The sequence below is a fragment of the Nuphar pumila genome, chromosome 4 (genome assembly GCF_984573655.1).
Source record: "Nuphar pumila chromosome 4, dmNupPumi1.hap1.1, whole genome shotgun sequence".
Lineage (NCBI taxonomy): Eukaryota > Viridiplantae > Streptophyta > Magnoliopsida > Nymphaeales > Nymphaeaceae > Nuphar > Nuphar pumila.
Window position 1 is genome coordinate 173,793 of NC_143252.1, and position 144,179 is coordinate 317,971.

General features: G+C 35.9%; 2 protein-coding genes across 12 annotated transcripts; one reads left to right on the top strand and one right to left on the bottom strand.

Moving 5' to 3' along the window:
* Window positions 1-35,267: 35,267 nt before the first annotated feature.
* LOC149838996 (uncharacterized) lies at window positions 35,268-110,375 on the top strand. 11 transcript variants are annotated; one of them, XR_016431306.1, is made up of 7 exons: window positions 35,268-35,552; window positions 38,306-38,493; window positions 39,995-40,111; window positions 40,201-40,350; window positions 72,714-72,772; window positions 109,482-109,734; window positions 110,073-110,375. XR_016431306.1 is itself a non-coding variant. In XM_090002191.1 (6 exons), exons 1-6 carry the CDS (start codon window positions 35,360-35,362, stop codon window positions 110,092-110,094), a joined length of 729 nt encoding a protein of 242 aa, XP_089858317.1. In that variant the 5' UTR covers window positions 35,268-35,359; the 3' UTR covers window positions 110,095-110,375. The 11 variants fall into 11 exon arrangements, 6 of the variants coding, with proteins under 6 accessions (XP_089858317.1, XP_089858315.1, XP_089858319.1 ...); XR_016431303.1 differs by having other exon boundaries at window positions 35,280-35,548; window positions 38,296-38,493; XR_016431305.1 differs by lacking the exon at window positions 110,073-110,375 and adding an exon at window positions 110,029-110,047 and having other exon boundaries at window positions 35,280-35,548; window positions 38,296-38,493.
* A 3,454-nt stretch (window positions 110,376-113,829) lies between these two features.
* LOC149838997 (FRIGIDA-like protein 3) lies at window positions 113,830-116,037 on the bottom strand. Its single transcript, XM_090003912.1, has 4 exons — window positions 116,014-116,037; window positions 114,836-114,937; window positions 114,108-114,176; window positions 113,830-113,979 (listed from the first exon to the last, which is right to left on the bottom strand). Exons 1-4 carry the CDS (start codon window positions 116,035-116,037, stop codon window positions 113,830-113,832), a joined length of 345 nt encoding a protein of 114 aa, XP_089860038.1.
* Window positions 116,038-144,179: the final 28,142 nt, after the last annotated feature.

The following is a 144,179-nucleotide window of genomic DNA, read 5'->3' on the forward strand; positions in this document are numbered from 1 at the left end:
TCTCATCTCTTGTCAGAAAATATGAGTTGTTCAAAATGAACAAAGATGAATCCATCACAGAGATGTTTATCAGATTCACCAACATCACCAACGATCTGAAATCTCTGGGTGTAACATATTCCCAGACAGAAAAGGTGAAGAAAATCTTGAGATCTCTCACAACTGATTGGGAGAAAAAGACTACAGCTATTGAAGAAGCTCAAGATTTATCTAAGCTTACTCTAGATGACTTAATAGGCAATCTTATGGCCTATGAAGTCCACATGAAAGAAAGAAGGGAAGAAGAACAACCGATAAAGAAAACTCTAGCTTTCCCAGCTCTATCTGAGAATGAAGACTCAAATAAAGAATCGGAAATTGCGCTACTAACCATAAAATTCCAGCACTTCATGAGAAGAAACCGGCTTCCAAACAAGCACAAGGAAAGAAAAGATCCCAAGGAAGATCCCATGTGCTATCAGTGTAATAAGCCAGGTCACTTGAGGCGTGACTGTCTCCTTCTCAAAAGAAAGTCCAAGACCGAGGAACCAAAGAAGAGGTTCTTCAAGAAAAAGGCTCTGCATGCTCAATGGGATGACTCAGAACCATCCACCAGTGAAGAGTCAAGTGATGATGAAGCTGAAACTGCAAACATGTGCTTCATGGCAAACGAAAGCTCTGTAAGTGAAATTTCTGATTTTTCCTTTGAAGAACTTCTAGATGCTTTTCAAGAACTATTTGAAGAATCTAGAAAATTTAGTTTCAAAAATAAAACTTTAAAATCTGAAAACTCAGAGCTTTCCCAGAAAAATGAAAAACTCAGCAGTGAAAACTCTGAGTTGAAAAAGAAAAATCTTCTTATTACTTCTGAAATCTTATCTACTAGCTTCAAGACTAAAAATCTGCAAGTAGAAATTTCAGAATTAAAAAGTAAAACTGAAAACCTTATGAAAACGGTTTTCAAGTTTACTAAAGGAAAAGAGAACTTGGATAAACTCCTATCTTCTCAAAAAGTCTCTTTCTACAAGAATGGTATTGGCCACTGTCATTTCAACAAGCCTTCTTGTATGAATCAAAAGATCACTTTTGTGAAAAGTTCGTCTGAACTAAATAAGGCAGCAAAAGCAATTGAAAAGGCCCCATAATGTGAAATGAGTAATACATGGTCCAGTCCAGCTTCCAGAGCCTATGAATTATGTGTTCTTGCCAAACAGAAGACAAGGACAAAAGGATCCAATGAAACAGCTTTGCATATCATCAGAACATGCACAAATTCTAGAAGACCATTGAATCAGATCATGTCTACTTTCTAGAGGAGTTACCTCATTCTTCTCAAATTTAGTATCAACACCATGATCCAAAGCTGGTAATGGAATATACTTTGGGGGAACATAATTACTTCTTTCTTCTATCCTTTCCTCTTTAGAATTTTGAGCATTTGGAGAGAGAGAGAGAGAAATTAATCGTTAAAATCAATGGAGGCCAACCATGATGAAATGAAGGTAACACTATGCATAGAACCGATGTTGATTATATACAATGCAATGTACAAAAGGGAAGCAGGGAATCCAATGTAATTCAGAAATCAAAATAAACATGGGAAATTAAAATGCAGACAAGAAATCACATATAAACAGACAACGAAGATGAAAACAGGAAATCAGATATAAACAAATATTCAAAATATGCGAAAATCAAAAGAGATTCATAAATAAATTATGAAAGGGAAGAAGAGCAAAGTGTCAGAATATATATATTCCATTGATATTGCCGTGTGTGAGCCGATGTTGTTATATGCAGATCAACACCACACATGAGTCTTGCCGTTAAACTATGCAGGGTAACTAAAAAAAAGAACATAAAGGGAAGAGGGAATTGCGTGAGAGGATAAGAGAAGGAAAATAGAAAAAATAAGTAGAGGTAGGCACTTACGATTTGTTCGATCGAATGGTGATGCTTCCTCTGGAGGTTGAAGATGGATTTGACTCCTTCAATCGACCAGAATAGAAAACTAGAAGAAGAAAAGGAGAAACACGAGAAAGAGGAAGAAGGCAATGAGAGGGATCGAAAATGGATGCCAGAAGGGTGGAGGGGTGAAGACGATGAGGAGAAGGCCTCTCGACGGTTGCTTAAATAAGAGGAAGCCATTAGGCTATTTTTCAAAAGTGGTCTTTTAGTTTTAAGAATTTTAAAAAAGGTGGTTATATTCATAAGGCTTTTCAGAAAAGGGGGTTTAAGCTAATATTTTTTGAAATCTTTTTATATTTTTTAGAGAGATTCTAAAAATAAGAGGGAAATACAAAGGATTTTAACATATGGAACCCAAATGAGGTTTTTGAATATTTATTTTGAAAATTGGGGTTTGTACCAAAAAAGATTTTGTGAAAATACACAGTTAGATTTCAGAAATTAAGTTTCAGAAATGGGCCAGGATCCGATATCTTGAGAAAATATTGAGTTTGGATCTTGGATTGAGACTGGATCTAGATAAAATATATGAGAAAATACAGAGAATTGATTTTTTTGAATTTTTGAAAAATAGAAGTTCCGAACTCAAAGTTAGATTTGGATATCAGATCTGGATCTGAAATTGGGTCAGATATGGAAATTAGATTGGGATTTCGGATCTTCAACTAGTGAATCCGAGAAATGAATGAAAATCGATCAGAAGTAGACCCAATTATTCAGAAGATGGGGGACAAGGGCAAAAAAATAATTTTTAAAAAAAATTGAAAATTTTGGGGTGTTCACACTCTACCCGAGAGTTTCAGTCAGTCCAGAACTCTACTTCAATTTCCTCTTTTCACTTTTATTCCACTTATTTTTTGAAAACATATTCAATTCTAAGAGTTTCAAAATTCTGGGACTCTATTCTAGAGTCTCAGTTGATTAGGACTCTAACCCCGATTTCATCTTTTTGCTTATTTTCACTGATCCCTAAGAAGATATTTTAAAACCTCTTCATTTTTCTTTCAAAAACCAAAAATTTAAGAGTTTCAAAATTTTAGAACTCTATTCAGGAGTTTCAGTTAGTGTAGGACTCTAATTTTCTCAATTTTTATTCTTTGTTTTTTATTCCCATTTATTTAAAAAACCCTTTTTAACCTTTATTTTAATCATTTTCAAAACCCTAATGTGGGGCCCACACAGTTGGCGCCTGTTATCATTGCAAAATTTTACTTTTGCAAGTCAAACTAACATTTGAAAAGATTTTGAAAATAACTCACCTCCGTTTAAAAATGCAGGATAATTCCGAAGAATGAGACTCACCTATCAGTATAAGGTTCAACTGTTTCTAGCGCCATAACCAGAGGTAATTGAACCAAGGATCAATCATGTGTTTTGCTTTGCTCAACTTGTCTAAATCGATGTTCTATCTCCTAAATACACAAAGAATCAGACATGTGCTATGAATTTCAGAAAATGCAGATTTAAAAACATGATGTTTGCTTGAAATAACTGAAAATATTTGGAAAAAGGGGACACTTTGAAAATCGTGAATTGCATTGGAAAATACTTTTGAAGAAAAGAAAAATCGGTTTCTGAAGAAATCCTGAGGTTTTGAGAAAATCAAATAACTTTGAGAAAAGTTGATTTCTTTGAATTTTGAAATTGAGAAGTTATTGGAACTTGAAAAATCGATTTTTGAACTTAGAAAAGCATTTGAAAATCCCTTGAAAATCATTTTTGATGAAGAGGAAACCTTAGTGTCTTGGGAAAGTCAATTTTTTTGAAGAAAATTCAGAGTAACTTTAAGAAATCGATTTTCTGAGATTGGATTGATCAAATGACTGGAAGTGTGGCCGTATGAAATATTTTCATGATGCAATCTATCCTAGATGAATGAATGAATGCAATTTGCAAAAATATTTTTTTAAGAATTGATGAAAATCATTTGAAAAAGAAATTTTTTTGCCTTATAGAACTTAGATGAAATAGATTCTACACATATCCCTGACTATGGCCACGAATATGTATTGAATATAGTTCATTTGATTCTAAAAGGAAAAATATTTAAAAAACCTTGAAATATGCAATGATTTCTGAAAATGCCTAAGAGTGTAGGCCATTTGCGGCTTAGAAAAAGATGATAAATATGAGTTTTGTTTGTATTCTGACTATGGTTACAAATACTAAATCCACCGAGTTTATCAACTCTTTAGAAGTTAGTGCACATGTCATTCGTGTAGACCATGGTAAATTTGAATATGCATATGAATCATCATTCACCACACATTGACATTATTGAAAGAAATAAACTATATGCAATGCAGTCCTATTCTAAGTAGAAAATTAAATTTGTATTCTAATGTTTACAATTACATCACTAATTGAATTGAAATAAAGGGAAATAAAAGAAAATACATTCTTGAATATCTCTGCAAAACTAGAAAACTTGATAGTAAAAATATGTTGGCTTTTCTGGATTTATCCAATAATATCTGGAAATTACTAGATTTATCTAGACATAAGCCTTTTTTCATATTTTCCTGAGATAAACATAATAAAATATGATATAAAATTGAAAAAATAAAAAATGTAAACAACTTTGAAATTTATAATTTTGAGAAAAATGATAAAAATACCCCTAAAAACAAAACTATGGCCTTGAAATCAGGGTTTTCATAAATAATTTTTTGTAAAACTTTGGATTTAAGGATCAAATAGATTCAAATAAACACCAAACCGGATGTGAAGCACCCTAACATGATTATAAACATTACCAAATATTTAAAACATAAAACTTTTTATAAAAAAAAATCAAAATATTACAAAATAGTGATTTTCGCTAGTGTTTTACTCAAACCGGGACTCCGTGGGCACCCTATTTTCATGATTTAATCAAATAATATATCAAATAAATTAAAAAATCTTTAAAAATCAAAATGAATAGTTTTGATAACCTTGTAAATAAACTGCATTCAAACAAATATGTTTTTTATATTATTTTAATATGAAAATTGAATAAAACCCTAAAATACACGATTTTGCCCACAGACACATACCTGTCACAGTGTCAGACTTGAATTGGGTATTAAACCACCATAGAAATTCATAAAAATTTACAGAGAGGTACTAGACAAAAAACAAAGATTTCTTTTTTTACAAATCGAAAAAATCATCTTCGGTTAGGAAGATATTGCTCGGGCAATATATGCTTGATTCTGGCTTATATGTAACGGATTAAAATAAATACCTCCAGTTTCGGGTAAAGGAAAATATAGAAAATCATGTTAAAAAATTAATAAATTTTAGCAAATGAAAGTAGACACACAGAGGAAGGTTTTTCTTTTTATAGATCATCAATCGGATCTTCGATGAGGGAGATACGATTGACACAAGTCGATCTAGGGTTTAGACAATGCTTAACGAGCACTGTAAAACCGATTCTACTTTATGACAAAGGAAAAATAGAAAACAGATGCATAAAAATATGAAATATTTATAGAAAATACTAGACACGATGACGAAGACACTGCAACTTACGGATTGTTGATCGGATCTCTGATATAGGGGTGGCAAAACCTAACACGACCAGCCAACCTGCCTCTTAGGCGGGTTCGGGTTTGGCTTAAACTAACCTGTTTAATAAACGGGTCGGGTTTGTGTTAGGGGTATGCCAACCCGCCAACCCAGCTGACCTGTTTAATAAATGGGTTAGGTGGGCGGGTCAACCCGCCAACCCGTTTATTACACGAGTTGGTGGGTCGTGTCGGGTTACTGTGAACACCCCAAATTTTTCAAAGTTTTGTAAAAATGACCCCTTTTGCCCCTAACCTCGTTTTCTGAGAAAATCAAATCAGTTCTTCAAATTTTCTGAATTAAAATTCATATTGATATATTGAAAATCAACTCCGGATCCGAATCCAGCACTTTAAATCCATATTTCCTCCAAATCCGGATCAAAACCCATTTCTGAAGAAATTTTCTCAAAAGAGTTTCTAAAATTCTCAGAAAAACTCCTTTTGTAAATATTTTACAAAAACATCAAGAAATTAGTTTCAATCTTTGATTTCTTGTAAAGCTTTAGGATTTTATTCTAAAAATACAATAAAAAAATAGAAAAATAACATAAAGACCAAAAAAATGGGAAAAACTACAAGGAAAACGGATGATTTTCAAGCTTTTTGAAGCCATTTTTACCAACAACCTCATTCCTTAACCATTTTTTTTAGAAATTTCTTAAAAAGGGAACCACCTTTTTGAAATAGGGAAAAGCTGCAACGCACGCCTCTCGTCTTCCTCCATGACCGACCTTTCCCCCCCCCCCCCCCCCATGTGCAACCTCCATCCAAAACCCTCCATCTCGCTCGATCACTTCCACCGTTGATCCTCAACCAACCTTCACCCTCTCGAGTCTTCCATTCTTCCTTTAAAGAGAGGGCTCCAGGCTCCCTGGAGGCATCGAGTTTTTCTTTCATGGTCACCCCATTCTCTTTTTTTTTAAGCTTTGAAATCCCGCAGCAGAACTTCAGCCTTCGGATGGTCCTGGCCTTTTCCCTTCAAACATCCAGCCTTTCATCCATCTAGTTTCACACCACCGATCAATTTCTTCCTCTAATATCGGTTTCACTCTGAGCGAGGAAGGACCTTTCTTCTGAAGCATCCGTCCATTCTCATCATCGGACTGGGCCTCTGGAGGATCAATCACCTGCAGAATAAAGAGGAGGCTCTCCCCATCCTACAAAAACCCCTGCAGAACAAGAACAAGAGTGTTGTTGATCGATCATCTGGATCGACAAACTGATTAACTAGTAACAGTTCAAAGCCTCGTTTCGCAGTCATAGCCAGCTACCATCAGGTATTATTACATTTGAAGTATTGTGCAAAGTAGTTAGTCTATGTCATATATATATTGTTAGCATCATATATCAGTCCTTATAGATGTGCATTACTAAATATCGCATCTCCAGCATGATGCTGATAAGGTATAAGGTGTATAGTACAAATGAAAACTGAATTTTGAGTATTAATAGTTAATCTATGATAGTTTTTCCTTTAGCCATATATGTGACTTGTAGGTCTGAATTAACAGTGCATGATTCAAAATGTGCATAAGTAATGTAGTGTAAAACAGTGTGCCTTAAACTTCATCATCATGTTGTTAATGTGAGTTAGTATGCGTATTAACATTGCGTAATTTAGTAATCTGCATCAATGGTTCGTTGGGCCAAGTACGTTGGATAATGTATAAGCAGTACAGCAGGGAGATGGGTTAATAATGACACTAGGCGTACATTGGCAATTTGCATAGGTTTAACCTGGTTATTCATTTGGACCAGAAAACTATGTAATTCAACGGTGTTAGCAGTATATTAGATAGTATGGGTTTATGTAGTCCACACCATGATTAGTATAGTGTGTCAGGCAACAATGTTATAATCATTGTTCACCTACGGAGTTTCGCATCTAAGTCTTGCAACTGAATTACCAGCCTGGTATATCTGAATATTGTTATGATTCATTCATCATAGAATAGTAATTTTCAATATCTTTTGGATTGCTGAATACTTTACTAATCCTTCATGTTCTCAAGCATACATAATGGCAGGTCCAGTATGTCATAGCATACATTAGCACCAGTTTTAATATGTGTTAGGTCCTCTGCATGATGTGTTTTAAGCATTGTCATATACATCACTGATATACATCAGTCTAATATACCACATATATATTTCCATTCCCTCACTAACATTCAGATTTTATCATGTATATTCTAAAATAATCTCTGAATTTTCTTTATGATTTGCATTTTGCTAACCCTATTTTGCAGGAAATATTTGGAGATGTTTGTTTTCTCTCCTAGCTTAGGAATGCTGGCTTCAAAATTCAATTTTAAGGATTATAACAACTCAGACATTAATGAGAAAATTCATATTTCTCGCTTAGATTAGAATGGATGAGCATTGTAAATATCATGAATTACTTGTTCTTCATGCATTTTCCTTCATTTCTCAAATTCTCACAATGGAAACACGAATGGCACGTGCACCATTTCGTAAGAGGTAAGTTAATTCTAAGTTGACGATTTACATCAACGGCCATAGTCGGGGTGTGAACAAAACTTAGAATTCTTATCTCTTACGAAATAACATTGGATCTACACTCGATCCACTTTAAAAAATCCATCATATTTTCTCGAAATATTTTTTTTTCTTTTATCAGAATTTAACTTAGGATTAACTCAAGATATATACCAATGGCCATAGTCAGGGTATATTGAGGGTTGATTTCATTTTAAATTCTATAAAAGCACTAAAAATGTATTTTATTCTTCTTTTGAATTTAAATATGGATTATCATATAATACATTCAATGACCATAGTCAAGGATGTATTATATTTTCAATCTTATTTTAATTCATTTAAAGAATGAAATAGCTTTTCAAAATCCAATTTCAAACTTATTCAAATTCATTCATCATATAGGGTAGAATTGCATCATATTTTTTTAAATTCTTTCAAAAACCCAAGTGATTTTGAACATCTTTTCTATTTTCCAAACCTATCTCAATTTCAAAGTCCAATTTGACTTTGAAATTTCAAAATTATTTCATATTCAAACTTCAAATTTCCAACTCAATTCAAAACTCAATTTCAAAGTTCAATTTAACTTTGAAGTTCCTAAATTCATCTTCTGATTCTAAATCCAGTTTTTTTCTTCAAAGTTTTAAATCAAAGTTAAGATTAACTTTGAAACTCAAACCTTCTCAAGTTCAAATCTGGATCTTCAAAAAAAAAAAAAACAGATCATCTTTAAAAGTCCTATTTTTGGGCTTCTCAAAACCCAAATCAAAATCCTAGTCTCAACTTGGATCTAGATTTCCAAGTATAGGACTCCATTCCACTTTGGATCTCCAATCATGGATCCAAATTTCATTTAGGATTCAAATCCTTATTCTACTCTGGATCTCCCATCACAGATCCAAATTCCATTTAGGGTCCAAACCCTTATTTCACTTTGGATCTCCAATCACAGATCCAAATTTCATTTACGATTCAGATCCCATTCTACCATTGGATCTCAGATTCAGATCCAAATTTCAATTCTTAGGATCCAGAATCCAACTCTACTTTGGATCTCAGACTTCAGATCCAAAAATCCATTCTTTAGGATCTAGAACCCAATTCACCTTGGATCTCGGATTTCAGATCCAAGTCCAGTTTAGGATCCAGAATCCAATTCTACTTTGGATCTCAAACTTCAGATTCAAATTCCAATTCTTAGGATCCAGAATCCAACCCTATTTTGGGATCTCAGATTCAAATCCAAATTCCAAATTCTTAGGATCCAGAATCCAACCCTATTTTGGGATCTCAGATTCAGATCCAAATTCCAAATTCTTAGGATCCAGAGTCCATCTCTGCATTGAATTTTAGATTTCAGATCCAAATCCATCTTAGGATCCAGAGTCCAACCCTGTCTTGGATCTCAGATTTCAGATCCAAATACTATCTTGGATTCCAAATCTTGAATCCAATTTCATTCAAGATTTCAAACCAAAATTCCACTTTGATTCCAATTCTTAGAAGCCGATTTCATTTCATTCCAGATTTCAAATCAAGTTCCCATTTCAGATCCTAAATTCAAAATTCAGCTTTGAACTCTATTCAGAATCCAGATCTTGGATTCGGATTTCATCTTGAAATTTCGACTTTTAAATCAAATTCCATCTCTTAATGTTATTCAGATTTCCCAATTCCATCTTTTTCAATTTCCATGTCCATTTTCATTCAAAGTTCATTTATGACTTTGAAAATTTCATTTCTTCTCTTTTTATCTCAAAACTTCAAGATCAATTTCCAAATTCCAGATTTATTTTCCCAAAGCTCCTGATTATTCTAAAAACTTAGAACTTTAATCTTAAGTTCTAAAACATTTCTTCACTTTATCGGATTCACTTGGGATTTCTTCAAAACATTTTCAAAAAAAGAGCATACATCTTTGCATTTGCACAAGCATGATTCATTGTGCATTTTTAGGATAAATACTTAGATAATTTCTTTGCAAAAGCAAAAGGCATCAAATTGACCCTTGGTTCGATTACCCCTAGTAAAGGCGCCAGGAACGGTCGAACCTTGTACCGATGAGCGGATCCCGTCTCTCAGTTTTCCCGCAAATATTTTAAAAACAGAGGTGAGTTATTTCAAACATTTTCAAAATCAAGGTCAAGTGAGACCCGCAAAAGATTTCCTCTTCTCTTCTCTTCTTTCTTTTCTCTTCTCTCTTTCTTTCCGTTCTTTTATCTTTTCTCCCTTCAAAAGGGAGGAAAATAAGAGGTTGGAAAGGAAAAGAGAAGAAAGAGAGAGAACATTATGAGAGGAAAAATTTTGCGATGATCACAGGTTTGGCGACCGTGATGGGACTCGTCTTCGTCCGGATCGAATTATGCCTTTTCTTTTGCTTTGATATTATCTAAGTCTTTATTTTACATATGTCAGCTTCATTTCCATGCAAAACCTTAGGGGCCTAGATTTTGTCCTAAGCTGACATCATTGCATATAGGATTTAAGTATGGTTTGGTAGGACCATATTGAGGAGATTATTCATGTTCACATTAGACTTAGGTCTTAAATACAACTCTCCTCAATTCTAGGGATTGAATGCAAAACAATGTATGCAAGTGTGTGCTTCTCTTCATTTTAAATCTATCTCTTTAGGACTTGCATTAGAGCCATCTGATTTTTGCATGTTGAACATGTTTTCAAAAACATCCCTTACCTATATTGTCCCGGTCTTCACGTTGCTGGGCTGTCTCACTGAACCATAGTTCGGGAGAGAGCCTCACAACTGGACCACTTATTTGGGTTCGCGCCCCCTACCACGTACCTAAGGGCCATAGTCCAAGGTATATCGGTAGGTGCTCAAGGATGTTGGGAAGCCATTACCTTAGAACCGGAGAAATATTTCTATGCCACGTACTTCAAGCTTCGGCTTGGGTATATCGGCGTATCTTGATTGGAATCAAATGATCTGAACCCTAGAGTTAGGATTAAGGTCCTACAAGCCATTTCAAATATTGCATTTAGAGTCAGCCTTTAGGGAGTGTTGTATGCGCATCCTTGTTTGTGCAGCTTTGGTTGTGTGATATTTCTCTTATTCTCTCATATATGTATCAAACCTTTTTCAAAAACCCTAGGTGTATTATTCAAAACTTACCTTTATTTTCAAAAACCCCAGGTGTATATTTCTATCTACCTACATTTCTTTTTCTCTTTTAGATCAAATTTTCTTCAAAACCCTGGAAAATTCCTTTAAAATTTTATCAACCTTTTCAAAATTTCCAGGTTGATTCTTTAAAGAGTCTATCCATAAATCCTGCATTCTATCTAATTCTCCTCATTTCTTCTTTTTACCCCAGTATCATCTCAATGGCGTCAAATTCCCTCGATGCTGTCTTCCCCCAAGATCATGTCTTCTATCAGATCCAGGATGGACCCCCGGATCTGCGGGTCATCCAGTCTCATCCTTTCTTCCCACGGTGGTATTATTCTTGGTTCGTCACCTTCTCACGTATGTTCCCAGACCACTTGGATGACTGTGGGTTGGAAATGGCATCAGCGGTAGGCAAGCGAACCATCAATGGAGCTTTGATTCAAGCCATGGCAGAACGGTGGAATTCACGTACCTGCACATTCTGGTTTCCCTGGGGAGAAATGACTCTACTGATGGATGAGTTCAATGACATTATGGGGTTGCCCGAACCAGCTGGTCAGCCAGATGATCCTGTCGAGCAGCAGTTTTTTATCAACATCAAAGGGGTAGATGTTCGAGAAGCCTTAGCAAGAGCAACAGGGAGTAGATCTTGGCCTCTCAATAAGATTGGTGGAAATCAGTTCATCGACCTATTTGAACTATATCAAAAGTATGGAGCCTACAAAGAGGTTGACACTCTATCTCGAGCAGCGAAGGACAGGATTCAGCATGCCATGATCCTGTGTACAGTGGGGTTAGCTTTCTTTCAAGATGGTCAGAATTTCATAGATATCAGAGTCGCTCAGCTCTTTCGAAGATGGGGAAGCAAGCAGACCCGCCAACTTTCAGTCTCCATGGCCGCATTAGCCTTTCTTTACAGAGGCTTGGCTCGATTTGCCCTTGGGGAGACCATTCTAGTAGAAGGATGCACTTATGCCTTGCAGTCGTGGTTCTTGCGACACGTTCCTTCGAAGGCCAGTTCTTTCAGATTCAACAGTAAGCAGCCAAAGACAGTCATCCAATGCTGAGCTCTGATCGAGAAGCTGCATCAGGAGGAGATCATCTGGGATTTCTTTGACAGAAGAGAGACTATTCCTCGATACACTTATGCCCGTGACAAGCGCTACAAGTTGATGGGCCCTTTCTTTTGTGTTGATTATCAGCCGGAACGATGTCTGAGGCAGTTTTCGCAGCGGCAGGTCCGTGCCAACACCCGTTTCCCGACAGGCAACGTGTCAGAATTCAACCTGCAGTCGGATCAGTGGTCTGGGGCATATCATGTCGCCAAATATACCTGGGATTCCTTTATTTCTCTGTCTATATTTCCTGGACCAAATGTATCATCTGAATATCAGGAGTGGTGGCAAACTGTCTGTCCACCCTCTCTTTGTCTTTGAAAGTTAAAAATGTCAATAAAAATTTACTTTTTGGCCAAAAATGTTGTTCTCTATATTTTTGTTTATAGCGCAAATAAAAATCACAAATCTTGAGTGAAGACCTCATCCGGGGTAGATGGGACATTCCTTCCACATTTTCTTCAAATATATTTTTCTCATGGTTGACGACCTTGCCTAGGTAACAAGGCACATTCCTCTGTTATCGTCAAATGGTAACACAATTATCACAAATCGTGTGATGACCCAATCCCGGGTAATGGGATAATCTCTTGAAATTGTCTACCAAATCCCCTCATTTCTTGCTTTTTTTCAAAGAAATTGTGATTTTCAAAAAGGCTTCTCCATACTCTAACCATTCCCATATTCTGCAGGGAAGCTTAGGCATCTAAAAAATGGTCCAGACGAGGGCTGACAAAAGGGTTGCTCAACAGCACAGTGACAACGAGTCAGAGGAGATGAATTCTCCTAGATTGTCTAAGAAGAATAACTCCGGAGATGAAAGCGACGTTGATCCGGCCATGTATCTGATCTTTCAAAAAATGATGACTAAGATGATGGCTGAGCAGGCCAAAGCTGCTCCCAAGAAGGCAGCTTCTAAGAGCAAAGCGAAGAAAAAGCCCATGAAGAAGCCCGTCAAGATCAGCAAGCATAAGAAGCAGCGTGACAGCACTTCTGAGGATTCTGGGTCAGCAGGAGAAGTCTCTGAAGAAGAAGAACAGCTGATCTACATTCCAAAGCACCTGCGGCAGTCCAAGAGGCCAGTAGAAGAGCCAGTGTCAGTGAACAAGCCCAAATATGGGGCCCCTGCAGAAGACTCGATCCAGGCACTGACCAAGATAGTCAAAGACCTGCAAATCCGTGACAAAGGAAAGAGGTCATACACCAGGCAGGACTTCTATCTCGGTTTAGAAGGGGACAAGGATCTGGAGAACCTCCCCCGGAAGTTCATCAAGTTTGACGGAACCGGCGATCCAAAAGCCCATTTAGCAATGTTCTTCGCAGAATGTGCCCGGTTCAGTGAGGATAACCACGCCCTTTTTCTTTGTTTTCCCCGCAGCCTAGACGGGATAGCAGCAAAGTGGTACGCCGAACATGTCAATCCCATCGAATTGAGGGATTTTGATAAAGTTGTTAATATGTTTGTTGAACGCTTCCTGTTCAACACGGAGGCTCTGCCTACTCTGAACCACCTGTGCAACTTGAAGCAAGAGCCCAACGAAAAGGCCAGGGATTTCATCCACAAGTGGAGGAGCATTTGCAATAAAATGAGGAATCCCATTTCTGAGGAGCATGCCCTCCAAGTCATCCTCAACAATTTCTGTCAGCCCTTGAAAAGCCTCATCTTCCCATATCCCTCCAAATCTTTCATCGAATTAACCGAGCGAGCAGAATGGCTCGAAATGGGGGTAGAAAATGGGATGTACGAAGGTGTCTCTTCGGCAAAGAACATCTTGGATCCAAAGAAGAAGACACATTTTACCTATTCAGCTGATACCCCCGAAGACCATCCGGGCAGCAGCAGCAGAAATGACAGTGGCAGCGGGTCGAAGCCTGAGCAGAACAGGGGAAGAAAGGGCAAATTCTTCAAGAACAATGACAAATCTCTCCCAACCGGTCCTCAACAAAAAGGGGACTTTCAAGAAAAACCAAAACACATCAATTGGAGCAAAGATAGGAAATTCACTCCTTTGGACCAGCCTCTGGAGAAAGTGCTGGAATACCTGCTGTCCCACGGGATGGTGAAGTTGCCCAAAATTGCAGATCCCCCAGTCTTCATGGGGAAGTACAGAGAACAGTACTGCAAATTTCATAGAGCCATGGGGCATGATACAGAACACAGCTTCGTCTTGAAGCATTTGGTTCAAGATTGTATAGATAAAAGCATCCTCGTAGAAGACGAAGAGGAGGGCAAAATGGAAATATTGTCTGCTCCATTCCCGAAGCACTCGGCATCAACCATCTCCGAACACTCTTTTCTCCCACAGAGTCATATCCACCCATGCTCTAGTGAAGAGCTAAAACTCCAGCATCAGGTAATGGTCCTACATCAGGATCAGCCTGTGTATCAGAAAATAGATATCTTCTCGCTTCTTGACCAAGCTAGTGTGCCAGTCAAGAATGAAAGGATCCAAATCTTCCCCAAGAGCTTTCTTAAGAAAGAAGCCTGCGCAGAGAAGGCAGAAACCTCTAAAGCAGGAGAGGAACAGGCTGACGATTTCCAGAAGCCCATTACGGCACTCTCCAACATTTTCATCTTCGAATTAACTCATGATTCTCCCAAGCATCAGGAAAAGTTGGATGATCTGTTAAGAAAGATCAAGGTGAAGCCGGGCACCACGCCCGAGGATATGGCGTAAATAGTAAATCAAGCAATGACTAATGCGCCTATCACCTTCTCTGATGAGGATTTGCCTAAGCCTCATTCATTCCACAACAATGCGCTTTACATTGTGGTCAGAACCAGGGGCATGACTGTCCCACATGTTCTTGTTGATGGGGGCAGCAGTTTGAACATTTGCCCAGAAATGACAGCAAAGGCCCTGGGATTAAAAGAAAAAGAGTACGTGCCGGACCCCATCACCATTTACGGTTTTGACAATCACGGGCAGACTGCCAAGGGCAAGATCTTCCTGGAAATTTTTATTAACTACTCAGTGCATACAGTGTTATTTCATGTCGTTAATGTGCCGCCAACTTACAATTTGTTGTTACGACGAACATGGATCCACAACGCCAATGCAGTTCCATCGACCCTCCACCAATGCATAAAATGGTCTAAGGGCGGAATGATTACCACTGTCTTGGGCGAAGACCCCGAAGAAAGGCTGCCACAACCTATGATCCCTCGTCCAACATTTACGGCAGATATCCCCAGCATCCGACAGGCAGATGAGATCAATCTTAGTGATAGCCTGGAGATGCTAAAGTTAAAAGATGTCATGGAAGAGGAAAACGTTGCAGCCACGGTCCAATGGCAAGGACCTTGTTTTTTCAAGCTAGGAGGACGCATCAATTACACTTTCTTCAAAGATCATCCCTTATTTCCTCAGTTCTTCAAAGCCAGAAAGGGATTTGATCTGCTGATAAAACATGGAGCCATTCCGAGGCATGGGGAAAGATGAAGACGGCATGATAGAGCCCATCATTCCAGTTCGGCATGCGGACAGTTCAGGGTTGGGGTTCACCGGCCAGGATTCCAGCAAGAAGACCATTTTTGTTAGAGGAAGCCAATAAAGAGATGATGCCTTAGTTTTTCTGCTTTCTTTTCTTATCTTTTGTTAAAACTTGTAGGGACAACACGATCCCATCTTTTGTCAATGTCTTGTAAATACTTCATTTCCAATCAATGAAAGATCAATTTTCTCTTCACATTTTGAGCATCTATCATTCCTTCTTATATTTTGTCTATGTCATTGTTCTTTACTTATACAAAAATTTGATTTGGCTCGTACTTTTTCTTAAACAACCTCTCTCACATTTTCAGGACTATTAACTCCTGAATCAATGACAAGATTTGTTATCAATCCCAAGTATTTGAAATTGGCAAGGTTCCCTGAAATGAAAGCCAGAGCAGAGGTCAGTTAGGCAAGAGAGCAGACTGAAGAGCCAGTTGAATTTGATTCCACTATTCAGGATTTACCAGAATTTGCTCACATTCAGAAGCAGGATGAACCATCAGCCTTGGTTCAAGATCCAACGGAGGATATCAACATTGGGTCAGAAGATGATCCGAAAATTCTCAAAATCGGGTCGAGTCTAAGCGAAATTGAAAAAGCTAGACTCATCCAATTCCTCAAAAAGCATCAAGAAGTATTTGCCTGGACTTATGAAGATATGCCAGGATTGGATATCAAGCTGGTTGAGCATCGACTCAAATTGAAGCCAGAAGCTAGACCAATCAAGCAGAAACTGAGAAAGTTAGACCCTCGAATTGAGCAGCAAGTCAAGGAAGGACTTGAAGATTTGTTAAATGCAGGCTTCATCCGGGCCATTGATTACCCAGATTGGTTGGCAAATATCGTAGCAGTCCCTAAAAAGAACGGAAAAGTTCGGATCTGCATTGATTTCAGGGATCTCAATAAAGCCACCCCGAAAGATGATTATCCACTTCCTAATATTGACCTATTGATCGATAGCACATCAGGTCATGCCATGTTTTCCTTCATGGACGGATATTCAGGTTATAATCAGATTAAGTTGGCCGTTCGTGATCAGTCCAAGACTTCATTTACTACCCCATGGGGAACCTTTTGCTATACAGTCATGCCATTTGGACTCAAAAATGTCGGGGCAACCTATCAAAGGGCAATGGCCGTTATTTTCTATGATCAAATGCACAAGAATATGGATGCATATGTGGATGACATTTTGGTTAAGTCTAAAGAAGAAGAAGATCACCTCGATGCTCTTAGTCAAGTTTTTGAAAGACTTATTCTCTATAAATTAAGACTTAACCCTCAGAAATGTGTTTTCGGAGTAGAGTCCGGAAAACTGCTTGGATTCATCATCAGCAAGAAAGGGATCGAAGTAGATCCGGCCAAGGCAAAAGCCATTATTGACATGCCGCCTCCAACTAATCTGAGAGAACTGCGAAGCCTTCAAGGGCGCATTCAGTCTATTCGCAGATTCATCTCTAATCTGGCCATGAGATGCGAGCCTTTCAACCATTTGCTTAGAAAAGGAGTTAAATTTGAATGGGGATCGGAATGTCAGCTCTCGTTTGAGCGCATCAAGCAGTATCTCCTTAATCCGCCAGTTTTGAAGCCGCCAAAGCTGGGAAAGTCTCTCCTACTATATATTTCAGTCAATCAGAATGCCTGTGGTGGATTCCTCGCTCAGTATGAAGAAGGCAGCCTGATAGAGCACGCCATCTACTACGTGAGCAAAACCTTCATTGATTATGAAAAGAAGTATTCTCAGATGGAGAAAACTTGTCTAGCTCTGGTTTGGATGTGCCAGAAGTTAAGACATTACTTGTTGGCTTCTGAAATTAAGTTCTTATCAAAGCTTAATCCTCTCAGATACATTTTGGAACAACCATTTCTCACTGGACGGATTGCGAAGTGGCAAGTCCTTCTGATGCAATATGACTTAGAGTATGTTTCTCAAAAGTCAATTAAAGGCCAAGCGATCGCAGATCAGTTGGCAGATTTCCCTTTGACAGAAGAAATTAAAGTAGAGGATGATTTTCCTGATGAGCACATCTGTAATATCCAACAGCCCCCAGTTTGGAACCTTTTCTTCGATGGCTCTAAAAACATGTCTGGCATAGGGATTGGAGTCTTGTTAATCACCCCAGAAAAAGAAATGATCCCTTATTCTCTCAAACTTAATTTCCAATGCACTCATAATATGGCCGAGTATGAAGCTTTAATACAAGGCCTCAAAATTTTGAAAAATTTCAATGTCAAGAGAGTGCATGCCTTTGGTGATTCCCTACTTGTTGTCAGTCAAGTTAACACTGAATGGCAAGTGAAAGATCCAAAATTGATTCTGTATCAGAAGATCGTCTTAGCTCTTGTGGACAGCTTCGAAGAATTTCAGCTCGATCACATAAGAAGAGAGCATAATCAGATAGCTTATGGTTTATCCAGTCTGGGATCCATTCTATCCTTCAAAGGTGGTGAATCATGTCGTTCTTTTGAAGTTGGCAGACTTGAACAACCTGCTTTTGATTCAATTATGCAAGTAAACCAGGTCAATCAGAAGGAGAAGCCTTGGTATCAAGATATCAAAAATTTTATTAAGACTGGTGAATTTCCACCAGAAATGTCAAAAAGGGAGCAACGTGCAATTCAGCGTATGTCTACCCGATATTTCATTCTCGCCAATATCCTCTACCGCCGTGGATTCAGTTCTGAGTATTCAAGATGCTTAGACAAAGAAGAAGCTATGGAAGTTATCCAAGAGGCACATGAAGGGATTTGTGGTGGCCATGCCGGCTATCAAACTCTCGTCAAACAGATCGTTCGAGCAGGATACTATTGGAATACCATGCAACAGGACTGTCATAGATTTGTGAAGAAATGCATCAAGTGCCAATTGCACGCACCTTATATTCATGCTCTGGTCGCATATCTACAATCAGTTGTTTCTCCTTGGCCATTTTCTATGTGGGCTTTCGACGTTGTCGGCCCGATTACCCCTTCTGCTTCCAACGGCCACAAATACTTTCTGGCTGCGACAGAGTACTTCACGAAATAGGTTGAAGCTGTTACTCTACGCACAGTAGAAGGCCGCCATGTGGTTTCTTTCATTCACAAGAACATCCTTTGCCGCTTCGGCATACCATAAGATATTGTCTCAGACAATGGAACCCATTTCAAAAATGAGAGGATGAAAACCTTCTGTTCTAAATTCAGAATTTCCCATCATTTCTCAGCTCCCTATTATCCTCAAGGGAACGGCCAAGCAGAGGCTACCAATAAGATCTTGATTCGTATTCTGGAAAGGACTGTGAAGACAGGTCGAGATTGGCATGAGAAAATTCATGACGCGCTTTGGGCATATCGGACCACCATTCGGACTCCGACTAATGTCACTCCTTCAGAACTTGTTTACGGGACTGAAGTGGTGTTACCTCTCCATATCTAAAAGCCCGCTCTCAAATTTGCCTCCCTTATAGAATTGCCACTTGATCAGTATCAGCAGCAGAGATTGGTGCAGCTAGATCTACTAGATGAAAAAAGACTCAAGGCAGCGGAACATGCTCAAGCTTATCGGCAGAGGATAGCTCGACATTATGCCAAGTCCGTCATTGAGAGAAAATTTCAAGTTAACGATTTGGTACTCAGATCAACGACTCATCTCAAACATCGACCACGGGGCAAGTGGTCACCCAATTGGGAAGGCCCTTATGTGGTTAAGGAAGCGCTCCCTCGTAATTCGTATCGTCTAATCAACGCAGATGGAGTGGAAATGTCAGATCCCATCAATGCTCTGCATTTGAAGAAGTTTTATACCTGAAATGTTCATTCTAAAGCCTTTGTACTCTTCAAAAGAGTCATTTCAAATAAAATATCAATCTTCTATCAATTCTTACATTCTTCTCCATGATACTGGGGCATTTTTTTTTTATCTATAATCATCTTCTTTCATCATATGCAGGCAGGATTAGACAAAAGCCCTTTTTCTTGAATTTTGTTAATTCTCATTTTGATCTTATGATCTTTTATTTTCATTTTATTTGATTTACTTTTTGGTTTGAACAAATGTTCTTCAAGCTATTGCTCATTTATGTCAAGTTTTAAACAAATTTTCATCAATCTTATTAAAATTTTCATCTACCTTTATCTTTAAAAATTTACCCTTTCAGGTTAAGGGATAAACCTGATGCCTCCTTTCAATGAGGTATTCTTTTTATTATTTCTCCCCCGTTCAGGACAAGAGGATAAAATCCTGAAAGTCGACCACATGCAATTAAACTATGATGGTCCATTAAATTTTACCAAAGAATCTTTATTCTCTGAAAATTTCGCTTTGTTTTAGCCCATCTTTTACAACCCAGTCCTCGCACTAGGGTATTTTCCAAAATCTTCAAACATATATTGAGCTCATTTGGAGGATCAGATTCTCGCACCAATAACTTTCTACATTCAATCTTTTTGATCAAAATCTTTTCTTCTACAAAATTTGAGTTCTGATTTAAAATCTCCCAAAAGCTGATGTATTTCAAACGTCCCAGTTTTACTGGTCAGGTATTTCAAACGTCCCAGCTTTCGCTGGTTAGGTATTTCCGAAAAGATCCAACACTCGTTGGTCATGTATTTCGAACGTTCCAGCTTCTTGCTGGTCAAATATTTCAAACGTCCCAACTTTTGCTGGTCAGGTATTTCAAAGGATCCAACACTCGTTGGGCATATATTTCAAACGTTCCAGCTTCTTGCTAGTCAGGTATTTCAAATGTTTCAGCTTTTGCTGGTCAGGTATTTCCAAAGGATCCAACACTCGTTGGTCATGTATTTTAAACGTTCCAGCTTCTCGCTGGTCAGGTATTTCAAACGTCCCAGCTTTTGCTGATCATGTATTTCAAAAGATCCAACACTCGTTGGGCATGTATTTCAAACGTTCCAGCTCCTCGCTGGTCAGGTATTTCAAACGTTCCAGCTTTTTGCTGGTCAGACCCAACACTCGTTGGTTATGTATTTCAAACGTTCCAGCCTCTCGCTGGTCAGGTATTTCAAACGTCCCAGCGTTTGCTGGTCAGGTATTTCAAAAGATCCAACACTCGTTGGGCACATATTTCAAACATTCCAGCATTTTGCTGGTCATGTATTTCAAACGTTCCAGCTTTCGCTGGTCAGGTATTTCCAAAAAAGATCCAACACTCGTTGGTCATGTATTTCAAATGTCCCAGCTTTTTGCTGGTCAGGTATTTCAAAAGTTCCAGCTTTTCGTTGGTCATGCATTTCAAACGTTCCAGCTTTGCTGGTCATGTATTCCAAAAAAAAAAGAACTCAGCTTTTGGTCGTGTATTTCCAAAGAACCCATCTCTCGCTGGTCATATATTTCTGAAGGTCCCAGCTCACATTTGTCGAGCTCCCAAATCAACCTATTTCCATAAATCAAACCCTTAGGGTGCGATTCCCCCATTCTATCATTTCCAAAACCTTCGGGTTTCAATCTCTCAAATATGTCATTTCCTAATCTTCAAATCTCTCAAGATTATCAATTCTCCAACCTCTGTTTTTCAAAAATTCACTATTTTCTCAGCCCTCGGGTTATAATCTCCCAATTTCGATCATTCTCCACCCTTTTTATTAAAACCCAATTTTTCATAATCATTCGTGTATTTCCCAAAAAATCCAACACTCGTTGGTCACGTATTTCCAAAATGTTCCAACATTATTGCTGGTCAAGTATTTTAAACGTTCCAGCTCCTCGTTGGTCACATATTTCAAACGTTACAGCTTCTGCTGGTCATGTATTTCAAAGGTTCCAGCTTTTGCTGGTCATTTATTTCCAGAATCAAGAGATTGCAACTCAAGGTCTCATCAAAATCTATATTGAGTAATTATTTCACAAAGAATTCGTGAAAACTTTGCCGATTTGCTAAAAACATTTGTTGATTCTAAATGTTCTGACTGCATGAAAAGAATTTTCTCAGATTACCTCCTCTATTTCCTTCCAAAAAGGTGAAACTTTTTGCGAAAAAAGGTAAAATTCAAATCTTTTCCTGTTGGTCAACCAAAAGGATGTAAGAAATGTCCTCGATATGATCAATAAAAGAAATCTTCAATGATGTTGAAAAGCTAAAAGAGAATTGATATTGATCTTGGCTATGGCGCATGTTTTAAAATGATTTTCTGACAATCAGGCAGTGGAAATATCTTGAGCTATAAAAAGAATCCACTTAACCCATCCCTTCTCATTTTCGTTTGAAAGTTACAATCAAATATCCGCAAAAGGGACCTCTCAATTGTCGTCAAGATGAAGGCGAATTAAGCGAGTAGATCCCCGGGGCCAAAGAAGATTTGAAACATCTCCAAGATGACAGAGTTTGTGACGGATCCTTCCAGGAAAAGTTCGGATCACTGTCGAGATGAAGGCAGATGTGATGAACCTACCGACAAACCCTAAAAGATATTTGATTTCAGCTACATCTAAAGACCTTTTTGAGCCAATATCATATAGAATCTCTGAGATAAAAGAAGGATCGGAACATCTCCAAGATGAAGGAGTTTGTGACGTACCCTTCCCTGAAAAAGAGAGAAAAGTCAGGACATCCAAATGAAGGATGATGAGAAAAACCCGAGAAAGCCCAATGACTCAAAAAGAGTGCAAAATGATCATCATGGGAAAACACTCAGATATCAAACTGCCAAAGTTGTCAGAAGTCATCTTTTCTCATGCAAAATTCTTTTATCAATATTTCTTCATTTTCTGCTTTTATGAAATTAAGAATATTTCTTTTATTCTCATATCAGGGAAATGGACAACTTCCTTGAAGAAAATCATCAGTGCTAAAATTTGAATTTGACTCTTAGAAATAAAGAGTTAACCTCATTGGAGGAAATACTCTAGGTAAAAGAGGAAATATCTTCGCACATACATGCACATTTTCAAGAATTTGAATCAGCTATAATTTTATCCTATTGGCAAAATTTTCTAGCTATTCCAAAAATAAAATAAACATTCAATATCCATTTTGATGCAACCTAGCGTTGTCTATATCTTCCAGAAGAGTTGCCTCATCCAGTTGAAGTATCTCTTCTTGTCCCATCACGGTTTCTTCAGTCAAGGATTCCGTATGGTGTTCTCACTCAGGTTAAGGGTCAAAACCTGAATTTTCTGCGAGAGGCCATTTGATTTCAAAAAGCTATTTCAGTCTCAGCAAATGAGACACCCATAATCATTCCTTTTTCAAAGCTTTAGGGGCTCTATATTTCCTCCTTTCGCCAAAACCCCTCTCGGATTTGTTCGTCCAAATTCCGAAGGTCCCATCGTGCTTTCTCCATTTTTGAGAAACCCGTATGATTGATTTCCTATCCAGGTTAAAAATTAAACCGGAACCTCGCTTTGCGAGGTATCTTCCTTACAGGTTTGGGTTAAACCTGAGTCTCGTTCCAACGAGATCCCTCGTTTGGATGAAATGATTTCTTACAGTCCCATCATGGCTCCTCCCATCAAGGAACCCATACTTCATATATTCATCCAAAGAAAGGATCATACTCGGGCTTCATTTCACAAGGCGTTTTCCAAAATGTCCCATCAAGGTCCCCGTGTATCCCTCTTCTCAATTCAAATTCATCTTGATATATCTTCGTCCCATCCAGGTTAAGGGCTAAACCTGAATCATTCCGATAAGAGTATCTTGTCTCACCCACGAGACCTGATCAAAATTTTCATTTCCCACCATTTCAGAATTCCCATCTAAAGTCCCACCATGATTTCATCATTTTTTACTCAATCATATCATCTTCGAGGATTTCGTCTCCCTAAAACCATCCAGGATAAGGTTCTAAGCCTGAAAAGCCATATTTTCAAAATAATTCTTCCACATCCAGTTCAGACCTGCTGACTGGGGCATTTTCAAAATTTGGAGTGTTGTCTTTGCCACTAAGCTCGGCTCTCAACCGGCTTAGTAACAAAGAGGGGCATCTGTGAACACCCCAAATTTTTCAAAGTTTTGTAAAAATGACCCCTTTTGCCCCTAACCCCGTTTTCTGAGAAAATCAAATCAGTTCTTCAGATTCTCTGAATTAAAATTCATATTGATATATTCAAAATCAACTCCGGATCCGAATCCAGCACTTTAAATCCATATTTCCTCCAAATCCGGATCAAAACCCATTTCTGAAGAAATTTTCTCAAAAGAGTTTCTAAAATTCTCAGAAAAACTCCTTTTGTAAATATTTTACAAAAACATCAAGAAATTAGTTTCAATCTTTGATTTCTTGTAAAGCTTTAGGATTTTATTCTAAAAATACAATAAAAAAATAGAAAAATAACATAAAGACCAAAAAAAATGGGAAAAACTACAAGGAAAACGGATGATTTTCAAGCTTTTTGAAGCCATTTTTACCAAAAACCTCATTCCTTAACCATTTTTTTTAGAAATTTCTTAAAAAGGGAACCACCTTTTTGAAATAGGGAAAAGCTGCAACGCACGCCTCTCGTCTTCCTCCATGACCGACCTTTCCCCCCCCCCCCCCCCCCCCCCCATGTGCAACCTCCATCCAAAACCCTCCATCTCGCTCGATCACTTCCACCGTTGATCCTCAACCAACCTTCACCCTCTCGAGTCTTCCATTCTTCCTTTAAAGAGAGGGCTCCAGGCTCCCTGGAGGCATCGAGTTTTTCTTTCATGGTCACCCCATTCTCTTTTTTTTTTAAGCTTTGAAATCCCGCAGCAGAACTTCAGCCTTCGGATGGTCCTGGCCTTTTCCCTTCAAACATCCAGCCTTTCATCCATCTAGTTTCACACCACCGATCAATTTCTTCCTCTAATATCGGTTTCACTCTGAGCGAGGAAGGACCTTTCTTCTGAAGCATCCGTCCATTCTCATCATCGGACTGGGCCTCTGGAGGATCAATCACCTGCAGAATAAAGAGGAGGCTCTCCCCATCCTACAAAAACCCCTGCAGAACAAGAACAAGAGTGTTGTTGATCGATCATCTGGATCGACAAACTGATTAACTAGTAACAGTTCAAAGCCTCGTTTCGCAGTCATAGCCAGCTACCATCAGGTATTATTACATTTGAAGTATTGTGCAAAGTAGTTAGTCTATGTCATATATATATTGTTAGCATCATATATCAGTCCTTATAGATGTGCATTACTAAATATCGCATCTCCAGCATGATGTTGATAAGGTATAAGGTGTATAGTACAAATGAAAACTGAATTTTGAGTATTAATAGTTAATGTATGATAGTTTTTCCTTTAGCCATATATGTGACTTGTAGGTCTGAATTAACAGTGCATGATTCAAAATGTGCATAAGTAATGTAGTGTAAAACAGTGTGCCTTAAACTTCATCATCATGTTGTTAATGTGAGTTAGTATGCGTATTAACATTGCGTAATTTAGTAATCTGCATCAATGGTTCGTTGGGCCAAGTACGTTGGATAATGTATAAGCAGTACAGCAGGGAGATGGGTTAATAATGACACTAGGCGTACATTGGCAATTTGCATAGGTTTAACCTGGTTATTCATTTGGACCAGAAAACTATGTAATTCAACGGTGTTAGCAGTATATTAGATAGTATAGGTTTATGTAGTCCACACCATGATTAGTATAGTGTGTCAGGCAACAATGTTATAATCATTGTTCACCTACGGAGTTTCGCATCTAAGTCTTGCAACTGAATTACCAGCCTGGTATATCTGAATATTGTTATGATTCATTCATCATAGAATAGTAATTTTCAATATCTTTTGGATTGCTGAATACTTTACTAATCCTTCATGTTCTCAAGCATACATAATGGCAGGTCCAGTATGTCATAGCATACATTAGCACCAGTTTTAATATGTGTTAGGTCCTCTGCATGATGTGTTTTAAGCATTGTCATATACATCACTGATATACATCAGTCTAATATACCACATATATATTTCCATTCCCTCACTAACATTCAGATTTTATCATGTATATTCTAAAATAATCTCTGAATTTTCTTTATGATTTGCATTTTGCTAACCCTATTTTGCAGGAAATATTTGGAGATGTTTGTTTTCTCTCCTAGCTTAGGAATGTTGGCTTCAAAATTCAATTTTAAGGATTGTAACAACTCAGACATTAATGAGAAAATTCACATTTCTCGCTTAGATTAGAATGGATGAGCATTGTAAATATCATGAATTACTTGTTCTTCATGCATTTTCCTTCATTTCTCAAATTCTCACAATGAAAACACGAATGGCACGTGCACCATTTCGTAAGAGGTAAGTTAATTCTAAGTTGACGATTTACATCAACGGCCATAGTCGGGGTGTGAACAAAACTTAGAATTCTTATCTCTTACGAAATAACATTGGATCCACACTGGATCCACTTTAAAAAAATCCATCATATTTTCTCGAAATATTTTTTTTTTCTTTTATCAGAATTTAACTTAGGATTAACTCAAGATATATACCAATGGCCATAGTCAGGGTATATTGAGGGTTGATTTCATTTTAAATTCTATAAAAGCACTAAAAATGTATTTTATTCTTCTTTTGAATTTAAATATGGATTATCATATAATACATTCAATGACCATAGTCAAGGATGTATTATATTTTCAATCTTATTTTAATTCATTTAAAGAATGAAATAGCTTTTCAAAATCCAATTTCAAACTTATTCAAATTCATTCATCATATAGGGTAGAATTGCATCATATTTTTTTAAATTCTTTTAAAAACCCAAGTGATTTTGAACATCTTTTCTATTTTCCAAACCTATCTCAATTTCAAAGTCCAATTTGACTTTGAAATTTCAAAATTATTTCATATTCAAACTTCAAATTTCCAACTCAATTCAAAACTCAATTTCAAAGTTCAATTTAACTTTGAAGTTCCTAAATTCATCTTCTGATTCTAAATCCAGTTTTTTTCTTCAAAGTTTTAAATCAAAGTTAAGATTAACTTTGAAACTCAAACCTTCTCAAGTTCAAATCTGGATCTTCAAAAAAAAAAAAAATAGATCATCTTTAAAAGTCCTATTTTTGGGCTTCTCAAAACCCAAATCCAAAATCAAAATCCTAGTCTCAACTTGGATCCAGATTTCCAAGTATAGGACTCCATTCCACTTTGGATCTCCAATCACGGATCCAAATTTCATTTAGGATTCAAATCCTTATTCTACTCTGGATCTCCCATCACAGATCCAAATTCCATTTAGGGTCCAAACCCTTATTTCACTTTGGATCTTCAATCACAGATCCAAATTTCATTTAGGATTCAGATCCCATTCTACCATTGGATCTCAGATTCAGATCCAAATTCCAATTCTTAGGATCCAGAATCCAACTCTACTTTGGATCTCAGACTTCAGATCCAAAAATCCATTCTTTAGGATCTAGAACCCAATTCACCTTGGATCTCGGATTTCAGATCCAAGTCCAGTTTAGGATCTAGAATCCAATTCTACTTTGGATCTCAAACTTCAGATTCAAATTCCAATTCTTAGGATCCAGAATCCAACCCTATTTTGGGATCTCAGATTCAGATCCAAATTCCAAATTCTTAGGATCCAGAGTCCATCTCTGCATTGGATTTTAGATTTCAGATCCAAATCCATCTTAGGATCCAGAGTCCAACCCTATCTTGGATCTCAGATTTCAGATCCAAATACTATCTTGGATTCCAAATCTTGAATCCAATTTCATTCAAGATTTCAAACCAAAATTCCACTTTGATTCCAATTCTTAGAAGCCAATTCCATTTCATTCCAGATTTCAAATCAAGTTCCCATTTCAGATCCTAAATTCAAAATTCAGCTTTGAACTCTATTCAGAATCCAGATCTTGGATTCGGATTTCATCTTGAAATTTCGACTTTTAAATCAAATTCCATCTCTTAATGTTATTCAGATTTCCCAATTCCATCTTTTTCAATTTCCATGTCCATTTTCATTTAAAGTCCATTTATGACTTTGAAAATTTCATTTCTTCTCTTTTTATCTCAAAACTTCAAGATCAATTTCCAAATTCCAGATTTATTTTCCCAAAGCTCCTGATTATTCTAAAAACTTAGAACTTTAATCTTAAGTTCTAAAACATTTCTTCACTTTATCGGATTCACTTGGGATTTCTTCAAAATATTTTCAAAAAAAGAGCATACATCTTTGCATTTGCACAAGCATGATTCATTGTGCATTTTTAGGATAAATACTTAGATAATTTCTTTGCAAAATCAAAAGGCATCAATTCGACCCTTGGTTCGATTACCCCTGGTAAAGGCGCCAGGAACGGTCGAACCTCGTACCGACGAGCGGATCCCGTCTCCCAGTTTTCCCGCAAATATTTCAAAAACGGAGGCGAGTTATTTCAAACATTTTCAAAATCAAGGTCAAGTGAGACCCGCAAAAGATTTCCTCTTCTCTTCTCTTCTCTTCTTTCTTTTCTCTTCTCTCTTTCTTTCCGTTCTTTTATCTTTTCTCCCTTCAAAAGGGAGGAAAATAAGAGGTTGGAAAGGAAAAGAGAAGAAAGAGAGAGAACATTATGAGAGGAAAAATTTTGCGATGATCACAGTTACTCATATAATAAATGGGTCGGGTTCATGTTTGCCACAGTCGACCCGTTTATTAAACAGGTCGGTTCAGGTTGAGGTATGCTGACCCAGCAACCTGGCCTGATTGCTACCCCTACTTCGATGAGGGAGATATCACCTCGGCAAGTCGTTCTTGAATCCACATAGCGATTTCACAGTTTAAAAAGTAAGGTTCAGTTTTTTATTTTTTTGACGAGGTTACAGAACCCAAAATAATTTTATTTATTTACAAGAAATTACTGTCATATTCACAATTTAACCCTAAAAAAATTATATTATTTTAACAAAAAAACGTATATGAATTAACACTGTTCGTGCATGCTCGGGATCGAGGATTGCATATTATTGATAAAACTTGAAAAAAACTAATCTAAACATGGAAAAAAAACATGCAAATAATATCACGATTTTGGATTTAATGCTTGAATGAGTAAAATAAACATTCATATGATAAAAAAAATCAAAGAATATACGGTTAGAATTTGATTTAGCCTTCGAAAAGAGGGATTCGACCCATTAAACGGGCGGATCTCATCTTTTATTTGGCTTAAATATAAAAAAAATGATATTTCCAACGATCTGAATGAATTAGAATCATGAAAAACGCTCTCAAACAATGTTATATCACTTTCTTAAATCAATTTTAAGGTTCTTAAATGAAAGCTAAGTTTGAATCCAACAAATAAGGGACGATAATGGTGAAATAGATAAAAAAATTGTAATAAACTTAATAAAATAATATAAATAAATAAATAAAACTTACCTTGGGTTGTTGCAGCTTCAATGGAGGAAGGAGAGGTTGCTGAGAGGAGAGAGAAGCAGCAAGAAAGGGAGAGAGAGCAAAAGGGTTGAACCCCTTTTGGCTCATTTTTATAGCCTTTTTGAAAACCTATTAATTAGGGGTAATTAATGCTAATGTTGACTTTTTCAAAATTCTATCTAAAACCAACTAGAGGGGCCGATTTTTTTAAGGGATCCTAAACTAGGTGGGACTCTAATTACAAACCCTAATTGATCTAATTGGAATTCTAGGTTACTTAGAAAGCTTCCTAAAGTGGCGCCACTTTTTGTTTTTAAAACCCTAATTTTAAAACTTTAAAATCCTAAGTTAAAATCTAAAGTAGAAATAGAAATTTTAAAATCAAGTTTTTATCCTTATAGACTCCTAACCTAATTAGGACGCTGGCTAACCCTAACTCTTTCAAATGTGGTGCCACTATGAGTGGGCCCCACTTGGTTTTTCAGAAAACAATTTTAAATCTTTTAAACAAAGCGGGTTAAAATGATTTTTTTCAAAAACTTTAAAAGGACACCTAAACTAACTAATATTTTTTGTATTTTTGAAATATGGAAGATGTAAAATTAAATGAAATTGAAAATTAGGGTTTTGCACCCTTGCAGGGTGGGCCCCGCTTGAAGAAAGCTGATAAAATTGGATTTTGAAAAGATTAAAACAAAGGTTGAGAAACATGGTTTTTAAAATGAGTAACAAATAAAAAATTAAAATCATACAAATTTAGAGTCCTAATCCGACTAGGACTCTGGGATAGAATCTTGATTTGAGTGAAACTCTGAAAATCTGACATTTTTAAAAGACAAACAAAAGAATTTTAAAAGGTTCTCTCAAAATTCGATAAAATGAGCTGAAAACGAAGTTAGGGTTAGAGTCCTAGTTCGACTGAAACTCTTGGAATAGAGTCCTAAGTTGACTAAAACTCTACAAATTTGTTTTTTTTTTGAAAAATAGGCTAAAAGGTTTTAAAAACAAGTGAAAATGAGAGTTAAATAAGAAATCAGAACAGAGTCATGATCCGACTAAAACTCTAAAAATTTTGATTTTTCTAAAAATAGACAAGAAGATTTTGAAAGCTTTTCACGAAAACGGGTGAAAACAAGATGAAAACTGAAACCAGAACTAGAGTCCTGATCCAATTGGGACTCTGGGATAAAGTCCTAATTCAACTAAAACTCTTAAAATTTAGGGTTTTCTATAAAACAAATGAGAGGGTTTTAGAAAATAGACAAAAATAAGATACAAATTGAAGTCAAGTTTAGAGTCATGATCCGACTAGGACTCTGTCGAAGAGTCCTAGTTCGGCTAGAACTCTGATAATTTTTTGGTTTTCTGATAAGCAAATGACAAGATTTTAAAAAGGGTTTTTAAAAATAAGTGAAAATGAAATCAGGATAGCGTCCTGATTCGATTAGGACTCTAGGAACAAAATCCTAATTTGACTAGGACTCTGAGAAAAAGACCAAATAAAGAGAGTAAACAAGGTATGAACACACTTCTAACTCATAATCAATAAATGGGAGATTGAAAGGGCTCAAAAATGTAAAATGACAGAGTCCTAGTTCAACTAGAATTCTAAAATAATTGAAATTGTGCAAATTTTAAAAAAAATCATTGATTCTTAAGTGACACCATCTGGATGGGTCTTATCTGAGGTTTAAAATAGATTGAAAATTGGTTTGGAATGAATCTATATTATTTTTTTGAAGAAATGCTTTTGAAATGAAACTTTGAGGGTTAGCCAAATGGCAAATGTCAATTTAAATCCCAATTTTTTAAATTACTTCTGAAAGAAAGTTTTTAAAATCAAATCTGCAATGAAATGATATGAAATAATGAGATATGACACAGAATGCCATGTGAAATACAAACTCTGAATAAAGAATTTCAGGTATTGGACCTCGATCGATAGTTGTACCAGGTTAAAAAGTGATAAAAATGAATAACATGATTCAAGAAATGGTTTTTGTCCCTATAGGGCCAAGAGTGACACTAAAAACTGAGGTTTTAACTTGTTTAAGCTGAAATGAACTGAGTTCTAGGATTTTAGAACTCAAATGAACTGACAAGAGACTGACTCAACTAAACTCCTATATTGAATAATCGATAAATTATATTATTTCTCAGAGAAATTGTGAGAAATGATCACTGGAGTGAAGTGAGTTACGAACAATAACTGGGTTTGAGCTGGAACAAAGATCAATAATACTAAGATGAACTAAAACTAAAGCTCAAACACTAGCTCAACTGACTGGACTTAGCTCAATTTCAGCTAAAATAAGCTAAAATGGGCTAAAATAGACTCCTAGACTATGGAAAATGGATTTGAACTAGAACCACGCTACTTGAACTTCTGATGACCTCTGATTAGACTCAGAGGAATAGGGTCGACTAGATTCGACTGACTCAGGAATAATTGACTAGGATTCAGGTTAAAAATAAGCTCATTTCTTAGAAAATTAACCCATTTTGGCAGGAATAGTCAGAAATGAACATGATCTACTCGTCGTGAGCTCAGGTGAGCTAGAAATGACTAACATTCTAACTGTTTTGAGCTTAAAAATGAGCTTGGTTGACTCTAACTGATAAGGATCTAAGGTGACCTAGGGGTAAAATATGAATCTTACTGATAAAATGTGGTGAAATGACACATAAAAGGGGACATATCTAGGGTTAGACTCCTACACTCACCTACATGTTTGGCATCTATGACAGAGAAGTGTCTTGAAGTGAACAAGGAAAATTTAGGGTGTTTATAGCGCCATATTTAAGAGATCTTCAACCCATTTAGGACTCTAGTTGATTTAGAACTTCAATTTTATTTTTAAACTTTCTTTTAAAAGCTTTCCTTCTTAAGACCCTTTATTTCAAAAACTTGATTTTCAAAACAGCTTTTCAACTTTCTTCAAGTGGGGCCTACCCTGCAGGGGTGCAAAACCCTAATTTTCAATTTCATTTCATTTTACATCTTTCATATTTCAAAAATACAAAAAAATATTAGTTAGTTTAGGTATCCTTTTAAAGTTTTTGAGAAAAATTGTCTTAACCCCTTTGTTTTTAAAGTTTTTAAATCATTTTTTTGAAAAACCAAATGGGGCCCACTTAAGTGGCGCCACATTTGGATTTATTTTTATTATTTCATATTGCTTATGTTTGTTTTACTCATTCAAGCATCAAATCTAAATTCGTTGTGTTATTTACAGAATTTTCTTTATTATTTTTTATGTTTAGATTAGGGTTATCCATGCATTATCGATGATTTGTGAATCTCGATTCCGGGTACGCGGGAACGACATTATTTCATGTTTGTTTTTTTGTCAAAAAAATATAATTTGTTTAGGGTAGATCCATGCGTGTATCAGTGACCTTCCATAAAAAAATTGGATTGTTTTGAGTTTTGTAACTCTGATAAAAAAATTAGAAACCGAATTGTGATTCTTGAACCGTGAAAATGCTATATGAAATCAAGGGCAGCTTCTCAGAATGATATCTCCCTTATCGGAGATCTGATCGATGGTCCATAAAAAATAGTGGGTTAGTCATGATGTCTAGTATATTATGTAAAATTTTTAATTTTTTCTACTGTCGTTTTCTATTTTTACTCTAACATAAATCAAAATCTGTTTTAGAGAGTACGTTATGCATTGTTTAAACCCTATATTAACTTGTGTGAATTGTATCTCTCTAACCAAAGATCTGATCGATGATCCGTAAAAAGGAGTATCTTTATATATATGTTTAATGTCATCTGCAAAAAAATTATAATTTTTCAACACGGTTTGATATATTTATCTACACTCGAAACTGGATATATTTATTTCAACTCGTTACATATAAGCCGGAATCAAGCGTATATTGCCGGAACAATATCTCCCTAACTGAAGATGATTTTTTCAATTTGTAAAAAAGAGTTTTTTTTTTAATTTGTCTAGTATCTTTTTATAAATTTTTATAAATTTCTATGATGGTTTGATGCCTGATTTGGGTCTGACACTGAAACAGGTACATGCTCGTGGGCAAAATTGCATTTTTTTAGATTTTATTTAATTTTTATATTAAAATAATCTCAAAAATTATGTTTTTCAGTTCCAGTTTAATTTTAGGGATATCGTAAGTATCCATGTCAATTTTTGTAAATTTTGAAATTCATTTGTTACATTATTTGGTTAAATTGTGAAAATAGGATGCCCGCGGAGTCTCGATTCAATTGAAACACGAAAAAAAAATTATATTTTTATGATATTTTAAATTTTTTTGGAAAATTTTATATTTTTAGGGTTTTATCATGTTCATAATCATGCTAGGGTGCTCTACATTCGATTTGATGTTGATTTGAATCCGTTTGATCCCTGAATTAAAAGTTTTACAAAAAACTTTTCTGAAAACCCTAACTTTAAGACCATAGTCTTGTTTTCAGGGGCATTTTTATCATTTTATCAAAATTATAAATTTTAAAGTTATTTAGTTTTATTATTTATTCAATTTTGCATCATCTTTTATTATGTTATCTCAAGAAAACATGGAAAAAAGCTTATATCTGGATAAATCCCTCAATTTTAGATATTATTGGATAAATGCCGAAAAGCCAATATTTGTCCACTAACAAGTTTTCTAGTTTTGCAAGGACATTCAAGACTATATTTTTTTTTATTTCAATTTATTATTGATGTAAATTATAAACTTTGGAATAAGAATTTAATTTGCTGCTTAGAATAGGGATGCATTGCATATAGTGTATTTTTCAATAATGTTAATGTGTGATGGATGATGATTCATGCATATTCAAATCCATCATGGTCTACACGAATGGCACGTGCACTAGCTTCTAAGAAGTTGATAAACTCGGTGGGTTTTGTATTTGTGGCTATAGTCAAAATATGAACAAAATTCAGATTTATCATCATTTTCTAAGCCACAAATGACCTACACTCTTAGGCATTTTAAAAAATCATAGCATATTTTCCAAACTTTTCTAAGTATTTACCCCTTTTAGAATCAAATGAGATATATTCAATATGTATTCGTGGCTATAGTCAAGGATATGTAAAGATTTTTTTTCATCTAAATTCTATAAGGCACAAAATATCTTTTTCAAAGATTTTTCTCAAGTTCTTCAGAAAATATTTTTGCAAATTGCATTCATGCATCATTTAGGTTAGAGTGCATCATGAACAAAAAATCATGGGGCCACACGCCCATACCTTTTGATGATTTCCAATCCAATCTCAAAAAAAAAATCGATTTTCTCTAAGTCTTTCTCCAAAATTCAATTTTCTCAAAAAAATCTCTTTTTTTTCAGAAATCGATTTTCTTTTCTTTAAAAAGACTTCTCAAATGTGATTCACGGTTTTCAATCATCCCTTTTCCAAATATTTTTCAACATTTAAAACATACACCATGTTTTCAATATGCATTTTTCAGAATATCATACCACATGCCTGATTCTTTATGCATTTAAGAATAGAACATCGATTTAGACAAGTTGAGCAAAGCAAAACACTAGATTGATCCTTGGTTCGATTACTCCTGGTTATGGCGTCAGGAACAGTTGCACCTCTTACCGACAGACGAGTCTCATTCTTCAGAATTATCCTGCATTTTAAAACAGATGTGAGTTATTTTAAAAAACTTTTTGAAAGGCCAGTTTAACTTGCACTGGTCTGGTACTCCATATATCAATTGGACACTTTGAGTTTGACCTGAATTATAATAAGTCTACCTTGCTTATCACCCGACCTTGACCCTATTGGGTTTGATATGGGTCATCCGGGTCAAACCTGACCTATTGACACCTCTAATTGCAAGTGGTTTCTTTGAATATGTGCATGATCTTTGAACTAGAGCCTTAAGGTTAGCCCAAGTGGGTATTTGAAAATTAGTTGGTTAACTAAGAATTTATAATATTTCGAAGGTTGAGCGTGAATTGTAAATAGAACTAAAGTTGGGCGTGTTTTAATAATTTTTTTTTCTTTGACTTAGTTTTCATGGGGAATTACAAGTTGGAGGTTTAACCCCGTGGGATTCGAAGGCGAGACCCCTCGGTTATGACAGCGTTCCCTAACCATATCATTCGACATGCTCTTACTGGAGCGAGATAAAAAAATCCAGTGGGCTTTTTAGCTTTTGAACCTTTTCAGCACCTTTGTTGAATGGACGAAAAGTAATAAAATCCAAAAGGCTCAAGGCCTGTAAAGAGAGAGAGAGAGAGAGAGAGAGGGCGGAAATATCTTTGGACTTGGAGGGAGGGTCATTCGTTGCTTTGATTGCTGTTTGTGGTCATTGAACAGAATGACATCCCTTGGGCTCTGGCTGCCCGTTACAACAGCACCTTCCTCCTCCTGCTCCTCCACAAACAAGGCTCCCTCCCTCCTATCCGAAGTCCCCTGCTCCTTCAGACCCTTGGTTGGTGGCCCCAGAAGGGAGGTGAGGAGGACAAGCAGGCACTCGCAGTCCGCCGGATTCAATTCCACACATACTGTAGGTACTCTCGAGATTTTTTTTCCTGTTTCTTGCTTGCCACTTCCTTTCCTTTGTTGTGTGTGTTGTTTTTGTTCCTTCTTTCCGTTGTTGGCAAAAATGATGCTTCACGCCTAGATTAGCCTTTTCTATGTGCATGTTCTGTTGATTTGCGTTGTGAGTTTTCTTTTTGTATATTCGCTACATGACGTGATCGTTGTTTTATTTTTTCTTATTTGTTGATGAATCGACAACTATGGGAAAGTTAGGATGCCCCAACATCTTATTCACCTTTTTTGGGTATTTAAAGCCATGAGACTTGATTGGTTTGCTTCATATGTGTAGATCCATGTACCCCATACATCTAAATAAGATTTATCATGTTTTTCCTTTGATTACTTGTGGTTTTCTCGTATCTAGTGACCCAACAAAAATAATAAGGGCGATAGATGGTACCTCGGTGTACTTGCCCCCCACGGGCATGCTATGTTGTGTAGGTTTCACCTTTTAATGCTCAACAACAACAACAACAACAACTAAGCCTTCATCCCAAAACAATTGGGGTCGGCGTTATGAACCAAAAAAGAAAATCATTCTGGGTCTTCCACATGAATCCTTCTCCTCCAATCATTTCTATCCAATGCCATGTCCTCGGTGAGGTTCAAAGCATTCAAAACATGAGAAAATACTGGGCCCTTACAAAGAAAGAAGAAAAAAGATTAAAAGATGAGAACAACAATGGGGTTTTTAAATCACAAATCCTGTCAACACGTCCTCTTAGTCTGATGATATTTGATCCTACCATATCAGTTTCTCTACCTAAAATAATATACTCTCAAAATCCTATATTCCAAATCCTAAAAAATAAAAGTAAAAATTTGTAGTGCTTGTACGAAATATAACTTGGATATGTACAAGAGGAAACTGTGGATACCTCTGCATGAAAGAAGACATTCAAAAATGTGTGTTTGAATGTTTATAATGTTCAAACTTCAAAGAGGGTCATATTCTTTGTTTTTTTTAATTTCTTGTTTTTTTTACCAGTGAGCCTATTTCTCGCGATATTATAGGATTGTTGATAAATCTCTGGAAAATTTTAAAAATATATAAAATAACAAAAATAAAATAGAAAATATCATGTTTAAATAATAAAATACACATATAATAAAAAATAAGTAAAAAATGCAAAATAAAGAAGAAAAAAACATTTAAGACATAGCAAATAAATTAAAAAGTAAAGATAATTGATACTATTGTGATATTATGGTGATAATTTTTCTATATAATCAAATTGGCGATATTTTTTATATTTTACCTATAATATTATTTGCTAAAATACAATGATAATATCATGATATTTTGAACTATCATCGATATTTGTGACAGATAATAACAGTATTTGACAAAATTTTTAGTAAAAAATGCAAAATAAAGAAGAAGAAAACATTTAAGACAGAAAATAAATAAAAAAGTAAAGATAATTGATAACATTGTGATATTATGGTGATAATTTTTCTATATAATCAAATTGGCGATATTTTTGATATTTTACCTATAATATTGTTCTCTAAAATACAGTGATAATATCACAATATTTTGACATATCATCGATATCTGTGACAGAGATAATAACAGTATTTGACAAACTTTTTAGTAGAAAAAGTGGGATAAAATAAACAGTTTAAGACATCTCACTCTTTCAATTATTCAGATTTATTTTATAAATTTTACTGATTTTTCATTTATGGTTTTGGTTTTTTCTCAATAACTGGTGGATTCCATCATGGTATTTTCTTTTTCTTATTATGTTATATAAAATCTCATTGCTGGCTAAAAGTTATTGTTGTTTGCATTTATAAAATGGTTACTTTCCCAAGGAGGTGAAAATAGATTGATGAGGTTCTTCCCAAAGGATCAAGCTACTTGCTTCGAGTGTAAAAGTTCATTGTAATTATATATGATTTTTGCTTAAACTTATGCATTATGTAATTTTTACTTTAAATAATGATGTAACTCATATTCTATTGCTCATATCCAAAATATGAGTTTTGCATTTTAGTCATTAAGGGCAGGCAATGGGTTAGTGTTGTTTAGAAAAGTTGTCTGTAGAATAATTCTACTTGTACATTGTAAAACAGTAAAAAGAAGGAATGGATGAGAAGTACCTTCAAAGCAAAAGAAGTTGCTAGTAGCACCAACCTGCAGCTTGTGTGTGGTTCTCCAATAGATGAGAGGCTGCAGGTGTTAGTGATCTGAAAGATGCGAGCCCTTCATATGACAGAGGAGATGAAATGAAACAGCTAAATTTGATAGCGTGACAAGATCGTGTATGTTATCTGTTGAAGAGCTGTTTGTTTCCCTATTGCAATGTGAATTGGTTTTAGTACCAAATGTTTAATGAAGTCAATTCTGTATATACTTTTTTGTTACTAAAGAATGGAAATTGAGTGTGAACGCCTCTTGTTTTATGTGCTAGATTAGTTTATGTTAAATGAAAGAGCTAACTGTGATAGTGTAACAATGTTGTGTGTGTTATGTGTTGAAGAGTTTTGTTTCCTTTTGCAATGTGAAATGGTTTTATTACCGAATGTTTAATGAAGTGAATTGTGTATATTCATGTTTATTGCAGAAGAATGCAAGTTTTTAGTAGTGTAAATGGTTCTTCCTTTAGGTGCTGCATTAGCCTATTTTATGAACGATTCATTGTATTTTTGGTTGTCCACTTTTAATTTACTACCGGGGCCTATGTTTTTTATGTTATGGTATAGTGGGTCTCAGGATGCTGGAGAAGAGTTCAAATTTTGGATGGTAATAGAAGGGAAAGAGAGGATGGTGGAGCAAGAATGTTTGGATCTGATGAAGAAGTCACTCCTCAAGTACCAACCCAGCTCCAATCAGTTGTTGAAGGTTCTGGTGCAGTCCTTGTATCAGAAATGAAGCCAATTCCTGACCTTGATTACTTGCAGGTAATGTTTCATGGAATACTATAGTCAAGAGATCTTATGGTTAGAAGTTCTAACATTTGGGATGAAATAACTCACCGTGATTACCGTGGTTACTGGTTTCTCGTTTTGGGTCATGACCTGGAAATATTGGATTATGGATGTCCAACAGATGTGCGTGCCATGATGTCTGTGTGGCTTTTTAACTTGGAACCTATGATCTAGTCATAGGTCTTTAACCCTCTTGGTGCTGTGACTTCCACAAATTTAATATCTCATTGCTCATGCATTTTTAAGTAAATATGACCATATCATGGTTCATCTCTCCAGAACATACTTTGAGCCAATAAATTTAAGTAATAAAGTATGATTTTAAATAAGTATAAAATGGTTGGTCCAGATTGCACCAGATCTATTCACATTCAAATTGTTAGATTAAATTTAAAAGAATGAGTTGTCATAAATGAACCAGGTAAACTTATCCATTAGGTCCAATCTACTTGAAAATGCATGGGTAGGTGGATATGGTATGCATAGCCACGCCAGTTGCCACAAGTTGTCTCATGCTTTTGCATGGTTGCACATTCATGTTATTTTGTAATATATATAATGAATATCCTAATTCAGGGTTCTCGTACAGGTATCTGTTTTATTTAGTTTGGTTTCTACATGAACTTGACTAAAAGTCTACTCAGACCAGGTAGAGACACACTAGCTTAAGCCTTAACTGAAGGGTCCTGGGTTTAAATCTAAGCTGGGGATATCTCCTAGCTTGGCAAGCAGCAAAAGTGCAACTTGGCTTCATCTTAGGCTGCTAAGTTGAGGTCACTTGAGCCTCTGCCAAGTCATGCAACTTGCCTCCATGTTGGGATGCTAAGTCCAGGTTACTTGTGCATACTATACCCCATTTTACAAAGTTGTAATTTTGCAATTTCGTATATTAAAATTAGCAGTCTTCTGAAGTGGATCAGTTCATGTGTGAGTTAGTGCAGTCTTCTGAAGTGGATCAGTTCATGTGTGAGTTAGTGCAGTCTTCTGAAGTGGATCAAGTCATGTTTAGTTAGAGACCTATCTGGGTTGAAAGTGTGACAGATTCCAACGTGAGCGACTTATTGGAGTTTATGCGAGCAGCTCAAGTCACCTTAGCCCTTGAATCCGAGATCCAGGTTGGCTAAGTTTGTTTATCTAATCCCACATAAACGTTTTCAGATTTTTGAACAGTCAAGTTTTTACTTTTGGTGTTTATCAGTCCTAAATACCTAGTGCTTGCTTTATCTTAAGACCATCTTAGCTTTTATCCCATCTTTCCCAATGTAACCAGTTTAATGCTTGGAGTCCCAACGTTGACTCAGTAAATTTGGTCATTGAGAAAGGATTCTTTTCCACCCTGGTGCATTTTATCATAAAATTACTTTGTTTATCTTAGGAAAGTATAATGCACATTTTCTTCATAAAGTAGCATATGATGGTTATCTTGCTCTTTTATGGGTTTCTCTTATATTATACTCATTTTCAAACATTATAGGAACTATTAGCCATTCAGCAGCAAGGACCAAGAGCAATTGGCTTTTTTGGGACAAGAAATATGGGTTTCATGCATCAACAGCTTATTGAGATTTTGAGCTATGCAATGGTTATAACTGTATGATGTTTAAACTCTATATTTTCACCATTTTTTTCCGAATTCTTTGCAATTTTCATGTGTCCCTAAAAATGTGATTTTCAATCCAGAAAAATCACATATTTACTTCAGGGGCATCGGGGACTAACGCAGCAGTAATCAGAGGTGCACTAAGAGCGGAGAAGCCAGAGCTACTAACTGTAATCTTGCCACAAAGTCTGAAGATGCAACCACCAGAGAGCCAGGAGTTGCTGTCTAAGGTATGTCATGACAATGTATCATTCAGATCTATCCGAACGGGGATCAGGTGCAATCACATTGCACACAAAATGTGTGCCACTGCACCTGGCCACCCTTCATCTGCTGTGGTGCCCCACAGCTGACAAGCTATATCCCAAAGATGGAGGGCGGCCAGGTGCGGCGGCACACATTTTGTGTGCAATGTGATTGCACCTGATCCATCCTGGTTCTATCCCGTGCACACCAAAGCCACATAGTTTTTTGTTGTATGACGTCCATTATAGAATATAATGGTAGGTTGTTTACTGTGAGATTGTTCTATCATGTCCAAGATGCTAGAATTGTTCAAGTGCCTTCACTTATGAGTCGATTCAGCTAATATTGATAAACAATTATGTAATATCCCAAGGATTTTTAGAAAATCATTTCAAATTAAATAACAAATCATCAACAACAACATGCATATATAGATTTTAACAATTCAAAAAAATCCTCAAGAAAAGAACCGATAATTAAATTCATGCATACAACAATGTGGACAAGATAATCAACATGAAACACATATATATCCAACATGCAATTAAAGCATATTTAATGCACATAATAATGAAAGAGAGAAATTTCACAAATCACAACCCATTAGGATTTATTCACATGACTTAGAATGGGTTTAAGCACAAAGGACCAAACATCAATTTAAAAAAATATATATTATTAATGAAATGCACATGAGATCATGAAATTTTATCAATTAACATTTTTTCATACAAGTAGAAAAGTTGAGAAATTTTATGAAGAGATTTTAAATAATCCCAGATAACAAAATAAATGATATTTGCAAATCTCAACAATAGTTCAACCACCACAAGCAATCACCTCATTAGACCTCCAAACTTCAAAATTCAAGTATATGAGCAACTAGAACAAGAGTAAAATTACAATGCCACTAATGGGCTAAAAAATACAAAAAAAGTGTGAATAACCAATATTTCTTGTTTACATAAAATGACATGTAAATAAGTATATCAACTATTAGAACAAGAGCATAACCATTGGGTGCACATAACTCACCACATTGAAAACATCTCATGTCTATATATAATGACACTTAAAATAAGTGTATCAGTCTACTGTTAGATTTTATAAATCCAGAGTTTTACCGTGCGTGAAGATGAGGAACAGAGGAAGAGAGAAGGAGTTGCAGAGAAAACCCTGATTCCCAATACAAGAATCAGCTGCTACTAATCCTGTCATTATATGCTATTATTAATACAAATTTAGGGTACTAAAATACCCTTTTATATTAAGGAAAAATTACATATGTACCATTAATGAAGGGATGCATGATCACGGGTCTGAACCCTGACCCGTGATCCAAACACGTCTTTTCACCCTCCTTCAAGTTGTGCATGGTTTTGAACCATGAACAACTTGCCTTTTAACATCCAAAACCTGTCTTTAGTCAAGCCTGTAAATCGTTGTGCCTGCAAATCGTTGTGGATGAAATACACCTATTGTCAAATTCTATATTCACAAAACTCTTTGTTCTTGAACCAGCATAGTTTCCATCTGTGATTTATTAAAGTCTGTTCAGTGTGAGCCGTTCTGCTCCCTTTCCTGCATCTATCACAACCGTAAAAAAAAAGGCAAGAAAGGACGACCAACAAGTTTCTCAAGCAGTGGACTGTGCATCTCGTGAATACCTTGTTAACTTTTAAGCTATGGACTCCTCCCATTCTTCCCACTCTGGTCTCTCTTCAAGTTTTTTCAATCAGCTTGTTTCTGAAAAATTGACTTGGAAAAGACATATCATTCTTGATTTGGAAAAGACAAATCATTCTTTTTATAAGGAGTCAAGGTCTCTTAGGTCATCTGGATGGAATCGCCTCAGCTCCACTGGAATTCATTGCACGAGAAGAGAAGGATGATAAATGGGCAATCTCAATTGTGTATGTCAAAAATGCAGAATATCTCAACTGGGAAAAGAAAGACCAGTCAGTGGTCGCGTACATTACCTCTACACTCTCTCAAGAGGTACTTATTGCAATTTCTGACAATTGCACAGCCATGCAACTTTAGGAGAGACTGGTTCATACATATTCACAAGTTTCTCAAGCAAGAATGGTTTTTCTCAAGAGAGAATTTCAGCTACTGAGAAAAGACTCCATGACTATCATGGAATATCTAAACAAGATGAAGACCATCACAAATCAACTTGCGGTTATAGGATGTGCTGTGAGTGACAATAATATGGTGCAACAAACCTTGAGTGGATTGGATCAGAATATAACATGATTGTTATTTCATTATTGTGTTTGCCTGCTCTTCCTACATTTGATGAGCTTCGGGCTAAATTAATTTAGTATGAAATGACCCTGAAAGGCTTTTTTGAGGATAATCACACTCATACGAATACCCAAGAGGTCTTTGCCACAGGAATAACTTATGGTTGAGGACGAGGGCGAGGAGTACAAGGGCAAAATGGACACAGGGGACGTGGATTACTTCTTACACCCACCATTACTCAGGGTTCAAGACCCATTCCCACATGCTTCTTTTGCAACAAAAGGGGGCATATCAAGGCGAATTGTTGGCATAATCCTGAAAATAAAGGAAAGTCCCATCAGGCAACATCCAAAAGGAAGTCCAGCAACACCAAAGACAATGGAGAGATTAAAGAGTTGTTAATATCTGCCTTGTCGGGATTGAATCTAAAGCAAAATGAACAAGGAACTTGGTTTGTTGACTCTGGGGCAGCAACTCACGTGACCGGTGATGCAGGTAAACTTTTCAAACCTATTCCCTATTTTGGAAAAAGTAAGATTGTCACTGGAGATGGATCTTTCCACCCTGTTACTCACATTGGAAAGTCTATTATCCCCATGTCACATTCTACTCTTGAACTCTCCAATGTCCTTAATGCTCCCAATATCAAGAAAAATATTGTCTCTGCTTCTAAACTTGTTGATGATAATCATGCTTCAGTCGGATTTACTCTATTCTCTGTGCAGGTCAAGGATCTTCGCTCGAGGGAAACATTCACTGAAGGAAAGAGACAAGGCAATATGTATGTCTTTCAAGAAGACCCATGTCATTCGGCCTATCCTGCTCACCCAGATTTGAAGTCTCTATTAGAGTTATGTCTTTCTGAAAATGTTCTTAGTATTTCTGAATGTAATAAGCCTTCTCTATGACACAATCGTTTAGGACATTGTGGGAGTCATTTTATTGAGAAACTTGTTTCTAATAATCTCATTCCAAAATAAAGTCTCAATGTGGAAGAGAGAAGTCAAAAGTGTTCCAGTTGTCTTTTATGAAAGAGTCATGTATTACCTTTTCGTTCCATTAATAAGAGAGCTTCAAAGCCTTTTGAGATAATATGTTCTGATGTATGGGGGCCTGCTCCAGTCATCTCTGGATCTGAAAGCAAGTACTATCTAATTTTTGTTGACAGTTACTCTCGATACACCTGGATATACTTCATGAAAAATAAGTCTGAAGTTTTTCTTTTGTTTTAGAACTTCCTGTCCTTAGTAAAAAATCAATTCTCCGAGTCCATTCAATTTTTCCAATGTGATGGAGAGGGGAGTTCACATCCAGTGACTTCATTTCCTTTCTTCAAAATAATGGGATAGGAAGAAGAGTGTCATGCCCACACACGCCACAACAGAATGGGATTGCTGAGCGCAATCATATGCATATTGTTGAAAGTGCGATGAGTATGCTTCATGACCGTCATCTTTCCATCAATCTGTGGACACAAGCTTTTCATTCTGCTGTACATGTGATAAATAGACTGCCCATGGTTGTTTTAGAAAACAAGTCTCCTTATCACTACCTTTTTGGAATTCATCCTGGTTATCATGACTTACATGTTTTTAGATGTGTTTGTTATGTGCATATTGATTAATCCTTGAGATACAAGTTTCAGGATAAGGCTCAAAAGTTTAAATTTGTGGGATATGCAGATGACTACAAAGGATACAGATGCTATGATCCCATTAGCAGACACATCAAAATATCGAGAAATGTTGTTTTTGACGAGCTAAACTTTGATCATAAAATTGACACAGGTGACATGTCCTCTACCTCAGTTGAAGTTTATTACCCTTGGCTGAATTCAGAGCTCTTTGATAGTTCGAATGAAGAATGTCATTCGGACTGTGTGTAACACGAAGAAGAGAATTCCAAGATCGTTGGTACATCGGAATCACAGAGTTGTGAAGTAGCACCACCATTGGAATCAGGAAGGTATAAGGGCATTTCCTACACCAGACAGAGAACAATTGCTTCAGGACTCCTAAATCGGGCTCAAGAGGCTCCACCTACCTCCTCACACACCCTTGACATCAGGAGGTCCAGTCGCATGCGGCATCCTATTGATAGGTGGGTTAGCTACAACAATTTCTCCATGGATTTTCAACTCTTTTTTACTGCTCTCAACAAGGAGGATGAACCTATTATGTACTACCAGGCAACCACTTCTAAGAAATATGTAGAAGCCATGAATGATGAAATGCAAGCCTTTCATGAATGTGGAACCTGGGAAATTGTTCCTAGACCGCTTGATAGAAATGTGGTAAGATGCAAATGGGTCTACAAAATAAAATATAAACCAGATGAGACCATTGAACGATACAAGGCAAGACTCGTAGCAAAGGGTTTCACACAAGAAGCAGGACAAGACTATGATGAGACCTTTAGTCAAGTGGTGAGAATGGAAACGATTCAAATCATTCTTTCCTTAGTTGTTGAACATGGATGGACACTGAGTCACCTTGATATTAAGAATGCATTTTTGCATGGAGATTTGAAGGAGGAAGTTTACATGTAACAACCACCTGGATACTATGAGGAAGATTGTAAGACAAATGTATGTAGACTAAAAATGGTTATCTATGGTCTAAAACAAGCATCTCGCTCTTGGTTTGACAGCTTCTCTCTTGAGATTCAGAAGCATGGCTTTGCTAACTCCCTACTAGATCACTCATTGTTCATTTTTAGAGGGCAAAATGTGATCACCTTATTGCTAATTCATGTTCATGACATTGTCATCACAGGAAACTCTGAGGGTCATATCAAAGAAGTAAAAAAACTACTGAGTCAGAGATTCAAAATGAAAGACCTTGGAGCCCTGCATTATTTTCTTGGAGTTGAAGTTGATAGCTGAGCTGATGGGTTGACTCTCACCCAACACATGTATATGATGAACGTTCTAACCAAAGCAGGTATGAAGGATTGTAAACCTCTAGGGAGTCCAAGTATTCTTTACCAAAAGCTGAGTGCCCATGATGGAGACTTGTGTGAGGATCCCACCAGGTACTGCAGCCTAATAGGGATGTTACAGTATCTCACATTCACTCGACCTGATATTGTTTATTCAGTCAATCAGGTGTCCCAGTTCATGCATGAACCGCGCACTGGGCATATGGAGGTTGCTAAAAGGATACTCAGATATCTGAAAGGCACAGTTGGGGATGGATTGATATATTCTCCAAAACCATCTGGCAAGGACATGCGCGAGATTACTGTATATTGTGATGCTGACTGGGCAGGGGATCCAGATGAACGAAGGTCTACATCAGGATATTGCATCTTCATTGGAAGAAACTTAGTATCCTGGAGCAGTATAAAACAAAAGGCCATTGCTAGATCAAGTACTGAGGCTGAGTACAGATCCATGGCTGCCGCTACTGCTGAAGTCACATGGGTTCGACATTTGCTAACTGAAGTGGGAGAAGTGATATCTCGGTCTCTATTGCTGTGTGACAATCAAAGTGCTCTCAACATGTCATTCAATCCGGTTCATCACAGTCGTGCCAAGCACATTGAGATAGATCAACATTTTGTGAGACAAAAGGTTGAAGAAAAGGAGATTTAGCCCGAATTTGTTAACACTGAAAGCCAAGTTGCAGACATATTCACAAAACGTTTGACCAAGGATCATTTTTGGACACTTAAAGGCAAGTTGTTCATGGTTCAAAACCATGATCAACTTGAGGGGAGGTGAAAAAGTCTATTTGTCTGTGTATTCTTTACTTGTATTTGTTATTTTGTATTCCGGGTCTGGATAATATACCCGACCCAACCCATACTGTAAATGAAGGATATATATACATGTTTTAGGTCCCACAACTCCTCTTTTCACGTGTGACAAATCCTAGTGAAATCTAACACCCCCTACTGTATTTCCCTTATCGGCAATCCAGAGTCACCAACAGCGGTGGTGCTCGCCAAGAGAGAGGGTACCGAGCACCCTCTCCTTCCTCCTCTCTGGCAAAACCGGCGGCAACCTCTGGCTGCTGTCATTTTTCTGAGAAGGTGCAGCGGGCGGGAGATGCCTCTCCCCGTCTCGCTGGGTTGGCCGGGTGGAGGGACCGAGCCAACTCCACTCGACAACCACCCCTCTGTTTCGCCGCCCCAGGCAACTGCAGCAAGGTTGTCGCTATGCCGGCCTAGGTTTGGTTTTCGCCAGGGTGCCCCAAATCGGGGTGCACCCTTGGCTCGGGATGGGCTCAAATCGGCTCAGTCGAGCCACCAAACTGCCCTGCCTGCCCTCCTTTTGGCCTGCCTGGTCAGGTACTGTCGAGCTGAGATTGGCTAGCATCGAGCCCAGCTCGATCCGGTCGTTTCGAACTGGGTTTAAGTTCGACTGTTGCGATATAGTCGTCGTCGCTTTCGTCAAAATCTAAGAACTTAACACAATAATCATTTGCAACGTACCACTTTGGCACAACAGATGAGACATGCTTACCGAGGCACAAGCCTTTAAGAACCTACGCTCGGAATCGTCAGCGATTCAGACCATCTCAGAGGTACGGGAAAGTTGCATACAAGAACAAATGACGGAATACTTTAAACTTAAAAGAATACTTTAAACTTATATATATATATATATATATATATGCTTTTAACTCAAGGACGCAATTTTGCATATTCTTATCTTTTTAAATTACGTCATTTACTTTGTCGTCATGCTGTAATATGCACAAGCTCTTGCATACACAATTTATTTAGCCGATGTACGGTTTTGTACACCGGGCATCGCTTACGCAATTTATTTAGCTCGATGTGTGGTTTCACACATCGAACGTTATTTTATGTTATTTACTTTGCCACCGCGCTGTAATGTGCACAAGCTTATGCTTTAATATATATGTATTCTATATGCATATATAACTTTATAAAATATGTAGTTTTGCGTACTCTTGTCTACTTTAGATTACACATGTATGTATTTAAAGACGCAAATTTGTGCATCCTCGCCGAGTCTCTATTTTTAAAAAGGATTTCACATGCGAGATTTCAAGCTCGCATTGTTCACTGTCTCTAAAAGAAAAGCAAGTGTTTTACGTTTGCGTATTTGCAACTGAGTTTTTTCCTCGAATGAGTATAACAGAAAGGCTTCGACTACGTAGCCCTAGGTGGTACATACATCCGGTTTTTCTTTTTTGGTATCCTAAATGACTCGGATTTTTCTCGGCCTAAAGCACGTGACTTTGAAATTTCTAAATAATGGTGGAGTTTCTTTCCGATAAACCGATATCCTTCTCATCGTAGTGGTACTATCTGACATGCACGACATGTTAGTACTACGATGATTGGACGTTTATGGTAACCTCGTAGTGTGAAAATTTACGATGATTAAAAGAAAATTACATAAATGGTGGTGATCTCCTTCACAGGCAAGATGCTCGATTTGATTTAAAAGACTAGAGCATGTAGAATGAGTCATCAGTTAAAATAGAACCCGACATACCCATTCGTCTCTTTGGTTCCGTCAAGAGAGAGGATTAGATGATATAAAAACTTTGATGAAAAAATTGTTAATAACTACGCTCCTCGAGGAGCAATGATTTGGTGTCCCCAGTCATCGGAGTTAGGGGACTGGGCTACCAAAAATTATCCTAGGTGCTAGATCCCAATGACTTTCGTAGAAGTTCAGATGCATCCCTTTGAACAAATGGCGTATGTGGAATTCTCTCTCGGTCATTTGCCATCCTCTTAGGAGCGGACTCAGTTTGTTATCCAGGGTATCAAAATACATAGAATAACAAACCCTCAGGCAGTGTCAGTTGTTTCTACGTTTTTCTTGTGCGTACCTTCAAGACAGTTAATTATCGAAACAAGATTATCATGTTCATTTTACTTATTCTGAACTGCACATTACGAAAGGAACAATGCATATGTTAGTCTTGTTCTGAATTTTAATATCTATGTACCTATGAGATTTTTATAAGTCAGACCCATTTTATGGGGTACAGGTGATGATTAGATCGATACGACATGTGATGGCACAATGACGTGATGATATCAAGATCCCACTTTTTATCTGTTGTTTCGCTCTTGAGCACGTTTTGTAATTTTGCATAAGTTTTTTTTTTGAAATTCCTCTTTTGTATAAATTTTAATTATCAAAAACCTTGTTTTGAATTTACGTGGTTTCAATGCTTATAGGGAGATACAAATCTATTGTGTAAAGGAAAGTTCGCCTGTAATTCGCCCAAGGTCCGTTGACTTGTTATTTCAAACACCATTTTTCGCTGAACTACCATTTTAAACTCTGAAAAAGGATTGAGTGCAAAGCCTTTAAATTTTTCCTAAAAACTTTACAAGTTCCGAATTTTGGGGCATTACATCTCACCTCCGTATATCTTATAAATAAACTACCTTATTCAAAAATTCAAAATCTTTCACTATATGAAAAATTTATAATGTCTCTCCCGATTATCCTTGTAATATCTCATAAATTTTCCTATATTTTTATACTAAAAAATATAATTTTTAATTTAATATTTATATTTAATATGTCGAAATTGCTTAAAATCGTATGAACCTAGTCTAGGGCCCATTGAAGATGTTTAAATATGATATGTAAAACATGTGGAATTTATTTATTTTAAACTTTAAATTTGAGCGAAATTCAGGAGTAAAATCGATTCAGGACCGTAGTTAGATCCGTTATGGAACATATATCTCGTAGGAGATCTACTTTATCAAATTTGGACATGGGTTGGTTCAGAAAATGCGTTTTTCAAATTTGACCGACTTCTATTTTGTTTTTTTTTTATTTGGATCGGAGTTGACCCGCTCCATTTACATTTGGGTTGACATCAATATGGATATGGACTTAGTCCAGGATCTATATTGACTAGTGCCTTGTATGGGCTAAGATCCAAATGAATATGGATATGGATTTAGATCATGAGTCTAACCCAAACCCATAATCCATCCATATCTTAAAAAACATGAATTTAAAACTTTAAGAAACATATATATATATATATATATTTAAATATAGTAGTTAAGATAGGGTAGAGTTCTACCCTTGGTAGAACTCTACCCCAAATGATAAATTCTAGAAAGAGAATAGGATAGGGTAGAGTTCTATCCAATCCATAAGAATCTAGAAAAGGGGGGCGCATCACCCCCTAGAGGGCTCAACCTATATAAGAGAGAGGCTCTCTAAAAACATCACCTAAAGAGAGAAAAAGGGGAAAAAGAAGAAAGAAAAAGAAAGGAAGTGAGAGTGAAAGAGAAGGGCATTACCTTTTCCACCATCTTCTTCTTCTTCTTCTTCTTCTATTCTTTTGCATATTTTCAGCAAACAAGGTATGGATTTCTCTCTTTTTTCAATAGAATAAATCATACGAGTTTAAGGGTTGATCATATCTGAAAATTTCTGCATGCATATTCCGTGTATTTTTGGTATTCTTGATGCTTAAATCAATGTTTTTGCATCCATGAACATGTCCGAAAATTTTTGCATGCATATTCCATGTATTTTTGGTGTTCTTGATGCTTAAATCCATGTTTTTGCATCCATGAGCATGTCTGAAAATTTCTGCATGCATATTCCATGTATTTTTGGTGTTCTTAATGCTTAAATCCATGTTTTTGCATCCGTGAACATGTCTGAAAATTTCTGCATGCATATTTCATGTATTTTTTATGTTCATCACAGTCGTGCCAAGCACATTGAGATAGATCAACATTTTGTGAGACAAAAGGTTGAAGAAAAGGAGATTTAGCCCGAATTTGTTAACACTGAAAGCCAAGTTGCAGACATATTCACAAAACGTTTGACCAAGGATCATTTTTGGACACTTAAAGGCAAGTTGTTCATGGTTCAAAACCATGATCAACTTGAGGGGAGGTGAAAAAGTCTATTTGTCTGTGTATTCTTTACTTGTATTTGTTATTTTGTATTCCGGGTCTGGATAATATACCCGACCCAACCCATACTGTAAATGAAGGATTTATATACATGTTTTAGGTCCCACAACTCCTCTTTTCACGTGTAACAAATCCTAGTGAAATCTAACACCCCCTACTGTATTTCCCTTATCGGCAATCCAGAGTCACCAGCAGCGGTGGTGCTCGCCAAGAGAGAGGGTACCGAGCACCCTCTCCTTCCTCCTCTCTGGCAAAACCGGCGGCAACCTCTGGCTGCTGTCATTTTTCTGAGAAGGTGCAGCGGGCGGGAGATGCCTCTCCCCGTCTCGCTGGGTTGGCCGGGTGGAGGGACCGAGCCAACTCCACTCGACAACCACCCCTCTGTTTCGCCGCCCCAGGCAACTGCAGCAAGGTTGTCGCTATGCCGGTCTAGGTTTGGTTTTCGCCAGGGTGCCCCAAATCGGGGTGTACCCTTGGCTCGGGATGGGCTCAAATCGGCTCAGTCGAGCCACCAAACTGCCCTGCCTGCCCTCCTTTTGGCCTGCCTGGTCAGGTACTGTCTAGCTGAGATTGGCTAGCATCGAGCCCAGCTCGATCCGGTCGTTTCGAACTGGGTTTAAGTTCGACTGTTGCGATATAGCCGTCGTCGCTTTCGTCAAAATCTAAGAACTTAACACAATAATCATTTGCAACGTACCACTTTGGCACAACAGATGAGACATGCTTACCGAGGCACAAGCCTTTAAGAACCTACGCTCGGAATCGTCAGCGATTCAGACCATCTCAGAGGTACGGGAAAGTTGCATACTAGAACAAATGACGGAATACTTTAAACTTTATATATATATATATATATATATATATATATATATATGCTTTTAACTCAAGGACGCAATTTTGCATATTCTTATCTTTTTAAATTACGTCATTTACTTTGTCGTCATGCTGTAATATGCACAAGCTCTTGCATACACAATTTATTTAGCCGATGTACGGTTTTGTACACCGGGCATCGCTTACGCAATTTATTTAGCTCGATGTGTGGTTTCACACATCGAACGTTATTTTATGTTATTTACTTTGCCACCGCGCTGTAATGTGCACAAGCTTATGCTTTAATATATATGTATTCTATATGCATATATAACTTTATAAAATATGTAGTTTTGCGTACTCTTGTCTAGTTTAGATTACACATGTATGTATTTAAAGACGCAAATTTGTGCATCCTCGCCGAGTCTCTATTTTTAAAAAGGATTTCACATGCGAGATTTCAAGCTCGCATTGTTCACTGTCTCTAAAAGAAAAGCAAGTGTTTTACGTTTGCGTATTTGCAACTGAGTTTTTTCCTCGAATGAGTATAACGGAAAGGCTTCGACTACGTAGCCCTAGGTGGTACATACATCCGGTTTTTCTTTTTTGGTATCCTAAATGACTCGGTTTTTTCTCGGCCTAAAGCACGTGACTTTGAAATTTCTAAATAATGGTGGAGTTTCTTTCCGATAAACCGATATCCTTCTCATCGTAGTGGTACTATCTGACATGCACGACATGTTAGTACTACGATGATTTGACGTTTATGGTAACCTCGTAGTGTGAAAATTTACGATGATTAAAAGAAAATTACATAAATGGTGGTGATCTCCTTCACAGGCAAGATGCTCGATTTGATTTAAAAGACTAGAGCATGTAGAATGAGTCATCAGTTAAAATAGAACCCGACATACCCATTCGTCTCTTTGGTTTCGTCAAGAGAGAGGATTAGATGATATAAAAACTTTAATGAAAAAATTGTTAATAACTACGCTCCTCGAGGAGCAATGATTTGGTGTCCCCAATCATCGGAGTTAGGGGACTGGGCTACCAAAAATTATCCTATGTGCTAGATCCCAATGACTTTCGTAGAAGTTCAGATGCATCCCTTTGAACAAATGGCGTATGTGGAATTCTCTCTCGGTCATTTGCCATCCTCTTAGGAGCGGACTCAGTTTGTTATCCAGGGTATCAAAATACATAGAATAACAAACCCTCAGGCAGTGTCAGTTGTTTCTACGTTTTTCTTGTGCGTACCTTCAAGACAGTTAATTATCGAAACAAGATTATCATGTTCATTTTACTTATTCTGAACTGCACATTACGAAAGGAACAATGCATATGTTAGTCTTGTTCTGAATTTTAATATCTATGTACCTATCAGATTTTTATAAGTCAGACCCATTTTATGGGGTACAGGTGATGATTAGATCGATACGACATGTGATGGCACAATGACGTGATGATATCAAGATCCCACTTTTTATCTGTTGTTTCGCTCTTGAGCACGTTTTGTAATTTTGCATAAGTTTTTTTTTTGAAATTCCTCTTTTGTATAAATTTTAATTATCAAAAACCTTGTTTTGAATTTACGTGGTTTCAATGCTTATAGGGAGATACAAATCTATTGTGTAAAGGAAAGTTCGCCTGTAATTCACCCAAGGTCCGTTGACTTGTTATTTCAAACACCATTTTTCGCTGAACTACCATTTTAAACTCTGAAAAAGGATTGAGTGCAAAGCCTTTAAATTTTTCCTAAAAACTTTACAAGTTCCGAATTTTGGGGCATTACATCTCACCTCCGTATATCTTATAAATAAACTACCTTATTCAAAAATTCAAAATCTTTCACTATATGAAAAATTTATAATGTCTCTCCCGATTATCCTTGTAATATCTCATAAATTTTCCTATATTTTTATACTAAAAAATATAATTTTTAATTTAATATTTATATTTAATATGTCAAAATTGCTTAAAATCGTATGAACTTAGTCTAGGGCCCATTGAAGATGTTTAAATATGATATGTAAAACATGTGGAATTTATTTATTTTAACCTTTAAATTTGAGCGAAATTCAGGAGTAAAATCGATTCAGGACCGTAGTTAGATCCGTTATGCAACATATATCTCGTAGGAGATCTGTTTTATCAAATTTGGACATGGGTTGGTTCAGAAAATGCGTTTTTCAAATTTGACCGACTTCTATTTTGTTTTTTTTTTATTTGGATCGGAGTTGACCCGCTCCATTTACATTTGGGTTGACATCAATATGGATATGGACTTAGTCCAGGATCTATATTGACTAGTGCCTTGTATGGGCTAAGATCCAAATGAATATGGATATGGATTTAGATCATGAGTCTAACCCAAACCCATAATCCATCCATATCTTAAAAAACATGAATTTAAAACTTTAAGAAACATATATATATATATTTAAATATAGTAGTTAAGATAGGGTAGAGTTCTACCCTTGGTAGAACTCTACCCCAAATGATAAATTCTAGAAAGAGAATAGGATAGGGTAGAGTTCTATCCAATCCATAAGAATCTAGAAAAGGGGGGCGCATCACCCCCTAGAGGGATCAACCTATATAAGAGAGAGGCTCTCTAAAAACATCACCTAAAGAGAGAAAAAGGGGAAAAAGAAGAAAGAAAAAGAAAGGAAGAGAGAGTGAAAGAGAAGGGCATTACCTTTTCCACCATCTTCTTCTTCTTCTTCTATTCTTTTGCATATTTTCAGCAAACAAGGTATGGATTTCTCTCTTTTTTCAATAGAATAAATCATACGAGTTTAAGGGTTGATCATATCTGAAAATTTCTGCATGCATATTCCGTGTATTTTTGGTATTCTTGATGCTTAAATCAATGTTTTTGCATCCATGAACATGTCCGAAAATTTTTGCATGCATATTCCATGTATTTTTGGTGTTCTTGATGCTTAAATCCATGTTTTTGCATCCATGAGCATGTCTGAAAATTTCTGCATGCATATTCCATGTATTTTTGGTGTTCTTAATGCTTAAATCCATGTTTTTGCATCCGTGAACATGTCTGAAAATTTCTGCATGCATATTTCATGTATTTTTTATGTTCTTGATGCTTAAATCCTTGTTTTTGCATCCATGAGCATGTCTGAAAATTTTTACAATGCATATTCCATGTATTTTTGGTGTTCTTGATGCTTAAATCCATGTTTTTGCAGCCATGAACATGTCTAAAATTTTTTGCATGCATATTCTATGTATTTTTGATGTTTTTAATGCTTAAATCCATATTTTTGCATCTATGAACATGTCTGAAATTTTCTTCATGCATATTCCATATTTTTGATATTCTTGATGCTTAAATCCAAGATTTTTATCTCTAATCATGTCTGCAAATTTTCAGCATGCATATCACTTATATCTTTGATGTTCTTGATGCTTAAATCCAAGATTTTGCATCTCTAATCATGCCTGCAAATTTTCAGCATGCATGCTTAAATCCAAGTTTATGCATCCTTAAACATGTCTAAATATTTTCTGCATGTATATGTATCCCTACGTTCTTGATTAAATTTACAGCATGAACAAGGTACATATATGTTCCAGTTGCATTCTTGATGACACACAGCAATATATATATATATATATATATATATATATATATATATATATATATATATATATATATGGTGACTACGTCATAAAGTGATATTGATATTCAACATCACATATATATATGTTGGATGCATCATAAATGGATACACAACAGCATATGCTTTCGAATATACATAGCTGGTTGCGTCATAAACAGAATCTTAGCAGCATATACATATGTATATACATGCTGCCTACGTTTTGGATTGATTCATAGCAATACGTATGTGTATATACATGTTCCTTGTGATTTGAATTGGTTCGCATCAATAAATAAATATATATATATATATATATATATATATATATGCTGTCTGCCTTTTAGACAGACTCGCAACAGCATATACATATGTTGCCATATGTTGTTACTGAAAAGACGTGCTTGGATCACGGGTCAGGGTCCAGACCCGTGATCATGCATCCCTTCATTAATGGCACATATGTAATTTTTCCTTATTGTAAAAGGGTATTTTAGTACATTAAATTTGTATTAGTAATAGCATATAATGACAGGATTAGTAGCAGTCGATTCCTGTATTGGGAATCAGGGTTTTCTCTGCAGCTCCTTCTCTCTTCCTCTGTTCCTCATCTTCACGCACAATAAAACTCTGGATTTTTAAAATCTAACATGGTATCAGAGCCACGCTAGAGCCGGATCCGGGATTGCTTCCAAAAGGTATGTCCAGAAAGATTGTTCAGTCTCCCAAGTCAGAAAATTGATTTCCATTTTTTTTTTCTGCTTCTCAATCTTGATCAGACCTGATCACGTTTTTCATTAACCTATTCTCTCTCTCTCTCTCTTAATATTGTGAAGAAGATCTCAGCCCTTGGCGTCCTCGATTGTCCTCCGTTTGTGAATTTGGGCAGACAGAGACGATCATTTGGGTCGCCGTCGTTAGATCTCCGTCAGATCTGATTTTGTCTCTCTCTTAATTCCCAAAAACCTTTCTGCATTACCTTCTTGATCAGATCTGATCGGAATCAGATCTGATCACGTTTTTCTGATTACTAACAAATTCTACGTTAATTCTTGATCAGAGCTGGCTCGCCTCTTAAATCCTAAATATTTTTTTTCCTCTTTTCTGCATCGTCTTCTTGATCAGATCTGATCAGAATCAGATCTGATCAGAATCAGATCTGATCAGAATCAGAATCAGATCTGATCACGTTTCTCTGTTATTAATAGATTCTACGTTGCCTTCTTAATTCTCAATCTTGTTCTAAATCATCTTGTTGATCAAAATTAGGTCTGATCATGCAATCTGTTTCCTATCAGCCACATTAATCCTTTCTTGATCAAATCTGATCTGATTCAGATCTACCTCCATTTGCGCAATCAGTTGCTTTTTGACACTTTCATTCAAATATTCACATAGCCTGATATAGTCTGTTCTGCAAAAAGGGGAAACAACATGTTTTCAGTTTTTCTTTAGTCACCTGCGTAAATATTCTGTCAGCAAAAAAAAAAGGCTGCAGGAATTTCTTTAAGGTTGAAAGTTGCCTTTCGATATCCTGATTCTTTTAGCTATTATGGGGTTGTGTGCTGGGCATATTGTTCTTATTGTGAAACATGGATTCATTTCCTTCTTCTTCTAGTCTTTCATCAAGCTTTCTTAGTCAACTCGTGTCTGAAAAATTAAACAATTCCAATTTCTTGACTTGGAAGAGGCAGATCATTCCTTTTATTATGAGTCGGGATCTTTGTGGACATCTGGATGGATCTGTTCCAGTCTCTCCAGAGTTTATATCACGTGAAGAAAAGGACCGCAAATGAGCATCTACCACAGTATATGTTAGAAATCCAGAATTCGTAACTTGGATGAAAAGAGACCAGGCGTTAGTTGCTTATATTACTTCTACGTTGTCACAAGAGGTGCTTGTGGCAATTCCAGATGACTGTACAACCATGCAATTTTGGGATAGATTAGTTCAGACATATTCACAAGTTTCTCAGACCATGATTATGTTTCTTAAAAGAGAATTGCAGATGTTAAGAAAGGAATCCATGACTATCATGGAGTACTTGAACAAAATAAAGATCATCACAGATCAACTAGCAGTTGTTGGGTGTGCAGTGAGTGATAAAGATATGGTACAACAAACTCTGAATGGATTGAGGCTTGAATATCATATGATTGTTACTTCCTTATTGTGTTTACCTGATCTGCCCCAGATTTGAAGACCTGCATGCAAAACTACTTCAATATGAAATAAACTTAAAAGGATTCTCTGAAGGATCATATATGCATACAGGCACGCAAGATGTTCTTGCCACAGGGGTAGCTTATGGACGAGGACGAGGAAGTTATGATGTTAAGGGAAGAGGAGGACCGGGAAAAAGTGGTCAAGGAGGCCATGAAATATTACCTACACCCAACATAACTCCCAACTCACAGCGACAGAGGCCAATTCCTACTTCTTTTCTGTGTAATAAAAAGGGGCACATCAAAGCTAATTGTTGGTTTAATCCCTTGAATAAAGAAAAATCAACACAGACTGAAGCAAACAGAGGAACTGATAGCTCAAAGGCCAGTGGAGAAGTAAAAGAGTTACTATTGTCAGCCTTAGCAGGATTAAATCTAAAACAGAATGAGCAGGGTACTTGGTATGTGGACTCTGGAGCAGCGACTCGTGTTACTGGTGATGCTGGTAAACTCTTAAACCTTGTTCCTTACATTGGTATAAATAGTATAGTCACTGGGGATGGATCCCACCATTGTATCTCTCATATTGGAAATTCCGTTATACCTATGTCAAAGTCCTCTCTCAGTCTTTCAAAGGTTCTTTATGCTCCTAACATCAAGAAAAACATTGTCTCTGTTTTTAAGCTTGTCGATGATATCAATGCTTCAGTTGAATTTACTCCCTCTTCTATTCTTGTTAAGGATCTCTGCACGAGGGAGACATTCGCTAAAGGAAAGCGACAAGGCAATATGTATGTTTTCCAAGAAGATCCTGCTACTCGTGTTCACCTTGTTGATCTTAACTTGAAGTTCTCCTCATCGTCGTCTTCAGTGATTCCTTCATGTGTTTTTAGTGTCTCCGAGTCAAATAAGCCAAATCTTTGGCATGGTCGTTTAGGTCATTGCAGTAGTAGTTTCATTCAGAAGCTTGTCTCAAATAACCTCATTCTCAAGTCTAGTTTAGGAATGAATGCCAATGACAACAAATGTTCTAGTTGTCTCTTATGTAAGAGTCGTGTTTTATCTTTTCATTCTATCAATAAAAGATCTTCAAGACCTTTTGAGATTATATGTTCTGATGTTTGGGTGCCAGCCCCAGTTGCTTATGTATCTGGAACTAGTTATTACCTTATATTTGTTGACAGTTATTCTCGTTATACTTGGATTTTCTTTATGAAACACAAGTCTGAGACCTTCAAGTTGTTCCAAAACTTTCACTCTTTTGTCAAGAATCAATTTTCTGAAAATATTCTTTGCTTCCAATGTGATGGAGGAGGTGAATTCTCTTCAAGTGACTTTATTAATTTTCTTCAAAGTAATGGAATAAGGAGAAGGGTGTCTTGCCCTCATACACCTCAGCAAAATGGAATTGCCTAAAGGAAGCATCGCCGTATTGTTGAGAGTGCAATGAGTATGATATATGATAGCAATCTTCCGATTACTCTATAGACAAAAGCCTTTCATTCAACAGTCCATGTGATAAATTGATTACCCATGGATATTTTGGAGAACAAGTCTCCTTACTTTTTCCTATTTGAAGTTCATCCCAACTATCATGATTTGCGCGTGTTTGGTTGTGTATGTTACGTTCATATTGACAGCTCAATGAGACATAAGTTTCAGGACAAGGCTTTGAAGTGCAGGTTTGTGGGTTATGCCGATAACTATAAAGGATACATGCGCTATGATCCCATGAGCAAGCGCATCAAAATATCAAGAAATGTTATCTTCGACGAATTGAATTTTGATCATCGTTGCATCAATTTCTCTTAATCAAATTCCAAAGTTGAGGTCTATTATCCTTGGTTGAATTCTGAACTTTTCTCCAGTACTAACGATATTTGTTCTTCAGATTGTGATCAGAAGGATAAAGAAACTATGCCTGCTGATAGATTGATTGCAAGGGAGAGCATAGATTCAGAAAGGTATAAAGGTTTTGTTTATACCTGATGGGGAAGAGAGGCACCCACTATTTTTAATCAGGAAATGGATACATCCTCTACGTCTACTTCTACTTTAGATGTTAGAAAATCCACCCGCTCTCGTCACCCGATCGAAAGATGGGTCAGCTATGAGAATTTTCACTAGACTTTCAACTTTTTCTAACTGCTTTGATACCATGTTAGAGTTTATAAATCCAGAGTTTTACCGTGCATGAAAATGAGGAACAGAGGAAGAGAGAAGGAGCTGCAGAAAAAACCCTGATTCCCAATACAAGAATCGACTGCTACTAATCCTGTCATTATATGCTATTACTAATACAAATTTAGGGTACTAAAATACCCTTTTACAATAAGAAAAAATTACATATGTGCCATTAATGAAGAGATGCATGATCACGGGTCTGGACCCTGACTTGTGATCCAAACACGTCTTTTCACCTACTAGAACAAGAGTATAATCACAATGCCACTTATGACCTAAATAAACACACAAAAGTGTGAGTAAACATCTCTTGTCTATATATAATGACACTTAGATAAGAGGCATATCGGGAAGAAACACAAGAGGTAAGAGAGCTTGTAATGAAAACGAACTAATGCCATCAAGAAGAATAAAAATAACGATTTTAACAATCTTTCAAAACTCTATGGTTCCAAAAAACATAACTACCATCATAGGAAAATCAAGATATCAACCATCCAATACTGTAACAATGGCCACACAAACAAATGAGTGGTAAAGCACACTCATAGAAATCGAGGTCAATCACCTGCCAGTTAGATACATACCTATATTGACAAGATGACATGAGGTGCACTCACAACTCACCCTAACGACTAACTAGGATTTCCAACCACAATAAGTTAAGAGGCCAATCAACCATCAATCAGACCCAAGGCAAATGACAACACGTCACTCATAACTTCTGAGAATCTAGACAAACAAGATGACATGAGGTGGACAGATAACTCACCTCAATAGCTAGCCCTGACTCTACAACATCGAGGTGCACAAGAAACAAATGAGTGATACAACACATAAAATTAGAGGTCAATCAGAGCCAAATCGTTTGACAATCTATACTGACAAAGACAAGGGTACACAGATAACTCACCTCAACAACTAACTCTAGTGCCACGACATAGAAGTGCATACAACTCACCTCGATAAGGACAAACAAATAATAATGGATGTATCGAAAGAAGAGTGATGGACTTATAAAGCCAAATAGTAAAAACCTTGAAAGACACAACTGAGAAGACAAAAATTTTCAAGTCAAGAAAATCTCCAAGTAATGCAATTATAGAGCCTTCAATCACTACCGAAATGTCCACCAATATTAAGTGGATAAACAAAAAAAATGTTCTCTAAGGAACATTCTCACAAAACCCACAAAGGTTTACACAAGTCTCACAATATAAAAAAATAATATTTTATTGAATATCATATGTGTGCAATAGAAACATAGCACTTAAAACTCATGTGAGGTATAAGTTTTAATAAAAACATGCAATCATACCACAAGATAAAATGTCCACTAATGAGAGTCTTCAAAACAAGCATGTCCATCAATAATGGACAATTATTAAAGTGAACTAAAAGGGAAACACTTATATTAAAGTGAACTAAAAGGGAAACACTTATAACACCCACAAAGGGCAAATGCAAAGAAGGTTCTCATAATTATCAAATTAATATTTTATTAAAACTAAGTATGCAAAAAAGCATAACATTTAAATCCTATGCAAAACATGTAAGATAATGTTCATTGAAGAGCCATGAGACTAAGAAAATAACACAATAATAAGGACCACAAAATGGCCAACAAGAGAAACACCCAATAACATAACTATTTTTAATAATTAAAAAAAAACATATTTAAAAGGCATTTATAAAAGTGAATGATTCCCATAAGAAATCATGCTCAATACTTTATGCACGAATAGATAATCTCATTCATCATGTAAGACAATCCCAAGTGCACAAGGATCATATATCAATATAAAAATTATTTATTCAAAATTCAAAAATAGCAAGTTATCCATGATCACTAAGATCCTAACCACATATTATCTTTAATACTTTATAATCTATTTTAGGTTTCACATAAGAATACATCAAGACTAAAGAAAGAAAAAAAATTCAAACACAAGTTAAGCAAAATATCATAAGATCATACTTGAGAATGACACACAATACCATTTCAAATTATTTTAAAAATTTGATAATTTTTCAAAAAGAAACAAAACAAAGTTCAATAATAATACGAACATGATTTGACATTTATAACCAGGAAGTGTTCAAATAAAGCATTTAAATGCCAATAATACATGTACAAGAATACTAGATCATATATGTACATATTAAATAAAGCGAGTTTGAAAAACTAAGATTCAAACTAGATCTCTAAAAGCATGCACATATATAATTTCACAAGATCAAACAAATATTATAAACCTTATAAAACATTTAATAAAAATAAATCCAATAATAATTAAAAATAATTTTTAACAAAAATAACAAATAAAATTTCAAATATAAGAAAAATGAGTGCTTTCTTATGCATAATGCATGAGATAGATAATCCAAGTAACACTAAAGATATAAGATACATACTCGAACTAAAGAATCCCGAAACCCAAGAAAGGCAAAATATCAAGAAAGATTTCTTGGCTCTGATACCATGTAATGAAATATGCGGAAACACAAAACGAGGGCCTCTAAGGGCTTATAAGATCATAAACACAAAGTACACATGCACATACACAAGTTCAACTAAGAGACAATACAAGAGTCCAAAGGCACTACACAAGCACTAAGTGCATTCAAGACATCAAAGAACTAAAGAGAAGATCACAAAAATATAAAAAATATTCATCTTATTGAGCATGAATGCTTAAGAGAAGCATTATCTTATAAAGAAGAGAAAAGCTCTATATATAGAGCCAAGATGGGCTTCAAGAGAGGCATTCACTATTCCAACAATCATATTTATAGTCCCATGGGAAGTCACAGTTATGACTGTTGGAACAATCCCAACTGTCATATTTATGACGGTTGGAACAATCCCAACAATCCAAGAGTCATATAGACTCCCTACACTATACAATAAAGACAAAAATGAAATAAAGGACAAAAATACAATATTGTCCCTAGCATACACTATTTACATGAAAATAACAAGATCAAAATATCCCTAGAGAGCATTACCTATTACATTACATATATATATATATATATATATATATATATATATATATATATATATATATATATATATATATATATATTAACACCAATGGCTAGAATTCTAGCCGTTGGGAGCATGTCAACTAGTTTGACATGGTCCCACATATATTATATATAATATATATTTATAATATAAATATATATACATATAATATGTATATATATATATGTTTTTATACATATATACTATACTATGAACACATGTATATATACAATTTAACACTCCCCTCAAAAGAAGCGAAACCTAGGAGCAAAGAGAGGTTTGGTAAAAAGGTCCGACAATTGGTATTTAGATGTGACATAGGGCAGATCAACGGTTCTTTGAAGATATTCCTCTCAAACATAATGGCAGTCCATCTCCATGTGCTTCGTTCTTTTGTGAAAAATATTGGTGCTAGCAATGTCGATAACACTCTCGTTGTCACATCACTCCTAGAATCTTGATTCCCATATCAGCCAACAATCTTTTCACCCACACCACCTTCATTGTGGTAGTAGCCATGACCTCGTACTCGGCTTCACTTGAAGAGAGAAAGGTCTTCTGTTGCTTTTTGCACCTCCACAAAATCAACGATTCACCTAAAAAAACACAAAAACTTGTTAAGTGCATGTTATTATGACCACCTCACTGGTTTGCATCTATATATTCAAGTAAATCCAGTATAGACGAGGAAGACAAACACACCTTTAGAAATATAATTTTTGAGATATCTAATAATACGCAAAATAGCTCCCATATGAACAAATGTCAGAGTGTGCTGAAATTGATTAACTATGTGTACAACGTATGCTATATCAGGTCTAGTAACTATCAAGTAAGAAAGAGCTCCGATAAGCTGTCAATAAAGAGTGGATCATCTAGAGTCTCTCTATCATCAATTGTCATTTTGACATTTGTTACTTCAGAAGTGTCAACTTTCTTGTCATCTGATGGAACGACCCCAACTCATACCCAAGAAAAAGTGCATATTTTTTTTAAAGTCAACTGCGGAAATCTTCCTAGAAATCCAGGGCCTTTACAGTTCCATTCCCAACTGGATAACTCCACCAACCACAACGGATCTTACACCCCCATCTTTCAAACCAAACCCAAGTTGAATCAACTTTATTAATTTAAATTAAATAGTCTGAGACAAGTGCAAAATAATAGAAAATCAGAGTAAGCCAAAAAGGGTAAGTGAAAGAGTAGAGACACGCTGTCTTTAAGTGATCTGTCCAGCAGTCGTGATGCACTCGCAGCTCTCCCAGAACCATGTCCTTCACTGGGTACCTGAGGATGCAAGATATAGGAAAATTATGGATGTCAGAACTAAACAAGATTCTGAGTACAAGTCTCTCTAATGAAACAAATAAGCATAAAGAGTACAAAAGGGAATTCATGCAATAATTTAAAGGGATACTACTGCAATAAGAACATAATTCAGATAAGCATTAAAGATAACAAGACAAGTAGAGAAACAAGTAAATATGCATGATCTAATGTATAACAGAAAAATGCATGATCTCAGTGCATATGCATGAGTAATTTATTATCTTTAATCAAAATCTCTTTCATATGCATGTCCCTATTAGAATACATACACATTTAAGTTTAACTTTTTATTATTATCATTGCCCGCAGATACACCAAACGGGTAAGAATTCTCGAGGTCAAGTAGGGTTCTTAGGGTAACTTAGTACACAAGTTGTATTTTATTACTGGGTTACAAACTTAGCCCTCGATCGAAACAGCCTTCAGAACATTAGACCATCCATTTAATGTCTGGACACCAGGGACCACTCATCCACAAGTGTCACTTTTCTTGGTATACCAAAACAACAGTTGTGTCTACACACCACCCCCAGGCAAAGTGACGGACTTTCCCTAAAACCATGATCAGGAAAAAGAATCTCAATATCGGGTTCAGGGGCAACAACAATGCACACAAATTTTTTGTATCCTTTTGGTTTCTCCAAAACTGCAACTCCAAGAGTCACATACTCCTGACAAGACATCTCAGAAGGTACATTACATTGTTCTTTTTCTTTAAGTTATTATCAATAGTTGTTTCATTAATTTGCAATTCAGCATGCCAAATTAATATCATAAATTCGCATTTTCAAATGCGAGGCTCATCACGGGACTCCAGCCCCCCCGTGGAAAACATATAATAGTGCAATATAGAAAATAATATCATTGTGATTTTTGCGATGAATGAAAAACAAGTAAAGGAGTAATCCAAGCTCAGGGCTCACCAGGCCCGCGATGATCCATTGATCATCGATGCATCATGTGCAAAAATCATAATAACATGCCAAATGTGTTCACTATTCAATTGCATGTGCTTTTATGTAACCATCATGTGCATGTGCTTTTATGTAACCATTCCACAAACATGCTTTCATTCATGAATCATCTCAATTCAAAGCATGTGAAAATTTTCATTCACATGTATTCAAATCAACCCACATGAATATAACAAAAATTTGGAATTTTAACATGCATATTAAATATCTAATTCTAGACTTAAATAACATAACTGTTATATATATATATATATATATATATATATATATATATTAAGTTGGCTTATCAAGCCTAGCCGACACCGTCGACTAGGGTTCAGCCCCAACCTGGCTGATCCCAAACAAGCCATCCGCCTGTCCAAAACAAAGTCTCTTTTTATTTATAAAAACTTTGTTTTCAAAAATATAATTCATTCATTACATTTTTTTTGAAGTAGGCCTATAGCCTTGCCGACCCCGTCGGCTAGGGGTTCAAACCCCACCCAGTTGAACCCAATCAGCTGGGGGTAGTAGGCCACCCACCTGCCACGCAAGCTATGTTTTTAAAACTTTTATTTTCATTTTTTTTGAAACAAAAAACCCAGTAGCTACCCTACACAGGCTGCACCAGGTCTGCCATTTCATGACAGGCCAGGGGCATATTATCCATGCTATGCAAGTCCTTTGTTGAAACTGTCAATACCAGTCCACTTAATTTGCAGTGGATCCTCCCTCACAAATTTCTCATAAAGTCCCATCGTTCAGGTATTCATTGAAACGTTAAGTTTCACAAAAATACATGATACATGAAGCAATATAACAATAGATTTAGAAGGTACCAGCACTAAATACAACTAGGCAAGTTGGCCAGACTGAGAAGTTCATAATTCATTAGTACACTGGTTGGTTTGAGATATTATACATGTTCAATATTACAGGAAACATACTTTTATTACAAGTAAAGATTTTACTCAGGCTACGGAACAAAACATATTACTCTCGGCAAAATAAATCTTCCAGGCCATACAATGACGAATATCATACAACTGTAATACAATTCTAAATTCATGGCACTGATGATGCCTGGCAAGCCTTAGTAATACTTAAAATTGGAAGTATGGGACAACTAATGATCTGGATTTATCCAGCCTCGTGTAAGCATTGTCATCACATAAGATAACCTAAACTTGCAAATAAAACAAGGCAATTAAGTTTTAATATCAATAGTTTTTGTTTTGTTGTATGTAATTTTATCGAGAGAACATGGGGAAGCATTTAGAAAATCATTACTATTTCAGTAATGCTTCTGATTGATGAAAGCTAAAAAGTTTGATGACCTTTCACTCTGTTGTTAATTACAGGGTAACTGCTGAACAATGCAGCATGGGGGTTGGTAATCTGAGGTTTTATTTGTGCAGCTGAACCATTTTTGTATGAAATCTCATTGGTTCATGGTTGTCGATTTGGTGATGATGTGCTTGCCTTTAGGATCCTAGAAATGTTTTAAGAAGGAATTGTGGGTCCTGGTTCCTGTTCTATACATTATTTAGGTAACCGAATCAGCAGCTAGTTATGTTGTCGTCATTGTCTATACTTTGAAAAAATATATCATCTCAGGGTTCCATGAAACCTGGCTCCTGTTGCCTGGTAATTGGTTCAAGCCTGGCTGGACCCATCCCAGATCATCAAGCATAGATATGTTCAGTGCAAACTGCAGAGTAGGAGACGACAGATTTGCAAACTGCAGTGCAGTATGCATGGCACGGTTTAGGGTTCAGATATGCATGCACAAGCATAGATATGCTCATGTGGAATCAACAAAAATAACCATGCTTATGACACCCTTCATGAACATTAGTCCATTATGACATACATATTCATATCATGGCCACAAATCAACATACACTGAGTCATGGCATGCTTATACAGTTTTTTTTTCTTTATACATGAGTGCATGCATATGGGTCATTCTATCACATGAATACATGCATATAACAGTCAATAATGTATATCATCCATAGAGATCAATATCTATTAACAGAAACCTCTAAATAAATGCATTTACCAAAGTTATATTTTAGCATATACAAAATTTTTATTGCATGAAAAAATGAAAATAATTAAGAGTACAATCATAGAGGAAGATCCATGCATCATCCTTCATGTATTTTTGCAAAAACATAGATATAAACACTTTTTTCATGGATTTCCATCAAATTATTGCATGGAAATCTAATCTATATCAATTTCTCACCTGTCACATGGGTGCGGGTGCGGGTGCGACACGGGTGCGGCGCAATTTTAAAAATTTTGGACACGGGGACTCGGCTATATATATATATATATTTAAAAAAAATATATATATATATATAGTGTGTGTGTGCATATGTCTATATAAATTTTGGACTCGGCTCGTGACTCTTCCAAGTTGTCTCAGATCCTGAACTAACTGAGTTAAAATAGTAGTATAACTGGGTTAGAACCAAACTAGGCTGAGTTTATCATTGACTCAGCCGAGTCTTAGCTACCATGGGAATAAAACATCATCAAGGTATTAATTAAAAGCATTAACTAAAAGCATGTTCTGGTAAATGCATTAAATATCTTTTGCTAAAATTCATAACATTAATTAAAAGCATTAAAAGCTTTTAATTTTTCAAAGCTAGATTTGAAAAAGAGAGAGAGAGAGAGATCTCGGTGGATGAGAAAGTGTTGCTACTCGTGGATGAGAATTTATTAGCTTTTATAAGAGAGAGAACTTGGTGGATGAAAAGTGTTGGTACTCGTGGATGAGAATTTATTAGCTTTTAAGATTGAGAGAGAGAATTAAATGATAATATTTAAGAATAATTTTTTTTCTGGGCCTAATGTTTAAGACTCATGCTATATATATATATATATTTTTAAAAAATATATAAAAAGATCTTTTTTTTTTGTACTAAAAATGGACATTTTTGGACTCGGTCAACGTTGACCGAGTCCAAAATTAAGACGGACTCGGCCTGGACTCGTTGACCGAGTCCGACTCGGCGTTGACCGAGTCCAGGCCGTGTCCGAGGCCGCACCCGTGTCGGGGCGTGTCGACTCGGGTGCGGCACCTCCCTAGCCGAGTCCGTGTGACATAGTTTCTCACTTGATTCAAGAGAGAAAACCCATACCTTGAATGAAAAATGTAAAGAGAAATGAGGGTGAAGGTTGAAAAACGTGGGTGGAGGGCTGGTGCAGCTCTCCTCCTCCTCTCTTTCCTCTTTCTTCCTCACTTTTTCTTTCCTTCTCTCTTTCTTCCTTTCCTTTTTTTTTTAATGTTTAAATAGGCTAAGAGGGAGGTGATGTCCTCCCACTTCTCCAGCCCCTTTTAGATGGACCGGAGAAAAGAGTTTCTTCTTTTGAGGATTCTCTTGCACTTTTTCCAAAAAAAATTCAACTCTTTTAAAACTTGACTTTTCAAAATTTTCAAAATTTTCAAATTTTTAGAAGTCCTTTCTAAAACCTACTCTAGCCTTCTTAAGCACGAACAAGGACTCCATTCAGAAATCCTTCTCAACCCTAATTAAAATTCGGAATTAATAAAAATTAATTGATTATTAAATATTAATTAATTAATAATTATTTAAAAGCTTCCAAAAATAGGCAAATTAACTTAGGAGACTTCTCAACCTTATTTAACCCCAAATTAAAGCTTGTTATTAAATTTAAAGCTAGAAAAATGTTGGGCATGTATTTGGACCCGGATTCGGATTCAAGATCCAAATCCATTTTAAAAAATCCAAATAAATTTTGGACTGGACCAAATCCAGATTAATATGGGTCTTGGATAGAGTCCAAATCCATATTAATTTGGATCAAATCCATCGGATCCAGTCCGATCTAAATCGTCAAACTGCTCTTTTTTCAAAAAAATATGATTTTTGGGCCAACCGAAACTCGAATTCGAAAAGGTGACATACCGTTGCGCTCAGCATGTCGAGACACATCCAATGACATATTACACGAATATCAAATTTCGAATTTCGCCCAAAAATAACCCGAATTTCGCTTAAATTTAAAAGTTAAAAATTAAATTTTTTTTTTCACGTTTTGATTGACTCGTATCGACCTAGCTGATGAGACCTGGGCCAAGCCTAGACTCAAAAGCATCGGTTAAAAATTTGAGGTTCAAACGATTTTTCTCCCTGACTTAGCCAAATTTTCGAAAAACCATAAAATGACTAAGAAAATACGTGGTATTACATCTGATATACCAAACCTGAGAGCAATATCAGAAGCAAACTTAGACTAATACAATAAATACCCTCTAGGGGAATATGCAACTCATATTCTTAGCAAATAACGTAGAAAACCCAAATCATCCATTTCAAAACTAGTTTTAATAATATTTTTAATATGTTGAACTCCTTGTTTGTCTCTTCCAGTGATTATCATATCATCAACATAGAGGAGTAGAATGACAATACTTGCATCAAAATTCTTAACAAATAAAGCTGTGACAATCACACAGGATCTAAAACCAATATCAAGCATAACATTGCTAAATATATAATTTCAAGCTTTGGGAGCTTGTTTCAAGTCATATAATGCCTTATGTAGGCGAAGAGTCTTCCCTTGAGGTATACCCATACTTAGAGGCGCTTCCATGTACACTTCTTCCATAAGATTGCCATTTAAAAATACATTTTTAACATCCATTTGATAAATGAACCAGTTTTTAATTGAAGCAACTGCAATGAGGGTTCTAATTGTGGTCATGCGGGCAACTGATGCAAAGGTTTATTCATAATCTATGCCATATTCTTACGCATATCCTTTGGCAACTAGCTTAGCTTTATATCTCTCAAGGGTCCCATCACTCTTGCTTTTTATCTTATATATCCACCTACAACGTATGAGTTTCTTTTCCTATGGAGGATCTCGAATAGACCGAGTTTGAGCCTTTTCTAATGCATCTAGTGACTTTAACCCATTCAAAGTGTTCTTTGGCTTGAGCATAAGATGAGGGTTCTACATATGAGTGAAGTAAGGCTATGCATGCTTGATATTTAGACGAAAAAGAGTCATATGAAACAAATTTTGAGGGAGGCTTTGAAACTCTAGATGATTTCCTAGTTTGCAATTCTTCTTCACCTAAATTAGAGAATTTTTGAAGTGCACATAGAGGTTTTGAACATCCCTGTCAAGTTTGATCATCATGATGTACTTCATCAAGAGACTCACTATCTCTTGATTCAACGACATTCTCAAAATCATAATCACAATCACAAGCACAATTATCAATATCTTGGATAGAACCAAAATCAAATAAAAATGAGTACTCGATTACTTCCTTAGCTTGATCTTTATAAAAGATTTTTTTTCAAAAAGGTTACATTTCTAGAAATATATAATTTGTTAGTCTTAGGATTATAACATCGATACCTTTTCTAACTGTCGGCATAACAAAAAAGGCACAAGGAATAGCTCTAGTAGAAAACTTGTCACTTTTTTAGTTGATACAAAACATTTGCAACCAAAGATTCATAATCTAGCATAGTCAAGAGAGAGTTTAACAAGTTTTTCAATGGGTGAAATATTTTGTAAAGAGGATGATGGCATTCTGTTTATAAGATAAACAACTATTAAGACAACTTCTGCCCAAAAGATCTTTCTCCCATGACTAACAATAAGCAAGGTTCTTGAGGTTTCAATGATGTACCTATGTTTTCTTTCTGCTAAACCATTTTTTTTGTGGTGTGTGAGTACAAGATCTTTGATGTGTGATGCCATGAAGTTTAAGATAATCTTTAAAATCATTTGATACAAATTCTTCCCTTGAGTCAGTAGGAAATATTGAGATTTCATTTTCAAATCTATTTTTAACCAACTTATGAAAATTTTGAAAGTGGAAAGACTTCATATTAATGCTTAAGGAAGTATATCTAAGTGTGTCTAGTAAAATCATTCACAAATATGACATAATATGCATATCCATCTTTAGATAATACTGGTGTTGGACCCCAAACATCCGAATGAACTAACTCAGTGGTCTAGATTAAACAAAAGTTCTATCGTTAAATGGTAATCTCTTCATTTTTTCAAGAACACAATCTTCACAAGAGAAGTTATTAAAGATTACAATTTTTTTTCAAATTTGAAAAATATTGGATTTTAGATACATTTGTATATCTTAATCTTCTATGCCATATATTTAAATCTAATTTTTGGACATTACAACAAAAATCTTCTTTGGGTATTTTCAAAAAATCCATATAGTAGAGACCTCCTTCTATGGCCTTGCCCAATCAGCTTTCCTGACTGACGATCCTGCACCAAACATTCATTTGAAGAGAAGGAAATATTACAACCATAATCGGATATTTGAGACAGATAAAAGGTTTAAGTTTATTTTAGGGATGTGACAAACCTTTGGAATAAAAAAACCTTTTGAGTTTAAAAGATCTTTTTCAAAATTTTCTATTCCTTAAATTTGAAGAGATGTACATCGGTCGTAAAAACATTTAACACATTTGAGTTGTTATGATATTCAGATAAAATGTCATTGTTTAGGGTCATGGGAAAAGATGCACCAGAATCAAGGAGCCAAGAAAATTTACCAGGGTTGGAATAAGATGAAACAACAATTCTAGTTGAAGAAGATGACCCCTTAAGAAATGGTTGAAGAACTTCCACTAATTGAGACAAAGACATGCTTCCAATGGATGAATCTTGAGATGCAAAAATATCACTTGACTCTTGTGGAAAGCCGACAGTAGCAACCTTCTTCTCTAATGCCCCTCTTAGTTTAGGACATTAAGACTTAATGTGTTCTGGTTCATGATAATGATGGTAAATAGTTTTCTTTGAGGTGATTTATATGCACGTATGTAATTTTTCGATCTAGAGATGGCCAAGACTCAGTCATCCTCACTTTTAGTTACACGCTTTTTCAATCTATAGCATTTTCAATGGAGGAAACTTTTCCTCTATGGAGAAGAATTGATTTGGTAGATTCAAATTCTGGTTAGAGGCCGTTGATAAATTGATAAAAAATGCTATGCATCCATTTGTCTTTGGCAAAGTTCTATATCTTCTGGACAATGCCATTTTAGTTCAAGAAGAGCCAATTATTCCCAAAGTCCGGATAGATTGTTATAGAATTCTTTAATACTTCTATACCCTTGGGTCATGGTTCAAACTCTATCTTGCACATTGTAGACATGTGCAATATCCTTAATATAATACATTCTTTTTAAGATAATCCAAGCCTTGTTAGCATGTTCAAATTTAGCAAGGCTAAAACACTTTTTAACATCCACACTACTAATGAGCCAAGACATAATCTTGGCATGTCCCATCTTCTATTCCTTCCACTTTTCATAAGTGGTTATAACTTTTCTTATCATCCTCCGTTAAAGTTATCTTTTTCTCACCTTCTACATTGGTGGGACTAGCTTGGGTTCCAGATCGGATTCATCTACTAGTCCCCACAATCATTTTCCTTAATTAAGGTGTATCATAATAGAAGCCCATGTTACATAATTAAAATCATTGAGTTTCACTGGTTTAATGGTGACATTTTTATTGTCATCCATTTTACAAGAGATGGGTAGAGAGAGAGGGATAAAGAGAAAAAGAGAGAAGAGGAGAGGGAAAACAAATTAGAGAACACGAGCACTCCACCGATACCACGAGAGCACTTGAATCCTCCAGATCACAATCTACAAGCACTTACACTATCACGATCTCACGAACACCACTTATCACCTAAGAGGTTTTGAGGCCCAGTTCATTGATGCTGCATTGAAAGCTCCAGGTTGTCTTGGCTGTGTGTTGACCTGAAATCATTCATTGATTGTAGAATATTTGTGCCTTTTTAACCGATTTTCTATTGTTGTATGAGTTTGAGGATCAACTGGACTTGAGATATATCTCCAAGTCAACTGAGCTGCTTTTTCAAACTTCTTGCAATCAATTGCTTGCCTAATAAGTTTGTGTTGCATTTAATAAAACTTTCTATCTCATCTTTTGAAATCATTATTAATCTACTAAATATGCATTATTTTTTCTGCCTTGAACTGATTATGGTGCCTAATCATCAATTCCTCTGTCCTCACCTTCTTTTTGTTATTTTTCAGGTCAAGAATGTGATTGAGAAACCACAAAATGATCATTTACCTTTGATTGAAGCTAGCCGGTTAGAAATCTCACTCTGGCATTCTCATCCAGTCGCTGGTTTTTGACAGTTGCTGCATTCTGCACATGACATGTTGGTAGGGGTGCACACGAGCCTATCCAAGTCCGTGCCCAGCATGATTGAGCTCGGCTTGATGGGCTTGGAACTAGTTCAGGCTCTGCTCGAGCTCGTTATGAGCCTCAAAAATGATGTTGAAGCTCGGCTCTGCTTATTTGACTTAAAGTCAGGCAGAAAAGGGCCGTCTGATGAACCCCCTTTTTGGTGAGAGAGAGAGAGAGAGCTTCTAGGCAGTGATCGGTTGCCAAGCCTCACCACCCGGATGAATTGGTCGGTGACAAGGGAGAGGAGTGAGTGCTGCAGCTGGGGAGAGTTCCCTCAGTGACGTAAGAATGCAATGGACAGATGCTGATTAGGTTTTTTTTTAATAAATGGTTTCCCTAACATTATTAAAATCTGGGCCATTGATTTAAATAAAATCAACGGTCCAGATTAAACCCTAATATAAGCTTAAAAGTTTGCCCTAACATAAGCATATTGAGTTCTGGGCCATTGATTAAAATAAAATAAATGACCCAGATTAATGCTAATATATATATGAACTGAGCTTTATCAAGCATATTTGAGCTGTAACTGCTTGCTCGGACTCGGCTTGTTTAGTCAAATGGGCCCTATCCACTGTTCAAGCTTGGTTCATTTGTGTAACTGAAGGAGTTCGAGCCGAGCCTGAGCTTCTCGCGAGAGGCTTGGCTCGGTGTGCACCCCTATATGTTGGGGATAATTGAGTTCCTTAGATATGGGCACATGGATGCAAATGTTCTTGCTGCATCATTATAGACAAACGTACACATACATATGTCAGACAAAAACTTCACCTAGTATGCATGTCTCTTGTCGACAGGTCACGACACTGGACATGCCATGTCATGGACAGAGTCAAACCTGTATTGAACATGGTCAACACCATGACTCTAACTTCATGTGTTTCTTTTTATGGTCTTGATTATTTATTTTATATTTATTTATGTGATTTTCCTTTTAAAATTTATCATTTGATTACCTTATTGGATTTATGATTAATTTTGTTATTCATGATGATTCAGAATTGTGGTTCAAGAATTTTCACTTGAGATGTATTCGTACTTTATTGCCTTTAAGAATTTTGAATGCACATGTTATATATATATATATATATATCAGAGTCAATGATATCGCGATATTATCGGCTATTTCAAGGTAGCCGATAATATCAGAAATATATCATGATACTTCCAATATATCAGCAAATTATATTTCTCTCTATAATATCACGATAAATATCGCTACAGAAACTGTGCTGTTTTCAGATTTTGCTTTTTAAAAAAAGCCCCAAATTTTTTAAAGATAAAAATTTGAAAAAATCAATATAATTTTAAAAAAAGTGACTTTGGCCTAAAAATTTGGTTTGATTTGGTTCAAAAACCAAATCAAATTGATGAGTTTTGCACATTTCGTGTTTTTTTTAAAGATCTTGTTTTCAAAATATATGAAAAATGGAGGATTTTAAAAACAAAAAAATTACTATTAATAAAAGCGGAATGTTTTCCAAAAAATCTCGACTATTGGGTGAGATTTGTGAAAATCCTCAAATCGAGTGTCATTAGGACTGTTTCTGAAAAGGGCATTTTGGGGATTATTTCAAACTTTAAAACGTGGGGTTTTAAAAAGTTTTAAAGGATAAAATTAGAAATAAACTTTTTGGGAATTTATTTTTTTATATATTGCCGAGATATTCTCGAGATTTATCAACTTTTGAAAATCTCCCCAAAAAATACCCTCACCGAGAAATTACCTTTAACGATACAAGTGACTAATATATATATATATATATATATATATATATATATATATATATATATATATATATATATATATATATATATATATATATGCTAGAGTTGATTGTAAATACAGTCAACCTAGCAAATGGGCAGAACCCCTTTTTTTGGTGTTTTTTCTCACATCTAACACCATAGATGTGATCTACATGTTTTATTTAGTGCGAACCGACTTTTGGATTGTCGGAATTCGACCTGTATACGGTTTTTTCTGGTGATAAAAAAAAAATCAGTGGCTATGAATTTTTTTTCGACTCATAAAAACATGTTTTCTCATCAAGAAAACATGATCCAAGAGTCTATTCCTACTAAATTGAGCATGTTGAACATATCTATGAGGTTAGATTGAGTCAAAACAACTCATATCACGAGATCCCAACTCGATTGTAGGTGTGATCGATTATAGCAAATATAGACACTATATATATTTATGGAAAATGGAAACCTATATATAATGATTGATTTACTAGCAATCAACACTTGGATCATGCATTTTGGATGAAAAATGGTATTTGGAGCCTCACAAGTTTATGAAAATTGTAGGTTGATTTTTGAAACCTTATGAAAACCTATCCATGCATCAACATCAAATGCTCCAAAAACAAACTTATAGATCACATCTGTATGGTCAGAGTTTTGAAAAAACATCGAAAATCCAATAGCATGTTTCATTTAGCACAGTGCCCATTTTGTAGGTTTCCATATATATATAAAGTGGTAGCTGCTTAACACTTTTTAAGGCTACTACCAGCTTTCTAGTCTTTGAAAGATTATTTTCTATTTTTTTTATAATCCGGCCATACAAATGTGATCTACATGCTTGATTTTATAGGAATTGACTCTTGGATCGTCCAATTCTAACACAGTTAGATTTTTATAAGATTTAAAAATCAATGGTCTACAATTTAAAAAAATATTCAATGCTTAAAAAATCATATTTTTCATCGAAAAAACATGATCCAAGTGACATTTCCTAGCAAATCGACCATGTAATGCCCCAAAATTTCAACTCGTGTTTTTGAAAACATTAACAAAAAACCTTTCAAAGATTAAAGTTTTTACTTTTAAAATCGACAACGGAAGCAATTTACAAAGGAGCATAAGTTACCAAATGCTAGGTACGTTAGCAGTAAAATCATCATTTCATATGAAACAACTACTTAAGGAAGTGATAAAATAAAATAATAGATTATTAATAAAATTTGCAGTTTATTACAAAATAAGCATTTTTCCCATTATCCAATAATCTAAAGAAAACTCAAAACTCAGAGCCAAGACGTCAGTAGAAAGAAGAGAAATCTTGAGCCATGTTGCATCGCGTCATCGGTCGCCTGTGAAGTTCTACTCATCACCTGCCCATGAAATGGGTCAGTTTCATAACAAACTAGTATGTGCACGAATAGACAATGTAGAATAAAATAAAGCAGAACATTCATGAGATAAATAATTTATTATATTAGAAGCAACAAGTACAATGTAATCTATTCTAGCAGGGGCAACATATGTAAACTATGCAAGGATCTATTGTCTTGAAACAGATAATAACAACAATATTTCAAGTAGTATAAATCTCAATCATCTACAACTTATTATGAAAGTGATATTCTTTAAGTTTTGATATTAACTGGCTTGTGGGTACACACAGACACGTAGAAATAATCGAGACCGATCCAGGGGTTTATTATATAAAGTGTTTTTCATTGACCCGGATGGCTGACTGAGTCTGCTTTTAAGGGGACGGTCAGTGACCAAGAGAGTAAATCTCCAAAGGCATTCGTGACCCATGAATGCATCCAACTTCTGCAGAAGTATCTAAGAGTTACCACCCTGGATAATTTATGGTAATCCCAATTCCCCTAACTCCGATGACTGGGGGAAGCCGAGTCTTTTGCTCGTGGGGTGGTTGTTAACAACCTGTCTGTCACCATTTATGTGATCTCAGCATTTGTGCTATATGTACGCTTCGAGGTTGCCACAACCTCATTATCCAAATATCGTAACACCAACGTGACGTACTTGTCTAAAAGTACGATCGTACCTGCATGAAGGTATGACTACGATGAGAGGGCAAACATTTAATATGTTGCAATTCCTTTAGTTCATACATGACATGCATTGCTCTTTGAGTATTTGGCCTGTGGAGGCCGACATCATTATTTTATTTATTTCAATAAAGTGCTTATTGCATACTTTGGGGTACTCAATGACCTCTCATACTTCTTGTCAAAATATTTATACCGTACATGTCTTAAGGTCCGATTACGATAACAAACTTGTGGGTTTCTCGATGGATAACCCATCACAGTATTTTATAGAATGGCATGCTCTAATACTATGAAATAAGAAATCTTAAATAAGTCTTGAGATCGCCGTGGATCCAATCATTTCTTCCGAGTAACAAACTCGAGGTACAATTAGTTGCATCTAGCAACGCATAACTAGATCACAAGCTTTATAAGCAGAAATTCATTCTTGAGGAGTCAACCTTGCACAAGAAAACACACCTCCTCTCGAGCTTTTAGTACTTGTACACAATTTCACACCTTTCCAAAAGGCGTAAGATGTGGTACGTGCACCTGCATACCTTACGAGGCTTGCCTGAGGGCGGCAACAAGATTTATCATGCAATAACAAACAAGGCATCTACAGTAAAATCACAACAATGAGCAAGTACGAAAACACAGTAATAGGAATTACTGTAGAAATGAGTCTACCCATACAGTATACATCAAGCATGTAATTTTTTGAAGAATAGGAACGAGAGAACACAAAACAAGTAATCACAAGTTATATTGTTCTACATGTAAGCATGCATGCAAAATAAATTATTCTATCTCAGAATTCTTATACTTTATTTCATTCATCCAAAATTCTCGTGCGACTTTCCCTTACCTTGGGATGCTGTGTAGCTGCGTGCGCCTGAGTATAGATGATACGGGGCTCGGGCCGCGGAGCTAGAGCGCGATTTGTCGTACGAACTGCAAACAAACAAAACATGATTATCGACACATCGCACACGTTGGCTGAGTTGGGGTCGATCCCAATCTGACATTCAACACCATAGGGTTTTGGACGTGGTTACATGCTCTAACCGCTCTACCAAACAACACAAGCGGAAACCCATTTGGTTCCACTAAAAGGGGAGTCAGGCAGGGAGTGCCAGTCCTGCTTGCTGGAACAGGAGGGCGGCAGGGGCGAGCCCCCTGCCAGTCGAAAACAGAGAGGCAACGAGGTCTTGCCCCTGCCTGCCGGAAACAAAGGGGCGGCAGGGGCTGTCGAAAACATCGAAGCGAGGGAGAGGGGAGGGAGCGGCAGAGGCCGCCAGCCCCCCTGTCAGACCTCTGACGACCAACAAAGAGAGAGAGAGAGATCAGGGGCAACAGGAGCCACCGGCCACCTGCCGACCCCCTGGCAGGCAACAGAGGAGGGGCAAGGGCGGCAGGGGCCACCACCACCTGCCGACCCTCAAGCAGGCCCCAAACAAGAGGGGGAGGGGCGGCAGGGGCCACCTGCCGGACCCTTCCCGCGCACAGAGAGAGGGAGGAAGGCATGACAAGGGGACTGTCGACCTCCCGTCGGCCCTCCGATAACCCATAGGAGAGGGAAGGTGCCACTGCCCCCCTATCGTCTCTCTGGCAAACCTCAAGAGAGAGAGAGGGGGACGACAGGGGGGCCGTCGGCCACCTGTCGGCCCTCTGACGGACACAGAGGGAGCGAGAGGGCGCGACAGGGGCCGCCGACCTGCCGTCCTCCCAGCGAGACAACAAAGGGAGTGGAGGGGCACAACATGGGCTGTGGGCCGCATGTCGGCCTCCCGGCAAGCCCTCACGGAGAGGGGAAAGAGGGAGGGCACGACAGGGGCCATCGGTCTCCTGCCAGCCTCCAGGCGAGACAACAGAGAGAGGGAGAAGAAGGGAAAGGCACGGCAGGGGGCCGACGGCCTCCTGTCGGCCTTCCGGCAACAGAAGAAGAAGAGAAGAGCAGAAGGGAGGGGCATACCTGGGAGAGGATCGACGGCGTCGGCGATGTTGTCGCGCGCAGGGAACGATAGCAGCAGAGAGGAGACTCGAGAGAGAGGGGAGGAGGAATGTAGGGAGGTGAGGCGTCCCCCTCCCCTTACGTGCTCTTAAAGGCATGGGGGAGGCGATAAACGGGGAAACCCTCAAGGGTTTCCCTTATCTAGTCGAAGGGGGGAGAGCAGCACAGGTGGGGTGCGGCGCACAGGGGAGAGGGATTTTCTTAAAAACCTTCGCCCATGCGTCGAGTTTTAAAACCCTAACGAGTACGAGCCCGGGTCGGGTCCAGACCTGACCCGGGTCCGATCTTTTTTTTTATGTGGGTTTTACAGACCATGCCAAACACATCGACAGGGTCAGATTGGCAAAAAAAAATCCCCAAAACCCCTATTCACAAGAAGACTTAAAAAGTGTTAGAGAGAGAGAGAGAGAGAGAGAGAGAGAGAGAGAGAGAGAGAGAGAGAGAGAGAGAGAGAGAGTAATGCTCCTTAGGCCCCCTTTTCTCGTTAGGTCTATTTGGCCCCTTCAAAAATAATAGTTAGTATTTTTTCTCACATCTAACACCATAGATGTGTTCTATAGGTTTTGTTTAGTGGGAACCGTCTTCTGGATCATCGGAATTTGACTTGTATGCAGGTTTTTCTGGTGATAAAAAAATCAATGGCTATAAGGGCATCAATTTTTTCTGGCTCATAAAAATACATTTTTTCATTGAAAAAACATGATCCAAGAGTCAATTCCTACTAAATCAAGCATGATAAACACATCTAACGATTTAGATCTATCATAAAACACTTCAAACTATGGGGCTCAACGAGACCTAACGAAAAGGGGGCCTAATATGTTCAGTTCTCATATATATATGAGAAGGTGGTAACTACTAACCACTTTTCTAGCTAACCGCAAAGTAATTGGGTTTTTGAAGGTGTTTTTTTCATGTTTTCCTTAAATCGTACCATACAGATGTGTTCGACATGGTCAATTTACTAGGGAACGACACTTGAATCATGTTTTTTTGATAAAAAGTGTGAATTTTTAAGCCTTGAATATTTATGAAAACCTTAGACCGTCAATTTTAAAACCTTTTAAAAACCTATTTGTGTATCAGAATTGGATGATCAAAGAATCGATTCTTATAAAATCAAGTATGTAGAACTGTGATCATTGCAAAAATTTTTCTCTTTATTCCTCTTTTTCCTTCTCTTTTCCTTTCTAGCCTCTATTCCCTTTTTTTGAAGGGGAAATAAAAGATAGAAAAGAAGAGAGAAAAGAAAAAGAAGAGAGAGAAACTCTTTTGCAAAGGTCTCACTTGACCTTAAATTTTGAAAATGTTTTGAAATTACTCACCTCCGTTTTGAAAATTTGCGGAAAAATGGAGAGACGGGATTCACTCGTCGGTACGAGGTTCGATCGTTCCTAGCGCCTTTACCAGGGATAATTGAACCAAGGATCGAACTTATGCCTTTTGCTTTGACTAAATATTGTCTAAAAATTTATTTTAAGTCTAAAATGCTCAAAGAATCATGCTTGTGCAATGCAAATGCAGAGATGTAGCTTTTGAGAAGAATAATTTTAGAACTTTGATTTTTCTAAGTGATTTTGAAATACCTTTGAAGATACTTGAAGAAATGATTCAAAGGGTTGAAATTGGTTTGAAAAAGTTAGATTTTTTAATCTAACTTAGAACTTTGGAAAATGAATCTGGAAAAAGAGACTTTAAAGTTTGAAGTCTTGGAATAATCAGAGTTTGAAAAATAAATCTTGGATGAAGGGTAAAGGAGAATTGGAATTTGATTTTAGAATTTTGAAGTAAGAATGAAATTTCAAAGTCAAGATGAACTTTGAATTTGGATTGATTTTCAAGAATCGATTTTGAAAAGGGATCTTTGGTCTTGAGTTTTTGAATTCAGAACCTGAAATAGGAATTTTCGACCTGGAAATTGAATTTAGACTTGGAGAATAGTTTTGAAAGTGATTTTGGAAAATAGAAGTTGAAATTGGAACCTTGAAATCCAGATGAGATTGAAAAATGGTTGAGTTTGGAATTGGAAATCAAATTGGAAAATTGAACTGGATTTGAAAATATGAATCCAAGATGGAATCAGATTTGAAATCTGGAATTCAAGATGGAATTGGATTTGACATCTGGAGTCCAAGATGGAATTGGATTTGAAATCTGGAATCTTAGATGGAATTTGGAAAATTTGGAATCTAATATGGAATTTGAAGATGGATCTGGATTTTGGAAATCCAGATGAGATCCGAAGATGGGTCTGGGCCTTGGAAATCTAGATAGGATTTGAGAATGAACTTGGATAGATAGAACTTGGATTTGGATTCAAGAAATCCAGATAGAACTTGAAGATGGATTTAGATTTGAGAAGTCCTGATAGAACTTGAAGATGGATTTGGATTTGAGAAATCCTGATTGAATTTGAAAATGGACTTGAATTTAGCACCAATCTTAGAATTTTGATCCTTAATTTCAAAAGTGATTTGAAGATTAAAACTCAGAAGATTTCAAAAGAACTTGAGGATTTGGAAATTTGAAGTGAAGAATAGAGAATACACTTGATTTTAAACTTGAATTTTTGAAATCGGGTGATGAATATGGGATTTCAAAGTTGAATTGAACTTTGAAATTTGATCTGAATATTGAATTAAATTTGAAATTGAATTTTTAAAATAAATTTGGAATTTCAAAGTTGAATTGAACTTTGAAATTTGATTTGAATTGAAAATTGAATTTTGAATCTAGAAATGAATTCGAAATTTCAAAGTTGAATTGGACTTTGAAATTAAAGTTTGAATTTTAAAATAAGACAGATTTGAGAATAGAAAGATGAATTTGAATTTATAAATAAGAATTGAAGATTGTTCTGAGAAATGAGAAGATATTTAAAGAATTATCTCAAAATTACTTGTGTTTTTGACGAAAATTTGAAATAATTTGAAAATAATGATGCAATTCTATCCTAAATGATGAATGAGTTAAAGAATTTTGTGAATTGGATACTGAAAAGCATATTTCATTCTTTAGGAGAATTAAAATAAGATTGAAGATATAATATATTCCTGACTATGGTCATAAAATGTATTATAAAATAATTTGTATTTAAATTCAGATAAAAAATAAAATACATTTTGGTGCCTTTATAGAGTTTAAAAATGAAATTAACTCTCAATATATCTTGACTATGACCATTGATATATATTTTAAGTTAATTTCAAGTTAAACTCTGATAAAGGAAGAAAAATTTAGAAAATATGATGATTTTTGAAAAAGAGATCTAGTGTGGATCCAATGTTATTCTATAAAAGATAAAAATTCTAAGTATTGTCCACATTTTGACTATAGCCATCAATGTGGGTCATTTGCTTAAGATTAAATACCTCTTGTTAGAATGATGCACGTGCCATTCGTGTTTCCATTCGTGAATTTTTGAAAGAAAAGAGCAAAATGATATGAAACACATAATTCATGATATTTAAATGCTCATACATTCTAATCTAGTACAAGAAATGAAAACTTCTCATTATTATCTAGCTATTACAATTCTGAAATTGGAATTGAAATTACAATTCCTAAGCTAAGAAAGGAGATAACATTTTCTACCTATTTTCTGCAAAACAGTGTTAGCACATGATGTATATAGGAAGCAATCCATATAATATCACTTTGAACTCAAGATGCAATTGATGAAATATTCATGCATATACACTATACTAATGGAGATGTAATGCAAATGACAATGTATACTTTGAGGTGATATATCGAATGGATGTCAGAATATACATGTAATATCCTAAAATAATGATGAAGAATAGATATTGAAATATATGAATGATACCCTAAGTTAATTAGAATACATATATACACCATCTAAGTGGAAATGTAATGCTTAAATGTTGTGTATGAGCTAATGGAGGAGTTTATGCCCAATGAGAGATGTATGTAGTGATAACAAAGATGTAGATGAATGTAGTAAATGTAAATATGATTTGCAAAGAGGATATGACTTGCAGCAAGGTGTGAGTGAATGCCTACTGTTGTAAATGCTGAAGAGGCCTATCAATGAGGATTGGGCTGGAGGGAGGACCTACAGTGATGCACAACGGATAGGTAAGAGCTGGAATGGTGGTATGCAATAGTGAGGGTGCAGCAATGTAATGAAGTGCCAAATGAAAGAGGCGAAGTCTCCAAGCGAAAGCACGGAAGCACGCACATACACAAGAGGCCACAAATGGGCAAAATAAACCACAAAAAGTGGTTAAGCACACAAAGAGGTAAAAAAATATATTTCACTCATAGAATGCTTCACAAGAAGCTTGAGAAATACATGGGGCCATGCCCCTTATTTATACACAGCAAGGGACCCAAGGAGGGTCTCCCATAGAGTCGTTGGAGCCCCTCCAACAGTCATATTTATGACCGTTGGAGGGGTCCAACGACTCTATGTGGACCCCTCTCAAATGAATAAAAAGAAAAGCTAAAAAGTAAAAAGAAAAAGAATAAAGAAAAAAGAAAGAAAAGAAAGAAAAGCATATCAATGATATGCGTGTACAAGTGAAATTCCAGAATTACCCCTATCGGGTATTATAAAATATATATATATATATATTTATATATATAGATAGACACATAGACATATATATATCATATATATGTGTATGTCGTAATATATATATATATATATATAAATATACATCATATTTTAATACCCCCCCTCAAACACACGGTGAAATCACCGAGAGTTTGCTAAGGAGGAAGTAGAAGCGAGGCGAAGGCAAAGCTTTGGTGAAGAAGTCCGCCAACTGATATTCGGTAGGAACATATGGGAGTTGAATGGTGCCTCGTAAGAACTCATCTCGTACATAATGATATTTCATCTCAATATGCTTCGTTCGTTCATGAAAAGTGTGATTGCTAGCAATATAAATGGAGCTCTTGTTGTCACAACACAGCTTTGAAGGAGTTGAGAATGAGACACCCATATCTTTAAGTAAGCTTCTTAACCATATAATATCAGTTGTGGTAGTGGCCATCGCACGATATTCTGCTTCGGTAGACGAGAGAGAAACTTTACGCTGCTTCTTAAACCTTCAGGAGATAAGCGACTCCCCAAGAAACACACAATAGCCTGTGGTAGAAATACGATTATCGGGGTTACCCCCCCCCAATCAGAGTCAGTATACGCAAGTAAAGTAAGAGGTGAAGAAGAGGATAAGAATACTCTCTTAGTTATGAAATTTTTTAAGTATCTGATAATCCTCATTACTGTTGCCATGTGAGTAGTGGTAGGAGCAGTCTGAAATTGGCTTGCACTATGAACTGCATGTGAAATGTCAGGCCTGGTGATAGATAAATATGTTAAGGATCCAATCAATTGATGATAAGGTGTGGGGTCTGCTAAAGGAGTGTCATCATTGGCTCTCATCTTGGCATTGATCACTTCTGGAGTCTCCACCCTTTTGTCATCTGTCAGCCCAGACCTAGCAATAATGTTAGAGGCAAGCTTCATCTGAGATAGGACATACCCCTTGGGGGAGTATGCAACTTCAATTCCTAAGAAATACCTTAGAAAACCCAGATCAGACATATCAAAATTTTTCTTAAGAATATTTTTAATAAGGTCAATACCTTTTCTTATCATTACCTGTGATAATCATGTCATCAACATATAACAACAAAATTGTTATGTATTCATTAGAAGATTTAACAAACAAAGCAGTATCTGTGTAACATGAGGAAAAACCATTATCAAGAACTACTTTGCTAAAAAGATCATACCAAGCTTTTGGTGCTTATTTAAGACCATAGAGAGCTTTGTTTAATTTTAGAATATTGCCTTTCCCAATTTCAAGACCCGACGGAGGGTCCATAAGAACTTCTTCACACAGAGTTCCATTTATGAACGCATTTTTAACATCAAGTTGATATATCGGCCATTGTTTGATGGATGCTAAAGCAATTAGGGTTCGTACACTAGTCATTCTGGCTACAGAAGCAAAGGTTTCTTCATAATCAATCCCATATTCTTGGGCGTAGCTTTTTGCAACCAAGCGAGCTTTGTATCTTTCAAGAGACCCATCACATTTGGTTTTAACTTTATATACCCATCTACACCCAATTGCCTTTTTTCCTAAAGGTTGAGGAATAATGCTCCAGGTTTGGGCTTTGTTCAGAGCCTCTAATTCGATTTTCATAGCCTCAATCCAATGTAGATGATCTTTAGCTTCCTTGAATGAGGTAGGCTCATGATACGAATGTATTAACATGAGACAAGCCCTATAATTCAGAGAGAAAGATTCATAAGACACAATTTTTTGTGGTGGCCTACTAGTACGAGAAGATCTCCTGGATTGTTGTCCCTAGATTCTTCTAAAGAGAAGTCTTAAGAGTATCTGTCAATAGCAGGTTAATGTTCATTTCCTAACCGCCGGGTATATACATTTATATCATTAAGGTTTTCATTTTGGGAAACATTATCATGTTGTGGTATATCATTATAATGTAAAGTGCCATCACAAGTAGTATCACAAATAGTTGCCTCAGGGGACTCAATTCTAGGAGCTAAGTCGAATAAAAAAGAATAATCGATGTCTTCCCTAGATGTGTGGATATCGAAACCATTTTGTTCTTTAATGAAGTTTACATTTCTCGACACATACAGTTTATTGTTTTGAATATCATAGCATCTATAACCTTTTTTATTCTCACCATAGCCAATGAACACACATTCAAGAGCTTTAGGTGACAACTTATCTTGTCCTTGACTAAGTACAAAACATTTGCATCTAAAGATTCTTAGTCTATAAAAATCTGGAGTAATTTTAAATAATTTTTCGAAGGGTGAAACATTTTTTAAAGAAGAAGAGGACATACGATTTACAAGATATGTTGCGGTAAAAAGAGCTTCGGCCCAAAAGTTTTTAGGAACATTTTTAGACACAAGAAGAGTTCTTGTGGTTTCAATTAAATGCCTATGTTTCCTTTCCGCAAGACTATTTTGTTGCGGAATTTTAAGACAAGATCGTTGGTGCAAAATTCCATTTGTTTTAAAATAATTTTGAAAATCTTTAGACATGTACTCACCTCCCGAGTCAGATCTAAAAATGACTATATTATGTTGGAATTGATTTTGAACAAGAGCGTGAAATTCTTTAAAATTAGTGAAGACATTAGATTTATTCTTGATAATGTAAACCCATGTGTACCTAGTAAAATCATCAATGAAAGAAACATAGTAAGAATAGCCCCCTTTGGACATAACGGGTGCCGGTCCCCATACATTGGAATGCAAAGTTCAAAAGGCCTTTTTGACACAAAATTACTATGTGAATAAGGAAGAGAGTGAATTTTCCCAAGAATACAATCATTACATGTAAATGTATTTGTATTACAATTTTTTTCCAAAAACGGAAAAAGGTACAACTTGGAAATACTAGGGTGTCCAAGTCTCTTATGCCAAGTCTCAATATCTTTGGATTGAACATGATTACAAAATGATTTGGATGGCAAAGACAAAAAATCCATATAGTAAAGGTCCCCTCTTCTATGGCCTTGCCCAATCCGCTTCCCGGACCGGAGATCCTGCACATAGCGATGGGTTGGTGAAAACGAGACATTACATTCAAAATCAGTAATTTGAGAGACGGAAAAAAGATTTAGATTAAGTTTTGGAATAATTCGGATTTTGGGAACAAAAAATTCTTTGTTTTGGTCATAAGTTTTCTCAAGATTTTCAATGCCTTCAACATTCAAAGATGTTCCATCGGCGGTGGATACATATGATTTGAATTTATTGAGACTTGGTTTTGACAAAAGTGATGCATTTGAAGTCATATGGAAAGAGGCACCCGAGTCAAGAATCCAAGAAGTCATACTTGGAAAGGAGGAGATGGCGGCACCGGAAGTGGAAGGTGAAGAGGATGATGTAGAGGCGTTCATCTTTATAAATTGTTGAAGAGTTTCGGTTAGATGAGCGATGGACTCCTTTATGTCACCATCCTTCTTTGAATCTTCATTGATGATTGGAGGAGTTTCCCCCACGAAAGTCACCTTCTTTTTGAATTTAGGGCAATCGGGACGAATATGGCCCGGTTCATTACAATTATGACAAATGATTTTTCTTCCTCCACCACCATTATTCTTCCAAAAATGTGGTGGTTTATATGATCTTACATTGTTGCCGGGTCTAGACACGGCATGCACTTCATCATCTCTTTTCAAGGCCAAACGGGTTTCTTCTTGACATAAGTCGGCCAAAATATCGCTTAGAGGAGTAGAGGCCCTATGAAGAAGAGATCCTCTAAGTTGCTCAAATTCGGGACGAAGCCCATGAATAAATTGAAAGAACCTCTCTTTTTCCATTTGATCTTGTCTCGTGGCAATAACACTTCTTTCCCATTGTGGTTCGAGAAGGACAAGCTCATCTCATAAAGAGGATAAGGCACTATAGTAGTCCCTAATACTCATATCACCTTGCTTGGTAGCTCTTACCTTTTCTTGTAGAAAAAAATGCCTAGCAAGGTCTCTTTGGGTGTACATGCCTTTCATAAAAAACCATGCTTCATTAGCCTTTTTGAATTTTGCAAGATTTGCACAAATCTTCAATTCAACATTGTTCATGAACCATGTTAAGATTTTAGCATGCTCACTTTCCCAATCTTCCATTTTAGAAGAGTAATCAAGAATAACTTTTTCTTTTTCTTCTTCGTTCAATGCTTTTTCCTCATCTTCTTCAAACTTAGTTAACTTCAATTGTGGTTCCGGAATGGTTCCACATACGTAACCCCAAAGCTTTTTACCTTTGAGATTATTTTCCATAGCGGCCGCCCACATGCGGTAATTGGTCCCATCCAATTTGAACGAGAGATCAATTTTTGCATCTTTGTTGGCCATTTATAGAAAAAGAATTTTTAGACAAGAGAGATGAGAGGTATTACTTGTCAAGAGAGGATCCGATGAAGCCTTCTTAACCAAGGCTCTGATACCATGTAATGAAGTGCCAAATGAAAGAGGCGAAGTCTCCAAGCGAAAGCACGGAAGCACGCACATACACAAGAGGCCACAAATGGGCAAAATAAACCACAAAAAGTGGTTAAGCACACAAAGAGGTAAAAAAATATATTTCACTCATAGAATGCTTCACAAGAAGCTTGAGAAATACATGGGGCCATGCCCCTTATTTATACACAGCAAGGGACCCAAGGAGGGGCTCCCATAGAGTCGTTGGAGCCCCTTATGACCGTTGGAGGGGTCCAACGACTCTATGTGGACCCCTCTCAAATGAATAAAAAGAAAAGCTAAAAAGTAAAAAGAAAAAGAATAAAGAAAAAAGAAAGAAAAGAAAGAAAAGCATATCAATGATATGCGTGTACAGGTGAAATGACAGAATTACCCCTATCAGGTATTACAAAATAAATATATATATATATATTTATATAGATAGACACATAGACATATATATATATCATATATATGTGTATGTGTCGTAATCTATATATATATATATAAATATACATCATATTTTAACAAGCAATACTGGTAAAAATGATGGACTGTGTATAGGCTATGTACAATGGAGGTTGAAGAGGTGAATAGTGCGGTTTGCAGCAGGGGGAAATAACAAGATGGTTTATGTAAGGTGAAAGTAGTGCAAAGGCAAGGCTGAATGGCGGCAACAGCAGGGTGCTGTCGGATGTGGGTGATAGCTACAACATGGGTTGAAGGTTGGTTGCTGAAATGGTGATGCAACAGTGTGGTTCTTGAAGTTACAACAAATGGGAATAGTGATGGTGGAATGTAGTCAACAGGGGATGAGTGTAAAAAAGTGTGATTGTAGGGGAAATTCTATGCTCTGGAAAAGTGTATATTCTAGTCTTCATTAAGGCCTAAAGTTATGAAATCTTTCATTTCTAATGTGATAATAGAATTACTCGCAATGGGAAAGAAATTTCAGCATTTGAAAAATCAAATCACATACATCAGCAATCAACATCTATACTCTCCGATGACAATCATGGACAATAACATCATGCTAAGAAAAATAGGTAAAAAGCATTAAAGGGAGCAGGGGTCACACAAAATGAAGATGCTAGTCATGCAAACCACGAACAGAGGCAACCCAGGTAGTGGTCCTGTGAGCCACTCGATGACAGGCGATTTACAAAAAAAAGAAAAAAGAAAAAGGCTGTCTTCTACAGGAAATGTACCAACTAGCTTGTTACCATTCAAAGACCTTGTGCTAATATTAACAATAAGATCTGAAATTCTGATGAATAAAATTAGGGAATGAACTGTTCTGACTATCCACTATGATCTGATCTAGGGAGTTTGATTCCGTTGGCTGGTAAATTTTAAAACGATGCAACCCACCAGCATGATATATAGCAACACCACCAGATACATGAGAATTTAACAACTGGAGGGGAGGAAGAACGCATGTAAGTAGTGTACAAACTCTTAAATATGGACTCAGGGCAAATAATTTCAAAACAGGAATGTAAAGAATGGGAATACATATATATGCATTGCTGTAAAGAAGAAAGTGGATATTCAGGTGCTTATTACCTAATGATGCGAACTCTGAAAATAAGCAGGTGCTACACTATGAATGAGAAATAAATTACCGTGAAATGTGCACATACAGGAGATGAACTATTGTGTAGTAAGGCGATGGGCAGTAACTACAACGTACAATTGTATCTTAATAGTTCACCTTAAGTTCTCTTTGTGATGATTCAACTTGCAATAGCAAAAGATTGATAATTCAATCAAACTCATGAGAATGAGCCAAGCAAATCACATTCATACAGTTTAACTAGTATCATCACCATGACAAAGCATATTACTGCCATCCTGTGAAGGTCTGGAAGGAACAACAACCTGCACATTTCCTAATGTGGTGCCACAGAGTTGTTGAGAAACTCTGTTTTGATGTCAAATAATATGATACACTGTCGGATTTGATTTTATATGATATGCTAATATGTCCTCTTGAAAAATGTTATATTATGACTGAATATGTTTTGCCATAAATCTAACGAGTATTTGATGCAAGGATATCTCACCCAAAAAGGATGGAGACTTCCTGTTCAAGTACAACTATAGTGCAATCATACTCCTTGAAGAAAAAGCTTGATGAGCCATGCATTCCTAAAGATCAACTGAAGAGATCGGCTACCTCAAGATGAAGATTTTTTTCTTCTTTAGAGTCATATGTAACAGAACCTTCAGGAACATGTATATTGCATATTACATATTCATTCATAAAAACTATATCATAAAAGTATACGATAGTTTCAAAAAGCTCCTTTTTGAAAACTAATAATTGTACCTTCTTACAACCCTTTATGAAAAAGGTATTTTGACATGATTTCAAAATGTAATAATTGTACCTTACATCATATACAAGACAACATGAAAAGAAATATAGGAAAAAGACAAAACATGAAATCGGCTAAATAAAGAAAAACAAATATAATATGTTTTGAAAAGACTCTATTTACCTTCTTTAAAGAAACAATTTCAAATGTAGGAAAAAGACAAAACATGAAATCGGCTACATAAAGAAAAACAAATATAATATGTTTTTGAAAAGACTCTATTTACCTTCTTTAAAGAAATGATTTCAAATATGGGTAAAAGACAAAACATGAAAATCGGCTACACAAAGAAAACTAATATAATAAAGTTTTTGAAATGACTCTAGTTACCTTTTTTACAAACCCATAGAATGTCGACTTACTTGAAGTCATCATTCTCTTTGTATAGCATTAAATACCTCCTGTAAGAAATCCTTGTTAAAATATCCTTCTCAAGAATGTCGACTTTCTTGAAGTCCTCATTCTCTCTGCAGACTTTGAAAAACACAACATAAAGAAAACACTTGACATGACTATGTACAAATAAATATCTCAAAGCACTCATTGTACTTACACTCATTTAAAGTAAAGAAGTACTTATGTACCTCAAATCATTAATTAGGATAAAGACAAAACTACAATCCAACGTTCAATGTACTATTGTAAGAAATAGACTTTTTTCATAAAATATGTATTACCTAAAATATTACGACTAGTGTACCCCATATTTTACTTTTATGGAAAAAGGCTTTCGCGAATTTCTCTAAAGATGTTTTTGAAATGACATAACATTTCACATCTCAAAAAGGCTACGATTTCAAAAAGTAACGACTACTTTTTTAAAGCTATATAAACACACTCAAATAAACTATTCAACATGGAATGGATTGTACATGTGAGCTTACAACGAGAAAAATTCATATTCGATATTTGAAAAGAGAGCCTTGAAAAAGAAAGAAAAGAGAAAAAGTCAAGTATAGCTCTTTGACAAAGAGTATCCTCTGAGTGACAAACAGAACATTCTGAGAATCCTTCATTCGTGCATTCATATCATTCTGAAGGTTCTATAGGAAGTATTGTAACTCTGTTATTCACTGTTTTCCTTCTTTGTTGAAGGAAGTAGACCTCTCTGAAAGAGGGTGTTGCCCTTCTCTGTTGAGAGAAGAAGACCTCTGTGAAAGAGGGTGTTGTCCTTCTCTGTTGAGAGAAGAAGACCTCTGTGGAAGAGGGTGTGCCCCTTCTCTGTTGAGAGAAGAAGACCTCTGAGGAAGAGGGTGTTGTACTATTTATCCGGTGACTCGGATGTTATAGTGGAAAGCTCAAGTGGTTTGCTTGGGGACTGGATGTAGGTCTGGGTATTGACCGAACCAGTATAAATTCTGTGTTTTATGTGTTGTGCCTTATTGTCTGATTATTTTATTTTATCGATCTTTATCGTATTTCACTATTCACCCCCCCTCTAGTGAAATTTCAAGAGTCTGCACGCAGGTCCAGATGACATATTTCTGACCCAATACGAAGCAACCACCAAGGTGAAAAGGAAAGGGGTCATCAAGCAGAAGAAATGGGTCTTCACAGGGCACATTGATGCCACCTTGTTGGAGGATACCACTAATATGTAGGGCAGCAGCAAAATGACGGTGGGAAACAGGGATAATGACGTGAATAGTGTGTTTTGCAGGAAAAACCTAAACAACAAGTATGTTGTGTAGTGGTGGTGGTTGTGGAAGGGTGCTGAATGCAAACACTGGGTGATGCTGGGAAGGCAAGTGTGGTGGAACAATAGATAATGTGCAACTAGTAATTCACTGAGTGAAGTATTGGTGCTATTTTGCTAGCTTTCATCCTTTCAATCTCTACCTGCTTCAGCATTACAAGCTTTGAGAGCTGCTGGACCAACTTCGAATCTGCATCATCCACCCACAATGGGTGTGATGGTTTTGGAGGTCTTTTACAATTTGGTTTCCTCAGATGTCCACTATCACTTACTAATAATCTGATGCACCTTTGCAGAACCATCTGCAGTATGATAACTACAACATAATATGCATTAGTACAAGCTGCTAAGACCACCATGGAGCTCTTTGTCCCTCAAATCCAATATTGGGCTTTATGAATGACAAAATGAAAAGACCCAAAAAAAATCAGACTGGTACACCCTGAAAAGATAACATCAGTTCTGTCTTAGTGTCTTGAATCTGGACCGTATCCTTAAGATCCGGATCCAATCACTTGTATGTCTAATTTCCATACGTCACCTATAAGGTGGACATGTTGTAATTTTTTATTATTGTTTAAGGGTAACTTTGTACCCTAATAAGTCTTGTAAGCTCTATTTATATTCAATGAGAATGGGTGCCCAGTGTAAAGGGTTCCCTTTCTATTTCGTGTAGCCTCTTATCATCACTTTCTTTATTCCCTCTTCTACAGGTAAAAGATTGGAGATCTGCAAGTCTAACATGGTATCAGAGCACGTTAGATCTGGGCGTGTACATTATTTCCAGAAGGCATGATTGAAGAGTCTCCCTATTTTCCAAATCGAAGATTCTACTCTCGCAGCCTGGTATGATCTACACGAACTTCCTTTCAATTCGTGTAGCCATTCTTCTCCCTCGTTCTTCTACCCCTTTCAGATCGTCACCTAAATTTCTTTCTCCCTCGTTCTTCTACCCCTTTCAGATCGTCACCTAAATTTTTTTTTCTTGCTATAGTTTTTGAAAATTTTGTTTTCAGCCTGTCGCAGATTTCAGGCTACCGCAGATCTGAAACTGTAAATTCAGACCTGTCTATTTCTGATCTACGTTCTACCTTTGCGTCAAATCTTCAGATCTGAACTTGTCATTCCCTAAACTTGTTATTTTTTTGTTTTTACCTTTTATTTCTTCTCGCTGAATATTGTCTCCCCTTTAATAATTTTTTGTATCCCCGTTTCTGCTCAGCCGAGAATCAGAAATACAGATTACTATCATATCTGTTTGTCATCTTGAAATAATTATTATTATCATATCTGCTTATCGTGCAATCCTGTTCTCCAAATCTAGAATCACAACTCGATATTGTTGAAGTGCAGCACCTTTCTCAATATTTTCCTTTTCATATTATCCTTATTTCTCATGGATTTCCCAATTGCGCAATCCAATCTTTCTGCGAGCTTTCTTAACCAACTTGTGTCTGAAAAACTGCATACTTCGAATTTTTTGATTTGGAAAAGACAAATAATCCCTTTTATAAAGAGTCAGGGTCTCCTCAGTCATCTCGATGGATCCATGCCAGCCCCTCCAGAATTTGTATCTCGTGAAGATACGGATGACAAAGAGGCAACATCTACCATTCTTATCAAGAATCCAGAATATCTCAATTGGGAAAAACGAGACCAGCTGCTTGTGGCCTATATCACTTCGACTCTATCGCAGGAGGTTCTCCTTGCCATTCCTGATGATTGCACAGCCACACAGCTATGGGACAGATTGGTTCGCACATATTCTCAGATTTCAGAAGCTCGAGTTGTATTCCTCAAGCGTGAGTTTCAGATGATGAGGAAGGAATCTTCGACCGTCATGGAATTTTTGAATAAAATGAAAAGCATTGCTGATCAGTTAGCTGTCATTGGATGCCCCGTTAGCGATAAGGACATGGTTCAACAAATTTTGAGTGGATTGGGGGCTGATTATTATATTCTCACGACTTCATTGCTGTGTTTACCTGAATTACCAAAGTTTGAAGATTTGCGCGCTAAGTTGTTGCAGTATGAGATGTCATTAAAAGGTTTGCCAGAGGAACCTCACAAGCAAGGGCACACTCAGGATGTTCTTGCTACAGGAATCGGCTATGGACGAGGGAGAGGTGGATTCAGTTTTCGAGGACACGGAGGACAGGGCAGAAATACATCAGGGGGACGTGGGCTTTTACCCACTCCTAATGTTCTTCTGAGTTCTCAAGGACAGAGAAACGTGCCCACATGCTACATATGTAACAAAAGGGGTCATGTTAGGGCTAACTGTTGGTTTAACCCACAGAATAAAGACAAAAACCAGCAAGGAGAACATAAGAAAGGAACTGAATCAAATGGAGAATTAAAAGAATTGCTTATGTTAGCCCTAGCAGCATTGAATTTGAAACAGAATGAGGAGGGGACATGGTATGTTGATTCTGGGGCAGCAACCCATGTTACTGGAGATGCAGGTAAGCTTCTAAATCCTATTTCTTATTTTGGCAAAAACTGTATAGTCACTGGAGATGAATCCCGCCACTCTATTTCTCATGTTGGAAATTCGGTTATCCCTATGTCCAAGTCCATTCTCAAACTTTCCAATGTTCTCCATGCCCCAAATATCAAAAAGAATATTATTTCTGTTTCCAAACTAGTTGATGATAATCATGTTTCTGTTGAATTCACTCATTCTTTTGTTCATGTGAAGGATCTACACTCGAAGAAAACATTCGCTGAAGGGAAACGACAGGGCAACATGTACATCTTTCAAGAGGATCCTTCTACATGTCGTCAGCCAGTCTGTAATACCTTGAAGCCTTCGTCTGTGTCTTCCTTTGCCCCCTCTGATTTTGTCTTCAGTGTCTCAGATTGTAATAAGCCAGATCTATGGCATGGTCGGTTGGGTCACTGTGGTGATCATTTTATTAAAAAGCTTGTCACTAATAATCTTATTCCTAAGGAGAGTTTGAGTCCTGAAAAGAATAAACAAAAATGTTCTAGTTGCCAGCTATGTAAGAGCCATGTGCCCCCCTTTCATAGTGTTAATAAAAGAGCTTCAAGACCTTTTGAAATTATTTGTTTGGATGTCTAGGGACCTGCTCCAGTCAATTCTTGTTCTGGTACTAGATATTATCTTATTTTTGTTGATAGTCATTCTCGTTATACATGGATATTTTTCATGAAACATAAATCAGAAACTTTCCTTCTGTTTCAAAGATTCTATTCTTTTGTCAAGAACCACTTCTTCGAAAATATTTAGTATTTACAGTCCGATGGGGGAGGTGAATTTTCTTCTCCAGAATAACGGAATAGGAAGGAAAGTGTCCTGCCCACACACCCCTCAGCAAAATGGAATTGCTGAGAGAAAGCACCGACACATTGTGGAAACTGCAATGAGCATGATGCACGACAACAATCTACCCATAAATTTATGGACGGAAGCATTCCATACTGCAGTCCATATTATAAATAAATTGCCAATGAATATTTTGGAAAACAAATCTCCATATTTTACTTTACATGGAGTTCACCCCAATTATTATGATCTGCATGTGTTTGAATGTGTTTGTTATGTTCATGTTGACAGCTCATTAAGGCACAAATTTCAAGATAATGCTGTAAAGTGCAGATTTGTCGGGTATGCAGATGACTACAAGGGTTACAAGTGTTATGATCCAAGAACAAAGCGCATCAAAGTCTCCAGACACGTCATTTTTGATGAGATGAACTTTGACTCTCATCCAGAATTCACAGATTCCTCGTCGAATGCTGTTGAGTTCTATTATCCATGGCTGAGCTCAGAATTATTTACTGAAGCCGATATCAGTTGTCCTGCAGAATTTAGACAGGTAACAGAGAGGTTTGAACAACATGACAATTTGAGTCACCAAGAAGATGCAGAAACCTCATCACAATGTATATACTCGACGAGAGCAACACAGACCAACGGCCAATATGCCTGGTCATGCATCCTCACAAAATCCCGATCTTAGAAGGTCTAATCGAATTTGACATCCTGTTGAAAGGTGGGTTAGTTATGAGAATTTCTCCATGGATTTTCAATTGTTTTTAACCTCTTTAAACAAAGAGGATGAACCCATTACCTTTCACCAAGCAACACATTCTAGAAGGTGGGTTGAGGCCATGAACGATGAGATGGAGGCACTGCATGAATGTGGAACCTGGGAGATTGTTCCAAGACCATCAAATAGAAATGTTGTTGGATCAAAGTCGGTATATAAAATAAAATACAAGCCAGATGGCACTATTGAACGCTACAAGGCAAGGCTTGTGGCCAAAGGCTTCACCCAAGAACAGGGGCTAGATTATGATGAAACTTTTAGTCCTGTTATAAAGATGGGGACAATTCGACTTATTCTCTCCTTAGCCGTTGAACATGGATGGGTACTAAGTCAACTTGATGTTAAAAATGCCTTTCTTCACGGTGATCTTAAGAAGGAAGTTTACATGGAGCAACCCACAGGATATGCTGAAGGAGACTCTCAAAGGTATGTATGTAAGTTAAGAAGGGCAATTTATGGATTGAAACAAGCATCACGTTCCTGGTTTGACAGTTTCTCTGTGGAAATACAGAGGCACGGTTTCTCACGGTCACTCTTAGATCATTCTCTGTTTATTTTTAGACAGGGAGATCTGGTCACTTTGTTGCTCATATATGTTGATGATATTGTTATTACTGGGAACTCTAGAAATCATATTGAAAAGGTCAAACAACTAAGTCAAAGATTTAAGATGAAAGACTTAGGGAAGTTGCGGTATTTTCTTGGAATTGAGGTTGACAGAAAATCAGATGTCCTAATGCTCACTCAACAGAAATACACCATGGATATCTTAACTAAAGCAGGTATGAAGGAATGTAAACCTCTGAGCACTCCATGTGTGCTTCACCAGAAGTTGAGTTCAAAGGATGGTGCTTTATATGAAGATCCTACACGATATCGAAGCCTGGTTGGCATGCTCCAGTATTTAACTTTTACTCGACCTGACATAGTTTACTATGTCAATCAGGTCTCACAGTTCATGCACGAACCAAGGGTAGGGCATATGGAAGCTATTAAAAGGATTCTTCGATATTTAAAAGGGACGATTGGGGATGGTCTCCTGTATAAATCGAGCTTGTCACGGACAACAGAACATGAGATTATTGTCTACAGTGATGCTGATTGGGGAGGAGATCCAGATGAACGAAGGTCAGTTTCAGGTTACTGTGTTTATATTGGGTTAAACTTAATATCCTGGAGCAGTAGAAAACAAAAGGCTGTTGCAAGATCAAGTACAGAAGCAGAATATAGATCAATGGCGGCGACCACTGCTGAGGCCACTTGGATAAGGCATATGTTGACTGAAGTGGGACAACATATCTCTCGAACACTCTTATTGTGTGACAATCAAAGTGCGATTAGTATGTCTTTCAACCCCATTCATCACAGTCGAGCTAAACATATTGAGATAGACCAGCATTTTGTGAGGCAAAAAGTTGAAGACAAGGAGATTGAACCTCAATTTGTGAGAACTGAAGATCAAGTAGCAGACTTATTCACCAAAGGGTTAACGAAGGACAAATTTTGGATACAAAAAGGCAAGTTGTCCATGGTACAAGGCCATGTACAACTTGAGGGAGGGTGAAAAGATAACATCAGTTCTGTCTTAGTGTCTTGAATCTGGACCGAATCCTTAAGATCCGGATCCAATCACTTGTATGTCTAATTTCCATACGTCACCTATAAGGTGGACATGTAATTTTTTATTATTGTTCAAGGGTAACTTTGTACCCTAATAAGTCTTGTAAGCTCTATTTATATTCAATGAGAATGGACACCCAGTGTAAAGGGTTCCCTCTCTATTTCGTGTAGCCTCTTATCATCACTTTCTTTATTCCCTCTTCTACAGATAAAAGATTGGAGATCTGCAAATCTAATACACCCCGGATATTTAGCAAACCACACGGATGCTACATGATGGAGATATGCTATGGTGGATGATGATGACATGCTGAGTGAACAAGGTAGAAATGCCAGGTTATGAGATGTTTTGTATGAAGGTAATCCAAACAAAATAAGAAGATGGATAGTAAATGAAATAAAACTAAAATTTCTACAGCTTGTGATGAATCATAAATGAAATAAGATGGATGAGATGTCTATGAAATGAAGAGATGAACAAGGATGACTATTTAATCTGATAAATGCACAGTATACAAAGATGTGTAGATGGATCTTGCATTGAGTTGCAAACCAGAAAAACTGCTGTAAAGAAGATAATGCTGCTCATGTAACAAAAGGAAATGTGGCTCAGAATTTTACCGTGAAATCGACGTAGGTTAAAATTTCCCTACGAAATCAGAGACAGATGACGCAATCCAGTTGGATCGGTACTAAAACACCATGTTACAACAGAGATGGTGATGGAACAAAAAATTGAAAGCATGAGATGAGAACGAGGGATTTCAATATAACATGCAAAGAGACATATAACTCATTTATACAATTATTAATATAGGAAGTGAGTTAAAATCTAACCTAAAGAAAAAGAATAAGTACATGAACAAACTAAAAAAAAAAAGCTAAGAGAATGCTTAAAGTGGGGATGATTTTTATCCACTGACCAATGGCCGACCTCATCATGCATTTGTATGACAATTGATTTTCAAGAGGAAAAACGACACTACCAGGCATTGGAACTACAATATACTATGATGAATGCTTATGCGACATTGACATGGCAACGATGATGAAAATGCATAATGGAAACAAGGACGAAAGTGAAATGCTGATGAATATCCGATAGATCGGATGAAGTTAAACAGAGATGTGTCGTACTACAACTAGAATGAATGAAACATTAAAAAGAAAAAAAGGAAATGAATAAGGTGCCATCGGATATCATCAAAACCAAAAATTAAGCATAAACAGGAAATCAGAATAAACAGGAAACCAAAATCGAAATGAGAAATCGATAATATCAACATAAAATTAAGATTAACAGATAATAAAAGAATGTTGAATCAATCAATACTCAAATTACTCAAACATAAAGAAATTTTAAAAGAAAAGAACAAAATAAGTGTTGGAGTCGGATTGCTCCATTGATATAGCAAAAGGTGGGTCGATCCTGCTATATGCAGGTCGATCCCACCCTTGATGCATTATGATAAAAGCAGAAGGTGAAGAAGGACAACCATTAAAATCTAGAAATGCTATAAAAGGGGAACAAAGTTTCTACAAAGAATCAAAGAAGAGGGAGACAATTACTCAACTGCAACCGCAGGGGTGTCGACCTCCAGGTTTATTATTGCAGGGGCTGGAATTTCCCTCAATTCAGCAAAATAGGATAAATTAGAAGTAGTAGAAGAATGGGGGAAGAGAGGATGATCATGAAGAAGAAGGGTGCGGGGGTGAAGGCGATGGGAAATCGGGAGCTTTCGGCCTCTGTTTTATAACAGAAGGCCGTTAGGCACCTTTTCAAAGAAGATCCTCTAATTTTTAACATTTTTAAAATGGTGGTTTTTGGAAAAGAACTTTTCAAAGAGGGGTTTTTGGTCAAAAAGGGATTTTAACAACTATTTTTTTCTGAGTTTTTGAAAGAATTACCCTGAAAGCATAAGGGCAACATGAGAATTTTAAACAGATAGGACCAAAACGAGGTATTTAAAGTATTTTTGCAAAAACTTTTATTTTGAGATATAAGGATTTTTAAAATAAGTTTTTTGAGAAAAAAATTTCAGAAATAAGGTTTCAAAAATGGTTCTGGGTCCGATATTTTGAGGAAATGTTGAATTTAGATCTAGAATTTGAGATTGGCTCCAAATAAAGCCTATGAGAAAATACAAAGAAATTGATTTTTGGATTTTTGGATTTTTTTTGAAGAATAAGAGATCCAGGATCATAATTGGGTCCAGATATCCGATTTGGATCCAGGATTGGGTCAGATATAGAATTTGAATTTGAATTCCAGTGAATCCGAGAAATAAATGAAATTTTATTAGAGATTAACCCAATTTATTCAAAAGTTGGAGGTCAGGGGGAAATGTTAAAATGTAAACTGTAATATATATATATATATATATTATTTAATATTATTATATTTTCTTTTATTATTTTCTTTTTCTATTTTTCTTTATTTTCTTTTTTAGCATCTAGTTCAATAGAAACTAGATATTTGATCCAGTCAAGTTCCTGTTGGAACTTGACTGTGCAAATAGTTGTTGGACTGTAGTCCAACAGCTATAATAAATGTTGTTGGACTATAGTCCAATAGCTATAATAATAAATGTTGTTGGACTATAGTCCAACAGCTATATTAAGAGACGTTGGACTTCCAACGTCTCTTTTGGAGAGCTCAAAATGAGCTCTCCTCTCTCTTCCACTCTTTTGTATATATAGGGGTGAACCCCTTCAATGTAAACTACAATGCTTCTTAAGCATTTTGTTCATGAATAAAGTATTATTTATTTTTCAAGTGTTCTTCCTTTTATACCCTTTCAAGGGTCATGCTTGTAGCGTCTCCAATAGACACTTGTTTGTGAGTTATTCGTGCATTTGTTGAAGACCACCATTTCATTACAGGATTTTTTTTTTTTTGGATTTTTGGAAAAATTTGGGGTGTTCACAAGAACACATTTGTACAGTCAGATTTAAGGAAAACATGGAAAACACCATTAATAGCCCGCTTAGCTGGCAGTTAACTAGAAAAGTCGTTAGCAGATACCATCTTCTCATACCCCAGTTAGCTGACAGCTAAATGATACATGCTAAATGGGTTTTTTAGGTTTTTTTTTTATTTTATTTTTAAATTTTGACTGTACAGATGTGATTTATGTACTTGATTTTATAAGGACCAACTCTTTAAGTGTTCAATTCCGACACATGGGTGGGTTTTTATAAGGTTCGAAAAATCAACGGTCCAAAATCTTTGTAAATTTTCAAGGTTCCAAATATCATTTTTTTCATCGAAAACACATAATCCGGACGTGGTTTCCTTGTAAATCGACCATGCCCAACACATTTATGGGGCAAGAATTGCAAAAAAAAACACCTGAAGAGCCGAAAAACCCATTTAGCACGTATCATTTAGCATATTTGATTTAGCACCTACCCATTACTCTCTCTCTTTATATATATATATATAGTCACTAGAATGATGGAGATGTAAATCATAGGATAAAGGTTGGGTGGATGAAATGGAAGAGTGCAACTGGAGTGTTGTGCGATCGTAGAATGCCATTGCGGTTGAAGGGAAAGTTTTATAGGACGACTATTAGGCCCGCTTTACTATATGGTACAGAATGTTGGGCTGCCAAGAGACATCATATTCAAAAAATGAGTGTAGCTGAGATGCGTATGCTGAGATGGATGTGTGGAAATACAATAAAAGATAAGATTCGGAACGAGGAGATACGTAAGGTAGGCGTTGCACCCATTGAAAATAAGATGAGAGAGAATCGTTTACGGTGGTTTGGACATATTCGACGAAGGCCTAATGATGCTCCAGTTAGAAGGATGGAGAAATGGGAAAATATATTAGTTAAAAGAGGTCGGGGTAGGCCTAGGAAGACATGGATGGAGGTGATAGGAAAGGATATGAATGCTTTGAACCTCACCGAGGACATGGCATTGGATAGAAATGAATGGAGGAGAAGGATTCATGTGGAAGACCCAGAATGATTTTCTTTGTTGGTTCATATCGCCGACCCCAATTGTTTTGGGATGAAGGCGTAGTTGTTGTTGTTGTATAGTCACTAGAATATGAGAACTAGAAATATGGGCATTTCCAACACTTTTTTTGCAAATCCAACCATGTATGTGCTTGGCATGGTGAATTTACTAGGAATCAACCATTGGATCATGTATTTTCGATGGAAAAATGTGATTTTTGAATGCTTGAATATTTATGAAGATTATGAGCCATTGATTTTAAAGCCTTAAAAAATCTCGTTTATGCATCAAAATCGGACGATTCAAGAGCAGGTTCTTATAAGACCAAGCATGTAGATCACATCCCTACGGTTAGATTCAAGTGAAAAGAACAAAAAATCCATGAAAATTGTGGTTCAGACATTAGTTCTCATATTCTAGCGACTCATATATATATACACACTAAGGGGAGAGAGGTAAAGAGTAATGAGTAGCTCCTAAACTGTCTTCAAAGGACAAAAGTATTATGTGCTTGCTTATCTGTGTGAAAATAGTGAGTAGGTTATTTCTTAGGGGCATAGTTTGTATTTTGTTATTTGATTTCTTTTTTTATTTGCTTATAATTTTTTTATTGTTTTTTGTTCTTATCTTTCTTAGGGGCACTTTAGTCTTTGTAATGTCTCCTTGTAATGTAAGCCCAATAAAGATGGTAGACTCTCTTGTATTTCTCTTCAATGAAATAAGACAATTTAAAGTTTTGCCCTCCACTCTAGTGTGTGTGCTTGTGCTTCCTTCATATTGCAGCCAATGGAAGATGGTATCAGAGTTGGCAAAGATCATAGGTTTGAGGCTTGTGTGAAGGAAGATAGTGCAAGGTGCTACAGTAAAATCTCTATAATAATGTTGCTACAGTACCATGAAGGTTTGCTTTGGGTCTTTTGCTGTTGGTAAAGCATTTTAAAACAAGATTTTAGAGGCAAATTTCATCTGAGTTAGAGTTGTCTAGAGGAAGTTATGATTTTTTCAGTATTTCCTAGACTGTTGTTCATCATTTTTTGCTGAATAAAAATTCAGTAGATTCTGAACCGTATTTGGAGTTTTAACTTGGGAGTTTGGTTCCATTTGGTTTGTTTTTTATATGGAAAGACGTTGGGACCCGTGTTTGGTGAAAATACACATTGCTTTGAGTGTTTTTTTAAGTGTGGGATTGTGAAACAAGAGGTGGCAGCTATAAATTTATGGTTTCCTTGGTATTGGGCATCCTCTATCAACATAAAGTTTTCTTCTGTGCTGCTGGACTGATTTGAATATTGAGTTGATGTTTGAAGCTCTTTGAAGGTATTTGTGTTTGAATTTGATGTGCTAAAGCTTTGTAACATACTTGTGCATGCTAAATGTTTGATGAATTGCTTGAGTGATTGATTGTGGTTCGTTTGGAGCATGTGTTGGAGATTGTATGTTGTGTTTGAAGTGGAATATTGATCGGTGCTTGCTAGGGTGAATAGCATTGCTTGTTGTGCTAGTGCACATTAAGTGTTTGATGGATTGTCTAAGCAACATATACACCAAGTAGTTGGGTGTTTGTCTAAGTAATGCTCATTGTATGTGTTTGGTGCTTCATTTGGGTGTTGTATACACCAAATATTTGATGGTTGTTTGCTCGATGTGCTTGAGCTTACCAAGAGATTGGTGAATTAATTGACTTTTGGTGTATGTATTAGAGGCTAGTATTTTGCTAGATGCTAGTTGCTTGATTGCAGATTCCAAGAAGATGGAGGATGAAGTAAAATGTAACTATTGCAAGTGGCTTGGTCATATGAAATACTCTTGTCCTAAGTTGGAGAAGAAGCAGGGAACTTGTCTTGACTATACATCATCTGTGACTAGTGCCGCTACACTTACTAATGCTATCACTGCATTAAATATGAAGTGCTAGAGCGTCAATTACCTTTTCACTCTTCAACTTCTTTACACCTATTTTCTTCTTCATTTGATACAATTCATGCAGGTACATTTGAACTTAATTCTGGTTGGTTGATAGACTCAGGAGTGTCATGTCACATGACTGCAAATGAGTGTCTTAATTGATTGTAGACCATGTCATGGTTCCTTCTGAGTTGCAAATGGTAGACTGGTAGTACAATGTCAGTTTCAAAAGTTGGTTCTTTCATCCCAAACCTAACATGAAAAACTAGTTGTATATTACTGACATATATCATGTCCCAACTCTTGCCATGAATTTGATTTCTATTGGTCAAATAACTCGTTGTAACTGTGATGTTATATTCATTCCTGATGGCTGCCTTGTTCGGGATCGACAATCTAGAAGGATAATCAACACTAGGAATAAAAAGATGCATCTGTATTATGTAGACTTCTTCAATTTGCGACCCTAGTCAATTCTTATTTTGGGGTATGGTAGTGCTGCTTTAGACATGTCTGTCCTATGGCATCAACATCTTGGGCATGTGTCTAGTTCAAGACTTCGATATATGTTGTCCACCGACATCATTAATGAATCAAAAGTAGTAGTGTCTGATTTGGTTAAAGACTGTGAGAGTTGCAAAATAGCTAAAGGTCATGCATTGCCTTTTGGGATTAGTAGTTCCAAGTCTTTACACACCGATGATCTTGTGCATTATGATGTGTGGGGACCCTTTCCAATTCCTTCTAATGGTGTTGATGATTGCACTAGGTTTACATGAAACTATTTCATGAAAAAACACAATGAACTGTTTGATATCTTCAAACAATTTTATGCTACGGTCGAAACACAATTTTGACTCGCTTGAAGACCTTGCACTCAGATTCAGAGGGAGAGTATATTAATGTTCAGTTACAACAATTCTTAGTTGAAATTTGGGTGATTTATCAAAAGTCTTGCCCTTATATTTTAGAGCAAAACAGGGTAGCTAAGTGCTAGAATAGGCACATCCTTGAGACCACACATGCACTCTTATTTACTAGTGCTGTTCCTAGGATATTTTGGGCTGCTGCTGCTCGTGTAGTAGTATTTCTGATCAACTGCATGCCATCTAGTGTCCTTGCAGGAGATACACCTTTTCATGGGTTGTATGGTCATGCCTCTAATTGTTCATCTATGCGTGTCTTTGGTAGTACATGTTATGTATTGTTGCCTCAACATGAAAGAGACAAACTATCATCCAAGACTGTTAATTGTTGTTTTATTTTATATCCTAACGAGCAAAAAGGATATCATCATTACAATCCAATGTCTAAAAAAGTTTGGACCTCAAGGCATGTAACCTTTTTAGCGCATCTTCCTTATTTTGCCTCTAGTATAAGGGAGAAAGTTGAGATGTTAACACTTCTTTTCTTATTCCTTTCCCCCCTGAAGAAGAGAGTACTGTAATAATTAAGGAATCTAAACCACCTCAAATATACACCCATAGATCACAAGAGTTTATTTTGGTACCCTTCTTTGATAGGGTCATGCAGGATATAGATGATTCTTTTGATGCCCAGCTTGATTCCCTTATTGTTGATGATAGACAATACTATAAGAGATAGCAACACCACAGTTAAGGCACAGTTCTCCCCTTTGCCATCCCTCCATCTCAATTTGTTTCTTATGACTCTTTTTCTGTTCAGTATTAAGCTTTTCTTGCCCTAGTTCATTCCTATATTGAGCTCAATACTTATGATGAAGCTGCTCTTCAATCTGAGTGGTAGCATGCTATGGTAGAAGAGTTGACTGCATTATAGAAGATGCATGCATGGGACTTGACTAAGCTACCTGAAGGGAAGAAGAAAATTTCATGCAAATGGGTATACAAAATAACAACAAAAGCAGATGGGAGCATTGAGCCAGATGGGAGCATTGAGCAATACAAGGCATGTCTTGTAGCTAAGGGGTATCATCAGCAGTTTGACATTGACTATGCAGAGACATTTTTTGCCCCCAATCAGACATTGAGATATGTGGCAGCTTGATGTGAAAAAAAGCATTTCTCAATGGAGATTTGAAGGAGGTCTATATGCAGTTGTCATAAGATATGTCAGATTCTGAAGAGAGAGTTTGTCGCCTTCACAAAGCATTATATGGTCTCAAACAAGCACCTAGAGCCTGGTTTGAAAAGTTTAGTATTATAGTAAGGTCGACTTGGTTTTACTCAGAGTTACCATGATCTAGCTTTGTTTATTTCATCATTTTCTTAGGAATAGTGTTTGCTTCTACTATATATTGATGATATGATTATTACACGGTATGATACTCATTTGATTAACAGTATAAATCCGAAGCTTGAACAGATATTTGAGATTAAAGACTTAAGGGTATTGCGATATTTTCTTGGTTGGAGGTTGCATACTCTAAGAGAGGATTTTTACTATCGCAATATAAGTATGCAGCTGAACTTTTGACTTGGGCTAGGCTAGCAGAGGAGAAAAAGCATGTAGACACACCCATTAAGGCAAATGCTAGACGTAGATTAATAAATGGTGAGCCTCTTGCTGATCCTACAACATATCGTCAGTTGGAGGTTGCATACTCTAAGACGTATTTTTACTATCGCAACATAAGTATGTAACTGACCTTGTGACTCGGGCTAGGCTAGCAGAGGATAAAAAGCATGTAGACACTTCCATTAAGACAAATTCTAGACTTAGATCGACAAATGGTGAGCCTCTTGCTGATCCTACATCATATCGCCAATTGGTTGAGAGCCTTATTTACTTGCCAATTTCACAACCGGATATTGCATATGTTGTGCATTTAGTGACCTAGTTTATGAGTGCACCCCGTACAATTCATTTGGTTGTAGTATTGAGGATCATTTGGTATATCAGAAATGCTATGCATTATGTATTATTCTTCTCTTCGGCTTCTTCACTTGAGCTTAAAGCGTATTGTGATTCAGATTTTGGAGGATGTGGTAGTACTTGTCATCCTACTTCAAGTTTTTGCATCTTTCTTGGAGACTCTTTGATCTCCTAGAAGAGCAAGAAATAACAGAGGATTGCATTATCTATAGCAGAGGCTGAGATGGAGCTATGGGCGAACTATTGGAGTGATTGTTTGGCTTCAACAATTACTTAGGGATATGGGTGTTACTCTATCATCATCGGCAGCTTTGTGTTGCGATAATCACAGTGCTATCCATATGACTAAGAATCCAGAGTTTCAAACATATAGAGATTGATTGTCACTTCATACGTCAGGCATATCTCGATGGCACCATTTCCTTGCTTTATGTTCAGTCCATTCATCAGATTGCCGATGTATTCACTAAGGTGTAACCAACCGTTCAATTTTTCACATCTATCTGCAAACTTGTAATGGTTCCTATTGCACCATCTCGAGTTTGAGGGAAGGTGTGAAAATAGTGAGTAGGTTGTGTCTTAGGGGCATAGTTGGTATTTTGATATTTGATATTTGATATTTGATATTTTTTTATACATAATTTTTTTATTTTTTCTTTCTTCTTCTTATCTTTCTTAGGGGTATTTCATTCTTTGTAATGTGAGCCCAATAAAGAGGGTAACATCTCTTGTATATCCTTTCTTTAATGAAATAAGACAATTTAGAGTTTTGTCCTCCACTCTTCATATTGCAGCCAATTGAAGAATCTGAACGTATAGATATCTTCTCTATAGCTTACTTTGTAGAAAACATGTATGAGATTAGACGTTTTTCATGTTTAGATATGCTTTTAGAGCCATAAAAAAAATCAATGGCTAATATGCTTGATGAAATAGGAATCTAGATTTCTCGATAGATCTATTTGACCCAAACTGTGGTTTTCAGTGAATAAGCAATGATGAACATATCTACATGTTTAGATTAAGCAAAAAACACATGCAACTATGTTTTTAGGAGTGTTTAGGATGGTTTATCACGGAAACTGTTTGGGATATATATGTATTTGCTACTGTCGCCGTTACCTACAAATGCCTCCTTTTTTTATTTTTTTCATGTGTTGATTGTTTTTCATGAACTAACCTTACGGATGTGATCTACATGTTTCACTTAGTGGGAATAGTCTCTTGAATCGTCCAATTACGACACAGAGGTGGGATTTAATTGACGGCCTACAATGTGCGATACTTTCCTGGGTCATAAAAACATGTTTTTTCATAAAAAAAAAAACATGATCCAGTTAGGAGGATATATATATTTTGAACATGTTGAATCCATCCATGAGGTTGGATTGGATCAAAGCCACTTGTGCATGGCAGCATGAGAGATCTAGAGGTGTTTGTACGTAATGGCACTGTTACAAAAACATTACCACACACACACACACATATATATATATATATATATATATATATATATATATATATATATATATATATATATATATATATATATCAAAGCCACAATGTGCGATACTTTCCTGGGTCATGAAAACATGTTTTTTCATAAAAAAAAAACATGATCCAGTAAGGAGGATATATATATTTTAAACATGTTGAATCCATCCATGAGGTTGGATTGGATCAAAGCCACTTGTGCATGAGAGATCTAGAGGTGTTTGTACGTAATGGCACTGTTACAAAAACATTACCACACACACACACACACACACACATATATATATATATATATATATATGAACTAAGATTCAATGGTTATTTGTAGGTGCAAACAACCTAGAAAATGGGGAGTAACCCCCTTTTTTGTTTTTTTTCTCACATCTAACACCATAGATGATAGATGTGATCTACATGTTTTATGGTGTTAGATGTGAGAAAAAAAAAACAAAAAGGGGGTTCCTCCCCATTTTCTAGGTTGTTTGCACCTACAAATAACTATTGAATCTTAGTTCATATATATATATATATATATGAACTAAGATTCAATAGTTATTTGTAGGTGCAAACAACCTAGAAAATGGGGAGGAACCCCCTTTTTTGTTTTTTTTCTCACATCTAACACCATAGATGTGATCTACATGTTTTATTTAGTGGGAACCGGCTTTTGGGTTGCTGGAATCCGACCTGTATACAGGTTTTTCCGTCAATAAAAAAATCAACAGCTATGAAGGCATTGATTTTTTCTGACTCATAAAAACATTTTTTTGGGTCAAAAAAACATAATCCAAGAGACTATTCCTACTAAATCAAACATGCTGAACACATCGATTTGTGTCAAAACAACTCGCATCGTGAGATTCAAACTAGATTGTAGGTACAATCATTTGTACCAAATATAAACCCTATACACACTTGTCAGTATCTAAGTGAGATTGACAGACAGACATGAGATTTTTAAGGTACTTTTTAGTTGTTAAGACATTAATTAGAGCTTCGTAATATTAAACTATGCAATTTTATCAAAAAAATGGGAAATTATTGATTCATTTATGTAATTAAATATAGGGTTCTTATATTTGTTGCTACTAAAAATCATGACCTGAATCCTGATCCAAGATTGCTTTTGCTTGATCCAAGCACGACTGAAGCCATGTGGATTAGGTACGGGCCTAGGTTTTCTACCCATTTAATTTCAACCTGATCCACTCTGGCCTATGGCGTTCTGGGGTTAATGTTAACCCAACCGTACTGACCCAGTCCAACATGTTACCTGCCCTAGTTGCATGTGAGTCAAATCTGTGAGCTCATTTATGCAGTTGCTACATGCATTTATTAATTATGCACAGATGCTTGTTTATTTTGTGTAGCTAACCAAATCATACTGTGTATGGTAACATATTTATGTAATCTTTAATGTTGTACAGTTACACTAGCAAGCATTGATGCATATATGTACGCATACATCCAAGTTTCCTTTATGTGCACATAGCCATTTGCAAAAGATACTTCTTAGTTGACTTTTTTTTATGTGAACAGGATATGTAACATGGAAGTTCTATATTTATGCAATTCAATTATGTAGTTCATGTATGCATTTATCAATTATGCACACATGCTTTGTTTATTTTGCCTAGTGAACCAAATTAGACACTTCGTGTATGGTGGCATATTTATGTAATCTTTCATGTTGTACAGTTGATGCACTGCGTTGATACGGATAAATACACATACATCTAAGTTTTTTTAATGTGCACATAACCATGTGCAAAAGATCCTTTTGAGGTTACATTTTTTTTATGTGAACAGGTTATGTAACATGGACATTCTATCACATGTACAGCAAGTTATTTGCTTTGCCTTCCATGACAGCAAGCTTCTTATGGAAACATGTCAAGAAGCAAAAAATCTTCGAAAGATAGTTACTTTGTTTTACCTGGATTAGTTCAATGACAGACATAAGAATACAAGAAGGATAGGAAGTATAGAAAAATCCTCTTGTAAAAATGCTGATGTTTTTTTCTGGTTTGGCCATTGCTCTGTTCGAGGCTGCTTGAATCATGTGAGTGCTGCTATAATCCCATTCTTTTGTCATTGTACACATTTTAAATTTATATTGCTTAATAAAGCTGCCCTTTTGTTTCTGGCATTGCGGGTTCATCAGCTACATGACCATCTATTTGCTTATCCAGAGAAATTTGTTGCTTGAGTGTCACGGCACTTGGGCAAGTCCTGTGTATTGTGTCTAACTACAAGGATGTGTCGAGCCTGAACGGCTTGAATGTTATCTGATTTGTGAATCTTGGTTTCTTGTTTAAACTCATGCTGTGGTCGTATTTCTTGTGTGTCATGTAAGATATCAAAGCTGCAAGGTTCAAGCACTTTCTCTTTCTGTTTCAGCATTTCAATCTTCTCTAATTGAGCCAAGCGTTGGATGATGCAAATAGTGTAAGCTGCCATTTCATGCAGATGCTTAGTGAGCTCCAGCCCCATCTTGATCCAATTTTTGTGCAGAAGCGTACTGCCCAAGCTTCACATGTATACCGGACTAGTTGCCTGCTGTGGTGGACTACAACTGTTGCTTCCTAAACTGTGTATTCTCCTCTCAAACTCGTGATTGTTTGGTATGCTTGCTGATATACGTTGAATGTTTCATCTTCTAATCACCCTTCGGAAATGTGGCAATTCCAATTGATTCCCAAAGGATAAGGGCAACGATCTGGTAGTCTGGGAAGGGAGGTTAATGTTTTTTTTAAGTAGCGAGTGCTAATGTTTCAGTTTCCAGGCTGCACATGCTCTCTCGCTGTGTTGAATGCATTGTTCAAAATTGGATGTCGAAATGCTGCATGGAAATAAGGCTGTGTTTGTGAGCTGCGTTGCAGAATCCGTGATGCACAACTGTGTTTCAGAGCAGCGTTTTACCAAAACAATGGCAATGGAGAGAGTGTTGGCACCTCCAATGCCTTCCCCAATGCAAAAATACACCAACATCCTTGATGCCAGTCCCAACGCTTCACTAACCATATGGACACATTCATGGGCATGCGTGAATACATATACATGGACAAACAAATGCAAATACACATGCATGGATGCCTATGTATGGACAAATAATTTCATGGACATGTATGAACAAAGTATGCAAATACTTGCATGGACAAATACAGCAAATACTTTTTGATGGCTTTGACTCCAAAAAGTTACACTTGTTTGGGAGTTAAAACTAGTTCCTTGAAATGCTAAAACCACATCAAAACCAAAAAGTGCTTACAAACTAGGTGTTGGCAATGGGCCGGGCGGCTTGATGGGCCAAGTCGACCTAGCCTGTCATGGGTCGGGTTTGGGTCAAGGTTTTCGGCCTGGGCCTGTTAGCTATCGGGCCGAAACTTGGCCTGTTATATATGTGGGCTGGGTCTGGGTTGGCTGACCCAACAGGCCTGAGTTATTTATTAATTTTTAATAATATGAAAATTAAAAATTAATTAATTGCATAATAATTTGATAACTATTATTATTTACCTAATTAGTTGCATTAGTTTTATGAAAATTAGAAAGATAATTAGTTGGGTGCATAAGAACTTGTTAATTATTTATTATTTACTTAATTAGTTGGGTTTTGGCCTGCTTCACATTGGCCCATTGAGCCAATGAGCTGGATCATGGGTTGTTCTTCAAATCCAAGCCCGTTAAGAATCAGGCCAAAGCTCGACCAAACTCTAAACGGGCCCAGGCTGCCTGCCCGATGCCCACTCCTATTCCAAACAGCTTGTGGTATTGGTAACTACAAAACCATGTTTTGGCAATACATGGAAACCATGTTTCTATCCTAGTTACAGGCTCCCAAACATAGCCTAGATGTGAATTGCATTCCAAAAATGTTGATGTTGTGATGTGTACCTAAGTTGCTGCCCTTCAGTTCAAGTATGTGTCACTTTTGTAATTGAACATTGATTACATGCATTTTAAGCGGATTTCCTTCGCTTTAAAAATCAGCGGGCAGCGAGCTTACTGTGGATGCTCTATATGTTGACTCTTAATAAATGCACATCATACGCATCCACTCTACCTTGGCAAAAGTATGCCACTTACGTTGTATGGGCTCCAAGGGAAAGGTGATTATGTAAAATTTAAACAGAAACATTTCACTTTGAAAATAGGTGCGCAGTGGCTATGTTCTACTCTTTATAAATGCACATCATACGCGTACTACTCTGCCTTGACAAAAGTATGCATGTAAATACAAAAAATACCTGATTTATTACATGTTTTCAAATAAGCTATAGAGAATACATTTATGAGTTCAGATTAAGCAAACACCCAAAGCTTTGTCCTTTGAAGCCATCTAGGACAATTTAGGAGATACCCTCTCTCTCTCTCTCTCTCTCTCTACATATATATATATATATATATATATATATATATATATGGCACCGGCTAAATAAAACATTTCATCAGAGCTTTTGGAAATATTGACCGTACAGATGTGTTTAGCATGATTGATTTACTAGAAATCAACACTTGGATCATGCATTTTAGAGGCTCCAAATACCATTTTTCAAGTGTCAATTTCTAGTAAATCAATCATGCTGAACACATGCGGTTAGAATTTTGAAAATAACACCAAAAATCCAATAAAATGTTTCATTTATCATCGTGCCATAGGTTTTTTGTTCTTTTCTTAAATATCAATGTAAGGATGCAATCTACATGCTCGGTTATGGGAACCGGCTTTCAGATCAGCCGATTATGACACAAGCAAAATCTTTTAATGCTTGAAAATCGATGTCTCAGAATTCTCGCAAATATTCAAACATCCAAAAATCTTATTTTTTCATCAAAAATACACAATCAAACCTTAAAAGATCCATCAATTTTCAAGAATTCTGAGCCATCCCATTTTCTAGCCTTAAAAGATCCTGCTTATGTACCGTAATCAAGTGATCTGAGAGTTGGTCCCCGTAACCAAGCATGTAAATCAACCATATGGCGAGACTTAAGAGAAAAAAACAAAGAAACCCACGAAAATCTCGGTTCATGCTCTGATAAATATACTTCCAGTAAATATATATTAGTGACTATATATATGAGGCACTAGAATAGCTGGCCAAGCTAGGGACAAGTTCAAATTTGAGCTTAATATTTCCTAATAAATCGACATTGAACAGCTAAACCATGGACCAAGCTGGATCATTTAAACTTCTAGATAGACAATTTTATCACCCTCCTCGGGTATCCACATGCCTTTATCCAAACTCATCCTTATCACCATTGTTTACTTGCAGAGCACTCATCTTACAAATAATTGAAAGAGAAGCAATTCACTAAATGCTTGCAAGTTTCACTACCGTGGAGATGGGCGCCTTTACTTTAAGAGAAGAATATTGCGATATTTCTTATGGCAGCCTGAACTCTTGACGACATGAGCCTTAGCGATTTAATCATTAGAACAATTTATAAATAGGCGAAGGGCAGCAAAAAAAGAAAACTGGGACACAGAAGTCATAGTGAAAATAGTTAAATCGATGTATATTTAGATACCATATTACGATAACAAGCCCAGTTCCCAGAAGACACTGCCAACAAGATAAATTTCAGACTTGAGACCACTTAACAGAAAAATACAACTACATGCATGATGTCATCGCATGCAAAAGTGAAAAAAAAGGGAAAGTGAAAAGAGTTGGAATTTGTTCTCTGGTACAGTCAATGCCAGAAGTAGTAGTCTTCCTTTGAAGGTTCAGTGAGTATTTTCTCTTTTCCTCTCGTCCATTAACGACAGTCTGCTCTTTGAAGGTTTTTCAGGTCATGTACCACACAATAAAAAAGCATTAGCTTGATTAACCAAAAGTTATCACGGATTAGTACTACTAACTAATGCAGATAAGTAGCCAGGAAATGATCTCCGTTCCCAAAATAGTTCCCGTGTCTGGGGGAAATGCTGTAGGTACTGTTAGCAGTGTAGCCATGGTTATCAACTGCATACATGTAAGGCGATGTCTGAAGCATGGGTTGACCATAGAAGCTTGACATTGGTGGTTCATACGAGCATGGATACCCACTTCTATAGAAGTTCATGTCAGGGACAGCTGCAGGACGTGGCCCGTAAATTATTCCAGAGCTGTTGGCACGAGGTCTCTTGGGTTGAGGCTTTGCAGCATCAACGGCCCTTTTCTTGTCTGCTTGACTTTTCCAGCTGTATAAGCCGCTTCTGAAGTGTCTCTATACCATACTCGTCCTCAAGCTTATGCTCTTCAATGCATTTCAAGACTGCCTTGATGGCAGAGAGCTCTCGATCATTTGCCTCATTCTGGAAAAGGAAACTAGGAGAGTTGAATCAGATACAAACAGGCCTCACTAAAAAAATGTATACTCAATCCAAGTTTCTCATTTTCTGGACGAGATAATCATGGACAAATGACAGGTATATCAAGTTACCGACACTGCAACCAAATTTGACAGCACACCAAGTTGCTTGACTATGATTTGAACCCCAGCCTGGGCTGTCTATAAAAAGTTAAAACAGCAGGATGTGGATTTCACACCATTAGTAGCTCTGCCATATGTGAGATAATCCAAGTTAATTTACATGGTGAATCAAAAACTATTTCATTCCCATCAAAAATTCTAAATGCATTATTTGAACGAATGTCCTCCCCATCATAAAATAGAACACATTTTCTAGAACAATACAAAAAGAACTTGGTTTCGAGACTTTCAAGAGCATTTATCGCATTGTTCAAAATTTCCACATTTTCCATTTTATCCCCCTTTGTCTTACTCTAATGGTTTTTTCATTTATTTTATGAATTGTATTTTTTATCACCCATTATTTTTCCCCACTTCCAAATCACTAGAACTTTTAACTGTATAAACTTTCTGCACCATTGCCAACTTAAGCTTTAATCACTAAGGTTTTGATTGAATTAAAAAGGTTTTGTAAGAGGAGCTCCTTTAGTAAATCAATCTGTCTCAGGACTCTTCAATTCGTGCCCCGTGTCAAATGAGTCAAAATATATTTAGCTACACATGAAATTTACAGTTGGTTCATCGCTTAGAAACACATTTGAGGTGCATTATTCATTTATTTGTTACTGACGACAATAGTTTCCACTAACAAAGGACAGCAGATGTAGCAATAACAGTAACAGCTAACCAACACTCACATTAGCAGCAGGAGAAGCACTTCCAACTTTGGCCTGTGAAGCTTTGCGAACATCCTTCAGGTACACTTTTAACAAACGCACAGGGGCAAATTGCTCAGTAAGCTGAAAAGCATATACCAGATTGATAGCTTCAAGCTGCCTTCCACTGTTTACCAGAACTTCAATTAAGTCTGTCAAGTACGCTCAATCAATAGGATCTAATATCAAGGGTATTGATCAAATTGATAAGATCATGGTCCAGCAGCAACAGAAAAATGACTTCATTAATAAGTGAAACATACGCAAATATGAGAGAGAGAGAGTCACATCCCAATTATAAGTCCATAAATGGACCAGTCTTGGGGTATGACTTTAGGCTGTTTATATCATGGTTGCCAGTTGAGGAAACAGAAGCGGGAAGCGGGATGCGGGAAGCGGGAAGCGGGAAGTGAGGCACTTTCAAAATTTTAGGAAGCTAGAAGTGTAGGACGACTTAGGAGTGAATCAGTCATCGTCTCGAAAGCGACCTATGAAGCGAACCGGAAGCGAGGGGGAAGCAAAAAAAGAGAAAATAAATAAATAAATTGAAAAAATGGGGGAAGCGAGGGGGAAGTGCGGTGAAGCATGTTTTCCATTAAAGGCAAGCACACTTCCCAAAAAATGGCGCTTCCCCGCACATTTCGGAAGCACGACGTTTTGCGCTTTTGAAACACACTTCCCACTTACCTAGGTGTTTCCGGTAACTCGGTTTATATCTAATAAACAACCTATCAAATTGAGAAGATCATGGTCCAGCATCAACAGAAAAATGACCTCATTAATAAGTGAAACATACACAAATATGAGAGAGAGAGTCACATCTCAATTATAAGTCCAGAAATGGTCCAGTCTTGGGGTGTGACTTTAGGTTGTTTATATCTATCTTCTGGTCTTAATAGCCAAACAAAGCTTTACAAAAGCAATAACATGAACATTTCCAGACTATGTCACAGGGATTCAGCTAACCAGGTGTCTCACCCGCGTCGACGCGACACGACGTGGGTGCGGGACTTGGTGCAGTCAACCTGACCCTGGGTGCGTGAACGCACCCAGGGTCATTTATGTAAAAAAAATGAAAAACACGTCAAGGGAGGCTCACCTGAAGAAGAAGAAAAGAAGAAGAAGACAACGAGGAAAGAGAAAGGCGAGAGGGAGCTCACCTGAAAGGGGATCGGAGGGCGCATCGCTGGCACAGGAAGCATCGACGTCGGGTGGTCGAAAATCCAAGGCTCACCGGACGTGGGGCTTGCCGGCGTCAGGTGGCTGGAACATGAACGGGAGAGAGGGAGCCTGTGGCGGGGGGAGAAGGCAAGCGAGGAGAGAGAGAGGGGGGGGCAAGAGAGGTCTGAGAGGGAGGGGAGAGAGGTGGGAGACACAAAGGGAAGAAGGTCGGGGGGTTCTCCGATGAGGGTCGCCAATGAGTGCACAGGAGAGAGGGGTCTACTGGGGGTCGTCGGCGCACACAGGGGGGAGAGGTCTGAGCGGGGAGGGGGAGCGAGCGAAGGAGGGAGAAGGATGCGGGATGGGGGAGGGTTTGAGAAACCCTACCCTGCATGCTTTAAATAAGCACGAGTTTGGATCCGGGTCGGATCCAAATCTGACCTGGGTCTGATTTTTTTTTGCCGCACCCCCGCACCCATGTTTTTTTTAAGTGACGGATCGCCGCACCCATGTGACATAGTTTACGAAGTATTCAAACAACTCTATATAATAACTAGTCTTTCTTTAAAATCTACAATACAAGACAAAATATAATTATGAAATGATTAATCATGTCTTCTAAAAGATCAAATTAATATCTCCACCAAGGTTCTAATGCTTGACTTCCTTGTCGATATCCTCGTTTAAATGTCTTGTGAGCAACTCTCTAAATTCTTGTTGCTTTTGTCAAAATTCTCACTCCAGAAAAAACAATAATAACATTTAATGAGTTACATGCACAATAAGCAACTAATTACAACTTTAATAATTAGGTTTTTGAGGGTTTTAGAAAAAAGACAATAGAAAAGGATTTTTTCGAAAAGACAACATAATAGATTTTAAATCACTTTTGCAAACTTCATTTGAAATAACAAAATCAGCTATTTAAAATGCAATACATATATAAAAAATAATAAAACTCACATTAAATGTAATATTGTGTATTTTCACATTTTGTCATTTTAAGATTTTTTTTCGAAAATTTGGCTAAGTATAGAAAAAAAATAGGTATATTCTCGATTTAGGCAAATGCTTTTGAGTCTGGGCTTGGCCCAGGTCTCATTGTCAAGGCCTAAATGAGCCACTTAAAATGTGAGAAACAATTTTAGTTTCAACCTTTAAATTCAAGCAAAATTTGAGTAAAATTCATGTTATTTTTTAATAAATTTAGAGGCAAAATTCAAGTTATATATCGTTGGATGCATCTCAAAATTCTAAGCGTAACGATATTTTACTTTTCTGGATTTGGGCTACGGTTGGCCCGAAAATCAGATTTTTCGAAAAAGAAGTTGTTTGTCAGTTCGGATCCAGATTTGGATCAGACTAGATCCAATGGATTTGATCCAAATTAATATAGATCTGGACTTTATCCAATATTCATATTAATCTGAATTTAACCCAGCCTAAGTCCCATTTGGATTCGGATCAAGATCAAAATCCATGCACAACGAATTTCTAACTTTAAAGTCATTAGATACCACTAAATTGAAGTTAATTAGTCTTAAGAAGTCTCTCAAGTTAATACGGCAACTTTAAAAAGCTTTTGGATATTTATTTATTTTTTATTACTTAATAATTAATTAATTTTTTTTAATTCTGAAATTTTATTTTGGTATTTATTAGGACTCTTAGTAGAGTCCTTTGAAAGTGTTGTAGGATCGAGGCAATGAACACTACAGGAGGGGTGAATAGTGCTTTTAAACGTCTTTGAAATTTTGAAGGATTTTGAAATTCACACAACAATCACACAAAGAACACAAGATTTTATCCTGGTTCAGTCTTCTTGACCTACATCCAGTCCCCAAGCAAAACTCGCTTGAGATTTTCACTATCAACCATGTGTCACCACAAGAACATACAGACCAAATCCGGTCCCACTTTGAGTAACAACCCTATTGAAAGCAAACAACTCCTTTAAACCAAGGAGTCCTTTCCTTTTACAGAAAAATATAAGTAAGCAAACTTACAATCAACATACTAGTCTTTCTTATAAATACAGATGAAATGCAATTGGCTTCTGAGGTTGTTGAAATACTCAACTCACGAATTCACTATCTCTCAAAAGAATTTGAATGAAAAGCTAGAGTGAAAATATCAAGTGAGTGAAAAAATCAATACTTGAATGAATAGGAGTGAAAAGCAAAGAATTTGATTTTTGTAATTCAATGTTTTTCAGTGTGGAATGCACTCATATTTATAGTTGAAACATCCCATACGTTGAGGGTATGAAAGGGTGTCAAAACAGTCACTTTTTAATAATCAATTCGTTTGAAAAACAAAAAGACACACATTTTAAAAGTTTCCAGAAAACGATTATTTTAGTCAACTGGAACAGTAATTAGTCGACTGAAATCAAACATTAACAGACTGACAGTTATCATCAGTCGACTACTGTTTTTAACTGAACAGTTTTGAATTCTGGAATTTGAAAATTAGACGGCTAAAGAAAAAGTTAGTCGATTGATGAAATCATGAGTAGACTGAAAAAAGCTTCCAGTCGACTCCTGCTAAATTTTTCAGAAATCAAACATTCTGTCTAGTCGACTAAGAAAACCTTCAGTCGACTCCTGCTAAATTTTCAGAAATCAAACATGTTGTTCGGTCGACTAAGAGTCGATTAGTCGTCTAATCAAAAAGTTGGCATTTTGCTTTGAAAAATTGGCGCGAAAAAGTTGGTCAATTGATGAGTCTATTGGTTGACTGATAAACATGAAAATGTGAGTAAAGATTTTTCTAAAATGATTTTTGTCAAGGGTTCTTTTAAAAAAGTTTTTTAAAAGAATTTTTAGGTGTAATGCAAGTGAGATATGCACTCTAAGCAAGGCTCTTACAAGAATCTATGACATTTAAGGAAATTTACATTTGCACACTAGTCTTCAAAGATTCTTCATCGAATTCTTCAATTCTTGTTATCTTTCTTCATTGACTTAGCTGAAATGCAGTTGATTCACTTGTTCATCATCAAAACCTTGTACTTGAAGTATCATGTACAGTTTCATTGTCGTAACATAACACTTGTGAAGAACTAAGAAGGTTTTAGAAAGGCTATTTAAATGGAAACTTTGAAAAAGTCAATACTTAGAGTTTTGAATTTTTTTGAAAACTAGAGAGGAACGAGTCCAACATGGGGAGAGATCCCTCTCTCCAGCCCATCTAGAAGGGCGGGGCATCACCCCCTCTTTGTCTATATAAAGTAAAAAAAAATGTCAACTCAATAGAGAAAAAGAAAGAGAGAAAAAGAGGGCGAGAGAAAAAGAGAGGAGAAGAGAGGGAGAGGAAGAAGAAGGGTCTTTCTTCTTCAATCATTATAAACACCCCAAATTTTCTTTATTCATTTTCAAATATCCCCCTCGTGCAGTGCCAACCCTGTTAAGTCTGTGTAGGAGTCCAATCCCGAGTCTGTGTAAAAAAAATTACCAATTTACCCACTTTTATTAGGAAAAATACCATTTTACCCCTAGGTTATCCTGAGCCCCAATCAATCGGAGTCCACCAAGCTCATTGGTCAGTTCAGAACAGTTAAAATATCAGTCATTTCAAGTTCATCTGAACTCACAATGAACAGACCATTTCCATTTCTGACCATTCCTGCCAAAATGAGATCATTTCTTCATAAATGAGTTCATTTCTCACTCAAATCCAAGTCATATGTCTCTGAGTCAGTCATTCTCAGTCAATCCTATTCTCCTGAGTCTAGCTTGAGCTCACCAGGAGTTCAAGTGCTCCAGTTTCAGTTCAAAACCATTTCCAAGTGTTCAGGAGCCCATTTTAGCCCGTTTCAGCTCTTTCAGCTGAAATTGAGCTGAGTTTAGTCAGTTGAACTAGTGTTTGAGCTTCAGTTTTAGTTCATGTCAGTATTACAAATCTTTGTTTTAGCTCAAGTCCAACTCTGGTTCGTAATTCACTTCACTCTAGTGACCATTCCGTACCATTTCTCTAAAAATGGCATCTTTTCTTGAAAATTTAGTCAGAAAGGTCAGTTGAGTCAGTGTCCTGTCAGTCCAATTGAGTTCTGAAACTCTAAAACCCAGCTCAATCCAGTACATTTCAGTTCAATCCAGCTCAAACCCTAATTTTCAGTGTCACTCTGGCCCGGTAGAACCTGAAAACCATTTCTTGAATCATTTTGCAAATTTTATCAATTTTAACACTTTTTAAACTGGTACAAGTGCCAATCGGGGTCTAATATCCAAATTTCTTCATTCAGGGTTAGCATTTTGCATATCATTTCATGTCATTTCTTATCATTTTGTATCATTTCTCACCATTTCATAACATTTCACCATATTTCATTCTATTTTCGAAGTCCAGAACTCCAGTTTTATAAATTCCAATCCAGATTGAGTTTTAAAGGTTTTCAGAAACCAAATTTCAAACCCTGGCTTTCCAAAATTTGACATTTTTACCCCCAGAATTCTAAATTTGGAAATATTTTCTTGAGAAAAACAATATGGGTTCCTTTCAAACTCGAATTTTTAAATTCTAAACTGGATTTGCTTCACAACGGGGTATTGAACTTCAAATTCTGAGCGCATTTCAAAAACTGCCAAAAATAGCTCATTTCGTCCAGAGATTTTTTAAAAAAGACCATTTTACCCCTATGATTCTCAAAATGAATTTCGAATTCGGAAAGTGAGCCACTCTAAAATGGCTTATCTACTTGTACTTTCTTTCCTTTTTTTTAAATAAACATTTTGGTTGCTTTATTTTATCATTTTTTTTAATTTATTTTTTATTATTATTTCTTTTTTAGAGGTGAGACCCACAAGAGGGGTCGACCAGCCTCTCTCCCTTCCTCTTCTTTCTTTTTTTTTTCTTCTTCTCCTTTCTTTTCTTTCCTTTCTACTTTCCTCTTTTCTTCTTCTTCTTTCTTTCCTTTCTTCCTTTCCTTTTATTCTTTCTTCTTTCTTCCTTCTTTTTCCTCTTTTTTCCTTTCTTCTCCCCTTGGTTGACCAGCTCTCCCTCTCCCTTCTCTTCTTCCTCTTTTTCTTCTCCTCCTTCTTTCCTTTTCCATTTTCTTTCTTCTTTCCTTCTTCCTTCTCTTTTTCTTTCCTTATTTCTTTCCCTCCTTTCTTTCTTTCCATTTCCCATTATCCAACCTCCTTAAGACCCTATTCCACTTACCTATTCCTAAGAAGGAATTCACGCCCAGCGTAAGATCTCTCTCTTAGTCCTCTTGCTCTCACCTCACATTCATCTCTCTCTTGGTCCCTTCCATCTCCAACCACCGCCCCCCCTTTGTGGCTACAACCATATTCACCAAGGAGCTTCAACAACAACCACCACCGGCACCACCACCTCCAGCTCCCCTTGCACAACAGCAGCCACCTTGAAGCAACCCCAACACCATCGAAGTCCCAGCATATACAAGGTGCTGCCCATCTCCATCTTTGCTCCAACCGTCTATAAGGTGCAATCGGCCTTCAACGCCACCACCAGCACCTCTTGTTTCGGCCTCACCATAGCAGCAAGCAGCTACCTCCACCAAGGAGTCGGACTCCCAGCTATCTTTTGTCGCAGCCACATCACTTTTTCCAGCCGGCCTCATCTCCTCCTTTGTTGCGGCTAAAATCCAAGGTAGCAATCTATCCCTTTGCCTACACTTTATATCATTTTTATCAAGGCATGTTGAGTAGGTTTGACTACCTCCTATTAAAATGGTAGATTTCTTATAAAATTTGTTACAAAATTGGAATTTGTTATAATATGATGTATTTAAATGATAAAAGCAAAAGGATTTTGGTTATTTCATGAAAGTAGTCTATACGAATGGGGTGATTCATCTATTCGATGGATCGAATCCCCCATTTCGATTAAGTCAACATTAAACAAATCATGCTCCCTGATTAGTTCATAAATTCATATAGTTTTTGTGTTTAAATATTGCATATATGTTAGTTTTATCATTTCATAGTCATTTTGATTCATCTTATGTAGCTTTGCTAATATTCCATAGGTTTCATTTTTATGCAGAGCCTAGCCGTTATTTCATGTATATATTTTAGTTCAAAAATCCAAAAAAATATTATGATAGTCGTAGTTATTTGTCTGTGTTTCCCTGCCAAAACCTTGGTCCGTTCGGATTTCAGAACCCCACTAAATAAATCGAATCCCAAACTGGGATTTTACCCTTTTGGAATTTCCAGAATTCCTTTTAGCAGACAAGAACATCCGAGATATCCCAGATGGACTATCTGAATCTCCCTCAAAAAAATACAGTGAATCCTTGTTAGAACCAATTGTTGTCTAGTATTTCCCTAGATTTTTCCATAGAGTTTTGGTTCCTGCTAAAAATTGAATTTCTCAGACTCCTAGGAAAATCTTGATTTTTCTCTGACAGGGTCTACACCGACCCTAACCTACTGTGTATGTTCAACCCATAGGCTTTCTGTCAAAACTTCCAACATAGAAGTTGGTCCTAACCTTTCCTTCTGTATTTTTCCAAAATTCGAGAATTTTTAGAACAACTTAGGTCTTTTTTCCGAAATTAACTTCCTTGTCTGTCAGATTCCAATGTCTGATAATTTCAAAGATTCAGATCTCTGATAATCGTGTGCTCATTTCCAAACCATAAACCGAATCCTAAAACTGCAAAAAGAGGAAATCTTTCTCTGTTTGTCAGAAACATTCTCACAAAATTTCAGTCATTTTATACACAGTTTGCCATTTTTATCATAATTTTTCCCGAAACCTGTCAGTCAGCCCTAAGTTCTAGAGTCGCCGGATTCCGATCTGACTTGTCGGGGCTGTCCAGCTCCGACCATAGGTCAAAACCAGAATCTGTAAAATGCAAAAATATTTGCCTAACTGTTTTCTATCACCCCATAAAATTTGGAAATTTTTTATGAAAGTTTAGTATCCAAAATCCAATTTAGAATTAACATTTTAGGTAAAATCTTGATTTTAAGGATTTTTAGTTATTTTCCACATCAAAAAAATAACAAAAAATAGATTTTTGAGCTTCATTCTGTTTTTAGGGTTAGTTTAGGTGTCCATGCCAAATTTAGCTGAAATCCAAGTTCATTTGCTTTGTGTGTTAGTTTATTTTTAAATTCAAAGGCGAAAATCAGGCGAAAATCGAGTCAAATTTGATATTTTGTGACATTTTTGCCATTTTATGGTTTTTATCATGTCAATAAGCATGTCATGTCATATTAAGGTTAATTTTAATGTCATTTGCATTTTAATTTCCCATTTTTACAAAATTTATTTCAGAAAACCCTGGTTTCAAGGCCATAGTCTTGTTATTTGGGGCATTTTGGTCATTTTGACCTCAATTTCGAAATTCTAAACTTTAATTTTCTAAATTTTCATGCATATTGCATCATATTATGTTTAATTTTATTTTATTTTATTTTCAAATTTCCAAATTTTATAAAAATTCTTTCAGAAAACCCTGATTTCAAGGTCATCAGAGGCATTTTGGTCATTTTGACCCCAATTTCGAATTTCCAAGTTTATTTTCAAAATTTATTCCTTATTTCTCATGTTTATATCAAAAGGGGTATGAATTTGGGTTTATATCTGAATAATATCCGATAATTTATAATATTTTGGATAAATTCAGATAAACCTACATTTCTGTGCTAACATGTTTTCTAGTTTTGCAGAAATATTCAAGAAGAAAATTTTTATTTGCTTATTTCATTCAATTTAATGTAATATCAAGTAATAATAATTTGGAATAAGAGTTACTCTTCAGTTTAGAATATGATTGCATTTCATAGAGTTTAATTTCTGCAATTTTCAATATCTGATATATGATGCATATGCACATTTTCCAAAATCACTATGGTTGACACGAATGACACGTGCACAAGCTCTTATAGAGTTTATAAACTTGGTGGGATTCATATTTTTGGTCATAGACAGAATACGAAGAAAACCAAGATTTGTGATCTTCGTATTAGCCACATTCAGCCTACACTCTTAGGCTAATTTAAAAAATACACTGCATTTCTCAAAATTTCAAAAAAGATTTCCCAATTCTTAAAAGAATTCTCTTTCAAATTCATTCATTCATTCAATTTGCATCATTTTTAAACTCATTTTCCAATTCCATTTCAGAGAAATTGATTTTCTCCAAAAATTTCTAAGTCTTTCTCAAGATTTGATTTTCTCAGAACTCTGAATTTTCAAATGATATTTCAAAGTATTTCCCAAATTCAAATCAAGATTTCCCTAGGCTTCCACATTTTCAAATCCCAAAAATCAATTTTTCCAAAGTTCCTTGAATTATTTCAGAAGATGGTTTCTCAGAATTCTCAAATCTTCTTCAGAAATTGATTTTTATTTCAAACCCAAATTCCAAAAATCATTTTCTCAGAGTTTTCATTTTCCGGATAATCCATTTTCCATTTCAAAAATCATTTTCCAATGAACTTTCTTGATTTTCCCAGAATTCTCAAATCTATTTCCTCAGAAAAGCAATCCAAATCACCAAATTGATTTTCTCAAAGTCCAAGTTTTCCTGAGAATTCATTTTCCATTGTAAATTTCTGATTTCCAATGAAATTCAATGATTTTCCCAGGAATTTCATTTTTAAAGCACTCTTTCAATCATTTTCCAGACACATCTCAATTTTTCAAGGCAAACATCATATTTTTCAACTTGCATCTTTTCAAAATTTCATAGCACATGCCTGATTCTCTGTGCATTCTAGGAAAATAAAACATGATTTAGATATTTGAGTTAAGTTAAAGCGCACAATTGATCTTTGGTTCGATTACCCCTAGTAAAGGCGCCAAGAACGGTTGAACCTCGTACCGACAGGCAGATCCCATTCCACACAATTTTCCCGTAAATTTTCAAAATGGAGACGAGTAATTTTCAAAACAATTTTTAAAACTTTGGTCAAGTTTGACTCGCAGAATTGTTTCTTCTCTCTCTCTCGCAGAGGGAGGGGAGGGAATTTTGCGATGATAACAATCATCCGACGTTCCATAATCAAATTCATATTCATTTTCGATCTACACGTATGGCATGGGTTTCCTCTCTTGATTCAAGTGAGAAATTGAATATAGATTGGATTTTCATGCAATATTTTGGTGGAAATCCATGAAAAAAGAGTGAATCTGGATATTCACTCTAAAATACATGGTTGGAGATTTATGAATCCTCTTTATTGGATGTATTTTTTTATTTCTATACGTCTTGTAAAAAATAAATTTTTTATATGTTTATTTCCATAATTAAACATAATTTTTATTTATGATAAAAGCTGCTTATTGAGTGCTTGCTCTATGACAAAAAGTGATTTCCACGATTAAGCAAAAGAATGGATTGTTGGAAGCATGTAAGCATGTGAAAGAAATTTAGTACCATGCATGTTTCAAAAAAAAAATCAACACAGGTATGTTAAGATTTGGTGCATATCTCAATATAGGTTTATTCATGCAAGCATACTTGATTTTCAAATTTGTATGTGGTTAATGATTTTGAATTCGAAAATGAAATTGAAAAATAACATTGAATTTGAGAATGAAAATCAAAATTGACTTTGAGTTTTAAAATAAAAATTGTTTTTGAAAAATATTTCCAAAATCGCTTGGAAATTTTCAAATAACTTGAACAATTTTTAAAAATGGGAAAATAATGATGCAATTTTATCTTAAATGATGAATGTATTATTTTATACAGAATTTTTGAATGAGTTTCGTTGAAAATTATTTGAAATTTAGAGAGAATTTTGTGCTTTTATATAATTAAAACAAGATTAATTTTTCATATATCCATGACTATGGCCACAAATATATTTCAAATTAATCTTTGTTTTGAATTCTAATAAAAGAAGAAAATAAAATTTTAAAATATGATGATTTTTTTAAATCTATTTTTTTATTTAATAAAAAGTAATAATTCTAAGTATTATTCGTATTCTGACTATGGTCATAAATACGAATTTTACTTAGTTTTATTTATCCTCTATTAAAATGGTGCACGTGCCATTCGTGTTTCACCATACTATATTGTAAAAAAAAGTAAAAATGTAACAAATTAATATGGAATTAAAATTAAACAATATGTTCATTCATTCTAAACTAAGCATAAAATAAAATTCTTATTAATTGAATTATTACAACCCTTGAATTAATTAAAATAATTAAAATATAAAATAATTTTTTTTGCAAAATGAGCAAACTTGTTAGAAATAAATATGGGTTTTTATTGATTTTCTTCAATTATTGGAAAATTGAAGAAAATATCCAAGAGTAGCATTTTATGCCTAAAAAAAATTTAAAAATAAATGCAAATGATGCATGGCCTTTGTAAAAGCAATTGAAAACATGTTTTGGAGTTTCAAATTTTCAAAATTGAGTTTTGAAATACATAAATTCATTTTAAAACTTGAATTTAAAATTAATTTAACTTTGAAATTGAAGATTTTATGGAAATGTATTAAAAATGATTGAAATAAAAAGCAAGTAAACTCCAAAATTTATTTGAAATGAAGCTAAGGCATTATAATTTGATGAAAAACATTTTCAATTTTTGAAATACACAAATTATATTTGAAAATTAAATTTTAAAACTTAAAATGCCCAATTTAACTTCATTTTAACAAAGAAAAGTGATTTTTACAAAATTGGTTTTAAAAAATGCAATGAATGAAGGGTGAAATGACCATAGAAATTGATGAAAATTGTTGTGAAGACTCTTAACAACCTTAGAAACACTCTATAATTGAAAAATACAAGAAAAGATTGGAGAAAAATCTGAATTAGGTCTTTTTATCCAATTAAAACAGGAATTTGCAAAAATCAGAATTTACAATGGGACCTGTCAGAGCATTTCGGGTGAATGAAGATTTAAGACAACTCAAATGAAGCTCAAAATGAATCCATGGATTCATGACACATCAGAGAAATATTTTCCTTTAACAAAACTTAAAAATCATTTTTAAAACTTGATATATGACTAAATCATTAGAGAATTAATTCTAGAAACATAGAATTGGATTTTAGCAGATAAGTTTCTGTAATTTTAGTGTTTTAGAGGCTAAACCGACTCAATTTCTTCCAAAATTGTGTGAGAAGTTGCTGAATTTAACCAAGAAACAACTCCAATTTACATCGAAAAAGAATTAATCCTGGTTTGGAATTGGTGACTTCGGAAAGTCACTGTTCTATCTCAGGAAATGGTCATGTTACAGAACTTGAAGTTCTGTAACCAGTTCTGATTTTTAGCAGAATTGGAATATCAAATGAATATGAAAGTTTATAAAATTTAACATGGATAAACTAGACACAAAATGTAGAAACCCCCTTTTTACATATTTTGAAAATGATTTTTCATTAGAGAGAGTTATTCTAAACAAAATGAGATAAGATTTAAGTAATGCTTAATGAGGCAAAATGACAGGGTTCAGATTTTTGGTCAAAATCAAATATGGAATGTCCATAGAAATCGATAAAAATTTACAAAGGTAAACTAGACATGCAGAGGGGAAAAAAATTTACAGATCTTAAAAATGATCTCTCATTGGGGAGATCTGATCCAATCAAATTGGCTCAAAACCTGTGTAAAGCTTGACAAAGAAAAATGATAGGGTTCTGGTTTTTTATCTAAATAGCAGATGAAAAGAAAATGAAAATTTATGAAAATTGGCATGCATAAACTAAACATTTCAAGAAATAAACTTATTTCTACAGATCTATAAAATGATCTCCTATTAGAGAGATATGAATGCAACAAGTCAATCCTGGATCTGAGCAACGCCTGGGATTGCAAACAGATAGGGTTTCAATTTTAAATGCAAAATAAATAAACGTCCACCATAGCAATTGCTGAAATTTTAAAAAAATAAATTAGTTATGCAGATGAAAAAGTTTATTTTTACATATCTCAAAAATGATCTCCCATTAGGGAGATCTGACTCTGACAAAATTGAGTAAAATCTGAGTCATTAAAATGACACAATGTGACAAGGTAATAATTTTTTACCAAATATGGCATGAAAACACCATATAAATTGCTGACATTAGACATAAACAAACTAGATTCAATGCCGGAGACACCACTTTTTACGGATTGGAGAGATTATCTATGGTTAAGGAGAAATCACTTCGACAAATTTGTGTTATTTTATGTCAAATCCAGACAAAGCAAAATGATAGAGTCCGAATCCCAATTTTAAAAAAGGGTCAAATCAACTCAGATTGATCTGATTTTTGGTGGAGATCATTAAAACATATGCATGAAGATACAATAAAAATTTTAGATAAAAATAACTTCGAAATATAGGTGAATTAATGGATCTAAAAAATGGGCCAGAATTGAAAATATGGATTGAAAGTAATTGAACATGATCAAAGCAAATTACATGCATGGATGATATAATTTTGAAAAAAAAAAACATCAAAATTAAATAAAATGAGGCATTATATCTATTTGATATTGCCAACTGAAGGAAAATTTGATTTATGGAAGATCAAATTCCATCTTCTTGATGGCTTAAAAATAAAAATTGCAGAATATAAACCAAATTAAAACAAAGAAGAAGAAGATTACCTTGCACCAAGTGAGGAAGGAGAAGCTCCAAGGATGGTGCCAACTCCAAGGAGAGAGGAGAGGGGAGGAGAGAGAGAGAGAGAGAAAGAGGGAATTCTAACTTTTTTGGGGAATTCTCTCAATTTCTCAAGTTATGAAAATAGACCCCCCCCTAAGGGGTCTATTTATAGCCCATTTTGGGGGCATTTTAGGTAGTTTAGTTTTAAGATATTTTAAGGCTTAGGGGTGAGGTGGCAAGAGGGCTCACTTGGGGGGTGGCGCCAACCCCATGTGGGTCCTTTTGGAAATTTTCAAATGGGCAAAGTTGCCCTTTTGCCAAAATTTTGACACATGGCACCCCTCTTGCAAGTGGGTGGCCATGTGGGTCATTTCTAAAATTTTCAAATGGGTAATTTGGGCATTTGATTAAAATTTTGACACATGGCATCACTTTGCAAGTGATGCCCATGTGTGTTTTTAAAAGCAAAAGGGGGTTTTTTAAAGTAGATTTAAAAACGAAATTGATTTAATTTTGAAAATGTTATGTGGCGCTCCCTCTTTGAAAAAGTATATTTTTTTGGATTTTAAAATTAAGATGAAAGGTTTAAAAATACAAGTGAAATAAAAAGAAAAACTCTCAGAAAAGAGGTTCTATCCTCATTTTTGAAAACTCTCCTTTTTAGACCCTCTTTATAAAAAATTTTGAAAGTTAAAGGACCCCTGTTGAAAATTTTCTAACGGTTTTTCGTTATAAAAGAAGCTGCAGGGGTCGATCATCTTCATCTGTCTTCACCCCTCTTCCTTCAATCACACATCCGTTCTCACCCTTCCAACCTCTCGCATGATCCACCATCGCCCCATTCTTCTTCTTCTTCTTTTCTTCTCCCCAGCATTTCCTCTCTCTCACTCTCATCCCTTCTCTCTCTTCTCTTTCCCCTTTCTTTCTTCTTTCCTTATTTCCTCCTTTCTCTGTCTTTTCACCCTGCTAAGAAGCTCCATCTTGTAGCAACAACACTCAAAAGAAGTGCTTCCCTCCTCTCGATCAATCCTCGGTAAGCAACCATTCCCCCTCTATTGTTCTTCTATGAATTTGCCTTTTTCCTTTTTTTCTTCTTAGATTTTTTTTCAATTTTTCTATTTTGTTGAAGCAGCACGTGCAATATCGACCTGCCTATGGCAACGTCGATTTGCACTTTGCAATAGAACTCTTGGCCTTTTATTTGGCTACATTTCTTCGTTGTTGTCTCATGCATTTTTTATTCTCTACATCTGGTGGCATTCATCACTATCCATTCATTCATGGGATGCTTACGTTTCATTCTCTGTTATTCACTGTTTAGCAGCTTTTCTTTTCTTTTCTTTTTCTTTTATATTTTGTTTCCAGTATGTTATTATAATTCTGTGCATTTTCTCTTTAATGTTAAGTTTGATATGCTTTGGGATCTCATCGACTGTCCGAGCATTGTTAAAACACCATTCACGATGCACCCTCCTTTCACTTTGAGTTGCATCGGTATTTTACTTCCATCAGATTAATTTTTCATCTATGCATTTCATTCAAATGCTTTTGCCTGTTTTCATATCATCATATTTTGTGTTTAGCATTCATCTGTGTGTTTGGATCATTACTATGTTGCATGATCTGCATGATCTGCGTTTTATCTGATTTCACTGTCTGCATCAGTCCTTCATTGCATCCCCATACATCAGCACCTTGTGCATTTCATAGCATTGTCCACTTCTGATCAGCATCATCAGCATCATGGTTCATTCACATCACGTCCTATGCATTTGATCGGTGTCTCCTTCATTGTGTTCATCTCCACTGCATCATTTTTGTCATTCATCTGCATATATAACCTCATCTTCTACTATTCTGGATTTCGTAGATTGAAAGAAACTGCAAAATAGACCAATTGGGACACAGGAAGAGTTTGAGGATTTGCTAGTAGATCTATTCCAGGGGTCAGTGAAATCTTATTTAATGAAGATATCAAGTTGTGGAGGAAACATGTAAATGCTTATAAGAGAATCAATAAATACCTTGGTACAGAGAGGTACCGCAATATGATTAATATGAATGCTGACTTTGGTAGTTTTGTTGCAGCTCTTGAATCTCGCAAGTTATGGGTGATGAATGTTGTGCCTATTATGGTTGATAAGAATACATTAGGCGTTATATAAGAGCAGGGTTTAATTGTTATATATCATGACTGGTATGTTCGTTGACCTTGTCGATTTCTAGTTTTAACATTCTAAGGCTGTCAAAATCCTGCATAAGTTTTTTCTTCAACTCTCAAATTCTCTTACTGATAATGCTTTTTCTTATAATAAATAGTTATGGAATGTGGATTTAAACTGTCACTAGACCCTAGCGGTTTCCTTCATTCATTTTATGTGGTTGAATAGATAGGGAGATTCCATTTATATATATATTTTTATCTGCTATGAAAGTTTTCCCTGTTATCCTATAGTTACTTTAAGCTTCATTCTTTTGTTCTGAATAGATATTTTTTTTATATATAATCTTGCACATTATCTTAGATCATGAGTCAAAACTTGAAAGGTGTCCCACAGAAAGGTTCCATAGCCTGCGAGTAGATTCTATCCTTAATTTAGCTTGTGTTTTCTTATCATTATTGTTTTCTATTGATTTTCCTAGTATTTTAATATCATCTAGTGTTTTCTTGGTGATTGGTTTCTATTGTGCCTCTAAAGGATTTGATCAAGTCTTTGCTTTATCCAACTTATAAACTTCTTACATTAGGTGCATTCGATGAAAATTTTTGGTTATTTCATTCTCAGAAGCTAAAGTTGTGTCTCCTACTCTTATTTGAAAGTGCACTAGGATCGAGGCAACGAGCACTAGAGGGGGGTGAATAGTGCTTTTAAAAAATTGTCTGCGGAATATTGAAGGATTTTGCAAATTGAAAAGCAAACACACAAAGAACACAAGATTTTATCCTGGTTCGGTCTAACCCGACCTACATCCAGTCCCCAAGCAAAACCCGCTTGAGATTTTCACTATCAACCTTGTAAACTACAAGATTACACAGACCATAAACCGGTCCCACTTTCAGTAACAACCCTACTGAAAGCAAACAACTCCTTTACACCAAGGAGTCCTTCTTTTTACAGAAAATAGGTAACAACTTACAAAACAACCTATGAGCCTTCCTTTTGAATGCAAATGAGATGCAAATGGCTTTTGAGGTTGTTGAAATACTCTTACTCACGAATTCACTATCTCTCAAAGTGATTTGAGTGAAAAATTGAAGTGAAAATATCACGTGAGTGAGAAAACAAATACTTGAATGAATAGGAGTGAAAAACAATAAGTAAATAATTCAAATCGATTGAATTCTTGTTTTTTTTTAGTGTACAATGCACTCATATTTATAGTTAAAGTTTTCCATACGTTGAGAGTATGAAAGGGTATCAAAACTGTCCATTTCGAACGATCAAAATGTTTGAAAAATGAAAAGACATGCCTTTTTGAAGTTTCAGGAAAACGGCAAAATTAGTCGACTGAAACATCAGTTAGTCGACTAATAGTTAGTTATTAGTAGACTGACAGTTATCGTCGGTCGACTGATCTGTTAATCGAGCCGTTTGAAAATTTGAACTTTTGAAACTTAGTCGACTTGAAAAAAGTTAGTTGACTGATAATATCATCAGTAGACTGAAAAACCTTTTAGTCGACTGCTGCTAAAATCTTCTGAAAAACAAACATTCTGTTCGGTCGACTGATAAAAAACATTAGTCGACTGCTGCTAAATTTTCAGAAAACACATGTTCTGTTCAGTCGACTGATAAAACCATTAGTCGACTGCTGCTAATTTTCCAGAAAACAGACATTCTGTCCAGTCGACTGATAAAACCTTCAGTCGACTAATTTGACAAAAAATGACTTTTTTTAGAAAATATGGCGCGAAAGGATTAGTCGACTGGTAAGTCTATTGGTCGACTAATAAACATGAAAAATTTAAGAAAAGAGTTTTCTAAAAAGATTTTCATGAGGGTTCTTTTTAGAAAAGTTTTTCTAAAGACTTTTAAGGTGAAATGCAACCTAAATATGCACTCTAAGTAAGGCTCTTACAAGAATCTAAGACTTTTAATGAATTAAATATTTGCACACTAGTCTTCAAAGATTCTTCACTGAATTCTTCAATTTCTTTATAGCCTTAGCTGAAATGCAGTTGATTCCACTTGCTCATCATCAAAACCTTGTACTTGAAGTATCATGTATGGATTCATTGTCGTAACAATCTCCCCCTTTTTTATGATGACAAACTTAATCAAAGATGAAGCATTTAGATGCATAGATGGAGATTTTACTCCCCCTATCAATATGCTGCAAAACATTAAAAGTTAGCACATTTAAAGCACATATATCACATATTAATTGGTTTGCATTTCCATTCATCATTTCTTCATGCATTTAGAAATACATTCATTCAAAGTTTTCTTTTTCTCTTAATTTTGCATTTCTCATGCAAGATCTCCTGGATCTCCTGCAATATAATTGCTATCATTTTTTTCTCCCCCTTTGTCAGAATAAAAAAGAGTAAGGGCAGAAATAGCATAAGCAAAATAGAGATACAAGTTAATAAGAAACAGATAGTGAAGGGTATCTTTACAAGCATCAAAAAGATGTGAAATTCCAGGAAATAATTCTTTTATTTTGTAACGAGAAAACAAGTGAAATGGAACATTTTGGCCTGATAAAATAGGTAGTGCAGAAATTGATCCAAAAGTATCATAGAGAAGAGGATTGCGAAGTAATCTTAGTGAAAAACCATGTCTTGAAGAAGGTGTAGGAGGAGGAGAACCTAAACCTTTTGCAGATGCAGACTTCGTACGAGGCATGGTTAAAACATAGTTACCAAAAAAAATTATGGCTTCCAAACGATTTCCGGTAGAAGTAGAACGCTGTCCGGCGATGTGAAACAGAACCAGAGGATGATACAATGGCTGACAGAGAGAAGAAGTCGGCCACAAGGGGATTCCGGCAATGCACTTGTCACACAAGAGGGTTCCGGCGTGTTTTAAAGATGCGCCAGTTACTGTAGAAGGATTCTGGCGTTTCAAGATCACGACCAGAAGACTCCGGCGTCTCCTTGTTACGGTAAGAAAATCCCAGCGAAAATGGGATCGAACGGCACTCCGAGGGTTTTTCGAAAGAGAGAGAGGCAAAATGAAAGAGGGTTTTCGTTTTTAAGGGTTTCGTTTTTAAGAAAGACGAAAAGATACGAAAACGAAGTGAAACGATGCTTATTTAAAAAAAAACGGGTGTTTTAAAAAATCCAAGGGGTATCGGGTCCCTTCATTTAAATTTTTTTTTAAAAAAAATTTAGTCGACTAAATCTTTATCGGTCGACTAAAAATGTGCGACTCATTCTAAAAATATCATCAGTCGACTAGAAATATATCGGTCGACTAATATGGTGCGATACATTCCAAAATTTAAAACACCAGTCGACTAGAATTTTATCGGTCGACTAATAAAGTGTGATTTTGAGATTTTGTTCAAAAATCAGCATTTTTATAAATCCAAAAATGAGCAAATACCTAGTTCTCTCCTAATTCTCATAAAATTTTCATTTTTAAGAGGTTTAGTGAAGATATTGGCATGTTGTTCTTTAGTGAAAATAAAATTTAACGAAATATCTCCTTTTAACATATGATCTCTTAAAAAATGATGTCTTACTTCAATATGCTTAGTTCTTGAGTGTTGAATAGGATTTTTCGAAAGATTTATAGCACTAATGTTATCACAATAAATAGTTGTTGTGGAGTAATTCAAACCGAAATCTTTTAAGGTTTGTTTCATCCATAGTACTTGTGAACATGCTAAACTAGCCGCTATATATTCTGCTTCAGTTGTTGAGAGTGATACTGAATTTTGCTTTTTACTAAACCAAGAGACTAAGAAATTTCCTAAGAAATGACAAGTTCCACTAGTACTCTTGCGATCAGATTTACTTCCTGCAAAATCTGCATCACTATATGAAACTAAATCAAAGGAAGATGATTTTGGGTAAAACAAACCGAAATCTGAAGTATCTTTCAAATAACGAAGAATTTGTTTTACTGCAATTAAATGAGATTCCTTTGGATTAGCTTGAAATCTTGCAAACATACAGACACTAAACATAATATCAGGTCGACTAGCAGTTAAGTATAATGGAGATCCGATCATACCTCTGTAGAGCTTAGTATCTACACTTTTACCATTTTCATCTTTATCAAGAAAAGTAGTTGTACTCATAGGATTCCTTCTTGATTTCGATGAGTCCATCCCAAATCTCTTGAGAAGTTCTTTTGTATACTTAGCCTGATTGATGAAGATTCCTTCTTCAGTTTGCTTTATTTGAAGTCCAAGGAAGTAGTTTAATTCGCCCATCAAGCTCATTTCAAACTCTTCCTGCATAGCTTTAGCAAATTCTTTACAGAGAGAATCATTAGTAGAACCAAATAATATGTCATCAACATAAATTTGCACAATAAGAATATCTGAATTAAGATTTTTAATAAATAAAGTGGAGTCTACCCGACCAATGGAAAAACCAGATTGTTCTAGAAAATTTCGTAGTCTTTCATACCACGCTCTTGGTGCTTGTTTGAGTTCATACAAAGCTCTTTTCAATTTGTAGACTTTTTTTGGATATTTCTCATTTTCAAATCCTGGAGGTTGCTCTACATAAACTTCTTCATTGATGTGTCCATTTAAGAATACACTCTTAACATCAATTTGATATAACTTGAAGTTCATGTAACTAGCAAAAGCAAGCATCATTCGAATTGACTCTAATCGAGCAACTGGTGCATAGGTTTCATCAAAATCTATGCCTTTTTCTTGATTATAGCCTTGTGCCACTAGCCTTGCTTTGTTACGAATGACTTCACCATTTTCATCCAGCTTATTTCGGAAGACCCATCTTGTTCCAATTACCGGATGATCCTTTGGTCTTTCAACTAGATCCCAAACATCATTCCTGGTAAATTAGTTAAGTTCTTCAGACATGGCCAAAAGCCAAAATTCATCAACACAAGCATCGTTGATATTCTTTGGTTCTAATTTAGATATGAAAGCAACATTTGCAATATATTTTTCTAATTGCCTTCTAGTTTGGACACCACTCTTTATTTCACCAATAACTTTTTCATGTGGATGATTAGAAACTTCTTTCCAAACCGGTTGAAGAGGAATATTTCCTTGAGAAGTACTCTCTATCAAGGGTTCTTCTTGAAGTATTACTTCTTCTCCTTCGCTTAGAGGTATAACCTACTCACAATTCTCATCAAATGCAACATGTAAAGATTCTTCAATACAATATGTTCTTTTATTGAAAATACGATATGCTTTACTTCTAGAAGAATATCCAAGAAATATTGATTCATCTGATTTTGAATCAAACTTATCAAGATTATCTTTGGTATTCAACAAGAAACATTTACTACCAAAAATTTTGAAATATGAGATCTTTGGTATTCGATCATAATACAATTCAAAACATGTTTTATGTAAAATTGGTCGAATAAGAACACGATTTAAGACATAACATGCTGTATTAATTGCTTCAGCCCAAAAGTATTTTGGTAAATTTTTATCTTGAAGCATGGTTCTAGCACATTCTTGCAAAGATCTATTCTTTCTTTCAACAACTCCATTTTGTGAAGCCGCTCTAGGAAAAGCAAAGTTATGAGATATACCATGTAAATCACAAAACTTTAGAAAAGATTCATTTTCAAATTCACCACCATGATCACTACGAATTTTAATAATAGATGTAGATTTTTCATTTGTAATTCTTCTACAAAGTTTAGAAAATTTTGAAAAAGCATCATTTTTGCTTTTTAGAAAAATTACCCATGTAAACCGAGAATAATCATCTACTATAACAAAAGCATACTTGCTACCATTCAAACTTTGAATTCTAGATGGTCCAAATAGATCTAAATGTAAAAGTTCAAGAGGACGTTTTGTTGAAACTATATCTTTTGCTTTAAAAGAACTCATGATTTGTTTACCCCTTTGACAAGCATCACATAAGTGATCCTTTTTATATGGTATTCTAGGTAGGCCTCTTACAAGATCATTCTTGGATAACTTTGAAATAATTTTAAAGTTAACATGTCCAAGTCTCTTGTGCCATAACCATTGAATTTCATTTGAAACAATAAGACATTTTTCATTAAAAGAGGGTAATTCATCTAGATATAGTTCATACACATTGTTTCTTCTTTTACCTTTAAAAATGATCTTTTTAGATTGAAAATCAGAAATTAAGCATAAATCATTTTCAAAAGACACATGAAAACCTTTATCACATAATTGACTGATAGATATTAAATTATGCATTAAACCATCTACTAAAAGAACATTTTCTATCAAGGGAAATTTTGGATTACCAATATTACCAATACCTATCACTTTTCCCTTGTTATTGTCACCAAAGGTGACGGTTCCTCCATCCTTATTTTGGAGGGTGAAAAATAACTCCGGCCTTCCAGTCATATGTTTGGAACAGCCGTTGTCCAATATCCATTTGCTCCTTATGTTGTGTACCTACAACAAAATCAGAAAACAGAGCATTTGACCCCTTTCTATTTTCGGGTCCATGAGAGTTAGTCTTAGGAACCCATATCCATTTGGATTTTGGTTTCCTTTGATAATAAATATTCTTTCTATAAAAGGATTTAACATGTCTAGAATAATCATGTTTAGGCATATAAGCAATATAGTTTCCACGATTAGATGCATTTCTATTAGAACTAGAAAGCTTAGTTCTATGAACAAAAGGTTGAGAATAATGTCTTAGATTTTTCACCACATAGTTTGGTCTATTTTGAGTATCAAAGAAGCTATATCCCAAACCGGTTTTATTAACCGAGCATCTTTGAGAACCAAGAAGTTTTTCTAGATTCTCATGACCATTTGTGAATTTGGTCACTATAGAAAGAAGATCATTTGACTTTTCTTTAAGACTAGATATTTCTTTTTGTAAGAGATTGGTTCTAACTCCAATTTCTTTTATCTCAAGTGCATGGCAAGAATTTTCCTTCTTGAGATCTTCTATTTCTTGAAGTAACACTTTATTTTGAGAGTCAAGAGTTAAATTTTCAGTTTTTAACTCTTTATTTTTAGAACTAAGACTCTTAAATTTAGCATATAAATCATTAAATGCTTCAAATAACTCATCATAGTCAAATTGACTTACCGAATCTTCTTGTGCTACAAAACACATGTTGGCGACTTCTTCATTTGATTCTTCATCAGAAGAGGAGTCACTATCATCCCAACATGCTTGAAATGCCTTTTTCTTCTTGAATTGGTCCTTGGGCTTGATTTTGAGAAGAAGACAATCTTTCTTGATATGTTCTGCCTTTTTGCAGTTAAAGCACTTGACTTCATTGGTAATGGAAGAATCTGCTTTCTTTACCTTTCTTTCAAATCTTCCCTTTTTGATGAATCTTCTGAATTGCCTTGTGATGAGGACAATATTTTCATCTTCTTCTGAATTTTCTAAGTCAGAAGTAGCCTTAAAAGCAAGAGATTTCTTCTTAGGCTCTTCTTCTTGTCTGTCTTGAAGTTGGACCTCATATGCCATTAGGTTACCAACTAAGTCTTCAAGAGTGAGAGTATTGAGATCATTTGCTTCTTCAATAGCAGTGGTTTTTCTCTCCCATTCAGGAGTTAAACACCTTAGAATCTTTCTGACTAAATCCACTTGTAAATATTCTTTTCCAAGGGATTTCAAAGTGTTAGTTATATCGGTCATTCTAGTTACCATGTCCGATATAGATTCATTTTGCTTCATTTTGAACAATTCAAATTTATGAACTAAAGAAGCAATTTTAGATTCCTTTACCTTTGACGTATCTTCGTGAGTTACTAGAAGAGTATGCCAAATTTCATTTGTTGTAGAGCATTGAGAAATGCGATTGAATTCTACCTTGTCAACGCCACAATATAATGCATTCATGGCTTTGGCATTGAGTGAAGCAGTCTTCTTTTCATCATCGGTCCATCGGCTGAAATCAGTTGATGGAGTTTGGTACTTTTCTGAAACAACTCTCCAGATATCGAGATTCATGGATTGCAAGAATATTGTCATTCTTACTTTCCAGTATCCATAGTTTGTTCCGTCTAAGAGAGAAGGACGAACAGAGGAGCATCCTTCTTTGTGCTGAGATGTTGTAGTTGCCATGCTAGATGATGGTCAAATCAAAGTAATAGCAAACCTGTGCTCTGATACCAAATGAAAGTGCACTAGGATCGAGGCAACGAGCACTAGAGGGGGGGTGAATAGTGCTTTTAAAAAATTATCTTCGGAATATTGAAGGATTTTGCAAATTGAAAAGCAAACACACAAAGAACACAAGATTTTATCCTGGTTCGGTCTAACCCGACCTACATCCAGTCCCCAAGCAAAACCCGCTTGAGATTTTCACTATCAACCTTGTAAACTACAAGATCACACAGACCATAAACCGGTCTCACTTTCAGTAACAACCCTACTGAAAGCAAACAACTCCTTTACACCAAGGAGTCCTTATTTTTACAGAAAATAAGTAACAACTTACAAAACAACCTATGAGCCTTCCTTTTGAATGCAAATGAGATGCAATTGGCCTTTGAGGTTGTTGAAATACTCTTACTCACGAATTCACTATGTCTCAAAGTGATTTGAGTGAAAAACTGAAGTGAAAATATCACGTGAGTGAGAAAACAAATACTTGAATGAATAGGAGTGAATAGCAATAAGTAAACGATTCAAATCGATTGAATTCTTGTTTTTTTTTTAGTGTACAATGCACTCATATTTATAGTTAAAGTTTTCCATACGTTGAGAGTATGAAAGGGTATCAAAACTGTCCATTTTGAACGATCAAAACGTTTGAAAAATGAAAAGACATGCCTTTTTGAAGTTTTAGGAAAATGGCAAAATTAGTCAACTGAAACATCAGTTAGTCGACTAATAGTTAGTTATTAGTAGACTGACAGTTATCGTCGGTCGACTGATCTGTTAACCGAGCCGTTTGAAAATTTGAACTTTTGAAACTTAGTCGACTTGAGAAAAGTTAGTTGACTGATAATATCATCAGTAGACTGAAAAACCTTTTAGTCGACTGCTGCTAAAATCTTCTGAAAAACAAACATTCTGTTCGGTCGACTGATAAAAAACATTCGTCGACTGCTGCTAAATTTTCAGAAAACATATGTTTTGTTCAGTCGACTGATAAAACCATTAGTCGACTGCTGCTAATTTTCCAGAAAACAGACATTCTGTCCAGTCGACTGATAAAACCGTCGGTCGACTAATTTGACAAAAATGACTTTTTTTAGAAAATATGGCGCGAAAGGATTAGTCGACTGGTAAGTCTATTGGTCGACTAATAAACATGAAAAATTTAAGAAAAGAGTTTTCTAAAAAGATTTTCATGAGGGTTCTTTTTAGAAAAGTTTTTCTAAAGACTTTTAAGGTGAAATGCAACCTAAATATGCACTCTAAGTAAGGCTCTTACAAGAATCTAAGACTTTTAATGAATTAAATATTTGCACACTAGTCTTCAAAGATTCTTCACTGAATTCTTCAATTTCTTCATAGCCTTAGCTGAAATGCAGTTGATTCCACTTGCTCATCATCAAAACCTTGTACTTGAAGTATCATGTATGGCTTCATTGTCGTAACATTATTGTGATGCCCCAAACCCTGACCTTGTAAAAACCTTTGGGTTTTGAGTAAATTTTTTTTTTTGAAAAATAAGCAGTTTTAAATTCAACCAGCAGAAGTATAGAAGGGAAACAGGGGTAAAACAAAGGCCGCAAGTGAGAGCGAGCCACAGTAAAAAAAGTCAAACCATGAGTCAAAACAATGTACATTTCATTTCCACCATGTTTACAATATTACAAAATGAGACTGGGTATAAAAAGGAATAGTCTCTCCAAAAAGAGAGGAAAAAAACCCTCAAACCCCAAAACCAGAAGAAGTCAGGATCTGCTGCTAAGTGTGGGTTTCAAGCCTCCTGATATGCGCCGTCGCATCGCGCTGCGTCTACTCGTCACCTGTATCCCCATAAAACGGGGTCAGTACTCTTGCGAGCTAGTGAGACAAACCATCCATACATCATCATTTTTATGGAAAAGCATAAGTTAAAAAGCATGCTACAGATATGCTAAATAACAAGCTACAACTAGCATGATGGAACAGTAAGAAACATTTAATTTCAAGGTACAAGTGTGTGTCAGGTTGGTGCACGTGCTACAAGACTGTAAAAAAATGAAGTAACCGGTGCAACAATTACAACCATAGAGCGAGAACTAAGCAGCAAAGTACAACTACCAAACAGAAGTACAAGTAGTGCTAAAGCAAGTAAACAACTACAGTAACTTAGTTTGTTTGTGTTATCATCACAAAAAAAATTTCCCTCCCTCTATGAGAGAGAGAAATGATTCTACGAGTCAAACTCGACCAATGTTTTGAAAATGGTTTTTGAAAATTAACTCACCTCTCTTTTGAAAATTTGTGTGAAAATTCCGTGAAATGGGATCCGCCTGTCGGTACGAGGTTTAACCGTTCCTGGCGCCTTTACCAGGGGTAATCGAACCAAGCATCAATTATGCGCTTTAACTCGACTCAAATATCTAAATCATGTTCTATTTTCTTAAAACGCACAGACAATCAGGCATGTGCTATGAAATTTTGAAAGATGCAAGTTTGAGAAATATGATGTTTGCTTTGGAAAATTGAGATGTATTTGAAAAATGATTGGAAAAGTGCTTGAAAAAGGAATTCCTGGGAAAAACATTGAATTTCATTGGAAATCAGAAATTTGCATTGGAAAATGAATTTTTGAGTGAAAAATGGATTCTCAGGAAAATGGAAACTCTGAGAAAATCAATTTTTGGAATTTGGGTTTGAAATGAAAATCAATTTCTGAAGGAGATTTGAGAATTCTGAGAAACCAACTTCTGAAATAATTTAAGGAACTTTGGAAAAATCGATTTTGGGATTTTAAAATGAAATTGAGAATATGGAAATCTTGGAAAATATTGATTTGAGCTTGGAAAATACTTTGAAGTCTCAATTGAAGATTCAGAGTTCTGAGAAAATCAAATCTTGAGAAAGGAAATTTTTGGGAAAATTGATTTCTCTGAAATGGAATTGGGAAATGAGTTTGAAAATGATGCAAAGTGGTTTTGGAAAATGTGCATATGCATCATGCATCAAATATTGAAATTTTGCATAAATTAAACTATATGCAATACAGTCCTATTCTAAGCTGGAAAATAACTCTTATTCCAAATTATTACATCTGATATTACATTGAATTGAAATAAAAGAAAATAAAAGTCTTCTTCCTCTATATTTTTGCAAAACTAGAAAACATGTTACTTCAGAAATGTAGGTTTATCTGAATTTATCCGAAAATATTAGAAATTATCAGATATTATTCAGATATAAACCCAAATTCATACCCTCTTTGATATAAACATGATACATAAGTAATAAAATTTGAAAATAAACTTGGAAATTCGAAATTAGAGTAAAAATAACCAAAATACTCCTAATAACCTTGAAATTAGGGTTTTCTGGAAGAATTTTTATAAAATTTGGAAATTTGAAAATCAAATGAAATAAAATTAAACATAACAAGATGCAATATAATGATATGCATGAAAATCTGGAAAATTAAAGTTTGGAATTTCGAAATTAAGGTCAAAATGACCAAAATCCTCTAAGAACAAGACTATGGCCTTGAAACTAGGGTTTTCTGAAATAAATTTTGGAAAAATAGGAAATGTGAAATTCAAATGACATTGAAATTAACCCTAATATGATTCTATATGCTCATTTACATGATAAAAATCCGAAAATGGCTTAAATATCACAAAATATCACATTTAATTTGATTTTCGCCTGATTTTCGCTTTTGAATTTAAAAGTAAACTAACATACAAAGAAAATGAACTTGGAATTGAGCCAAATTTGGCATGGACACCTAGACTAACCCTAAAAATAGAATGAAGCTAAAAAATATATTTTTTGTTATTTTTTTAATATAGAAAATAACTAAAAATCTTAAAAATCAAGATTTTGCCTAAAATGTTAATTCTAAATTAGATTTCGGGCACTAAACTTCAATAAAAATTTCCCAAATTTTATGGGGTGACATAAAACAGTTAGGCAAAGATTTTTTACTTTTATAGATTTTGGTTTTGACCTATGGTCAGAGCTAGATAGCTCCGGCAAGTTTGATCAGAATCTGGCGACTGTAGGATTTAGGGTAGACTAAAAGGTTTCGGAAACAATTATAGAAAAAATAGTAGATAGTAGAGAAAATGACTGAAATTCTGGGAAAATGTCCCTGACAAACAGAGGAAGATTTACTTTTTTACAGTTTTGGGATTCAGGTTATGGTTTGGGAATGAGCACAGGATTATGATCTTTAAAATTCTCGGACATTGAAATCTGACTAAAAGGGAAATTAATTTTGGGAAAAATATGTAGGTTGTTCTACAAATTCTCAAATTTTGGGAAACGACAGAGGGACGGGTTAAAAGCAATTTCTATGTTGGAAGTTTTGGCATTTAGCCTACAAGTTGAGGCATCACAGCAGGTTAGGGTCGGTCTAGACCCTGACATGGAAAAAGTGAGATTTTCACAAATTGCATGAAAACTTGATTTTTAGCAGGACCTCAATCTTGTTGGGAAAACCTAAAAATTTACTGAGAAACAAAAGGTTTCAAGAGAAACCTTCTATATTTTTTTAAGGAAATTCGGATCATCCATCTAGGAGATCTCGAAGGTTCTTGTCTGCTAAAACAGAACTTGAAATTTCGAAAAGGGCAAAATCTAAGTTTGGTTTTGATTTTCTAAATGGAATTACAGAACTCGATTAGATTTGGGTTTTTTTTAGGAGATCAAAGACACATAGATCTATTAGCCATAGAATTTACAAAATTTATTGATGAAGAAATGCATGTGAAATAATGCATGGATTTCATACCAAAATGACAATTTACACATTCTAAGTTAAGTAGTAATGAAATTTATATGTCATGAATGAAATGGCTAATAAACTGAAAAATTTCATAAAATATAAGACTAAACAAAATTCAATGGGAGACATGATTCATTTTCTTGATATTGGCTTATGAAACGAAAGATTCAATCTATTGATTAGATGAATCTTTCTTTCTCTTAGCCCATATACATGTAATATGTATTTTTCTTACTTCTTACCACTTATAATCATGAAAGAAGCTCCCACATCATTATAGACCTTTTTTTTTAACTAATTTCCCGACATTCGCACGAATATAGCCTTTTAACATTCTCTTTCAATCATCTGATATTAGCAAAATTTGATGAAAGCTTTAATAACACAAGAATGGGTCTTACCTTGGTACCTTGGTGAAATGAGTAATAGTTGTGGTGATGATGGAAGGAAGGTTGTAGATCTGCTACACTTGTTTGCTGGAAGTTGAAGGTAAAGGGGTTGCAATGGTGTGGTGTAGGAGGTGGCTCGGCTAGAGCTTCACCAAGATTTCAATTAGCGATAAAGGTTGGAGCAAGTAGGGAAGCAGCTGAGCGTCCCTTGGAAGAGGTGGCTGCAGCAAGGTGT

What these genes read in the sequence shown, in the direction of transcription:
- LOC149838996 (XM_090002187.1), top strand. Translation starts at nt 35,360, where the DNA reads ATGACATCCCTTGGGCTCTGGCTGCCCGTTACAACAGCACCTTCCTCC. An exon ending in CTGACCTTGATTACTTGCAG is followed by an intron (nt 38,494 to 39,994) that starts GTAATGTTTCAT and finishes CAAACATTATAG; the next exon opens with GAACTATTAGCCATTCAGCA. An exon ending in GCTATGCAATGGTTATAACT is followed by an intron (nt 40,112 to 40,200) that starts GTATGATGTTTA and finishes TTTTCAATCCAG; the next exon opens with AAAAATCACATATTTACTTC.
- LOC149838997 (XM_090003912.1), bottom strand. Translation starts at nt 116,037, where the DNA reads ATGCGCCCTCCGATCCCCTTTCAG. An exon ending in GCCCTCCGATCCCCTTTCAG is followed by an intron (nt 114,938 to 116,013) that starts GTGAGCTCCCTC and finishes TATGCTTTTCAG; the next exon opens with CTTACTGAGCAATTTGCCCC. An exon ending in CAAATTTGGTTGCAGTGTCG is followed by an intron (nt 113,980 to 114,107) that starts GTAACTTGATAT and finishes TTCCTTTTCCAG; the next exon opens with AATGAGGCAAATGATCGAGA.